Raw genomic sequence first — 144179 nt, forward strand, 5'->3', positions numbered from 1 at the left:
ACTGTTTACATATGATATTTCCAATGCTTTTCCTTCCTCTATCACTCCACGTCACAGAACAATGTTCCGTTTTGTTTGTGCAGGTATGTTTTCTAGACATATTAGCATTTATAGGAAGCTTTATAACCATATCCATATCATCAGCAGAAAGTGTTTTCAAGGTTTGCAAACATGTTGTAATAACCTTACCATTTTCCATTTTGAAATGTCCAGTTTGTCCTTTTGTAGATGGGAGTACGTTTTCTCTAATATGTTTAGAATACATATCCATTTTTATTTTTTTCTGGCACTATTTCAAAGTTATCGTGCTAACTGTAGCTATGCTTGTATGTAAAAATATAAAACCAAGCAACAGTAATATTAGTGTTAATTAGAGTGAACTATAAATCACACATAAGCTGCACATACTGTATAACAAGTTTTCTTAGTAAAATACAATGCACTTTTATTTCTATTTACCTTCAGTATCAGTAAATGCTGTGATCTTTTGCTCATATGGTAACAGTATTAAATAAATAGGTGTTTCTCCAACCTTAGTTGAACTTCAGTTCTAGTACATCAGTTCAGCTAATCTGAATAGTACTTGCATAAGTCTGTAGTATTGGGTTAGGTTTGTAGTCTAGTGCAAAATATTATCCAATAACACTGTTTTACAGCATAATTGTATTTGTTAGATAGCATACTATTAGTTTATTTTATCATGTGATTAACGTTAGTCTCTCTTTCACATCTGCTTTCAACAAATTACCAAATACATAAGATATAAATGGTGGCTTACCGTTCTAACCCTGTACTCTATTGGTTTACTTAGCTATATGAGCTTAAATGTCAGCAGAATAGCTGTGGATATAATATAATATTCAGCAAGTATACAGTCATGTCTATTTGTCATTCAGTGTGCTTCTTTAGTAGTGTTTGGGCTATGGTAGTAGCCCAATCTTACAAATAATCAATCACAGAGTTTCTTTCCTAAGTGTAATTTCTAAAATAGTATCTAATTGAACAGTGTTGTAGCCCAGTACATACATTTAAATAAAATAAACTTTCTTACATTCAGTCCGTGTCTGTTGAAGCTTTTTGCTGTGTTCAAAGAAGATGGTTCATGTGTGGATAATTGGACACATTTATATCTTTTGGGCTACAGAGTATGCCTAAAATCATGGAATTGAGCATAATTTAGGTTTGGCAAATGTTGAACTAACCTGGGTGACTGAAAGGGATTTAAGGTGAAATATCATCGTACTTCTCATTTCATCTCTCACTGCTTGTCAGCGTCACCATTTTATAAATATTTGTTATGGAGGCAATGATATCGATCACCTAACTGATGTTTGAATTAAAATAGAGATGAAAGCTAGTTTTACATCTTTAATGATTCTATTTCCTCACACCCATTTTGTGTTTTGAAATATTTGCCAAAAGATAAAATGGAAGTATTCATTAGTAAGTGCTGAACAGTATGAAAAAACACACTGACATATAAACAAAATGATGCCTGCCTTTCTAGGAGATCACAGCATATGTTCCATATATCACCTAAACATTGTGTTTTCAAAGCCTTACTAATATCATGGAGATGGTGTACATTTGACCTCAGATGGCAATAATCTGTTCATTAATAACATCCGCCAATTGCTGCTAAAGCGTATCTAAAGTACACACTTCTAATCAAAGGCTTTCCAAGAGCCAACCTAATACCAAGATGAGTTAATGTGAAAATAAAGGGTTTTTATTTTAAAAAATACTTTTCCCGTACAGCGGAAGTCTCCAGAAACTTTTGTGATAGCACTGTGGTACTAGGTATTCTGAAAAAAAAACACAATTAGCCATTTCCACATATTATTCCCTACCTATCACCAGTATACTAAACTGTTAAATATAAAAGTAGAAGAAAAGTACTTATTTTTAAAGTTATTCTTAAGGTCTATAACAAAACACTAGCAGACTGCTGTAACACCCAACATGGCTGCCTTCATACTTTAGAAAGAACAAACTAGCCAATCAGATAATTCCTTGGCATCGCTATGTATTGTGGTAGTAACGTGATACTATTGCAGCCACAGATATCACAAACAATCCCTCGTATCATAATATTTACATACTCTACTTATATGTAGGATCCCACAGAATTATCTGCGTCCCCTAATATGTAATTCTGCCAAATTTCATAACAATCAGCCAACAGTTTTCACTCCATGTGAAATACAAAAGTCTTTGGACAATGCATTTGATTTCAAGCCTGTTTTGGTACACCTGTGTGAGAAAGTAGCCTCTTTCTAGCATGGTTACCCCCATTTTGGCCTGTTTGTCAGTGTGTTTGACCGTGCCACTGGGATCCTGCTAACCAGCATCCCTGTGCTTATGCTCTCTCCCCTTTAAATGTGGTTGTTGGATGCTGCTAATACAGTATTCCACTCATAATTGGCATACTGGTCCCCCTTAAAAGTCCCTAGTATATGGTACCTAGGTACCCAGGGCAATGGGGTTCCAGGGGATCCCAATGGGCTGCAGCATTACTTTTGCCACCCATAGGGACCCCATCCAAAGGCTTCTACATGACTGCCATTGCAGCCTGTGTGAAATGGTGCATGTACCATTTCATATCCATTTACACTGTACCATGTCACTTATAAGGCACCCATATACCAGGCCTTCTAACCCTGAAGGCTGGGTGCAGAGTACCTGTGTGTCAGGGCACCCCTGCACTAGCAGAGGTGCCCCCACATCATCCAGGACCATTTTTCTGGACTCAGTGAGTGCGGGGATGCCATTTTATGCCAGCATTGGTCGTAGGTCAATACCTATGTCCAGCTGCACAATGGTAACTCAGAATATGGCCATGTAAGGTGTCTAACATCTTGGAATTATACCCCAATGCTGATTCTAGCATTGGTTGTATGATTCCACACACTCTGCGGGCTCCACAGTGGACCCCCCAGTACTGCCTTACCAGCCTTCTGAGGTTTTCCAGGCAGCCCCAGCTGCTGCCACCTCAGAGACCAGTTTCTACACTCCTGTTGCTCAAGCAGCTCAAGCCCAGGAAAGCAGAACAAATTATTTCCTTTGGGAGAGGGGTGTCACACCCTCTCCCTTTGGAAATAGGTGTTACAGGCATGGGGGGGGGGTAACCTCCCAGAGCCTCTGGAAATGCTTTGAAGGGCACAGATGGTGTCCTCCTTGCATAATCCAGTCTACATCAGTTCAGGGACCCCCAGTCCCTGCTCTGGCGCAAAACTGGACAAAGAAAAGGGGAGTGACCACTCCACTGTCCATCACCACCCCAGGGGTGGTGCCCAGAGTTCCTCCAGATTGTCCCTGGGTTTTGCCATCTTTGATTCCAGGTGGTGGGGCACTCTGAGTGGCCATTGCCAGCAGGTAACATCAGAGCCCTCCCCTGATAGGTGCTTACCTGTGTAGATGACCAATCCCCCTTTCAGTGCTATTTAGGGTCTCTCCTCTGGGTGTTTCCTCAGATTTGGAATGCAAGACTCCATCAGGAATCCTCTGCATCCTTCACTTCACCTTCTACTGACGAAACTGCATCTGGACCCTCCAGGAACTCTACAAACTGCAACAAAAAAAGCCACAACGACTTCTGCAACATTGTATCTTCAGCTCCTGCCAGCAACTGCAACTGTTTCCAGGTCGTGCATCCTCAGAGGTCAGCCACTCTTCAGCCTGCATCAGAAGAATAAAGAAATCTCCCTTGATGTGAAGGAGTCACTTCCCTGCTTCAGCAGGCACACCTCTGCAGCGACGACCAGTGTCGTGGGTCCACTCTCCTGATGAGGTGCGTGGATTTAGCAACATGGGTGATAGACTGAAGTGGTTCCAATGGTCCTAAGGTCCAGCTGGGCAACTTTGGTGGAGGTAAGAGCTTGCCTCCCCACACAAGACATTACCCCCTTGCACCGTGTGTTTTTCAGTTCCACTGGCTGGTGTGAGATTTCTCAAGAAGTTCTTCATGCACAGCACAGCTCTGGCCCTCAGCACTCCTTCCTGCGATGCAGAGCTTCCTGGGTGGTTCTCCGGCGGCGTGGGATCCTTTTGTGTAGTGCTGCGTGGGCCTCCATTTACACCTTCTTTGTCCCTGTGCTGTGGGACTCCTGTGCATGCTGCCTGGTCTTCTGAGGGCTCTCTGAGTTGCTGAGAGCCCCCTCTGCCTCCCCCTCCTGGGTAGGGGCCACCAGGTCCCTCCTGGTCCCAGGCAGTGCCACTTTCCAATAACCGCGTACTTTTCATGTGCCAAGGCTTGTTGGCGGAATCCAGCAACGCAAAATAGACTACAATCATCCATCCGGTGTGGGACATCATCTACACCAACCAGGAACCTGCATCCATCTTCTTGGGTGCATAACTGACTGTTCTTCTTCACCTGTGGTTATTCTTTTGCATCTTCATCCGGGATAGCAGAGGCTCCTGTTCTCCCTGGACTCTTCAGTGCTTCTTGGACTTGGTTCCCTTGTTCCACAGGTCTTCAAGTCCAGGAATCCATCATTAGTGTCTTGCAGTCTCTTCTGGTTATTGCATAATCTTCTATTACGTGTTCTTGTCTGTTCTGGGAAACTTTCTGCAATTTACTCCTGTTTTCCTGGGCTCTGGGTTGGGTTCTATTACTTACCTTTGGTGCTTTCTTACACTCCCAGCACCACTCGACACACTACACTTGCATAGGTGGGAACCCGACGTTCGCATTCCACTATTTTAGTATATGGTTTGTGTTCCCCCAGGCCGATTTTTACTTATTGTGATTTTCAGTGTTTGCACTGTTTTCTAACTGTTTTGACAGCTATTACTGCATTCTAGTGTATATACTGTGTATATTACTTACCTCCTAAGTGAGTATAGTCTCTAAGGTATTTTTGGCATTTGTGTCACCAAAATTAAGACCTTTATTTTTGTAACACTGAGTATTTTCTTTCATGTGTGTAAGTACTGTGTGACTACAGTGGTATCGCATGAGAATTACATGTTCCCTAGATAAGCCTTGGCTGCTCAGCTACAGCTACCCCTAGACAGTCTGGCTTCTAGGCACTGACTACATTTCACTAATAAGGGATAACTGGACCTGGTATAAGGTGTAAGTACCTTTGGTACCCACTACAAACCAGGCCAGCTTCATACATTGGTGGTGCAGCGGTGGGATACGTACTTGCAATTGCCTTATCACTCTGTCACCGGTGCTTTCCACAGGATATTGTACTCTATACTTAGACCTATACATACTTATACCTAGTACAGGATCTAGTCTTTTACTTTCTTTTCTAAGAAACTAGGGGTTAGGTAGAGTAGATCTTTTCTTTCTTCTCACTCTACTCTAACACTCACTACATTATTTCTACTGCTGGGCCTAGCTCTGAGGTCATGGGTACTCCCTATGAGGGCATGACCTTCAAAGAATGGAAGGGGCCTTGCTCAGAAAGGAGCTTAGATGTAGGGAAGAACCCTAAGAGGAATTTCCTTTTGAGTCTCCTTCTCCAGGATGACCAAGAGCAGTCTGGTAACCAGGAGGAGGAGGAGTGAGATTCTAACCCTTTAGAATCAGAGGACCAGCCTAAAGATTCATGGGAGGGCTTCTCTAAAGATCTTCCCCCTAGAAAACTATCCAGTGTAGCTGACAGTGGGAGGGGTAGTCAATCTGGGTGGACTCCCTTCACACCTAGAGGTCAGGTCACTAGGGTTACTACGGTTAGGGAAATATCTAACTCTGCCCATTCTCATGTCACCTCAGTTTCTGAGGGGTCCCACACTTCCACTCAGGTGATGACTCCATAGATAGGGAGCTCAGAAAGCTGAGGATTGAGGAGGCCAGGCTGAGGCAGCAGAAGCAACAGCTAGCCCTAGCTAGGGAGGCCTTAGATGTGGAGAGAGAGAGGCAGGGGTTGGGGTTCGTTCCCCATGGTGGCAGCAGCAGTTTCAGGAATTATGGTGTTAGGGAGAATACTTTTAATTCCAGAAACGTGCACAAAATTGTTCCCCCTTACAAGGAGGGGGGTGACATTTACAAGTGGTTTCTGCACTTGAGAGGGCCTGTAAGGTACAGAGGGTCCCTCAAGGGCAGTGGGCTGCTATTCTCTGGTTGTCCTTTTCTGGCAAGGGGAGAGATAGACTTCTCACTGTCATGGAGAAAGATTCAGATAATTATAATGTTGGAAGACAGCACTCTTGGATGGAGTTGGCTTAACCACTGAACAATACAGGATAAAGTTCAGAGAGAGAAGAAAAGAGTCTTCAGAAGATTGGATAGATTTTGTGGACTGTTCTATGAAGGCTTTAGAAGGTTGGTTCCATGGCAGCAAAATGTCTGACTATGAGGGTCTTTACAATCTGATTCTGAGAGAGCATATTCTAAACAATTGTATGTCTAATCTGTTGCACCAGTAGTTGGCAGACTCAGATCTGACCTCTCCCCAAGAATTGGGAACGAAGGCAGACAAATGGGTCAGAACAAGGGTGAACAGGAAAGCTCATACAGGGGGTGACAAAGAAAAGAAGAAAGATGGTGAAAAATCTCAGGACAAGCATGGGGACAAACATAAACATAAAGATTCCTCTTCAGGACCACAACACTCCTCAGGGGGTGGGGATAAAACATCTTCTTCGTCCTCTTCTACACACAATAAAAAGCCTTGGTGCTATGTGTGTAGAGGTAAAGGCCATAGGCCAGGGGAGAAATCCTGCCCAGGTAAGCCCCTGAGCCTACCCCCACTACTACACCCACTTCAACTTCTAGTGCCCCTAGTAGTAGCAGTAATAGTGGTGGGACTGCTGGCAATAGTCAAAGCAAAGGTGTGGTTCGGTTCACTTTTGGGTCCATCATAGAAACTGGGGTAGGTGTAGAAACCCCCAAGACAGTTTCTGTCTCACCTGGTAGCATTGGCATTGCCACCTTGGCTGCTTTTCCCCTTAATATGGATAAGTACCATCAGTCAATTGAAATAAATGGTGTTGAGGCTGAGTCCTACAGGGACACAGGTGCCAGTATCACTTTGGTGATTGAAGACTTGGTATAACCTGCACAACACCTCCTTGGACAGAAGTACCAGGTTACTGATGTCAATAACTCCACTCAGTCTCTCCCCTGAGCTGTAGTGCAACTTAGTTGGGGTGGAGTTACTGGCACTAATTAGGTGGTGGTGTCACCTACCTTACCTGTAGAATGTCTCCTAGGAAATGACCTAGAGGCCTCAGGTTGGGCTGAAGTAGAGTTTAGGACCCATGCATCCGTGCGGGGTATCCCTAAGGAATTGCTTCCTTTAAACTGAGGTGAGACGAAAAAGCAAAGAAGAGAAGGAGCCGTGAAGCTTCAGGATCCTCCTCACCCCACAGGTGAAAAGGGTATCTAAGTATCACTTACCCACCCTACCACTAAGGATACCATTCCTGTGGTTGGAGACAACTCACCTGGGATGGAACCTACACCAAAGGAGTCAACAGCTACCACAGCTAAGCTCCCAGTGGTAAAAGTCCCTCTCTGTGAAAACACTAAAATATACAAGCATACCTGCACTGTCTTAGTCAATTTGGAGCAACCTTCCAGCCCTTCCAGAGAAACGTTAGTGCAGCACCCCTGCACTACCTCTAAAAACATAGGACAGAAGCCCTATCCTTATATGGAGCCTTTAGGACAGCAACCCTGTCCCACTCCAACCCAAGAGGGAGAGCAACCCTGCCCTCTCTTAGAGCCATGGGGACAAACTTTTTGCCCTGCTCTGGCCTTGCTCAGACAGCATCCCTGTCTAGCATTGCAATCCTTAGGACAGTAATCCTGTCTTGACATAGGATCCCAGGGACAGCCATCCTGTCCCACTTTAAAACGTTTTAATAACCTTACAAATAGGGAATCTCAGAGTTCACACTTGCACTGCTCTCTAGCTAAAGATCTCCAAATAGGGTGGTGCACCTCCCCACAGGGAAGGGACCATACATTAGATGATAAAGGGAGTAACCACTCTATTGCAGATCTACTCTCCACTTATCACCACTTAGACAACAAAGTCTCAACTGGCCAAGGTTAGTCTTATTGTCCTTCATTTGGGGGGGGGGAGTTTGTGAGAAAGTTGCCTCTTTCTAGCATGGTTACCCCTATTTTTGGCCTCTTTGTCAGTGTGTTTGACTGTGTCACTGGGATCCTGCTAACCAGCACCCCAGTGCTAATGCTCTCTCCCCTTTAAATTTGGTTGTTGGATGCTGCTAACACAGCATTCCACTCATAATTGGCATACTGATGCCCCCTTATAAGTCCATAGTATATGGTACCTAGGACCCCGGGGCATTGGGGTTCCAGGGGATCCCTATGGGCTGCAGCATTACTTTTGCCACCCATAGGGAGCCAGTGCAAAGGCTTATACATAACTGCCATTGCAGCCTGTGTGAAATAGTGCACGCACCACTTCACAGCCATTTACACTCCACCATGTCACTTATAAGGCACCCTTATACCAGGCCTTCTAACCCTGAAGGGTGGGTGCAGAGTACCTGTGTGTGAGGGCACCTCTGCACTAGCAGATGTACACCCACGTCGTCCAGGACCATTTCCCTGGACTTCATGAGTGTGGGGATGCCATTTTACGCGTGCACTGGACATAGGTCAATACCTATGTCGAGCTGCACAATGGTAACTCAGAATACGGCCATGGAAGGTGTCTAACATCTTGGAATTATATCCCAATGCTGATTCTAGCATTGGTTGTATGATTCCACACACTCTGCGGGCTCCACAGTGGACCCCCCCAGTACTGCCTTACCAGCCTTCTGAGGTTTTCCAGGCAGCCCCAGCTGCTGCCACTTCACAGACAGGTTTTTGCCCTCCTGTTGCTCAAGCAGCTCGAGCCCAGGAAGGCAGAACAAAGCATTTCTTTTGGGAGATGGGTGTTACACCCTCTCCGTTTGGAAATAGGTGTTACCGGCATGGAAGAGGTAGCCTCCCAGAGCCTCTGGAAATGCTTTGAAGGGCACATATGGTGCCCTCCTTGCATAATGCAGTCTACACTGGTTCAGGGACCCCAAGTCCTTGCTACGGCATGAAACTGGACAAAGGAAAGGAGAGTGACCACTCCCCTGTCCATCACCACCCCAGGGGTGGTGCCCAGAGCTCCTCCAAAATGTCCCTGGGTTTTGCCATCTTGGATTCCAGGTGGTGGGGCACTCTGGGAGCATCTGAGTGGCCAGTGCCAGCAGGTGACATCAGAGCCCTCCTGTGATAGGTGCTTACCTGTGTGGCTGACCAATCCCCCTTTCAGGGCTATTTAGGGTCTCTCCTCTGGGTGTTTTCTCAGATTTGGAATGCAAGACTCCAGCAGGAATCCTCTGCATCCTTTACTTCACCTTCTACCGATGAAACTGCACCTGGACCCTCCTGGCAATCTACAAACCTCAACAAAGAAGCCAAGAAAACTTCTGCAACATTGTATCTTCAACTCCTGCCAGCAACTGCAACTGTTTCCTGGTCGTGCATCCTCAGAAGGCAGCCAGCCTTCAGCCTGCACCAGAAGAATGAAATAATCTTTCTTGAAGTGAAGGAGTCACTTCCCTGCTTCAGCAGGCACCCCTCTGTAGCGACGACCGGTTTCGTGGGTCCCCTCTCCTAAGGTCCAGCTGTCCAACTTTGGTGGAGGTAACAGCTTGCCTGCCCACGCAAAACTGTACCTCTTGCACTGTGTGTTTTGCAGTTCCCAAGGCTTGTGTGTGACCTTGCAAGAAGTTCTTCATGCACAGCACAGCTCCGGCCCCCAACACTCCTTCCTGTGATGCACAGATTCCTGAGTGGTTCTCCGGCGGAGTGGGATCCCTTTGTGTAGTGCTGCCTGGGCCTCCATTTGCACCTTCTTTGTCTCTGTGCTGTGGGACTCCTGTGCATGCTGCCTGGTCTTCTGAGGGCTCTCTGAGTTGCTGAGAGCCCCCTCTGTCTCCCTCTCCTAGGTAGAGGCCACCAAGTCCCTCCTGGTCCCAGGCAACATTTTTTGCCGCTAACCGCGTGCTTTGCGTGTGCCAGGGCTTGTTGACAGGATCCAGTGACGCAAACCAGACAGCAATCATCCATCTGGTGTGGGACATCATCTGCACCAAGCAGGAACCCGCATTCGTCTTCTTGGGTGCAGAACTGACTGTTCTTCACAGTTGGTTCTTCTTTTGCATCTTCATCCAGGTTAGCAGGGGCTCCTGTTCTCCCTGGACTCTTCAGTGCTTCTTGGACTTGGTCCCCTTCTTCCACAGGTCTTCAGGTCCAGGAATCCATTGCTGGTACCTTGCAGTCTCTTCTGGTTTTTGCATAATCATCTATCACATGTTCTTGTGTTTTCTAGGAAACTTACTGTGATTTACTCCTGCTTTCCTGTACTCTGGGGTGAGTTCTATTACTTACCTTTGGTGTTTTCTTACACTCCCAGCGCCCCTCCACACACTACACTTGCCTATGTGGGAAACCGACTTTCACATTCCACTATTTTAGTGTATGGTTTGTGTTCCCCCATGCCCATTTCTAACTATTGTGATTTTCAGTATTTGCACTGTTTTCTAACCGTTTTTACAACTATTACTGCATTCTAGTGTATATACTGTGTATATTACTTACCTCCTAAGTGAGTATAGTCTCTAAGGTATTTTTGGCATTTGTGTCACCAAAATAAAGTACCTTTTTCTTTTGTAACACTGAGTATTTTCTTTCAAGTGTGTAAGTACTTTGTTACTACAGTGGTATTGCATGAGCTTTGCATGTCTCCTAGATAAGCCTTGGCTGTTCAGCTACAGCTACCCCTAGACAGCCTGGTTTCTAGACACTGACTACATTTCACTAATAAGGGATAGCTGGACCTGGTATAAGGTGTAAGTATCTTTGGTACCCACTACAAACCAGGCTAGCCTTCTACACCCTGTTTTTTTCTTTACACCCCCCTGACCAAACGCCTCAAAAATTTCAGTTTACCCAAAGTGAAATAGGGGCAGCATGTATAGTTAGCTTCAGAGTTTACACACACAAAACCATAGAAGCACAGCAGGTAGAGTTATAGTTATCTCAAGTAACTACAACTCATGCCCTAAAGTAACTGTAACTTGTGCCCCCACCATGCACAGGTATCTCATCAATAATTTCATTGCAAATGTTTCAGTGATATTATTAATGATGTCACAGAAGATGACATGAATTATGTAATATGTGCGGTATTTAGCAGTGCATGGGAGGGCTCGTGTTATAGTTATCTTAGGACACGAGTTATATTTTCCTGAGATAACTATAACTACAACTCAAACTGAGGAGTTTCTGTGGTTTCGTGTGTGCAAAATGTGAACCTAACTATAATGTCCCTGTAACCTTTGGGTTTTACAGTGAATTTCCAATTTTTTTTACTTCTATTTCATAACTTTATGTCCTTGTAACCTTTGTTTTTTTTTAGTGAATTTCTACAGATTTTTAATGTGATTTTCTAACTATAGTGTCCTGTAACCACTGTTTTTTTAGTTATTTTCACTTTTTAAAAATATAAATTGTACTATAATTTGACCCATAAGTTCAATTTACTAATGTAAATTTTCACAAGTTTATAAATACACTGTATTAACACATTCATTCTTCTTATATAATTTAAAACTAAAAATTAAAAAATTAAAGTAAGATAACTTATGTAGTTATTCTATAAATGCGATGCATCAATCATTTAAAAAAAAAAAAAAAAACATTTTGGGGATCAGTGGATCCATTCCCAACCAAAAGCACACATTCAATGCTAAAACAACAACACATTTAACACAAACAATGCAATTGCAATTTCTATAAGTGTATTACTACCCGTGTGGGTGTGAGTGGCAGTGTGGATGACTGTGTGGGTGTGTGAGGGGATGAATGGGTGTGTGAGAGGGTGTGACCGTGGCTATGTGGATGTGTAATTGGGTGTGGGAGTCACTGTGTGGGTGTATGAGTAGTTGTTTGAGTGGCTGTGTGGATGTGTGAATGATTTTGTGGGTCTGTGAGTGGGTGTGTGAAGGGTTGTATGGATTTGTGAGTGGTTGTGTGGGAGTGTATGTGGGTGTGTGAGTGGGTCTGTGAATGGCTGTGTGAGTGGTTTTGTTGGTGTGTGAGGGGGTTCGCGAGTGGATGAATGGGTGTGTAAGTGGATGTATGAGTAGTTGTTGGGTGTGTAAGCCGGTATCTGAGTGGATGTATGAGTAGCTGTATGGGTGTGTGAGTTGGTGTGTGAGTGGTTGTGTGGGTGTGTAAGTGTGTGTGTAGGTGTGTGAGTGGTTGTACGACTAGTTGTGTGGGTCCGTGAGTGGGTGTTTGCATGGATTTGTGGCTCAGTGAGTCAGCGTGTGAGTGGCTGTATGGTTGTGTGAGTGGATATGTGAGTGGTTGTATGGTATGTGTAAGTGGATGTGTGAGTGGCTATGTGAGTGGCACTGTGAATCTGTGAGTGAGTATGTGAGGTGTTTTGTGTGTCTGTGAGAGGGAGTTTGAGTGTGTGTGAGTGGCTGTAGGGGTGTGTAATTTGTAGTGTGAGTGATTGTGTGGGTGTGTAAGTAGGTGTGTGAGCATGTATGTGAGTTGGTGTGGGTGGGTGCCTAAGTGGTTTTGTGGGTCAATAAGTGGGTGTGTGAGTGGCTGCATGGGTTTGTAAGTGGTTCTGTTGTCATGAGTTTATTTTAGCATTTACTCAGGCACATTAATTAGCTCTCGGCCTGAGGCCTATGCCCTCTCACCTAGTTACATTTCATTTATAGTCCTTTTGTTATATTAGCAACGCTTTATTTTAGTAGAGATGTTTTTATTATTTAAGCAGTTGTTCTTCCATGCAGAATTTGTTATTCATTTTTTTACACAGCATTGTCATCCTGTGCTCAATCCAAGGGAGTACACAATAGTTTACTGGATATTGCCGGTCCAAAGAGTACATTGTCTACCCTACACAGAAAAATATGTGTGTCATGTCAGGGCAGTTCTTCGAACAACACATGTGTTGTTATAAAACACCACACTGCCCACCCCATATTAGAGGGGACATTCCAGCTAGTCAGCTATCTCATGCTGCACGTTGTTGTCAAAGTTTCTGCTGGACCTATGCTTCTTCTCTTCATCCAAGCATGAGGGTTTACAGCAGACCAACAGACTTCTTTTCTACCTATAGCACAGGTATGGGGATTGGGTTTCCTTCTGGAGATTAGATGGGCAGATTGGGGCTAACCCTGCTATTGCACTCATATAGAATCTTAGTGGTGTAGGTAGGGATTTTAGAATCACTATTGTGACAGTATGGTGGGAAATATTCTATGTTTTACTTTACTAGTGACCGCTTTAATAGTATTATGTTTCATAATCCTGATAATCCCAATTCGTACCTTTTTATATAGAAAGCAGTTGCTTCAATAAAATATATTGAACAAAATACTGCTTCTGTTTGTCTTTGCATGTATGAGACAAATATAACTGAGAGAAAGAAGTAAGATCAGTTCCACCATGATTTCCTTGAGGAGTCTTAGAGTGTCATGCGATAGGCTGCCACAAATCACCTTCACTCTATGTTCTAGTGAGGTGCTGCTGGCTAGCAACACAACAAAATGATGAACGGAGTGCTGAAGCTTTTTGACCACTCACTGCCAGTCACAGATCTGGGGTAAATCCATCATTAGTTTGCTCACCATGCCACCCCAGTTTGGACCCAGCCATATGCAAATCAGTCTTAACCCTGTTCCCCTGGGGAAAGTCCAGCCCATGTCCTCCCTGGACTGAAAACCGGCATCCTGGGACCGGTTTCAGGGTATCACCTCTCATCAGCTAGGCTAGCTTGAATCCAATGGTACAGTGAGCAAGGGACCCACATCTGGGCGTACCCTTGCCATTTAGGGTGAACACAGCAACACAATCAGGTGGTGGACAGTGTTGAAACTTTTCAAACACTCACCCCCAGTCACAGATCTGGGTTAAATCCATTGTTCTTTTGCTCACCATGCCACCCCAGTTTGGACCTAGCCATATGCAAATCATCATCATCATAAAACTTTATTTTGCCATCAGTGACATAAAAGTTGCATAGTGCCACAATAAATAATGGGTTAGAATTCATAAAATGGGTTGGGTTGAAATAAATAAGAAAGGTAATAGTGCACAAAATGCAGTACAATAAAAAGAATATGGCATAACACAGTTCCAGGATACAGTATTGGGAGATAGACATGTATAACTACAAAGACTTGGGGCTAGACTGTCTTAGTTGATTTCCTTCTGGTGCGCCACATTCCCCTGAGAAATTTAGCAACTGCAATGGCAATGGGCGGACTGGAGTCTGATTTTAAGATTCTCATGGCCACAGCATGATCTCGGGTCCCCAGCTGTTTGCAAGTTGGCGTGAGCCATTTTCTTCGTTGATGAGCGTAGGATGGACAAACAAAGAAGACATGGGCAGTTGACTCCTGGTGTAGGGTACAGCAGGGGCATAAGTTGTTGCTTGGGGCCTTGTTTTGCCATCTGCTGGTAAAGGTATTAAGAGGGAGGGAACCAAATCTGAACTTCATATAGAGCTTCCTATCGGTAGGATCTAAAATGCAGTCCAGGTAAGGTTCTAGCGACCAGGTAGATTTGAAGTCCAGAAACTCGCTAGATTGACGCCCCAGTGAGAGCGAGCGAGATATGGACTGGGATACCCACTCCCAATAGCAGGACTTCACTCTTTCTTTGGTCGGTGGTGGCCCTGTGTGTGGAAAATTCCATGAGTTTCCCATCCCAATGGCAATCAATGCTGACTTAACTGAGTGGATCCACCTGATCTTGTTGGAGGTATCCAAAGAGCAAACTTCCCTAAAAGCGGTGGCATAGGGAGATAGTTTGGGAGTTGCCATGATTCTCCTCCAAAACAGCAGTGACCTAAGGCCAGCTATAGCGCTTAGGGGTTTGCGGGCCAGATCCATGTGCAGAGGAAGAAGCGGGGTTCTTGGGGGCAGAGAGGTGAGTTTTCTCATAAACATATTCTCTATACGGGTGAGTTCCCTTACAGCACAAAAGGATGATGGACGGAGTGCTGAACAATGCAAACACTCACCCCAGTCACAGATTTGGGTTTAATCCATCGTTCTTTTGCTCATCATGTCACCCCAGTTTGGACCCAGCCATAGGCAAATCAGTCTTCACCCTGATCCTCATGGGAACAGTCTAGCCCGAACTGCCAAGCCAGGTCCTCACTGGACCGGAAACAAGCATCCTGGGACCGGTTTCAGGGTTTCACCCTTCATCAGCCAGGCTAGCTTGAATCCAGTGGCACAGTGAGCAAGGGACCCACGTCTGGGCATACCCTTCCCACCTAGAGCAACTTTAGCAACACAAAAGGATGATGGACGGACTTCTGAACAATGCAAACACTCACCCCCAGTCACAGATCTGGGTTTAATCCATTGTTCTTTTGCTCACCATGCCACCGCAGTTTGGACCCAGCCATATGCAAATCAGTCTTGACCCTGTTCCTCATGGAAACAGTCTAGCCCGAACTGCCAAGCCAGGTCCTCACTGGACCAGAAACAAGCATCCTGGGACCGGTTTCAGGGTTTCACCCTTCATCAGCCAGGCTAGCTTGAATCCAGTGGCACAGTGAACAAGGGACCCATGTCTGGGCATACCCTTCCCACTTAGGGCAACTTGAGCAACACAAAAGAATGATGGACGGAGTGCTGAACAATGCAAACACTCACCCCCAGTCACAGATCTGGGTTTAATTCATCGATCTTTTGCTCACCATGCCACCCCAGTTTGGACCCAACCATATGCAAATCAGTCTTGACCCTGTTTCTCATGGGAACAGTCCAGCCCGAACTGCCAAGCCAGGTCCTCACTGGACCGGAAACAAGCCTCCTGGGACCAGTTTCAGGGTTTCACCCTTCATTAGCCTGGCTAGCTTGAATCCAGTAGCACAGTGAGCAAGGGACCCACGTCTGGGCATACCCTACCCACTTAGGGCAACTTTAGCAACACAAAAGGATGATGGACAGACTGCTGAACAATGCAAACACTCACCCCCAGTCACAGATCTGGGTTTAATCCATCATTCTTTTACTCACCATGCCACCCCAGTTTGTACCCAGCCGTATGCAAATCAGTCTTAACCCTGTTCCTCATGGGAACAGTCCAGCCCGAACTGCCAAGCCAGGTCCTCACTGGACTGGAAACAAGCATCCTGGGACCAGTTTCAGGGTTTCACCCTTCATCAGCCAGGCTAGCTTGAATCCAGTGGCACAGTGAGCAAGGGACCCACGTCTGGGCATACCCTTCCCACTTAGGGCAACTTTAGCAACACAAAAGGATGATGGACGGAGTGCTGAACAAAGCAATTACAATTATATCCTCGAAGCCCCAGAGTTCAGCAGAGCTGCGCTAACAGACTTCATGTTAGATATGTGGAGAGCAGCAGCTATTGGTTGTGATGATGAGGCATGGTGCTCCCTTTAAAGGACACCCACTAACTGGCCGAATTGTAATGATGTAGAGTTGATATGGGCTTTCCAGGACATTGAGTCTGATAGTTTGATCCCCAGGTAATCAAAGGTGTTAACTAGATCTAGTTTGGACCCATCTAGGAAAAGGTTCCCCCTATGTGACCTGTGGGGGTTCATGACCATAAACTTGGTTTTAGAGGTGTTTATTTCAAGGCCTCTCGTAGAGCAGAAGTCATTAAATCGATTCAACGAGGTTTGGAGGCCCATCAGGGTTTTGGATACTATCAGGGTATCATCTGCGAACAAAAGTGTTGTGATCTTTTTGTTGACTAGGGCTAGAGCATCAGAGGACTACGATGTGAGATGATCAATGACCTGATTTAAATAAAGGGAAAAAAGAGTGGGAGCTAGTATGCAGCCCTGCCGAATGCCCCTGACTACTTGGATCGGATCGGTGAGATCGCCCTGGTTCCCCCAGCGTATTTTTGCATAGTTGGCCTCGTGTATTCGAATCATTGTGGTCAGAAGCCCTGGGTGCATGCCCATCTCCTTGAGGACCTCCCAAAGTTTACCTCTAGGGACCAGATCGAATGCTGATTTAAGGTTTATGAAGGCTACATAGAGACTCCCCTTCCCTATCACCACGACCTTCCAATACAAGAGCAGAAACCTGAACACCTGATCTATGGTGCTTGTTTTGGACCTAAAACCAGGCTGGAGTGGTGATGAAATGCTGTTCTCATTGATCCAATCTTGGATTTTCGATAGTAATGCACGACAGAATACCTTTTGTACTGTATCTATGAGGCTAACGGGCCTATAGTTGGCGGGTAGGAACCTGTCGCCTTTCTTGTAAATGGGTATTACCTCAACACCCTTCCAGGACTCAGGAATGGGAGCTCCCCTGACAATTGCATTGGATAGAAAGAGAATGTACTCAGCCCATTTGTCGATGTTATAAAGGAAGAGGTCTCCAGGGATGCCGTAAGTCCAGCAGCTTTCAATCGAACTATCTTGTTGATTGCTTCTCGGATGTCTCCCAAGTTGAACAGACAATCCCCATAGATGGTATTCAGCTGGGGTTGGGCTGAGATGGTTATGAGTTGGCTTTCGACATTATAGAGAGAGTTGAAATGGTGGAACCAATCGGAGGGCAGGATGTTATTGCCAATTGCAATCCCTTTAGGTTTCTTTTGCTTATTATGGTCCAAAAAAATCTGGAGTCCCTGCATTCACATGCAGCCCTCAGGAGGCTCCATCTTTCCTCCTCCCAGTCCTTCCTGGCATTGTTCTGCGTCTGTCTGTACTGGTTCTGCAGAGACCTAACTCGGGCGACATCCTTATGTTTGATTGCGCTAATTAGCCTTGTTCGTGCCAACCGGCAGTCCCCATTGTAACAATTAATCCCCCCCGCGGGGAGAAGCAGTGCCAGAATTGTGAGCTGCTGGCAGGGATAGTAGCTGTTCCAATCTTCGGAAAAACTCAGTGTGAACATCGATTAGGGAGGAACAGCTTCCCACATCCTCTCCCATTGTAGATATCACTGATACACAAAGTGCCAGGTCCAAATCGATGGAAGAGAGAATGTCGTATCACAGGATCGCCTTGTTCCATCTAAGTCGCCGTCTGTTGTTCTCAGCCTGTACAACTTTGGCTACTTTGGTAGTGGTTATTACTTGGGGCGCCCTGCCCCACGGTGACTCTAAGCTGAGCCAGAGTGGATTGTGGTCACTGTCCGTTCCGGTCCGGACTACCATGTCATCGACCAAGTGCCAATATCTAAGGCCCATCAATGTATAGTCGATGCAGCTCTTTCCCTGTGAACCAGTGAACGTGTGGGTGGCATGCTTATCTGATTTGGTTCTTCCATTTACAGCCCTCAGACCTTGGCAGAGGGTCAGGGCATTAAGTTGAAGGGTGGCCGAGTGCCACTTTTTAATGGGAGGGAGCTCCAACCTAGGTATGTGCCAAATGTTATCTTTTTCCCTGAAATCACCCATATGGTCCAGACCAAGGGGTTCAAAGGTGGTATTAAAGTCCCCCGCTACAATAAGGGCATGTTTGGAGGGTCTTTCGCCCAGTTGGGTCTCTAGGGACTGCAGGGTCACAGAGCGGTTGGTTCCCTTGTCCCCCTGGCATACAAGTTAAAAATGTCAGTGGCAATGTGCCCTGCTCCCTTGAAACTAATACCAAGGATGGCAGGGGTGTCGGCAGATATCAGTTTCACTACACACTGTAGTGCGATTTTCACTCAAATTAGGAGACCCCCCGATGGGCGGCCCGCCTTGCTGGGAGTGGCGGGTATGTGATAGGTTGCATAGCCGGGTTTATGGGCAGGTTCAATTAGCCAGGTCTCCTGGAAGATACATATATCTTATTGGTCGATGAAAAGGTTCCAGTGCGGCAACGGAAGTTTGGATTTTATGCCTGACACATTCCACGAGACAATCTTTACTTTCTGGCCGGTGGTCGGGGAGTAGGATAATGAGAGCGGGTTTACCTGGAGATCTGGGGACTACTGTGGTGACGTTGGGGGAAGCGGTAGAGACCGTCCTGTGTGTCTGGTCAGCGATGACTGCTGCTACTATCAGGTATAACGTGGGGAGCCTGCACCTCAATCTCGGGTGGTCAATCAATCATGGAACAGACAGTGGGGGTCATTACGACCTTGGCGGGCGGCATCAGCCTCCCGCCAAGATCTGACCGCCGTGCGGCCGCCAATGCAGGCGCACCCAAACCACGGCCATTTGGAGATCCCCGCTGGGCCGGCCCAGCGGGGATCATGGGCGCAACATAGGAGCCGGCTCCAAATGGAGCCGGCGGTGTTGCGGCCGTGCGACGGGTGCAGTTGCACCCGTCGCGCTTTTCACTGTCTGCATAGCAGACAGTGAAAAGCTGCATGGGGCCCTGTCAGGGGGCCCCTGCACTGCCCATGCCAGTGCCATGGCAAACCGCCAGAAAAAGGCTGGCGGTCGGGGGCTCGTAATCCCCTGGGCAGCGCTGCAAGCGGCGTTGCCCTGGCGGATTATCACTGCCAGGGCAAAAGTGGCGGAATACCACTTCCGCCACGGTCGTAATCCGCCTGGAAGCACCGCCAGCCTGTTGGCGGTGCTTCCGTCATTTTAGCCCTGGCGGTCTCGGACCGCCAGGGTCAAAATGACCCCCAGTGTCTTGGTCTAGAGCCACTATGGAGGGTGGCACACAAAGTGGAATGGGTGGCTCAAGTTTAAACTGTATGGTGGACCCACCTGGGGGGGTTAGATCTTTGGTCTAAGGCTAATAAGTCGTAGGCTAGCTGCCAGTTTACTAGGAGGAGCTCGATACAATCGATCAGTGAGCTCTGGGACCGATGTCATCTGGCCCTAAGAATATCTTTCCTAATTACTGAAAGACATCCTCTGCTATGACAAATCCAATGGGTGACTTTGTTAATCTGCAAATCCTCCCCTTCCCTCCCCCCCTGAGAGTTAGATCTAGGTATGTTGGTCACAAAGATTTTCCAGGGAGGGAGTGTGGTAGTCTTGGGAGAATAAGTACTACCAGTGCAATGGCCCTCCCCTAAAGTGAGGGGTGTGGAGTTGGAACTTGTGTTCTCGGGGTTGGTGGGAGGATAGTAAGTTTGCACGCCTACTGGTGTGCGGGAACCCAATATGCGGTCTCCGACCAAAGTCCTAGGGACGGGGTCCTCAAGTAGAGAACCTGGGGGGCCTCGAAGGTGTTTGGCGTGATGGAGCATGATGGGAACAGGTAGAGTCAGAGTGGTAGTGTTTGCCTGGGCTGAGGTGGCGGCACTTTCCCTAGATGTTCTCCCTCTCTCTTCCATGAGACACCCCACTGTGACCATGAGGTTGCCTACTATGCACTTAAGGGCTGTTATTTCTTCCATGAGTGTTTGTATGCAACCTGCCAAGTCGTCATTTGGGGGAGGGAGGGATGACTGGATATTTGCGAAGCTTTCTGCCCTGGCATGGGCAGGTGAAACTGAAGGATCCTGAATTGTAGGTGGATCGGAAGGACATGATAACAGATGAAAACGATTGATACAAGGGACAGGTGACAGATGGGGCTTTATAGCTGGATCGTGAAGGGAACGGGGCTGGGGAATGAATCTGCAGGGTTGGGGGGCACTACGCTAGTCTCAGTCCTCACCCGTACCCTGGCTTTGTTAAACATATTGGGTATACTTCCCTGCTTGCTAGTCAATGATTGGGTTGCAGGGCATGGTTTGGGACTCAACGGCTGGTCGGTGCCGGGTGATGGAGTTAATATTTCCCCGCAATCAGCTAGGAGGTTATCAATGCGGTCAAGTACTTCGTTACAGCCCGACTTTTTAAAGTTTTTCTTGTGTTTTTTCCCCCCAGCCCCAACCCCACCCACAATTGTTCTTCTTTTGCCCATACCTGTGAAAGTGTAATGGGATGAGACAGGGGCCTAGGATGATAGTTGAGGGAGGACTGGGGGGGGGACAGAACAATTCGAGGTGGCTAAGGCAAAGAGCCAAACTCAGGGGGGTGGCCCTGCCCGGCCTCGGTCGGATGGTCGCGGACGGGCGCAAACGGGCCCGCCCTAGGCCTGCGCGCGTCCGTTGCTGCGTTATGCCCCCTCGAGCTTTATAGCGCATGTTGGATCTGGCAAGTGGGATCAGGTGATGCACAAGATGGCCGCCTCTTGGGGCCACAAAGCAGTCTGGGATATGTAGTCCCTCTGGTCCTGTTAGCGCGTCCCGCACTGCGGTATGCCCCCTCTCGCTTTATAGCGCTCGTTAGATCTGGCAAGTGGGAGCAGGTGATGCACAAGATGGCCGCCTCCTGGGGCCACAAAGCAGTCTGGAATATGTAGTCCATCTGGTCCTGTTAGCACGTCCCACGCTGCGGTATGACCCCTCGTACTTTATAGCGCTCGTTGGATCTAGCAAGTGGGAGCAGGTGATGCACAAGATAGCTGCCTCCTGGGGTCACCAAGCAGTCTGGGATATGTAGTCCCTCTGGTCCTGTTAGCGCTGTATGCAAATCAGTCTTGACAATGTTCCCCATGGGAACAGTCCAGCCCAAACTGCCAGGCCAGATCCTCCCTGGACCGAAAACAAAGATCCTGGGGCCGGTTTCAGGGTATCACCCCTCCTCAACCAGGCTAGCTTAAATCCAGTGGCACAGTGAACAAGGGACCCACGTCTGGGCATACCCATGCCCCTTAGGGCGAATATAGCAAACATAAAATGAAGGATGGAGTGCTGAAACTTTTTTTAACACTCACCCCCAATCACAGATCTGGGTTAAATCCATTGTTCATTTTCTCACCTGGCCACCTCAGTTCGACCCAGCAAATCAATCTTGACCCTGTTCCCCATGGGAACAGTTTAGCCGAAGTGCCAGGCTACATCCTCCCTGGACCGAAAACAAGCATCCTGGGACTGGTATCAGGTACCACCCCTCACCAGCCAAGCTAGCTTTAGTTCAATGGCACAGTGAGCAAGGGACCCACGTCTGGGCATACCCTTGGCCCTTAGGGTGAACATCGCAACACAACAAGATGATGGACAGAGTGCTGAAACTTTTCAAACACTCCCCCCAGTCACAGATCTGGGTTAAATTCATTGTTTTTTCGCTCACCATGCCACCCCAGTTTGCTAGATAGCTGAAACCATTAGGCCGACAGCTGCCACATGTTGTAGGGGCAGACTCAGTCCCCCACATTAATTGGTGCTTCCGTCCAAAATCCACCAGTCTTGTTTCTTACGACAACAGACCTATGACATGGTGCTACCAATGTTGGTTAGGCACTAACTTTACGGATCCCCCAAGCATCTCTGTCTCATTTCATTCGAAAGGCACACCAATTACCTTATACAGAGACGTCTGTGGTATTAGGGAGTATCCTATTTGATGCTGTAGGTTGTTCAAGCTTGAACTTTCAAAAGGATCTCCCTAAATAGTGTTTCTATCTCTGAACAATGTTCTCCTAAATATAGCGGACCAACAACAGGTTATAATTGCAGCAAGCATGAGGCTCCCCCTAACAATAGATTTAAGAAATGATGGCCTCACAGATGAGGGAGGAGAAGTTACATTTGTTGTGGAGGCACACGCAGCATACAGGTCTTAAATATTCTACTTTTGAGCCACCTTTTCAGCAGCAGATCGAAACACACACACATTTCACCATTACGCTGCAGTAAATAAACTCTGCTACTGTACGTTCAGTTATGGATAAAGTACCCAAAATGTGAGGAGATTCCATTTTGGTTAGCACAAAAAATAAGCGATTTGGAGGCAGTGTGTTTTCATACGTGGCCCCAAGATAAACATAGAATGCTCACAATGTGTTTGCCATTTGGACTGTGTCCCTCAGCGGACAACTGTGCCACTTGGAGTGCAGTGTTTGCTGCACACCACACTACTGCACACGGTACACCAACACTTGAGAATCTTCTGGTAGTGTTAAAGCAGATACAGGATGAATATGGGGCTGCCCTGGTGCTAGACTTGAGGATGCAGTTAATTGGCAATTTTGCAACAGTATCCTCAATAATATTAAGCAATCTTAAAGGGAAGCAGTAGCATTAGCTGTAAGTCAGCAGCTCCGGATGTTCCTGTACAGGATCAACAATGTGAGCTGCCAAAAATTATTGCCAAGACCTATTCTAGTATAGGTCGGATAGTCTTGGAGCCAGACCACAAAAAACACAACTAAAAGGTAAGTCCAATAAGGATTCTACAAGAAAGCCTCAGAGGGTTCTAAAAAACACTGGGATAAATACAAACAAAACAAAGATGATCCAAAACAAAGAGGAGAATCTCTGCGTTCAGAGACCTCTGAGAAACACTAGAATTTGAGAAATAGGGATAGTTTAAAAAGTCACAATAGATACCAATATACTGATACACGCCAATCTCATTCCTTTCTGAACTCACCGATAAACGCAGTGAGGGAGGCTTGTGTTCAGAACACCAAAAGGAGTATGTGAAACCAAGACAAGATTCACAACGCCAATCTGAGGATTCCATAAAAAAAGAAGAGAATCTTCCTCGACAGAAACCACAATTCAAAAGGAAAAAAGTGGCAGCAATTTCAGTGAAAAATACCACACAGAATGAGAACTTTATTGAAGAACAGGACATGGGCGGTGACTCTGCTAGACAGCGCAGCAGAGGTCACAATAGTTCGCCAGAATCTTCAAGAGCTTCTGGATGTGACAACAACCGACGACTATTTAGAAATCGATACTGTGGACAGATGCATCTCCCCCCCAGACAGGGTTTACAAAGTGAAAATACAAATAGAAGGAGACATAGAACACACCATTAAAGTACTATTTTGGAGAAGATTGACACTCAGGTATGACATCCTCTTGGCCGAAAACGATTGGCCACCTGAATTTGTCCGTTAGCTCCCACGAGGAGAAGGTGTTATTATGGCACCCTTCTTGGTTCTTGTTCCTGAAGAATTAAGACTAGCTTATGCCATAGATTGGGCATTGCTGCAAGCTTTGGTGCTGTATCGCAATCATGTAGGATGGGATAACGATTCCCCTGACCATATGATACCCATTAGATTTGCACCACAGCCTCAACCATAATACCCCATAAAATATGAGGCCAAAGCACCAGTGAGAGAAATATTCACACAACTTGAGTACTAGGGTGTAATAGAACCCTGCGTATCACCAATGAACAACCCTTTGCTCCCGATAGCTAAGCCGGACCATTCATACAGAATGGTCTTAGATCATAGACATTTAAACAGTCACATATGCACATTTTCCATACAAAATACACACAGCAAAGCACTCATTAATAATATCGTGCACAAAAAAATACAAACAAACTTGGATATTTCCAATGGGTTTTTCTGCCAAAATCTAGCACCTGAAAGTAGGGATCTTAGCGTCTTCAGCGCAAACGGCTCGCAAAGGAAATTGAAATTTTGCTAACTTCCACAAGGGTATAAGAATAGTCCTGGACTGTTCTCAGCAAGAATAACATCAATATTCCATGCTATTGATCCCGAGGCATTGTCTTATGTAGATGATATCTACCTTACAGATGGCAACCTTGCTAAACACCTAAGATGGGTGGATTCCATTGTTGTGGGATCTGCCGAATTAGGCTACAGTTTAATTTTCCGAAAACATAAATTGCCTTTCTCAGTGTCCTGTTTTGGGAAAACGTGTTATCAGATGAAGGAAACAGCCTAGCACCCCACTTTCTAGAAAAGTGCACACAATTACAATCACCAAAAACTATAAAAAAGCTACAATCATTGTTGGGCTCTTTCAATTTTGACAGAACATACATTCCAGATTATGTACAATGCATAAAACCACTTTGATTTAATACATCCAGACTTTTCAAGTAAATAGTGGACAGTTGAACATACATTCATCCTTAGAGCATTGCAGCAGGACATGCTTGAAGCAAAACACTTACACACATGTTTTAACAAAACAAACTGGGTCATCAGAGTAATTGCTGGTGCCATCGGATTCACCTATTTAACATTCAATGAAGGTGATACCGTCCCAACAGCACACAAATTACATATGTATTCCATCGATGAACAGCGATTAACTCCCACTGAAACTATTCTGACTGCTGTTCAGATGACTGTCATAAAAGAGAGCCCTCTGGCCCAGGGGGAAAGCATCATTGTTGTGACCCCAATACCAGCCCTAGAGGCTGTTACATAGGCCAGCATTCCAATGCAAAAGCATTACATCCACATTGGACTCAGAGGGCAACGTCTATGATGGCCACTAATGTTGATTATGTTTTTGATTCAAAACTTCAAACCCAAGAATTCCTTCAATATGAACTTGAATAGCCAATACCAACAAACATTTTGCCTCTTGCTCAATACCAAATGATTATCTATGCTGATGGTTCAGCACAACAAGCAGTGGGCACTAAACACAATACTCTACCGATTGCTTGAATGTGAGCGGCTTCATAAGGGATGGTAAATTCAACACTTAGAACACATATACGCAGACCCTAGGGGATTGCACTGCACAACTGGCAGATCTTAAGGCTCTAATACTGGCACTCGAACATTCGAATCATGAACTTCTGACACTGATTTGTCCTATTGTGATTCGTACTATTGCGTCCCATCCTTTGATGAATATCTACATTACTGGTGCCAAAATGGGTTCATAGATTCAAAAGGGAACACCATCAAACACAGATTCCTGTGGGGGAAGGTAGGAGAGCTGAAGGAAACACTACCAAATGCCCATGTAGTGCATACACTGATTAGCTTGTAGAAGTACATGTTGTAGGAAACACTTTGGCGGATGAAGCAGCCAAATCAGCAGTAGTGATGGCTTCTGTTGCTGTGATTACTTGTTCTTGTACAAGGATGAATGCTGAAACACTAGCTGCTGTGAAAGCTTCAGCTGATGGCAAGCCCTTGCCACAGGCTTATCCCACCAAATATTCCTACCGTCTAAGTGCCCAAAATGTTGCATTCAGAACCATACCAGGGGTGGGTGTGCTCCCCAACCAAGACCAAAGATTAGATCTTATAAATGCAGTGCATGAGGGGGTGGCATCTGCCCATGCAGGAGTGGTGGTTACTAGTTCCTTACTGCAAAAATGCTACTGGTGACCTGGTCTGTACAAGCAGACCAAACAGTATGTCCTATGTTGTGACATCTGTCAACAAATAAGAGAGTCCACCGTAAAAATGACCACCACAGACACCCCTCTTAATTTCTAACAAACCATTACAATGTGTGTACCTGGACTATTGTGGTACCTTAACACCTGATGGTGCATACAAATACATCCTAGTTGCTGTTGATTCATCCTTCAGATTTCTATGGGTATGGGTATGGCTACAACATTCAGCTGATGCTCAAACTGTTATTAAAGATTTGCATGTCTTTATCGGGACATATGCAGTTGCAGCATTCTATTCAGACCAGGGTCCTGCCTTTGCCTCCAGGGCATTCAGGGACACAATGATGACGAAGGGGTCTAACTCTATTTCTTGCCTCCCTACCATCCCAAGGGAAACACAGTTGTGGAGTGAAAAACCGAGACTTAAAGCAACCCTTAACAGCAAGAGTACTAGGTACGGGTCGTAGTTGGCTTAACCACGTATATGGAGTCCAGAGAGCACTTAACAGTCTTCCCTGAAGGTTTTTGGGAGAGCGTACCCCATATGAAGTACAGTTTGGCATACCTATGTATTCCCTGGATCTTGATGGCTCTGGCGTGGTGGCGGAACACACACACTTTTGATATAAATGAACGAGTCACTGTCTTGCAGGAGTTAAACCAGTTGTGTGATGAAAACTCATCTGCATGTGCTGCTCCCTTGGGAATGAGGGATGCACCAACAACACCAACCGGATGGATTCCGACAGTTGGGGATCTAGTGCGAGAAAAGATTTCTGTAAAAAAGAAATTTGGCCCTTCATATCTAGCACCAGTTCCAGTCTTGATAATACACTATACCAGAACTGTCATTCTACCCTGCTGCTTGGTTCTAAAGAAAACCGCTTTGTTTCAATTGACAATTGACAATGTTAAGTTACACCATGCACCTCCTTTTTGTGTTCCTCTGTGCATCTCCCCTGTGTCCTGATACAGCCCAGTGTTCAAGGATTGCAAAAAGACCTAGGTAAGGAGCCCAAAGATATTTCTGGGTAAATAGTATTATTTCTTCAAAAAGTGTTTGTTTTACTGTGGACTCTCTGTGTTTCAGGCAGCCTGGCCTCTTTTAAAGTGGTGTTTTTTTCAAAATCGTTTTTGCCGTGACTGTGTGAATTCCCTTGCTAGTTTGTGGCACCCCACCCCTTCTCCCCCCCCTATTCTTGGTCAAAAGGCTACCTACATCTCTCAGAGTGTGGTTTTAGGAGACTATTTTAATCTGTTTGTGTGATTTAAAATGTGCTTAAAAACTGTCTGCCCCCCTGTATTTTTGCCTTAAAAAAAGCCCTATTTTACAGTGTGCGCCCAGCACTATTGCAGTGTTTGTCTCTTAAACAATCTCCCCCTTACTTGGAAAGTAGACTCTGCTAGCTTGCGAGTGTGGATTCAGCCTGTCTGTATCCAAGGAGATACTGAATAGAGCAGCAGTTGCCTTTCCCCCTGCCCGCAGGGACTGGACTTAGCTGATTGGCTCCCTGAGTCTCTGCTGCACCTGAGACCCACACCCCCCCACCTGCTCTGGCTCCTTAAGTTTGTGGAGGGAAGGCCAAAGACAGGCACCTCCATTTTGTGTTCCTCTGTGCATCTCTCCTGTGTCCTGATACAGCCCAGTGTTCAAGGATTGCAAAAAGACCTAGGTAAGGAGCCCAAAGATATTTCTGGGTAAATAGTATTATTTGTTCAAAAAGTGTTTGTTTTACTGTGGACTCTCTGTGTTTCAGGCAGCCTGGCCTCTTTTAAAGTGGTGTTTTTTTAAAAATCGTTTTTGCCGTGACTGTGTGAATTCCCTTGCTAGTTTGTGGCACCCCCCCCACCCCCCTCCCCCCCCTATTCTTGGTAAAAAGGCTACCTACATCTCTCAGAGTGTGGTTTTAGGAGACTGTTTTAATCTGTTTGTGTGATTTAAATTGTGCTTAAAAACTGTCTGCCCCCCTGTATTTTTGCCTTAAAAAAGCCAGATTTTAGAGTGTGCGCCCAGCACTATTGCAGTGTTTGTCTCTTAAACAATCTCCCCCTTACCTGGAAAGTAGACTCTGCTAGCTTGGAAGTGTGGATTCAGCCTGTCATATATATATATATATATATTTATATATATATATATATATATATATATATATATATATATATGTGTGTGTGTGTGTGTATGTGTATATGTTGTTTCTGTGCTTGGCATGTGCGTGGATCATTGCATGGCTCCTGGTTTTTTGGGTTGTTATACTAGATATCTATGAATTCCTGCTCTCATCTTATCACAATTATCTACTCATCACTCTTAAATCATGTCTCTATCAAACTATCCTCCATTCTCACTCTGACTCATCCCTTCTACCACTTTCATCTCCTAAATATCTCTGCCTAAGCTCTTCCCTCCACCTCCACATCTAACTCACCAAACCTCACTCTACCTCTGTGACCTGCCACACAACCCTACTAAATTCTCATGCATTCATCACATCAGTCAGAACACAAAACGACATTGGATAGTTAGAATACCCCACACCTGACACAGGTTTGATAGGGGACACAACTGTAGCTGTATTTTGCTTGTAATAGTACTGGTAGTGGGCCATAGAATTGCTGTCATTGCCATGGACTGTAAGACAGTGGTGCATTCAGGAGGGTTTACATTGATTGTTAGTTTCACATGCAGGCCATTTTAAAATGTAGTCGCATGTTCTGGTTTTCTTACAGGTGAAACAGTGACTGCTGAGAGTTGTAGTGCTGTCAGTCCCTGTACTTCACATGCCACACAAAAACACTGTGGCCCCAGGTGAGTTTAGTTGACAAATGGCATGCCAAAGAGGGGTATTTAGGCATTTGAACACAGGGGTGGTGGGGGGTTTGGGCATTGAGGTGGGGAAAGGTGACCAGTGAGCATGCAGGACAAAACCTTTCGGTGACATGAATGGTGTTGTGACTTACCAGAGTCCACTCTGCCAGCTATTCCTGTCAGGCCCTTAGGATGCAGGAGGTCCAAGACCTTCTCCTCCCAAGATATGAAAGTAGGGAGAGAAGTTGGGGATCCACCGCCAGTCATGCAAACCGCCAGCTGGTGTCTGACGGCCATGGAACATACCTTGCCCCTGAGGTCATTCCACCTCTTCCTGAGGTCCTCCATTGTGTGTGGGTACCTGCCTACAGAATTCACTCTGTCGATTATCCTTTGCCACAACTCCATTTTCCTGGCTCTTATGTTTGCTGGACCTCTGCTTCAAAAAGATATGGCTCTACTTTGACAATTTCATCTCGTATGACCCTCAACTCATCATCTGTGAAACGTGGATGTTTTTGTGGGGACATGGTAGTGGTGGAAGAGATGGTGAGGTAGTGAAAAATATGTTGGAAATTTTTTAGTGATGAGGTGTGGGTGCTGTGATGTGAGTGGGTGACGGTTGTTGTGTGTTGTGTGGGATACTAAATTGTGTGTTGTGTATGTTGTGCAAGTGTGGTATGAGTGCTGAATGAAATGTGCAGGAGTGCCTATTGTTTGTTTTGCTACCTCTTTTTATCTTTTTCCAGTGTCTGACTGTGAGTGGCATTCTGGCTGCAAAGGATTGTGGGTTGTTTAGGGGTGTGTTTTATAGTGCAGTGTGTAGGTGTGTCGGGTGTGTGGATGTGGTCCTTATTAAAGCGGTACTACGTGAGCCTAGGGCCAGTAAATTGAATGCTACTAGTGGGCCTGCATCACTGGCTGTGCCACCTACTTAAGAAGCACTTTAAACATGTCTCAGGCCTGCAATTATATCCTGTGCTTGTGCAGCATTAAACTGCCATTCTGACCTGGCAATGTAAACCTCTTGCCAGGACCAAAACCTCCTTTTCAGTACATAAAAGGCACCCCTAGGGTAGGCTCTAGACAACCCAGAGGAAAGTGTGCAATTTATTTAAAAAGTAGGACATGTACTTTTAGGTTCTACATGTCATGGTAGTGAAAAACGCTTACATTTGTTTTTCACTGCTGCAAGGCCTACCTCCTCCATAGAATACCATATGAATTACCTTATTTCTGTAGTGTAGTAGATTTATTAGCATAGTTAATTAAAACCAACGCCAATTCAACTCATCACAATCACAAGCCTACAAATACTCACAACTCGCATACATTAGTATGGTTAAAAATAGTAATTACAGACCGGACCCGTGGGTTGGCCCCACCTGGTTTCCCTAAAACTCAAAACATGACATATTAAAAGAGAATCAGTAGAGATTTAAGGACAAAACCTCACTTCTGACCATAGCTTGCAATGGCAATACGGCATTGACTGTCAATCCCGAAGTCTGGTGGTGCTTAATTACACCTCGTACTGGATGTCAGACAGTGACACCTTTGCACAAACCTTTCAGCTAAAAGTTTGGCTGTGTTTGAAAGAGATTTGCATGCCTGCACCATAAACTTGGTCCCCCGGCAGGCAAAAGGAACTGAAGAGCCGCTTAACCAGCTGATAACAGCTGGTCTGCAAGAGCATGTCCCAAGGGCTGAGAAAGTGTGTTTCGAAAGTTATTTTCCTTTGTTTCACCAGTGCTGGGCATACACAGAAGAGATGCACAAGGGACTCTTGTCTATACCCACAAAGACGTCATGCTTCCGACCTGAATTGCTGCTTCCAAGAGGGGACCATGTCTTTGGTGGCAATTGACCCAAAGCGCAAAAGCATAAATTGTTGTTTCAGGGATTGTGTGAAAAAAGCCGATATATATTCCTGGGGTCTGAGTTCTTTGTATGATGATAGTACCACCCAGGCATGTTGCCTTTTGGCAAGTTTGTTCTTATCTGTAGTGAGCGACAGTGACCAGGTTGCAGGGTTAACCATCCGGAAAAACTTTCCTTTGCTCAAGCTCATGCCCCAGATAGTATCCAAGCCCAGGACCTTTATGGAATTATTTAGATGGTTTGCCCATGAGCCGATGATATTATGGCGCTGTTGTTCCTCAAATTCAAGCCAGCATAAGTTGCATATGGTTCCTGTTTCTGCAGCTCGCAGTCGCCAGCAAAGTTTTACAAACTCATTCTTGCTCTGGAATATGTAGTTTTTGAACCCAAATTCGAGGTGAACCTGAGCTTGTAAAGCTGAGTTAGGGATCTGGAATACGGCTTTATAGGCTTTTGTTTGAATTTGATTGAAAACTGCTGTTTATTTGCCTAGCATTGTCTCAGCCCCATAAGTGACTGTTGGCATTAACCGTGCTGTCATAACGGAGAGCATGTGACTCTACGATGAGCAGTTCAATTTTTGTTTTAGAATCTTGAATCCATATGTCAGGGCTTATGCCTTTGCTTGAGCAGCCACAAGATGGGGTTTGAAGGACATTTTTTATCTACTATGAAGCCTAAGTATTTGTAAGTGGCAACGACCTCCACCTGGGTTCCATTGATGAACTATGAGTCAGATTTACGTTACGTGTCCACCAGTCTGACCACTTTGGTCTTTTTCAGATACAGCTCTAAACCTTGTTTGGTAATGTAATCAGTAAATGGATCAATGCTTCGCTGCAGACCAATTGGAGTTTGACTAAGAAGCACAATGTCATCTGCATACTGTAACCATGACTGGGGGTGAGTGTTTGACAATGTTCAGCATTCCGTCCATCACTTGTTGTTTTTGCTTTGTCGCCCTAAGTGGGAAGGGTATGCCCAGACGTGGGTCCCGTGCTTCCCATGCCACTGGATTCAAGCTAGCCTGGCTGATGAGGGGTGAAACCCCGAAACCGGTCCCAGGATGCTTGTTTCCAGTCCAGTGAGGACCTGGCTTCGCAGTTCGGGCTGGACTGTTCCCATGAGGAACAGGGTCAAGACTAATTTGCATATGGCTGGGTCCAAACTGGGGTGGCATGGTGAGCAAAAGAACGATCGATTAAACCCAGATCTGTGACTGGGAGTGAGTGTTTGACAATGCTCAGCATTCCGTCCATCACTTGTTGTTTTTGCCTTGTCGTCCTAAGTGGGAAGGGTATGCCCAGACGTGGGTCCCGTGCTTCCCATGCCACTGGATTCAAGCTAGCCTGGCTGATGAGGGGTGAAACCCCGAAACCGGTCCCAGGATGCTTGTTTCTGGTCCAGTGAGGACTTGGCTTCGCAGTGCGGGCTGGACTGTTCCCATGAGGAACAGGGTCAAGACTGATTTGCATATGGCTGGGTCCAAACTGGGGTGGCATGGTGAGCAAAAGAACGATGGATTAAACCCAGATCTGTGACTGGGGGGTGAGTGTTTGACAATGTTCAGCATTCCGTCCATCACTTGTTGTTTTTACTGTAACCATGCAACTGTTTCCTGGGCCAGAACTGGCGGATGGTTTGATAATTGGGGAGAGAGCCTTGGCAAGATCTGCTAGATATAAATTGAAGAGTATAGGGGCTAAGACACATCCTTACTTTAGACTGTTTAAAGTTTGAACTCTGTTTGTGACATGGCTGCCTGCTCAGATCTTGGCTTGCGCCCGGGTGCCTGTGTATAATTCCATCATCGCGGTCAACAGGCAGCTAGGTACACCCCAACTTTTCAATTTTTCCCACAGACGGTCTCTTGGGACCCGATCAAGTGCAGACTTGATGTCAATGAAACAGGCAAATATCTGACTTTTCTTGTACCTGGACTTCAAGCCTAACAAAGTCAAGGCAGTTAGGTTGGTTGAGGTGTCCATGCCGACTCTGAAGCCGGTCTGGCTTTGTGGTAAGAGTTGTCTCTCTTGGGTCCAAACCGATAGTTGTGACAACAGACACAATGCATAAAGCTTGGCTTCAGCGTCAATCAAGGCTATTAGCTTATAGTTTGTTGGAGAAGAGGGGTTGCCCGTCTTATAGATAGGGTGGAATATGCTGCCTTTCCTGGCGTCTGGAAGCATCTTAGTGACCTCAAGGTCGTTGAAGAGGAGTGGCAGATACTAGGGCCAGTAAGTTGCGTCGCCTTTAAATAGGGCATCGGGAATTCCATTCTGTCCTGTGGCTCCTGTCGTTTTTAGCTTCTTTATGATGCCAATTAACTGTTCAATATCAATGTCCTTGAAAGTGTTGACTAGGTCAGGGTCTATCTTTTGTCTTGACTCTGAAGCCAAAGTTGGTCGCCCTTAAAGTGCTACAAGTTGAAGGCAGAAGGTCCCCTGCTACCTCCATTTGTACTGGGGTCAAGTATAGTGCTAAGACGTGGGACTAAGAGATGGCGTCTATGCCTGCGTTGGAATACCATTGATTCCCATGTACCAGCACGTTCCCAAATTGCCAAATCTTAATATTGTTCTTTGTTTCGTTAGACAACAAGAGCTTAACCTACAGATCTTCATTGTACAGTCTTTTTTCTTTCCAGCAGGCTTGCTTATATTGTGATCTCAATTTCAGGAGCGTTGAGTTATCGGGGATCTTATTCTTACTTGACTCCTTTACCACTTTTTAAAATTCACGTGAAACTTTATTTTTTAAGTTGCGCAGGGCTCTGTTGTACCATGGCTGCTTGTTGGTGCCAGCTTTTGGCTTTTCCTTTTCAACAACTGCAGAGCTTAATATAGATGCTTTATTGGGAAATTTATGTAGTAATGAATTGCATACGTGCTTCCAATACACAAAGCAGATCCTTCCTGATACTCAAATCTACTTTTAAGCTCTTCAAGTGACCCTGCGCTGCAAAGTACTGCTTCCATCACTTTCTCAATGCCATGCCCTTGCCATTTTAACTTCTTTATGTTGTTGGTCCTCGGAGCGGAAACAATGATGTTTGCAGTTGGTAGTCGCTTACATGCCCATCTTAGCTGTATGGCTTGCAGAAAGTGGTCGCCCTCTGGACGTGCAAGTATATTGTAGGTAGCAACGAGCGGCAAAGCTGCGTCATTATCAGTGTAAAGTCAATTGCTGATTTGGTCGCCCCACTTGAGAAATTTACCGGAGAAAAAAGGTCTCCCTTTAAGTGCACATTGAAGCGACTTAATTCAAGTTTTTCAAGCCAGTTGTTTAGGTGTGAGCTATAATGCTTTTCCCCTGTCTTTGGTGGCTTTTGCTGAGAGCCACATTAAAATCACCGGAATGTGAGTGGCCTTCTTGTAATGCCTCATCAATATTTTGAGGATATTGAACAAAGTTTCCATGTTTTCGCTGTTTAATTCTTTGTTTGGATGAATGTAAATGTTGGTTAACAGTAGTGAGTTCTTAACCCCGGATGGCTCTTGAGGTTCCATCGTAATTGGCAGCAGCCAGTCGATTCCGAGATCGATTTGTTTAATGGTCCAACTGATCTTGGTTGAGCATTATGTAGTGAGACCACCTTTGGGGTGCCCAAAATGTTGGAGCTTAACTGCTGGAACTTGCCAGCCAACGTCGCCAGAGATTTGAATAGGCTCTGTACACCATGTTTCCTGGAGCATGATTATTTTAAATGTCTAGAAGAACTTTAGCGCTGCTTCGTCAGTGACCAATTGTTTCAGACCTTGGCAGTTCCAAGTGCATAGGTTTAAATAATCTTCAGTGGCAGTTTCCCAAACTCTTGTGTCAGGACCAATTGCTGTAGAGGTCCTTAGTTGGCTATCCCTCTACTTTGTTACCAGTTGTAGGCCTGCCGGTGAATACTTGATGGGTGCACCCCTGATCAAGCAAGCTTAAGTTTCTTACTATGGTTACATTTTCACATCTGCTTTGGGACTCCTCCACTCCAACTGCTCTTTCAGCACGGATGCCTACTTCACGGTTCCTGGGAGCAAGAGGCGAGGATATTGGCAAGGTTCTTGTTTTAATAATGTGATGCCCCATGAGCAAAAGGTGTCTCGGTGAGACAGGATTTGAGCTATAGTGTCTGGAGAGACCCATGATGTAAGAGTTGCCTCTTTGTCCCAGTTGTATGGATGCAGGACAAACTCCACTGACTGCAGCTCGGCCGTGGTGATGTGGGCAAGGGGCTAAATTTAATTTAGGAGCTTTAGAATTGATCCTCTGTTTGAGACGTCAAAAGCTCCTATTGAATTGGACCGGGAAATGAAAAGGAGTTTATGACTACTCAGAGCCTCGGAATGTGGAAAAGTGTAACCTCCAGGTGGGCCTTTTGATACTGACAATTTCAGGTTAGTGTCGGCATGGTGTTGACCAGTACAACATGTTGTGGGACTTCACAATCAGGCACCCTAGCCCAATGTTCTGACTAGTATGTGAGTCTACTTCCAAGGGGTTGGGATTGATGGACCCCCCTGAGCTGGAATTCTGTCCCCGCCACAGTGTGGTGACCAGGTGTCCAAGAAGTCTTGGTTGGCAGGTTTCAGTGAGATGACAGGCTACTGCATGCCCTGTCGATTTGTGTAGGGTTTTCCTGATTATCCTTTTGCATAATTGTCTGCAGTGGGGCGAATGTTCTGCAATTATCCCGGACTCCCTCATCTTTCCATACAGGGTCATTGCCCTGCGTACTAGTGGACTTTACAAATCACTTCCAAATGATGTTTTGTTAAGCCGTCTTGACCTTCTTCCTAGCTTTCCTTTGTCGTTTCTTGTCCCTTTTTGTGAGAAAGATCTCAATTACTCCTGTAGATGGTAATGCTTCTCCTATAGTCCCTTCCTCTATGGGACTTGTTAGATGACTTGTTGGCTGAGCATTGGAAGCTTTCTTTCCACAGGTGGGGCTCTGGATTATCTCCTGCTGTGGGGGCCAGTTTCCTGCGGATTACTGGTTGCGAATTTCTGATTTCACTGTCAGCAACGATCTTATCTTGAAAATTCTCGTGCATGGGCCCAGCCATCCTACAGAGCCCATCCTGAGATCTTGGGGCTTGAGCCCTGACTTCCATCAAGATTTCATTTAGAAATTCAATGGTTTTGAGAGAGTTGTGTCCTGAAGGGACACATTGACAACGCACTTTCTGAGTGTAGGAATGGGTCTGGGCCCTTCTTATGAGGTCATTCAACCCTTGAAGCTTCTTGTCGATACTCACAATGTGTACTCCCAAGATGCTGAGTAGGTCCACCTCGGTTTCCTGTTTGCCTGCTTGATAGTAGATTGCCATGGACATGATATCCATGGTTGTGAGGAGTACTTGCCAGGAGGCCCCAGCCTCCCTGAAAACCAGCCGGTCCTTTCTGGGTAGGGAATCCAACGAGGAAGCCAATGGAACATTGGCCTCCACTGGCCGACTCTGCACTGTGCCAGTTGCCTGATCCTGCTACTGCTTGACTGGAACACTGGACCTAGGGTTGGAGGAGGGATTAGCCACTATCTCATCCAGTGAGCCACTACAGCTACTAGTACACTGATTTGAGGTGACAATTGGGCTTGCTGGACGCTCACCCCCACCTTGCGTGGTGTTTGAATTGGACAAAATGTCTACCATCTCAGTTGAAGGTACTGTGACATGGGAGTCAGAGAGATCAATTAGTGGTCGATCGTGCTTCATTGTGCAATATTTAAACCCCCTTGAGGGATTTCTGATAGTTGCGATGGTTGTGACGCTAATGGTACTTGTGGGGCTAGTAATGGGGAGTTCTGGCTCCAATTGTTACAATTGCTGAGATTCAGGGGAGAGAAAGAGCCCAGTGGCTTACCAGTGTGTACTTCCACCCTTACTCTATCGTTGGAGGCGCTTATGTTGCTTGGAGTGCTGCTGAGGAGGCTTACTCTGTCGGGAGGACCTCTCTACTGCTATGACAGCTGCCTCTGTATAGTTCAGGTGCAGTGGGCCTGTCTGAGAGGTGATAAAAGCTGAGCTTTGCTTATCCGCCGGTTTAGATAACAAAAAGTCAATAATTTTGTACCCCTCTTTCTTGTGTTTCCCAGTTGATTTGCTTGAATTGAGTTTGCTCGAGTTGTTAGCAGCTTTCTCAGCCGCCATTCGACTGATGATGGAGTCACTTGGCTGGCCCATTGAGTCTGATGGTCCCACAAGACCCGGGGATCTTTGCCTTGAACTTTTTGCCGCCTTTCCTCTCCCCCAAGTTAATGGCATCCTTACTCCTCCTCAGCTCTTTATCAACTATAGGCAGTTGGTAGTTGGTAGCTGCGGGTTGTTGGGTGACCGAATGGACTAGGCTGGGGTTGATGGCCCTGTGATGGTGCCTATACATTGATGGGATGGAGAAGAGAGGAGAGGTGAGGGGGAGCTTGGCAGACTTCCCTTAAGCACAAACCGCACGGAGCTATCACCGCCCACTTCCGTGCAGAAGGTGGGTGTGGCTTAAAGCCTTTGAATACTCCCTCACTGCACCCTTGTAGCTGGATTAGACTGTGCGGTAAAGTATTCAGATGTTGGTACCTGGATCTGATGTCTTTGATTCGGGCCCTGATGACCCTGACAACACCCGGACTCCCGGAATAAGACAAAGCTGTAGCTACAGTTGTAACTGTAGCGGTGGCTGTGGCAGTGTCTGCAGAGGGTGGAGTGGGGTCGATGGCAGAGGGAGGCATGAACACTGCAGACTAAACCCTGCCCCCCCTTGTCACCTAGCCTCGATCTCGAGGGGGGATTTCCACAGGGGCTGGGGCAGGGCACACAGCAGCACGCTCCGTGCCACCTAACAGGACAAATCGAGTCAAGCGGACCAGGCACCAGGAGCCTGAGAACGGGCCGGGCGCGGCAGGGCCAGAAGACTGGGAGAAGGCTAAAGTACTGGGGAGGGTGTCGGTGCAAGCAAGCAACCCCCACTCCTTACCTTGTCTCTTCTCGTGAACCAGCGACCACTGCCCCTCTTCCGCCCTGCTCCCCCGGCTTCTCTGCTCTGATCCGCTCTGTCCGCTGTCTCACACGTAGCCGTGAGCCAACTGGCACTGACGACACGCTATAATTTACTGAAAAGACTATCTCATTTCATTTTATAAGTGTGAATTTCAAATGGGAACAAGTAACCCCTTCATGTTTGGTCTCGCTGGAATCACAATTCAAAATCCTTACTTATGGTGAAGCCAGATTTTAAACTATTATTCTGAAAATTATGATTTTAGAAATTTGGCATATCCTTGCCTTGGCCATTTGGTGCCTGCAGCCTGTCACTGGGTTATATGACTGGATTTTGATGACAGCTGGGCTTTGTGTATTCCACACAGAAAGTCACACACAGTAGGGAGCTTAGGTGTGATTGGATGGGCAATTACTGGCAGGATGGGAGAGAGGAGCTGGACCCAGCCCCACTTAAACTTAGATAGGCTATGTCCTGTCTACACACAAATGGATACAACCCCCCCTGTAGTTAGTCTGGAGTCAGGCCCAGGAAAGCAGGGTGCCTCTGCACTTCAAAGGCATGCCACTAGAAGCTTCTCCCCACTTCAAAGGCGAAATTGGGTATGAATATTGGACCTCAGACACTATCACTTCAGTACACTTCTAGACCTGTGGATACTCTGCCAGGAAGAAGGACTGCTGTGCTGCTGCAAGGATTTCCATCCTGCTGCTCTGAAGGAACTGCTGGTTTGTTGTGCTGATGTGCTGCCTGCTACCTTCTTGTCTGGGTGAGAAGGACTGGACCTGCATCTATTGAACCCTGAGCCCAGAGTAACTCCAAGGGCTATTTCAGGGACATCTAAAACATTTTGGGGGTCCTGGGCCAACCATATTTTGGGGGGCCATGTGCACAACATTTTTTAATCTATGATTCTATTTCAGCTCTTTTGTGCCCTCTTTGGCTGAGTCAGTGACAGCATACAGGCACACTTTTCCAAATTCTAAATGTGTTTACATCAAATATTCTTGAATAGAGATCTGGGTTGTCAAAATTGTAACACAGCAGCTGCTGACTTATACTATTGCAAATATTCTCTTTGACACCCTACCATTTCTCATTTCTGATGTCCTGTTTTGATCTCAAAGAAACGTTTTTTATGGATGTTGCATTACCAAAACATACCATTTCTCTGGAAAACATCTCTGATAGACCCTCAGCAACACAAAAGGATGATAGACGGAGTGCTGAAACTTTTCAAACACTCACCCCAGACAAAGACCTGGGTTTAATCCATCTTTCTTTTGCTCACCATGCCACATCATTTTGGACCCAGCCATATACAAATCAGGCTTGACCCTGTTCGCCATGGGAGCAGCCCAGCCCAAACTGCCAGACCAGGTCCTCGCTGGACCAGAAACAAGCGTCCTGGGACCGGTTTCAGGGAATCAATCTTCATCAGCCAGGCTAGCTTGAATCCAGTGGCATAGTGAGCACGGAACCCACGTCAGGGCATACCCTTACTGTAGGAAAGTAGCCTCTTTCTATCCTTGTTACCCCCACTTTTGGCCTGTTTGTGAGTATATGTCAGGCTGTTTTCACTGTCTCACTGGGATCCTGCTAGCCAGGGCCCAGTGCTCATAGTGAAAACCCTATGTTGTCAGTGTGTTTGTTATGTGTCACTGGGATCCTGCTAACCAGGACCCCAGTGCTCATAAGTTAGTGACCTATATGTGTTCCCTGTGTGGTGCCTAACTGTCTCACTGAGGCTCTGCTAACCAGAACCTCAGTGGTTATGCTCTCTCTGCTTTCCAAGTTTGTCACTACAGGCTAGTGACTAAATTTACCAATTCACATTGGCATACTGGTACACCCATTTAATTCCCTTGTATATGGTACTGAGGTACCCAGGGTATTGGGGTTCGAGGAGATCCCTATGGGCTGCAGCATTTCTTTTGCCACCCATAGGGAGCTCTCACAATTCTTACACAGGCCTGCCACTGCAGCCTGCGTGAAATAACGTCCACGTTATTTCACAGCCTTTACCACTGCACATAAGTAACTTATAAGTCACCTATATGTCTAACCTTCACCTGGTGAAGGTTGGGTGCAAAGTCACTTAGTGTCTGGGCACCCCGGCACTAGCCAAGGTGCCCCCATATCGTTCAGGGCTAATTCCCCGGACTTTGTGAGTGCGGGGACACCATTACACGCGTGCACTATACATGGGTCACTACCTATATATAGCGTCAAAATGGTAACTCCGAACATGGCCATGTAACATGTCTAAGATCATGGAATTGTCCCCCCAATACCATTCTGGTATTGGGGGGACAATTCCATGATCCCCCGGGTATCTAGCACAAAACTTGGGTACTGCCAAACTGCCTTTCCGGGGTCTCCACTGCAGCTGCTGCCAACCCCTCAGACAGGTTTCTGCCCTCCTGGGGTCCAGGCAGCCCTGGCCCTGGAAGACAGAACAAAGGATTTCCTCTGAGAGAGGGTGTTACACCCTCTCCCATTGGAAATAGGTGAGAAGGGCTGGGGAGGAGTAGCCTCCCCCAGCCTCTGGAAATGCTTTGATGGGCACAGATGGTGCCCATCTCTGCATAAGCCAGTCTACACTGGTTCAGGGATCCCCCAGCCCTGCTCTGGTGTGAAACTGGACAAGGGAAAGGGGAGTGACCACTCCCCTGACCAGTACCTCCCAGGGGAGGTGCCCAGAGCTCCTCCAGTGTGTCCCAGACTTCTGCCATCTTGGAAACAGAGGTGTTGGGGGCACACTGGACTGCTCTGAGTGGCCAGTGCCAGCAGGTGACGTCAGAGGCTCCTTCTGATAGGCTCTTACCTCTCTTGGTAGCCAATCCTCCTTCCTTGGTAGCCAAACCTCCTTTTCTGGCTATTTAGGGTCTCTGCTTTGGGGAATTCTTTAGATAACGAATGCAAGAGCTCACCAGAGTTCCTCTGCATCTCCCTCTTCACCTTCTACCAAAGGATCGACCGCTGACTGCTCCAGGATGCCTGCAAAACTGCAACAAAGTAGCAAGATGACTACCAGCAACATTGTAGCACCTCATCCTGCCGGCTTTCTCAACTGTTTCCAGGTGGTGCATGCTCTGGGGGTAGCCTGCCTTCACCCTGCACCAGAAGCTCCAAAGAAATCTCCTGTGGGTCGACGGAATCTTCCCCCTGCTAACGCAGGCACCAAAAGACTGCATCACTGGTCCTCTGGGTCCCCTCTCATCCTGACAAGCGTGGTCCCTGGAACACAGCAACTCTGTCCAAGTGACTCCCACAGTCCAGTGACTCTTCAGTCCAAGTTTGGTGGAGGTAAGCCCTTGCCTCCCCACGCTAGACTGCAAAGCTGTGTACCGCGTGATTTGCAGCTGCTCGGGCTTCTGTGCACTCTTCCAGGATTTCCTTTGTGCACATCCTAGCCTGGGTCCCCAGCACTCTGTCTTGCAGTGCACAACCTTCTGAGTTGTCCCCCGGTGTCATGGGACTCCCTTTTGTGACATTGCGTGGACTCCGGTTCACTTTACTTCCAAGTGCCTGTTGGGGTACGTCTGCGGGTGCTGCCTGCTTCTGTGAGGGCTCTCTGAGTTGCTGAGCACCCCCTCTGTCTCCTCTTCCAAGTGGGGACATCCTGGGCCCCTGCAGCACCCAAAAACCTCTACCGCAACCCTTGCAGCTAGCAAGGCTTGTTTGCGGTCTTTCTGCGTGGGAACACCTCTGCAAGCTTCATCGCGACGTGGGACATCCATCTTCAAAAGGAGAAGTTCCTAGTCCTCTTCTTTCTTGCTGAACTCCAAGCTTCTTCCAACCAGTGGCAGCTTCCTTGCACCTTCAGCTGGCATTTCCTGGGCTCCGGCCCCCTCTCGACACTGTCGCGACTATTGGACTTGGTCCCCTTGTCTTACAGGTACTCAGGTCCAGAAATCTGTTGTCAGTGCACTGCTGGTGTGTGTTCTTCCTGCAGAATCCCCCTATCATGACTTCTGTGCTCTCTGGGGGTAGTAGGTGCACTTTACTCTTACTTTTCAGGGTCTTGGGGTGGGGTATTTTTCTAACCCTCACTGTTTTCTTACAGTCCCAGCGACCCTCTACAAGCTCACATAGGTCTGGGGTCCATTCGTGGTTCGCATTCCACTTTTGGAGTATATGGTTTGTGTTGCCCCTATACCTATGTGTTCCTATTGCAACCAATTGTGATTCTACACTGATTGCATTACTTTTCTTGCTATTACTTACCTAATTTTGGTTTGTGTACATATAACTTGTGTATATATATTACCTTCTTACTGAGGGTACTCACTGAGATACTTTTGTCATATTGTCATACAAATAAAGTACCTTTATTTTTAGTAACTCTTTGTATTGTGTTTTCTTATGATATTGTGCATATGATATAAGTGATGTAGTAGGAGCTTTACATGTCTCCTAGTTCAGCCTAAGCTGCTTTGCCATGGCTACCTTCTATCAGTCTAAGCTGCTAGAAACACCTCTTCTACACTAATAAGGGATAACTGAACCTGGCACAAGGTGTAAGTACCTTTGGTACCCACTACAAGCCAGGCCAGCCTCCTACATTGGTTGTGCAGCGGTGGGATAAGTACTTCTAACTACTCACCACTTTGACCACTTTGTCATTGTGTACTTTTCATAAGAGAATCATATACCAAACAGTTCAGTGTATGTACACTTAACTAAAAAAGTTTGCTTTTTTTCTCTAAAACTTTTTACAAAGTTCTGAAAAGTTTCTTAAAACTTCTAAAAGTTTTCTAAAAGTTAGAAAAAGTTTTTTTCTCTGTGCTTTAAAAAGTTCTGAAACTTTTTCTTTCTTCTCACTATCTCTAAACCTTTTGCTATCATGTCTGTGGTAGATTCAGCTCTCAAAACTGTCAATGCAACTTATGACAATTTGAATTACAAGAGCTTAAGGAGTCTCTGCTTAGATAGAGGTTTCGTTATAGGAAAGAACCCTACAAAAGAGTTTCTGTTCAACATGCTTATTGTAAATGATGAGCCCCAAGCTGGCCCATCAAATGAGAGGTTAATAGAAGCTTCCCAGTTTGACTCAGAGGAACCCCTTGAGGAAGGTGGGGAGGGTTCTGACAAGGGCCTGCCCCCTAGCAGGACACCTAGTAATGTTGGTAGTAATGGAGGGTCCCATCACAGTAGGGCACCCTTTATTCCTAGAGGCCAAGTTACAGGGTCCAGACAGATAGGGAAAGATCCCCACTGAAGTTTCCAATTTGTCATCTGTGTAAAAGCATTCCCAACCCACCCACCCTGAGGATAACCTGTTAGAAAGGGAACTCAAAACGTTGAGGGTTGAAGAGACTAGACTGAAGCTTAAACAGCAACAGCTGGCCTTAGATAGGGAATCCCTAGACATTGAGAAGGAAAGAAAGAGGTTGGGGTTAGGACCCCATGGTGGCAGCAGCAGTATTCCTGATAGTAATCCTGTTAGAGAGCATGATTCCAGGAATCTGCACAGATAGTCCCCCCTTACAAGGAGCGGGATGACATCAACAAGTGGTTTGCTGCACTTGAGAGGGCCTGTATGGTACAGGGGGTCCCTCAAAGGCAGTGAGCTGCTATTTTGTGGCTATCTTTCACTGGAAAGGATAGGGATGGGCTCCTTACTGTTAGAGAAAGTGAAGCTAACAATTTCAAAGTTTTGAAAGATGCACTCTTGGATGGATTTGGCTTATCCACTGAACAATACAGGATTAAGTTCAGAGACACCAGAAAAGAGTCTTCTCAAGACTGGACAGATTTTGTGGACTGTTCAGTGAAGGCCTTGGAGGGGTGGTTACATGGCAGTAAAGTATCTGACTATGAAAGCCTGTATAATCTTATTATTAGAGAGCATATTCTTAACAATTGTGTGTCTGATTTGTTGCACCAGTACTTGGTAGACTCAGATCTGACCTCTCCCCAAGAATTGGGAAAGAAGGCAGACAAATGGGTCAGAACAAGAGTGAACAAAAAAGTTCATACAGGAGGTGACAAGGATGGCAAGAAGAAAGAGGGTGAGAAATCTCAGGATAAGCATGGGGATAAGGGTAAAACCAAAGATCCTTCTTCAAATCCTAAACACTCTTCAGGGGGTGGGGATAAATCAAATTCTTCCTCTTCTTCACAACATACACATATTAAAAAGCCTTGGAGCTATGTGTGTAAAAATAAAGGCCATTGGCAAGGGGATAGGTCCTGTCCAGGTAAACCCCCTGAGCCAACCACCACTAATACATCAAACTCTAGTGCCCCTAGCAGTAGTGGTAATAGTGGTGGGACTGCTGGCAACAGTCAAAGTAAGGGTGTATTTGGGTTCACTCATGGGTCCATCATAGAAACTGGGGTAGTCAGTCCCAAGACAGTTTCTGTCACACCTAGTGGCATTGGCCTTGCCACACTGGCTGCTTGTCCCCTTACAATAAATAAGTGAAGGCAGACAGTTTCAATAAATGGTGTTGAGGCCCAGGCCTACAGGGACACAGGTGCCAGTATCACTTTGGTGACTGAACACCTAGGGGGTGATTCTGACCCCGGCGGTCAGAGACCGCCGGGGCCAGGGTCGGCGGGAGCACCGCCGACAGGCCGGCGGTGCCCCGCAGGGCATTCTGACCGCGGCGGTTCGGCCGCGGTCAGATGCGGAAGACCGGCGGTCTCCCGCCGGTTTTCCGCTGCCCTTGTGAATCCTCCATGGCGGCGGAGCGCGCTCCGCCGCCATGGGGATTCTGACACCCCCTACCGCCATCCTGTTCCTGGCGGGTCTCCCAATGGCATGGGCACTGCAGGGGCCCCCGTAAGAGGGCCCCACTTTGTATTTCAGTGTCTGCTATGCAGACACTGAAATACGCGATGGGTGCCACTGCACCCGTCGCACCTTCCCACTCCGCCGGCTCAATTCTGAGCCGGCGTCCTCGTGGGAAGGATGATTTGCCCTGGGCTGGCGGGCGGCCTTTTGGCGGTCGCCCGCCAGCCCAGGGCAAATCCCAAAATACCCTCAGCGGTCTTTCGACCGCGGAGCAGTATTTTGGTGGGGGAAGTCTGGCGGGCGGCCTCCGCCGCCCGCCAGACTTAGAATGACCCCCCTAGTGTCTCCTGAACAACACATCATTGGACAACAGTACAAGATTATTGATGTCCATAACTCCACTAAGTTTCTTCCCTTAGCAATAGTTCAGCTTAGTTGGGGTGGAGTTACTGGCCCTAAGCAGGTGGTGGTATCACCTAGCTTACCTGTAGACTGTCTCTTAGGTAATGACCTAGAGACCTCAGGTTGGGCTGAGGTAGAGTTTCATACCCATGCAGCCATGCTGGGTATCCCTGAGGAATTGCTTCCTCCAATTTCTACTGAAATGAAAAAGCAAAGGAGAGGAACAGGCCTGAGAACTAAGGATCCTTCTACAACAACAGGTAAAAAGGGCATCACAGTATCCCCTACCCACCCTGCCATTCAGGAATACCATTCCTGTGGTAGGAGAAACCTATCCTGGGGTGGCACCTGTACCAAGCTGGCACAACTATACTCCCTGAGGTGGAAGTACCTCTCTGTGGGATAACTAATGTTGGTGAGAAAAAGTCCACCATTTTAGTTAACATGGAGCATCCCTCCAACCCTCCCAGAGAAACGTTAGTGCAGCAACCCTGCACTGCCTCAAAACACTTAGGACAGTAGCCCTGCCCTATTGTGGAGCTCATAGGACAGCATCCCTGCCCTGCTACAAAACAAGAGAAACAGCATCTCTGTTCTCTCTTACAGCCATATGGACAAAGTTTTTGCCCAGCTATGGCTTTACTGAGACAGCATCCCTGTCTGGCATTTTCATCACTTGAAATAGGTCCAGTGGACAATTCCCACTGTTCTAAACTAAAACTTACAGATAGGAACTCTGAGAATATATCTTCACATTGTTGGATAGCTAAAAAACTTCAAACAGGGTGGTTTACATCCCCACAGGGAAGTAACTTTATAGTGGATGATAAAGGGAGTAACCAGTCTATTGCAGAGCTACTCTCCACTTATCACCACTTAGACAATAGAGACTCAACTTGCCAAGGTTAGCCTTATTGTCCTTCGTTTTGGGGGGGTGGGGAGGTGTGTAGGAAAGTAGCCTCTTTCTAGCCTTGTTAACCCCACTTTTGGCCTGTTTGTGAGTATGTCAGGCTGTTTTCACTGTCTCACTGGGATCCTGCTAGCCAGGGCCCAGTGCTCAGAGTGAAAACCCTATGTTGTCAGTGTGTTTGTAATGTGTCACTGGGATCCTGCTAGCCAGGACCCCAGTGCTCACAAGTTTGTGACCTATATGTGTTCCCTGTGTGGTGCCTAACTGTCTCACTGAGGCTCTGCTAACCAGAACCTCAGTGGTTATGCTCTCTCTGCTTTCCAAGTTTGTCACTACAGGCTAGTGACTAAATTTACCAATTCACATTGGCATACTGGTACACCCATCTAATTCCCTTGCATATGGTACTGAGGTACCCAGGGTATTGGGGTTCCAGGAGATCCCTATGGGCTGTAGCATTTCTTTTGCCACCCATAGGGAGCTCTGACAATTCTTACACAGGCCTGCCACTGTAGCCTGCGTGAAATAACGTCCACGTTATTTCACAGCCTTTACCACTGCACATAAGTAACTTATAAGTCACCTATATGTCTAACCTTCAACTAGTGAAGGTTGGGTGCAAAGTTACTTAGTGTATGGGCACCCTGGCACTAGCCAAGGTGCCCCCATATCATTCAGGGCAAATTCCCTGGATTTGTGAGTGCGGGGACACCATTACACGTGTGCACTATACATAGGTCACTACCTATGTATAGCTTCACAATGGTAACTCCGAACATGGCCATGTAACATGTCTAAGATCATGGAATTGTCACCCTAATACCATTCTGGTATTGGGGTGACAATTCCATGATCCCCCGGGTCTCTAGCACAGAACTGGGGTACTGACAAACTGCCTTTGCGGGGTCTCCACTGCAGCTGCTGCCAACCCCTCAGACAGGTTTCTGCCCTCCTGGGGTCCAGGCAGCCCTGGCCCAGTAAGGCAGAAATAAGGATTTCCTCTGAGAGAGGGTGTTACACCCTCTCCCTTTGGAAATAGGTGTGAGGGGCTGGGGAGGAGTAGCCTCCCCCAGCCTCTGGAAATGCTTTGATGGGCACAGATGGTGCCCATCTCTGCATAAGCCAGTCTACACTGGTTCAGGGATCCCCAGCCCTGCTCTGGTGTGAAACTGGACAAGGGAAAGGGGAGTGACCACTCCCCTGACCAGTACCTCCCAGGGGAGGTGCCCAGAGCTCCTCCAGTGTGTCCCAGACCTCTGCCATCTTGGAAACAGAGGTGTTGGGGGCACACTGGACTGCTCTGTGTGGCCAGTGCCAGCAGGTGACGTCAGAGGTTCCTTCTGATAGGCTCTTACCTCTCTTGGTAGCCAATCCTCCTTCCTTGGTAGCCAAACCTCCTTTTCTGGCTATTTAGGGTCTCTGCTTTGGGGAATTCTTCAGATAACGAATGCAAGAGCTCACCAGAGTTCCTCTGCATCTCCCTCTTCACCTTCTACCAAAGGATCGACCGCTGACTGCTCCAGGACGCCTGCAAAACTACAACAAAGTAGCAAGATGACTACCAGCAACATTGTAGCGCCTAATCCTGCCGGCTTTCTCAACTGTTTCCAGGTGGTGCATGCTCTGGGGGTAGCCTGCCTTCACCCTGCACCAGAAGCTCCGAAGAAATCTCCTGTGGGTCGACGGAATCTTCCCCTGCTAACGCAGGCACCAAAAGACTGCATCACTGGTCCTCTGGGTCCCCTCTCATCCTGACAAGCGTGGTCCCTGGAACACAGCAGCTCTGTCCAAGTGACTCCCACAGTCCAGTGACTCTTCAGTCCAAGTTTGGTGGAGGTAAGCCCTTGCCTCCCCACGCTAGACTACAAAGCTGTGTACTGCGTGATTTGCAGCTGCTCCGGCTTCTGTGCACTCTTCCAGGATTTCCTTTGTGCACATCCTAGCCTGGGTCCCCAGCACTCTGTCTTGCAGTGCACAACCTTCTGAGTTGTTCTCCGGCGTCATGGGACTCCCTTTTGTGACTTTGCGTGGACTCCAGTTCACTTTACTTCCAAATGCCTGTTGGGGTACTTCTGCGGGTGCAGCCTGCTTCTGTGAGGGCTCTCTGAGTTGCTGAGCACCCCCTCTGTCTCCTCTTCCAAGTGGGGACATCCTGGGCCCCTGCAGCACCCAAAAACCTCTACTGCAACCCTTGCAGCTAGCAAGGCTTGTTTGCGTTCTTTCTGCGTGGGAACACCTCTGCAAGCTTCATCACGACGTGGGACATCCATCTTCAAAAGGAGAAGTTCCTAGTCCTCTTCTTTCTTGTTGAACTCCAAGCTTCTTCCAACCAGTGGCAGCTTCCTTGCACCTTCAGCTGGCATTTCCTGGGCTCCGGCCCCGTCTCGACACTGTCGCGACTATTGGACTTGATCCCCTTGTCTTACAGGTACTCAGGTCCAGAAACCCGTTGTCAGTGCACTGCTGGTGTGTGTTCTTCATGCAGAATCCCCCTATCATGACTTCTGTGCTCTCTGGGGGTAGTAGGTGCACTTTACTCCTACTTTTCAGGGTCTTGGGGTGGGGTATTTTTCCAACCCTCACTGTTTTCTAAGAGTCCCAGCGACCCTCTACAAGCTCACTTAGGTCTGGGGTCCATTCGTGGTTCGCATTCCACTTTTGGAGTATATGGTTTGTGTTGCCCCTATACCTATGTGTTCCTATTGCAACCGATTGTGATTCTACACTGATTGCATTACTTTTCTTGCTATTACTTACCTAATTTTGGTTTGTGTACATATAACTTGTGTATATATATTACCTTCTTACTGAGGGTACTCACTGAGATACTTTTGACATATTGTCATAAAAATAAAGTACCTTTATTTTAAGTGACTCTGTGTATTGTGTTTTCTTATGAAATTGTGCATATGATATAAGTGGTATAGTAGGAGCTTTACATGTCTCCTAGTTCAGCCTAAGCTGCTTTGCCATGGCTACCTTCTATCAGTCTAAGCTGGTAGAAACACCTCTTCTACACTAATAAGGGATAACTGAACCTGGCACAAGGTGTACCTTTGGTACCCACTACAAGCCAGGCCAGACTCCTACACTTACCACTTAGGGCAACTTTAGCAACACTAAAGGTTGATGGACGGAGTGCTGAAACGTTTCAGACACTCACCCCTGTCACAGATCTGGGTTTAATCCATCGTTCTTTTGCTCGCAATGCCACCCCAGTCTGGACCCAGCCATATGCAAATCAGACTTGATCCTATTCCCCATTGGAACAGCCCAGCCTGAACTGCCATGCCAGGTCCTCCCTGGACCAGAAACAAGCATCCTGGGGCCAAGTTCGCACTATTTCCCTTCATCACCCATGCTAGCTTGAAGAGAGTGGCACAGTGAGCACAGGACTTACATCTGGCCATACCCTTCCACTCAGGGCAACTTTAGCAAAACAAAGGGATGATGGATGGAGTGCCTAAACTTTTCAAACACTCAGCCCCAGTCACAGATCGGGGTTTAACCCATCGTTCTTTTGCTCACCATGCCAACCCAGTTTGGATCCAGCCATGTGCAAATCAGTCTTGACCCTTTTTCCCATCAGAAAAGTCCAGCCTGAACTGCCAGGCCAGGTTTTCCCTGGATCAGAAACAAGCATCCTGGGACCGGTTTTAGGGTATCAACCTTCATCAGGCAGCCTAGCTTGAATCCAGTGGCACAGTGAACACGGGACCCACGTCTGGGCATACCCTTCACACATCACCAACATTAAAAATATAACAAAGGAAAACGGTATTAAAAACAATCTGCTTAAGAATTATTCAAGGTCATCAGGGCAAGGCTACCAGATCAGAGATGGGTCTATCAGAGGGCCCCCTAACAGGCTGGGGAACTGGGCCACAGCCCACTTTGTCCATGCCTTAAAACGTTTCTGGGTTAGTTGGATGGCCTGCTGATCTGAAGCCTAGAGGGACCCAAGAGACTTCCAACAACTTTGCACCTGCACCTGGACTCTGCCATCGGTGAGTCTAAACTGCGAAGTAGTGCCAACCCAGTCCTGGACACTTGGAAGTGGGCTTCAGGTGCTCTGCTTGTCCCAGCAGAACCAAGAATCACCTTTACTGCACGGCTCAAACCCCAGCAGAACCAATGCATTTCCGCTGCTGCATGGATTCGTCCTGTTGTAAAGACCCTCTTCTCTGCCACAGTCCATCAGAACCACCGCTGTGTGACGCATCCTCAGTGCAGGCCCTTGCATTCTTTGTCGCTGGCAGCCTTGATGACTACTCTGGACTCCTCATCGCAGCCTTGCAGCTCTTCAGAGCCAATGCATTGCCCTGACTGCGCTCCGCATCCTCAATTCTGGACTTAGCATCATAGGCCCTGTTGACGGGATCCTTGATGACAACGCAGTTATTTCATAACTGATGCATTGTTTCGGCTGTGAGATGCATCTCCAACATGGATCCTTGCAATGCTCTGCAAACCAGGATTTAAGGTACTTCGTTCAGTGGGTCTAACTGGGTCCCTGTAACCGGCCACTGCTCCATTGCGGTTGGCCTTAACTTCTGACTTTGTCCCTGTCCGGTACTAAAATTTTCAAAATTGCATGTCTCTGGTTCTACAAATTGGATTGTTTTTGTTTTGGTCTTGTTTTATTGATTAAAACAAGTGATATCCTTCTGAATTGGTGTTGGATCCTTTTTGCATGGTTCTTTATTACTGTTTGAAGTGTTGCACAAATACTTTACACATTGCCTCTAAAGTTAAGCCTGACTGCTCTGTGCTAAGCTATCTGACAGCTGAGCAAATGTTAATTTAGGGTTGGCTTGTGCATTACCCTGACAGGGATGTGTTTGCTGTTTTACCAGGGTTCACACACCAGTCAACCAACAACCCAATTTCTCACAATATTCGCTTGTGCTTTTAAATCACACATCACAGCCGACTGGCTGTTAGGAGAGTTTGACAAATGCAAAGGATCAACATTAGAAATTTCTGAGCTTGTAACAAAATAGTTCTTTGAACAGCCAGGTACACCTTTTTGGAAGATTTGTGCATGAAATCACAGCTCAGTGCATATACTCCCTAGCTCCACTAACTCACTAAGTGTTTGTTTTGTGGTATTGCATGCACTCTTTAAAACTTCACTAACCTTATGGCCATAGTGCTTGAGGAAACCAGCTGCAAACAGCAGTTTGTTAACGACTGCCTAGCCAGCAGGGCAACAAATGTCAACGTTATACAGAGTACAACAAGAAAAAAAATGGATATGAGAATCTGCCAACAATAAATTTACACCATATTGAGTATAAACCCGAGGGCGAAGGTGAAAGCCTGAAAGCAGGCCACAATCAAGCTAGTTCGTCAAATATGAGTGTTTTCTTAAGCAGATATTGTCAAGTATATCAATCCAACTTAGTCCCGTCGGGAGTGGTCTCTCACCTAAAAAGTGGATTAATAAAGAAGTAAAGCCATTGAGAATGCAGCTATGTAGAAAGCCACGATGTTGCTTAGCCACCCACTTTGCTAATGTCTTGACTGTCTGGGGGACTTCATTTCGGCTGAAGGGGCCGGGACTACAATCACCATCAGCCAGAGTGGCAGAAGGTCCACCAACATCCTGTTTACCTGCATGTAGGTACATTTAAGTGCCATCAGGGTCCCGCTGCACGAGAGACTTCATTTTGGCTGGGGGGCTGGGACTATAATCTCCATCAGTCATAGCGGCAGGAATGCTGAGAACATCCTGTTTTCACACCTGGAGGTGCATTTAAGTACCATCAGGGTCCCTCTGCACAGGGGACTACATTTCAGCCGGAGAGGCCAGGACTACAATCTCCATCAGCCAAAGTGGCATGAGGGCCGCCCACATCCTGTTTTCGCGCCCAAAGGTTCATTTAAGTGCCACCAGAGTCCCTCTGCACAGCAGACTTTATTTTGGCCAGAGGGTCCAGGACTAAAATCTTCATCAGCCAGAGTGGCAGGAGGGTCACTAACATTATCGTTTCCCGCCAGGCGGAGCATTTAAGTGCTGTCAGGCTCTCGCTGCGTGAGGGGCTTCATTTTGGCCAGAAGTACCAGGATTGCAATCTCCATCAGTCATAGCAGCAGAAGGGCCGCCCACATCCTGTTTTCACACCCAGAGGTGCATTTAAGTGCCGTCAGGGTCCCACCGCACTGGGGACCTCAATTCAGCCAGAGGGTCCTGGACTAAAATATCCATCAGCCAGAGTAGCAAGAGGGTCGCCAACATTCTGGATTCACGCCAGGGGGCACATTTAAGTGCCATCGGGGTCCCACTGCATGATGGACTTCATTTTGGCCGGAGGGGCCAGGACTATAATCTCCATCAGTCATAGCAGCGGGAGGGTCGCCAACATCTGTCACGGTTTCGGGCGGGTCTGATCAGGATTATGGTTGGGACACCCCTTGAGGTCACCGAATATACTATAGAGGTAGTGTGCTGGGGCAGAAGAGCAGCTAAAGGCATACACGGAAAGGACAGCTATGGACAGGCACAGGAAACAGGAAAGTAAAAGCAGAGCAACCCTTGTGTGAACAAACAGGAGACGGATTACCAGTGGACAAACACGCTAGGGTTGTACACAGAGTAAGGCGCAGAACCTCCCACAGTGACAGGGAATCTCAATGCCTCTGTGCAGTTTGCTCTTACAGATAGTCACCCTGCCAGCCCCATAGAAAGGAGGCAGCAGAAGTGATTCTGTCTCTGGACCCTAGAGCACAAACAAGGATAGTACTTACATACACAGGACACGCTCTTGTGGGTCCAGCTGGAAACACAGTGGCGATTCCTGAGAAAACAGCAATAGCACACTGTCACTGTTAGGCACGAAATACAACGTATAACACTGGACAAGGATGGGGGCTGGAATTGCCTCCTGGAAACCAGGAGCCAACCCCAGTACACAGGAGGACACGTATACACTGGTGAAGACTGATAGAACACTTACCAGACACAAAGAACCAAGAAGAAACAGAAACAGAAGGGAACAAACAAAGAGGCAGAGGCAAGAACTAGGAACAGGCTCAGGCTGAAGCAAAGGCGGGTCTAGGACTTGAAAACAGGGCGCAAACTTCTGTCTGGGACAGACAGAGACAGGACTGGGGAACTGAGAACAGGCTCTGGCTGGAACAGGCAAGGACAGGACTGGAATACAGGGAGTAGGAAATGAGCAGTAAACAGGACTGGGAAACAGAGAGAAGGTTCAGGCTGAAACAAGGCAGGAGCAGGGCAGAGAAACAGGGAGCAGGCTTTGGAAGAAACAAACAGGTACAAGGCTAAGAAGTAGGGAGCAGACTCTGGCTGGAACAATCAGGAGCAGGGCAGAGAAACAGGAAATAGGATCAGGCTGGAACAGAACAGGAACAAAACTGGAACACCATCTGACAAAGGGTCTGTAACACAAAGGAATTGAAGTCCGATGCACGACGGGGAGCTTGAGGAAATGGCTGCTTATAAGCAGTTCCAAGCTGGGCTGCACAGGAGAGGTTTCAGGTGTGTGTGGTTTCGGACACTTGCAAGTCCTGGAGGAGAGGATCCAGTGAAAAGGAGCAACTGGACTTCTCCCATTGAAAACAATGGGAAACAGAATCCGGGTTTTCCTGACTACCAAGCTGTGCATTATGGGATTTGCAGTCCCAAGAAGCAAATGTAGTCCTACACAAGTGTACCATGGAGAAAAGGGAAACAAACAGGAGTCAGCAAGGGACTCTAGATAGGTGTTCAAGGTGATTCCCAGGCTTCTGACAGTCCCCTTACAGCGCCCCCTGGAAATGGGACGACCGAGTCGTAACAACATCCTGTTTTCATGCCTGGAGGTGCATTTAAGTACCGTCAGGGTCCCTTTGCACGGGTGACTACATTTCAGCCAGAGAGGCCAGGACTACAGACTCCATCAGCCAAAGTGGCAGGACGGCGGCCTACATCGTGTTTTCGGCCCGGAAGCACATTTAGGTGCAGTCAGGGTCCCTCTGCATGGGGGACTTCATTTCAGCAGGAGGGCCTGGGACAACAATCTCCATCAGCAGGAGGGCCACCAACATCCTGTTTTCACACCCAGAGGCGCATTTAAGTGCTGTCAGGGTCCTGCTGCAAGGGGGGCTTCATTTTGGCTGGAGGTGCTGGGACTACAATCTCCATAAGTCATAGGGGCAGGAGGGCTTCCAAAATACTGTATTCATGCCCTGAGGCTCATTTAAGTGCCATCACGGTCCCTCAGCATGGGGGACTTCATTTCAGCCGGATGGGCCGGGACTACAATCTCCATCAGCTGGAGTGGCAGGAGGGCCTCCAACATCCTGTTTTCGCACCCGGAGGTACATTTAAGTGCCATCATGGTCCCGCGGCACTGGGGACTTCGTTTCAGCCAGAGGTTCTGGGACTACAATATCCATCAGCCAGAGCGTCAGAAGGGCTGCCAACATCCATTTTTCATGCGCGGAGGCGCATTTAAGTTCCATCATGGTCCCGCTGCCTGGGGGACTTCATTTTGGCCAGAGGGGCCAGGACTAAAATCTACATCAGCCAGACTCGCAGGAGGGTCTCCAACATTCTGGTTTCGTGCCCGGAGGAGCATGTAAGTGCCATCAGGGTCCTGCTGCACGGGAGACTTCATTTCAGCTGGAGGGGCCGGAAATGCAATCTCCATCAGCCAGAGCAGCCGGAGGGCTGCCAACATCATGTTTTCATATCCGGAGGTGCATTTAAGTGCCGTCAGGGTCCAGCTGTGCAGGTGACTTCATTTCGGGCAAAGTGGCTGGGACTACAATCTTCATCAGCCAGAGCAGCAGGAGGACCACCAACATTCTGTTTTCATGCCCAGAGGTGCATTTAAGTTCCATCAGGGTCCCGCTGCACCGGAGACTTAATTTCAGCTGAAGGGGCCGGAAATACAATCTCCATCACCCAGAGCAGCCGGAGGGCCACCAACATTCTATTTTCATACCAGGAAGCGCATTTAAGTACCATCAGGGTCCCACTGCCTGAGGGACTTCATTTTGGCTGGAGGAGCCGGGACTACCACCTCCATCAGCTAGAGCGGCAAGAGGGCTGCTAACATTCTGGTTTTGCACCTGGGGGAGCATTTAAGTGCCATCAGGGTCCCGCTTCATGGGGGATTTCATTTTGGGCAGAGGGGCCGGGACTATAATCTCCATCAGTCATAGCGGCCAGAGGGCCGTCAACATCCTCCTTTCAGACCGCGAGGTGCATTTAGGTGGCATCAGGAACCCATTGGGTGGGACCTGCCTGGACATGTGCCCAGGCAAAAAATGGGCTAAGAGCAGGCCCGCCTGCACCCATCCGTGCCTGGATGAGGCTGGGCCCACTCTCTTGGCTTTGGGTAAGAACTGACTGTGACTTGACTGAGAACACAAGGAAGAAGGAGTACCAGAAGTTAATTCATATCAAGAAAATAGAGGGACAGGAGCAAGCCTGGTTAGATTTTGGATTTGGTCATTGAAATAAATGATGCTAGAAAATTCTGGAAACTAGTACCCTACCCATCAGACTAACCCACACCATGCTATGACTTAAGGTGCATGGGCCCACTATCTTTTGCAATTAATTAAATCTTCAAAGCATGGATCATGAGATAGATTCATGTTAGTAGGATGAATTATATTGTCAAACCAGTGGTGTAACAAAGGCCCCTGCAGCCCCCGTGGTGTGGGGGCTCCAAGCTTCAGGGGGCCTCTTCAGCACAGAACACTTTGCATGGGCAGCAGGCCTCCACTTACTTTGCAGATGGGTCCCCTCAAGTTTTCCTACACCACTGTGTCAAACATAACTAGAATTAACTCTTCTCAAGAGAACACTTCCGTGGTGGGCAGGATCCTTCTTCATTTAGGCTGATGTCTCTTCTAGATTTCGCCTGAAAAAATATTTGATTGTTTTATAATCCAACATCTTGAAGTATGGGATGCAGAAAGAAAGATTGTCCTGATGAGCGAGAAGATTTCCTCCATAGAACTGGCACAACATTTGATATTTTTGCACTGCTGTACTGAAAATGGACGTTCAGAGCAGGAAGTAATGAAAACTTTTTATATGGTTGTGGAATTACATGCTACTTTAGATACAAATGATCATGTCCTTCTAAGGTGGAATCAGACATTTTTGGATCTTTCCTTAGGCCTATCATTCTTCATACAAAAACTAAACATGCTTGGATCAATATCCAATTAGGCCAGAAATTCCGCCTGGGTACCAAGATGCCAATTTCAAGTGGCTTAAAACATGCATGCTTGTTGACACTCCTGCTTTTCTCATTGATTGTATCCAATCTTCAGTCAGCCCTGTCTATTACAAGAAGCTTTCTCTTTTAGATTCTTACTTATTTCATTAATATAATACCTTACGCAGATGACTTAGTAGTCGTGGGTAGATCTTCAATACCATGCCAACCACACATTTTGGCACATTATTGCAAAGCTAATGCCTGGAAACTAACATAACCAAGACCTAAGTCGTAGTCTTTGGGGAAAAAGAAAATAAGGTCATACTACAAACTTAGGAGTGATGAGGAATGGGAGAACTTTCCAGTACCACTAGTTGTACCTATTGTTCACATGCAACTAGTCGTGGGTATTAATCTAGGAACTGACACAAAGTAAGGGAAGCTCTGTACTGGCAGGAGGAAATCGATTTAATCACCTTCATGGAGGCCTAGGAAGGGTATCAATATAGCCTCCATAGTCTTGTGGGACTACTGCATCATAATGTTCAATACAAATTTTAACTAGTCTCATCTGGAGGGAAAGTGCTGAAATAAAGCTCTTTCCTTTTCAGTGAGCTCCCTAAAGGAATCCTTGTGCCTAGAGCTGTGGCTCATGTCTGTCAAAGACATTGTGGATCTCTTGTACCTAATGCTCTTTTGTAAACTAATCAAAAACCATGATACAACTATTGTGGACATTTGTGTACATGACCTAAGAATGACAAAACTGTTATGTGCACACCTTATTTGTAATGCAAGTAATTGCATTGTTTAGGAATTGGGGGCCTGTTAGAAGCTGAATTAAAATAATTGATGGGACAATGTCTTGCTAGCGGCAAAATGTGTTTAAAGCAGTGCTTAATTTGTAATAGAATCAGTGCCTGTGCCCAAACCTCCACTCAGAAACCCATGGCTGGTACTTTTAAATGTCAGTGCATCAAATACCAAGGTTGTGAAGTCTTGAATCAACTCGTGGCTCTTAAATTCTCTATTAAACAATGTCTGCCCCTCTTATCTCACTCTTTCAGGTTTCTGCTTTCTCCTTTTGTGACAGTTTTTTCAGCTTTCTCTTCCCCTTTCTTTTCCCTTTGTGTGTTTTTCTCTTTCTTGGTTGTGGTAAATATCTGATAAGGAAAAATAAGCGCTGGTTCTCAGAACTGAGTGCCAGTGGACCCCCCCAAGCAACCACCGGCTCAAATCAACCATTGATGTAGAGGGGACGACTTCATGCATGCTAGTTGGTAAAAGTTACCTGCTCTGGGTTTCTGCATGCACCATGTCAGGCATTGAGTTTAGAGGCTGCTGTTAAAAATGTGCCTCAAAATTCCCGTTAGACAAACTCAGAAGCACTGGGGCAATTAGTCTATGAACAGCAACCTTTGCAGCTGCAGGATACTTTCAAAGTACATGCTAAAACACCTGCTATTGATCTGCCCCTTATGTCTGATCCTAGGACACAGTTGTTCTTTTAGTCTTTTTTATCGCACAAAACTGTTTGAATTAATACCAGATATGTGACAAAGTGGATTTTTAGGTGGGGTGGATTGTAGTTCACCTTACATAATGAGACCACTATTCTTGTTAGGTCAAATATAGATTTCTATAATTTAAACCTGAACTCAACCATGGCAGCTACGTTAATCTTTGGCCCACTGGCAATACACTTTCATTGGACGACTGGGCAGGTTTGTCCCGTTCCTCTGGAGGTTTCTCAGGGTGTTAGGGGGAGTACACTTTGGTATACCCATGGGTCCCAGGGCCTCAGGAACATCATTCCAGGAGTCAAGACAAACTCCAACAGAAGCCCCCATCAGGGTCCAGGGTAGGCCCAGTTGGCACAGGCCAAATAGGCTCTTCAGGAAAAAAAGCTTTTTGCACCTTGTTGTGTCCCTGTAGCTTAACAGAGCGGACTCTGAGAAGTCCACTTCCTTTTCCTGGGTACAAGTAGGAGTAGGTCCAGCCGTTCAGGTCTCAACAGTACGTGCAGTCCTTCTGTCTTCCACATATCCAGTAGTGTTCTAAAGAGGGTACCCAAGGGTGCCACATTTATACTTGGCAATAGCCTGTGGGTTACTCCTGCTCCCTCTCTAACCAATATGGAAAACGTTTGCATGGGTAACCCTACCGATGTTTGCAGCAGTTCCTCTGTGCTCTACTGAAAAAAGTACCACAAGGCCCATCTGTACCTAAATCTAAGATGATGAAACAATTTAGTCGCTGCCTGCCTCACTGGGGGGAACAAAGATGTGCCATGTCCAGGTGTCTGCTGACATTTGCCTGTGAAGGGTAGGCCTTTAAAACTTAATCAAGCTCCTAGGCACAGCCCACATGGTCATCCTGCCACATGAACAGAACTCCTTCCTACACCCAAGGCAATTTTCCCAGCTCTGAGAGCAAGTTCATACTTCATCAAGAGGGCTGCTCAGCTCATGGATGACAGACAGAGCTCATGCAAACAGACCTCTAGACTCCGGAGGCTTTAGGCAGGGAAAAGATAAGTTTGAAAAAGTACCTTCTCCAAAATATTTATTACAAATATGACTTTACCACTGAATTGCGCATGTAGTACATATTTAACAGGGTCCAAGAATAGAATTGGCAGTGGCTTCCAAGCTGTAGATAGCATTATAAAATGTAATACTGTATTGCAATGCTTTCCTATAGAGCAGTTAACCCTGCTCTAGAGAAAATAGTTTTTGTGGCCTTTTCACTGTAAGGGCATGTTTAACATTAACATTTTACATGCCCTACTTTTAAATGCCATGCATCCTGCCTTATATATAGTATGGCCTACTTTGAGGCTTACTTATTAATATTTAAAAGGAATATTGTATGCCTGTCAAACGGAGTTATTTTGACAGGTCAAATTCAAAGTTTTAAAAATGCACAGCCAGGCTACAGCGGTATGCCTCTAGTCATTTTTGCACTGTCACTGTAGTGGGTGGCACAATGGGTGCTGTAGTCCACTAGTGGCGTTTAATTTAAAGGCCCTGACACACTTTGTACCATATACTAGAGATTTATAGGTAAGTTAAATATGACAATTAGAAGTATAGACAATCAAAAAAAAAACTGCATCAGTATAAAAAACTGGGTTGATCATTCTGCGATTACTACTGTTACTGGTTTTTAAAGGAAATGGGACTTTCATAAATTACAGTTGGTTTGGTGAAGATGTTTTTTTTTTTTTTATTTGCATGTTTATATGGACAAAATATCACACAGAAGAAAGACTGGCAAGTGCATGGCCCAACTTCCTGACTTTCAACCTCTCCTTTAAACCACTTATGACTGAGGGAATGCCATGAGCCTTTGTGAACTGCATCATTCCCTCAAGTGACTGCCGTCCATGTGTGACTTCTGTGCCCCGTGTGCCTCTTCCTCCATGCACCTCACCATTTCTTCGAGTAGTTGTTGAGTTTGTGAGGCCAATATACCTTACAACCCTCCCCTTAATCTTCACTCTGTACAGCCCTAACCTCGATTCCATCATCTCAAAGAATTACTGTGTGATCACTGCCAGAAAACAGGGTCCTCTGTGTGGCCCCTTTGTAAGGAAGATGGCTCTGTATATACTATACCAAAGTAAGGTATAGTGTGCAGAGAGTCCAGTGGATCACCAGAGGCTTTACAGAGGCTAAGGAAGATAACACTAATGCTTCCTTTTGTGGTAGTGTGGTAAAGCAGTTAGGCTTATCAGAAGGTAGTGCAAAACATTTGTTGTACACACACAGTCAAGAAATGAGGCGCACACTCAATGTATCAATCTTATATAGCAAATGTACTCTAAGTTTTGCAGATAAAACAGTTTACAAGTAACACTTTTCAATTTCAAAAGTAGACACAGTGCAATTTCTCATAGGAAGCAAAGCAGTCCTAGGGGAAGAAAAGTGTTAACACTGTTTACAGGTAAGTACTCGACTTATGATCCTAGCCTTCAGGGATTAGGATGGCCACAGGTCAAGTTTGACCCCATAGGTGCACTACCAGCAACACAGGGCCGGCCAGGCGCAGAAGTCGGTGTCCGGTTTTCAATGCAATCCTATGGAGACTAGGGGCACTTACAAAGAAACAGGTTGCAGGTAATACCCGCGACTTCAGGGCACAGATCTGGGGGGTTTAGATGAGCACCAGTGGGGCCACAGGTCATCACAAAACACACACCCTCAGCGGCACAGGGGTGGCCGGGTGCAAACACAGCGTTTGGCACCCAATGCTCTTCAATGGAGGAACCCCGGGGGTCACAAAGATGATGTAGGCTGGGTCCAGGGAGTCGGTTGCAGAAAACCAAAGGCTGGACATTGCTGGACCATCGATCGAATTCCCCAAGGCCAAGGAGCTGTGGATGCAGGGGTACCTTTGGGCATCGGGAATCTTCATCTGATCTGCTCGAGGTCAGGGGGGTCGTATGGATTTAGGCTGCAGGCCTTGTCGTGTTGGCCAGGAGGTGTCAACCCAGGGTGGACTCGAGATCAGAATCAACTGGGGACCTTTTGTGGGTTGGTGGGCCACCTGGACTCGGGCCGTGGGTTTCGGGTGCAGAGTGGGCAGGACTTGTGGATCTGGGGAGGCTCTGGAGTCCTTTTGGAAGGTTTCTTGTGGACAAGGCCACTGTCCTCAGGAGATCTTTGTCCTTGGATAGGCAGGCAGTCCTCTGGATGTTTGTAGAGGTCGCTGGTCCTGCAGGACAAACTGTCTTCTTTTAGCAGGTGTCTTTGAACCTGCAGACCGGCCCGTATGGCTGGGACCATGTCAGTTGTCGTCTGGAGTCTTCTCTGCTGGTGCGGCTCCCAGTCCATCTTCTTATTGTTAGGTCACCAGGAATCTGAAGAGCAAGGTTCAGGGGTGCCCCTAAATACTAGATTTAGGGTGTTACAGGGTCAGCGGGCAGTAGCCAATGACTACTGTCCATAAGGATGGCTAAACCCTCCTTATGGTCACTCCCTTTGTTGAGGGGGCACATTCCTAACCTTATTAGCTAATATTCTTCAAAGCAAGATTGATGATTCTGCAAGGAGGGCTTCACCTTACCTCTGGGAACCCTAGGGGTGGTCCTAACTGGGGTGGGCAAACCTCCTGGTGTTTACTAATTTTTCCACTGGACCTCCTGTCAAAAGTGGGGCTTGGCCCAGGGGGAAGACATCTTTCACTAGCTGGAATGCCCTGGGGCAGTGTAACACAAGACAGCAGCCTTTGAGGCTCACCATCAAGTATTGGAGTTCCTGCAGGAGGGAGGTTTGAAGCACCTCTGCCCAGAGCAGGCTTTGTTCTGACTCCAGAGAGCGCAAAGGCTAAGTCAATAAAAGTAATGTGCACCACCTCCCTCAAAAACACTTGAAATACCTTAGACATAGTAAAAAGACTATAAAGTCTACCATTCTGAATGCCATCCAGGGTGTTGAGAGGCATTTGCAACAAACAAATGCATACCTAGAGGGCAGTCATTCTGGCCAGGTAGCCCAACAGAGAGCATTTCAGGCTCTGGCCTCAGCACTGATGGCAGCCATTGTCCCTGTGTCCAGCCTCCCCCTCCAACCTCCTCCACCCAGACCCAATCCCCTGTACCTCTGCCTATCACAAGCACACCATTGGACCAGCATGCACACACATCAACACACGAGAGTGGCTCAGGTAAACATAAGCACCACACATCCCACAGGCACTCATACCCATACCCATGCACACATACCAACATCCACTTCCTCCACTGTGTCCCCCTCCTCCACGTCTCCCTCCTCCCTCCCAGTCTCGTCTCCACCCACACCTGCATGCACTACATCCTCAGCCACTACCTCCATCACCAGCACACCCATCACCACACACCGCTCACGTGCAATCACCACCCCCACTACCATTCACACATCCCCAGTGTCCTCTACCAGTGTGTCTGTGAGCCCTCCTCCCAAAGTACACAAACGCAGGCACATACCCACTTAACAGCCATCCACCTCACAACAGCCTCCAGCCCATGCACCTTCACTCAACTTCAGCAGACGTACACCTCCTACAACCACTACCTCTTCCTCCACTCCCAAACCCCCTCCATCTACCCGTCCCAGTGTGTCTAAAAAACTTTTCCTGGCTAACATTGACCTCTTCCCTACACCTCCCCCCGTCCTTCCCCTAGGGCCAGGCTTTCCAGGTCCCAGCCCAGCACCTCAGCCACCACATCCCCAGGCACAGTGGTGCCAGCAACTGCGCGGTCATGGAGTGCGCCAACCATCAGGGCTGCCAGTGTGCCACGTACCGGGGGCAAGGACATTCCGCCACCTGCCAAGGTGAAAAAGGTGCCCACATCCCGGAGAGAGAAGCCGAAACCACCAGCCACCAAGGGGTCAACAAAAACGAAAGGGGATAGTGGCAAGACAACTGCAACACCATCAAAGGTGGGGAAGGGCCAAAAACAGAAGGGCAGGTTGGGAGAGGGCATGGTGGTACAGACTGAGGGACCAGTGTCACACCTTCTGTCCACCTCCACGCCAACCTGTACGGTGGCGAACACCGCCACCTGCACCGCCTCCAGCACGTCTACAGCCGCTGCGACAGTCCCCAGCCTCTTCCCCGGTGGGCAGCCATCCGAGGCTGCAGGAGACATCCTGCTTTCTCCCTCAGCAGGTGCTGACACATGCCCCACCGCCAGCCCCGCCGCCACAGACCCCGACGCCAGCACCGCCACCACAGACACCTCTGCCAGCTCCGCCACCACAGACCCCACCGCTAGCACCGCCACCACAGACCCCGCCGCCAGCACTGCCACCACCGCCACCACAGACCCCGCCGCCAGCACTGCCAGTGGCCCCGCGGCGTCCTCGGACAGTGGCACCACCGCTGACATGCCTACCATCCCCATTAGTCAGTCGTCTGAGGCTGGTGGTGAGTTCCAGGACCCTGGGAAGCTTCCATGAAGCATTACTGTCAACACTGTTGGCACCTGCAGTTGGAATGCGAAGCCGCAGCAGTGTGGGGTATGTCGCTGCCTCCATGGCCTATCATGCTACCTGTACCTCGCCAATGTCGTGCCATGCACACCCAGGTGAGTGAATTGTACCGGCCACACTGCACGTGGAGCACTCTGGGCACCAGGCCGCCTCCAGAACCAGTGGAGAGATACACCCACTACCTCAGTCCTTGGCAGGATGAAGCACTCTGGGCACCAGGCCCCCTCCAGAACCAGTGGAGACTGTTATCCACTTGAGAGACTGTGGCTTTGCACTCCCCAGGATAAAGCAGTGGGCATGGTGCCCCCTCATGCAGCAGTGGTGTTGTGCGTTCATCTGGCTGAGGTGCCCCTCTCCCACTGAGGTGCCTGTTTCATTTCGATCTGATGCCCATACAGTGTTCTCTCCGTTTCCAGTCAGGTATCTAGTGTGGGCTTCGTCCATGCATTTTGGGCCCAGTGGTCCACGGACAATGATTGGCACACTATCCGGACTTGTGTAGTTGGTGTACATAATTGTATTTACTGGATTTTGAACTTTGTTAATGAGATTTCACATGATTAGATTTGTTCAAATCATTTCCTTTTGTCCTTGCGTTCTTCCAGGGCGTGTGGGGGGTGTATGTGTGATGTTGCTGCATGTATTTGTGTGTATGGTGTTGTGGGTGAGGGTGGGGGTGTTGCGTGTTGCGTGTGTGTGTCATTCTCTTTTCCCTCCCCCCTCCCCTGTGTTGTAGGTGCAGTACTCACCGTGGTTGTCGCCGCCGTCTTTGGTGCTCCTGATAGAAGAGAAGGAAGACCAGCATCGGCAGTATCTGCAAATTCGGGCTCCATGGCGTCCTGGTTCCTCGTGGGGTGTGGAGAGGTGAGTGTTTTCCCTTCTGTGTACTGTTTCCGCCGTGTTTTTGTTTGCGTTGGTTCCGCCCCGGAAAAGGTGGCGGATAGGCCTGTTGTGATACGGTGGGCGGTACATTGTCTTCCGGCTGCCTGTTGGTGGTTACCGCTGCGGTGTTTGTTTCTTCCGCCGGTGGCGGTAGGAGTGTTAAAGTGGCTGTCTATGTTGGCGGTTTCCACCATGGTCATGATTCCATTTTTTTTCCGCCGGACTGTTTGCGTTATTACCGCCGCTTTAACACCAACCGCCAGGGTTGTAATGAGGGCCATAGTCTCCCACCAGCGATTAATTTCCTTTTTAAGTAATTTTTCACACAAAAATAGATGCTGTTTTTAAAGTTCTAGAGGGCTCCAGGCTGCTACTCATTATTGCTCCATTGAGAGACTGATCTTGTTCCTCATTAAAAATATTACGTGCTGTTTCCAGCCTTTTTGAGTGCCATTCATCCATGCCAGAAAATCTTTTAATGAACAATGCAGGCAGACAGAGGAAGGGGTAATCCTCTCACAAAAAATACTTTTACTGAATAAATAGAAAACACTCAGCACTCATATCCTACCATATCACAGTCACAAGCCACGGCTGCCCAAATTGTACATAAAACAGAAAGGGCAAAACCCCTGCCAATATATGATGATGTCGTTGTTTTCACAGAGTTCGTCAAAGAACGTTCACTGTAAAGATGTTTATTGTCTTCCCATTGGGAGACTACTGATAATCATGTGTGTTAAAGTCATTAGATTTTTTAAATTTTGCCTTTTGATCACGATAGGCTGACAGACTCACCAACCATAAAGACAGACCTCTGGTGGCTCCACTCGACTGTTCCACTTGATCCTTTTAGTATTGCTACTCATGATCCACACACTAAATCATGGAACGCACAATATATAATATGTATTTAAATTTTCAAAATTCCAACAATATAAACGGTCACTCACATGGTGCGGTGGCAGAGACTTATTGCAAAGATCACATGTTTCGGCTGACTACGTGGCCTTGATCAAACATGTAATCTTTGCAATAAATCTCTGCCACCGCACCACCTGAGTGAGCATTTACATAGTTGAAATTTTGAAAATTGGAACATTACATACCGGCTAGCTCTGCCGGCTAATGCTCCACCCCTCATGGGTATTGGGTCTCATTGCGAGCATATATAATGAAAATTGGTACTTAGCGCTGGGAAGCCTTCGGGTATATATATATATATATATATATATATATACATTCACACACAATGCAAAGCAAATAATTTGTGAAAATGTATCACCATGAGGCACAGTTGCTCCTTCATCTTCCTTCCAGCAGCTTCAAGTCGTAGACCCCAGATCGACAGTAAATAGAGAAACAGAGATCGACCCTCATGGGAAAGATGACGGGCGTCAGCGTCCCGACCCTGTCTGAGGTCTCTGAATCACCTCAAGGGCAATTCTTGGTGTCTTATATACCTTAAATGGGCCAGAAAGGAGATTTCTAGGACCCCCCCTCCCTCTGCAATTTGTTGTTCAATAATGCTGGCTACTTCAGGTCAGTTTTGAAAGGAACACGTTGGAACTGGCCAAAATCCCAAGATGCTCTCCCAAAACAAAACCGTTCCCTAATGTACCATAAACATCATCCTAGCACATTCTTATCAGCCTAACTCCCCCATGTTATGCCTTAGCTCTTGTTGAGAAGGAACATGCAGACATGTAGAATAAAAACATGGGCAAAAAGCACCTTGCATAACATGGGCATGGAAAAATACTTGAAGCTTTTAACATGGTGGTGAAGCTACGGCTAAGCTAAATACAAAATGGAGTCTGTAGCTGGTGACCGCTAATGTGACGGTGGACAAGCTAAGCTAAGTGCAACGTGGTGCAACATGGAGTCAGTAGTCAAAATACAAATATTAGTACAACTTGCTAGCCTTAGACTAAGGGGTTGAGTAAAACACAGGGAGCATCTCTAAGATGCTCACTGTGTGCAGTTTTGCAATAAACCCACCGCTGGCATCAGTGTGGGTTTATTGAGCTGGGAAGTTTGATACCAAACTTCCCAATTTTCAGTGAAGCCATCATGGAGCTGTGGAGTTCGTAATGACAACCCCCAGCCCATGTACTCAGTATGGCCAAACTGCACTTACAGTGTCTAAGAATGGACTTAGACACTGTAGGGGCATATTGCTCATGCACCTATGCCCTCATCTGTGACATAGTGCACCCTGCCTTAGGGGTACAAGGCCTGCTTGGGGCTGACTTACCTATGCCACAGGCATTGGTTTGGGGCATAGCACCCAGAGAAGAATGCCATGTTGAATTTGACCTTTTTCTCCCACCAGCACACACAAGCTGCAATGGCAGTGTGCATGTGTTTGGTGAGGGGTCCCTTAGCGTGCCATAATACATGCTTCAGCCCTTAGGGACCTCCCTGGCCACACAGTCCTTGGTGCCACTGGTACCTTTTATAAGGGACTTATCTGTGTGCCAGGGGTGTGCAATTGTGGAAGCAATGGTACAGGTTAAGGAAAGAACACTGGTGCTGGTGCCTGCGTAGCAGTATCGCAGCATGCACTCAGTCAAGTTAGCATCAGGTATCAGGCAAAAAATGTGTGTGGGGGGGTACTGCAACAAGGGGCCAGTTTTCTACACCCTTGCAGACCCCTGGGACCAATATGTTTATTGCATTTATTGTGATACAAATACAGCCTGAACTAGACCTTCAATTCCCCACACCATCCTCAAAGAAAAAAATACTTTTTATTCAACCCTCAGCTACATAGGCCATGGAGAAAGTGCCTGACAGATGTATTCTGCAAACACAACTGAACATAATACTACAATTGATACTTTACCAGTGACTGGTAAACAGCAGATGGATAACATAACCTCTTTGTTTACTGGTAGTCTCACCCGCTGTACTCCAATATTGCATTTGAGCTCTCTATTACCTTGTCATGCCATTTACCCATGTGAAGTTATGCAACATGGGGACTACCAGATGCTCTATTACAGGAAAAGCACTTTACATCAGTGGGCACTTTCGACTAGCTCGAACAACTGAGTGTTGTATGTGAATTATTTGAAATGAAATAGATTTGCAAGAGTGTACAAATACCCAAAAGCATCAAGGCATTAAAGATGGGGAAAAAGACATAGCAGGATCTCTGTTCTAGGCTTCTGTGCAACATCAGTTTATAACGTAAATAGCCAGGTTTTCTGGGCTTTTCTGAAGGATGTATGATTCTTCAAGCTGGTAACATGATGGGAAGGGGAGTTCCATAGCTGGCCATGGCCACCGAGACAGCACTGTCTCCCGATCTTGCTTTCCAAAATTTGGAAATTTTGATTTGCTGTCTATTCCACAGAAACATAGTTCTAAATGCTTCAGGCCCTGGTCTGTGTAGGGCCTGGTGAGCAATATACAAAGCTTTGAACATGATATGCTTTTCACTGGTAACCAGTGCAGCTTGTTTAGTCCTACTGAGACTGGCTGGTATTTGGGAATGTCTACTATCAGTCTTGCCGCTGCCTTTTGTACTGTTAGCAGCTTGATTAAAGTCAGCTTTTTGATGTCAAGGTAAAGCACATTGCAGTAATCAAGTTGGGAAGATATTAGTGCCAGAACCACTTGTTTGCAGGCTGGTACTGGGATAAATGGGAAAACTTTTCAAAGAGTCCTAATAATGTAAAAGTAGGTAGAAACTGTGCAATTGAACTATAGGGCAAATCCTAGATATTTCTTCCACAATCACTCCCAGATTTTTTGCTGAATCAGTGGGGGTAGGAGTTGATTTCAACATCTCTGGCCACCAGTTGTTGTTCTATATAGATGGTTGATTGCCAAAAGACCTTTCCCACCCAAACCACAAAGAATGACCTAGGCCTTTTTTGTATTTAAAATGCCATCTTGAAGGTTTGACTTTTTTCTTTCAAATCGAACATTGGGTTAATTTAGTGCCCTAAGCAACCACAGTGTTTACTTAAGTTGCTGTAACTATAACTCTTGGTTATAATTATTCTGTGTTTGTGTGGAGGTTGCACTGCTAGAGCCGGTCCTGCACCCGTTTTGTATGACTTAGGGAGTATTACACTGTTGACCCCCCTTGCACGCATACATTTCCCAAGTGACGCTATGTCTAGTGTGACACCTTCAGGCAGTTGTGACTTTGTAGCCAAAAGCACTTTCCTCAATCTGACTTTTTGAGCCCACACTGTTGCTAACGCTGAGTTTTTAATGAAATTATTAATGAATATTCATGTAATTTGAGTGTGGAAATTGTGTAGAAAATGTAATAATATAGAGAAAAATAATGCCTAGCTTTGAAAGGGAGACTACCTGAGTGGCCGCCAATGTTTACGAAGTGTACTTATTAATGGCTTATTAATATGAAATGTTGAGCTTATGTTTGATTAATGTAGTAATATGTCATATAAAGGGTTATGCATTATGTATTATCTTTAATAAACTTAGCAAAGTCTTGGCCCAGTGCACGGCCTCATGGCAAGCTACATTTCTTAGGCATTCAATAAAATGTCTGCTTAGAGAATTAAATTGTGATTTTCCACTGTACTATCCATGTGCTCGTAGCTAATAATCTTTCTCGTGAAAACTACTTGCTAGAAGATGCTGTACTTGCTAATGCAACAATTTATAATCTAATGTGTGTGAGACTAACTTTCCCAGAAGGCAAAGACCATACTGACTGGAGCATAAGTTGCAACAATATGGTTACCTGACGAGCCGAATGATGGGAGTGGGACAAGAGGAGCCATCATCACCATGTGAACCATGTACTAGTAGGAATGTAGATTTGAAGTTTTAGTTTGATTGGACAAAGTGTGGACATGCGATCCCCTATCTAATTAGAATGTGGGAAGCAGTTTTAGGAAATCTATCTTAGCTGGACTGCACCAAGAGAAGATATGCCATTAGCTCTTTTCTTTTGAACTGTCCAGATGCACCATTTCTTCTGAAATGACCAAAGAGCCACACTTTGGCTATTACTTCCTTAAGCCGCGACATGCTGAACTTTATTGCTTAAAAGACTTTGCCTTTTCTGAACTCTGATGCTGAATCCTGTTGCCTTGATGACCAGCCTGATGTCCTGACGACGAAGACTGTTACAGCTTGCTGATCAAAACTGAGGATAGGTATATTGTCTATGACATTGTTTTCTATTGTAGTGGCGTGCCGTGATGCAACAGAGTCACAACCACTACCATGTGGGTTTCGATCGAAGGGGTATCCCGTTATACCACCCCTAGTGACATTTGTTAATGAAGTGACCCATGGGTCACATGAGTACGAGTTAATGAAATGGGCGCAGCCGGCGGGCATGGTTAAGTGTATGCCACCTGTGGAGCCAGGACCCGAAGTTAAAAAATCACACACTTGTGTCTGGCTTTTATTTACAGCACGCTACAACATAATGGAGCCAGCACCCTCCTGACACCCTACAACACAACACTGGCGACAAGGGTGTCCTACCGTATGTTTCCACAACACGGTGACAGCTTGCCTTGTCTCTTAGCTTGCGGTGCTCGTGCCCGTCCGTTGGAGCCGCTGGGCAGTTTGTGCCTTACGATCAGCCTGCTGCCGGCACCGAAGTGATAGAGTGCCTCAGCTGTATGAAATGCGTCCCCTGGCCTCCAGGAAGCAGCACATGTGCAGCGAAGGGTGGGTGAGTCAGATTAGGCCTTGCCCACCCCAGTGAAGAAGCTTCTTAAAAGGGCAGCGTCCCAAAAGACTAATGCTGCCGGTTCTCCATAGTAAAAGCACCCAGTGTTGCACCTTGCTGTCCCTTGACTGGCCAGGATCATGTGCAGAACACAACACAAACTATTTGAACTGTGCAATCAGCTGGTGAAGGGGAGAGAGCAGGTAGACTCTGAGGAAGTAGTGTAGGGGTAGGTCAACAAAAAAAAAGAAAGAAGAAACACAAGATGAATATGATACTCCCATAGAACCATTCATAGTGGAGTGCCTCCATCGGCACAGGCAGCCAGGTGGAAGGACTGGGTTGAGAGAGTGCTGCTATTTTTCGAAGCCATGAAAATCAAAAATGCCCAAAAGAGGGCCATGTTACTGCATCTAGGAGGGAAAGATATATATCAGATATCGAAAACCACTGGTGGAGCAACACCAAAAACACACCTGACCCTCATCGCAGCCTTTAAAGCCCACTTTGAGCCCAAGGTCAATGTTGACTATGAAAGATTCATATTCAGGCAAGCCTGTCAAAGCCCCAAGGAGTCCATTGACACGTTCTATATGAGACTCAAAGAATTGGCCACCACATACAACTTCCAAGATGAAAACGATTAAATCAGAGGGCAAATTTTTCAAGGGTGTGCCTCATCAAAATTACAGGAACAAATCCTGGAAGAGTCAGGACGATCCCTAGCGGACATCTTGACAATGGGAAGAACAAAAGAACTGTTGAAAGCGAGAGCCTCACACATGGAGGCAGTGCTCCAGAGCCCAGTCAAGGTAGAGCAAGTTGCCGCAGTTACGCCCACGCCCTATAGACCCAAACCTAAGAAACAAACACCGTCGCAGAGAACATGCGGTGATGCTGAGGATCGCTACACCCCTTGTCAGGCTGTCCAGGCAAAAGAAAGTCATGCGCAGGATGCGACAAGTTAAACCATTTTATCAAAGTGTGCCCCTGATGAAAAGTACACCAACCCGAACCACTATAAACACAGCCCTCAAAGTTCAAACCCGGGCCAGTGACATGAACGACGATGAAGATGAAACACAAACAGTGCACTCCATCTTCATGGTTAGCACTGCTGCACAGAAAAACAAGAGACTGCGAAGTGCAAAGTATTCATAGCAGGATGTCTGGTAGCGGCTATAGAAGACACTGGGGCATCCATCAATGTTATGGCAGATGCCACGTAACAAATCTTGCAGCCGCGACCACCCCTGACACCAACCGGTATTATAGTGTTTGCCTATGGACAAGCTCAGCCACTCACCATGAAAGGAAGGTTCTGATCTCCCATCTGTCATGGACCACACAAGATAGAGGCATATGTATACGTTGCAGAGGAGGGCCAGTGCACACTCCTGGGAAGTCACACGGCTGAAGCTCTAGGTATTGTGACTTTCACATTTGGTGTCTATGTCGAATCTCTCAGTGAAATTCTCAACTCTTTCCTGTAAGTATTTGAAGGAATAGGGTGCCTCAAAACCAAGGAAATCACCCTACACATAAATCAGTTGGTTCAACCTGTGGCACTTGCCACAGACGGATTGCCCCCCACCTCAGGCCTCTCGTTGAAAGAGAACTGGAGAAACTGTAGGCTGCAGGCATTATCAAAAAGGTAAAGGGCCCAACGCCATGGGTGTCGCCGTTTGTAGTGGCCACGAATCCAAAACAACCAGGAGAAGTCAGAATCTGCATAGACATGAGGTTAACCAATGTCGTGATCAAGAAAGAACGCCATTTGTCTCCTACCATTGATGACTTCATTGAGGAACTGAGCGAAGCCCGCTGGTTCTCAAAATTAGACCTTTGGTTGGGGTAATACCAACTAGTCTTAGCGGAAGAGTTGCAATACATCACAACTTTCTCAACTCATGTGGGACTTCGCCACTACCGATGATTACCTTTTGGAATTTCCAGCGTGGCAGAAGTCTCTCAGAACACCAACCGTGAATCATTAATAGACTTACCTGGAGTCATCACTGTTTGTGATGACATTTTGATTTATGACAAAACCATTCCAGAACACCATGCACAACTAAAGAAGGTCCTTCAGCACATCCACAAATCTGGGCTGTCTCTCCACAGAGAAAAATGTGAATTCCTAAAGAACAAACTGCAGTTTTTTGGCTATGTATTTTCATCTGAGAGAGTTGCTCCTGACCCCGACAAAGTTGCAGACATCAAGAGCGCTCTCCCGTCCACCAGCATAACAGAAGTCCGTAGCTTTCTAGGCATGGTGAACTACTGCGGGAGATTCATTAAGCACCTCATGTCCCTCACACAACCATTGATGGACCTGACTAATGCCACCACAGAGTGCTCATGGGGTCCGGCCCAAGAGAGTGCGTTCCAGGTGACTCAAGATGTCTTGTCTGTGGACACCACACTGCAATATTTTGAGCCCTGGAGAGACACCACTGCATCAGTATATGCCAGCCTGACAGGGCTAGGAGCAGTACCCCTGCAGAAGCTGCGAGAGGACGAGTGGACTCCAGTGGCATATGCTGGCAGGTCACTAACGGACACAGAAAGAAGATAATTGCAGATTGAACGAGAAGCGATTGCTATTCATTGGGGGTGCAAGCATTTTCATCTCTATGTATATGGCCACCTGTTCACTGTCACAACTGACCGCAAGCCACTGATCCTCCTATTCAATGGCACCACTTCCTAGCCACCCCCTCGCATCAAAAAGTGGATGCTACGACTGCAGGAGTAAAACTGTAAGGTGGAATGTCGCCCGGGCACAAGCAACCCAGCGGACTATCTCTCATGGCACCTGAGGCCAGCCACCCTCACCGAAGAAAGTGAGGCTCATGAAGCAGAATATGTGAAATGAGTAGTTGAGAGGTCTAGACCTCTGCCCATCTCCGTTGAGGCCATCCAGCGAGCAACAGCCCAGGATGAAAACCTACAACAAGTCATGCGAGCGATGGAAACCCAGACATGGCACACGATGCAGAAACAATGGAGTATTCTCACCCCAGATGCGCAGGCCACTATGGAAGCACTATACCGTGTCTGTCAAGAGTTGACTGTCAGTGGTGAAGGACGCCTCCTTCGAGGACACCAGCTGGTGATCCCTGCCAGCCTGGCCGACAAAGCAGTTCAACCAGCGCATGCTGGCCATCAAGGTATAGTAAAGACTAAGAGTCAGGTGAGGACCAAAGTCTGGTTCCCAGTGATGGACTTGAAAGTTGAAGAGCTAGTATGCTCCTGCCATTGATGTCAATTGACCGGAGAGAAAAGTACACCAGTCCCCATAGAAACCGAAGAGCGACCAAAGAGACCTTGGGTCTCAGCCAGCCTTGATTTCGGGAGCCTTCCCGATGGCAAACACATGATGGTACTAATTGATGATTTCTCTGGAGGTGGAGATCATCCAGTCTTTGACAGCAAAGAAGGTAATACCGAAACTGGAAAAGATACTTGCCACTCAAGGAGTGCTCCAAGAGATTAGAACTGACAATGGCCCACCTTTTCAAAGAAAGGAGTTTGCAGAATACATCACTTCTTGGCATTAGACACTGGAAAATAACACCACAATAGCCACAAGCCAATGGAGAGGAAGAACGATTCATGCGAACGTTGAACAGGTGGTACGAATTGCTGTTGCAAAGAAAGAAATGTCTGAACTAGCGGTATTTTCATTTCTGAGAGATTACCGTCAGACACCACACTCTACGACGGGGGTTGCCCCCAGTCACCTCTTCATCAGGCAGGTTGTTGCGGATGACATTCCTCATCATGAACCATGGACTCCTGAAATGGTTGATGAAGCTAAAGATTATCTCAAAAGAATGCGACTCAATGACCAAACCAGCGTTTGGCGGCGGTCCCCACTCTCAGACTTGCAGGCCAGAAATTGTGTCCTCCTAAAGGATAGGTTCTCAAGCAGCAAGTTCCGAGCACCGTTCGAGGATCGCCCATGGATCATAGCTCGGCAACAAGGATCCTTGGTAGTTGCACAGAGGTGAACAGAACAGGTTGCCTGAAAAATCTCACATTTCAAAAGATTATGTCCCCCAGTCTATCGCACTGAGGTAGAGACTGCGAATAATCCCATCTCACTGGATGCTGATGACTTTTCAGATGATGACCGACTGGAGGAGCCTGCATCAAGAAATAAACACGTGGGTGGCGTTCCTGAATCCCCTGATCAGGAGAGCAGTCCTGGTGCTAGTCGTGACAATGCCCTGTCGCCCGCCAGGAGAACGGTGAGGTCAAGGTATGAGTTGCATAGCAACCCTGCACCTTTGACTTGATTGCGAGATCACCTTGTATGAATGCCTATTGCCACACATGTGAACAGTTTAAACCCTGTTACTCTGTTTTGTGTTTTGGGAGGGATGTAGTGTTGCGCCCGTGATGCTACAGTTTCGCGACCACTACCATGTGGGGTTCAATCGGAGGGGTATCTCGTGATACAACCCCTAGTGCCGTTTGTTAATGAAGTGACCCATGGGTCACATGAGTACGAGTTAATAAAATGGGTGCGGCCGACGGGCATGGTTAAGTGCATGCCTCTGGCCGGCAACACCAGACCACGCCCTTGGAGCCGGGGCCCTAAGTTAAAAAATCACCCACTTGTGTCTGGCTTTTATTTACAGCGTGCTACAACATAATGGAGCCAGTGTCTATTTGCTTTTGTTTCTAGGTACCAACTGTTATTTTGATAGAACCATAAATAGATGTTTTCCAAATTGGTGTGACTAAATTGTTTTGCATGGAGCCCAACATGCTAATTCTAATCTGATGTTAGGATTCTCACAGATTAAGTTTATTATGTGTAATAACAGCTGACGTCTTTTCTTTGCTGAAACTAAATGTATGCAATATTGTTTGTGCAGTTATTCTTGTTATTATTTGTACTGTAACTTTAGAATGTGTATTAGCTCAAGCTTTCATTAGATTATTTCGCCGCTTTGGACAGCCAGTGTTGTTTCTATATGTTTATTAATTGATTTTGAGATTAACCTATGTGATATTAGCATTGTTAATATAGGGAAATAAATATTTTAACTTTTACATAAAGGTGTGGTTATTCATGACTGCAAGGTCATGGTGTGTAAAAATGACTGACTCTTATTGATTACTAATGTTATTGATTGTTATTGGTTATTGATTTGCATGTACAGGATATATGGCAAGGAAACCTCGAAGCGAGTCAAAAGGTTAATCAACCTATTTGCGTCTCCCTTGTAAGTTTTTCTTATTAAGGTCCGATGAGTTAACACTGTCAACGTTAAAAAAGAAACTACAAGTCACAGAGTGCAACCTGTTTTATGTTTAAAAAGATGGTGCGACAGGATGCATTGATCTACCGGTCAGTAAGGAGTACCTATCGTGTATACGCATTCAAGGAGGAACATACTCAGCACCTGCCCTAATGTACCTGAAAAATGTCTATTAATAAAGGAATGTGAAACTTTTAATTAAAAAAATGACGTGTTTTCTTTCTCAGGTTTCCTGTCCCGTTATTGCTCATTCTTTTTCCTTTCCTTAACTCTCTAGGTTTTCTCTCGTTGTGGTTTTCAACTAGTGGCTTTCTTTTATTCCCCTCCATTGTTCTCTTCCTAGTGTTTATTTCACCACACAACCTTCCAGTCTAATATTCTTTAGACGCTATTCTTCGTATCGAGGTTGATTTTGTCTTTCATTTTACACTTAAGTATCTGTTTATCTCACTCCCCTCTGCTCTTGCTTAGAAGCGTAATGCAGAAGCAAGTCTCGCAGCTGAAAGGCACCAAGGCCACAGGTGAAAGCGTTCAGTAAGAGTTTGGGAGGGCTCGCGCATGACTGGAGCTCACTGAGCCTTCACCGTCCTGTAAAGCTGGACGAGGCGCTTGTGAGGAGGGGGAAAAACACGAAGGGAGGAAAGACAGGGTGAAGAAGAAGCTGCGTTTCGAGTGAGGGGGTAAGGGTATGAATGTGAAAAAGGACTGGTGGAGGAAAGAGTAATGCAGAGAGGAGGATACCAGCCTAACAGGTGAGGCAAGACCGGAAATGAGCGCTTGTGATAAGGAGAGATGAGAGAAACGGGGGAGTATAGGAGGAGAGGCATGAAATCTTTAAAAGGGCCAGCGGTCAGTCCATGGCCAGGGAATAGATATGGGAGACTCCGGGGGTATCCCTCTAGAAATTGTGGGAGGGGGGGACAGTATGTTGTGTTATTCCACTAGAGAAACGCGAGAAGGTTGATTGGGGAGGGAAAGAAAAGAGAAATAAGAATGAGAAAAAGTTTATTAAATTAAAAAGAGAAAAATGGTGAACCGGACATAATGCATTTGGACTCCACCAGAACGTTTCGGGCACTGCGTATTGAAAAAAAAAAATACTCATTCACAAAATATAGCTTGCTATGTATTAAACGCGGGTTAACGTTTAAAGTCACATTTTCACTAAACGTTTTGGTGGTATATTTTCATTATTCTCTGCAGTATCCGCGAGTTTTTCGTGCGTCTGTCGTATAACTGCAGGCATTCCATAAACTCTGTTCATCGAGGCCGTTATCGAAGGAGTGTTAAGAAGCCTACACTTGGGATTTTTAGAGTAAAATATAAGTATATCGTATCCAGTTTCTCCAGCAAGTCAGAAAGGGGCGAGTCACCCCTCAGAGGGAGGGGGGATGGACTTCAAAGGTTCCCTGTCCCACCCAGTTCTGGCTCGTGTTTATTTCGCCTTTCCACTCCCAAGACCCCAAACTCTTGGTTCAGTCAAACATGGAGTGAGTAGAATAGGAATGAAGGAGAACGTTCCCGGAAAAAAAAGGCAAAGCACGAGCAATTTGTGTTATGCCTCCTTTTCACGTCAAACTGTCAATAAGAGGTATTTGCCACACTTGAATTAGCACTCTGGTTAAATTGTATTTTCCAAATTTGGTTTAAAAAAAAAAAAAAAAAAACTCCCCCTTCTAGTCTGTGATGCGCACCTATGTGTTGTAATAACTAAAAAGTATGTTGTGAAAATGCGATCAGTTTAATTCATGTCTTTGTGTTTTTACAGCTGTGTTTAATAAAAGTTCAGTGAGTAAGGTTGCCCTTTGGTAAAAGTCTCCTTTGGTACCAGCACCACATCTGTCTCTGCAGGTCTGTATACTTTGGGACAGATCTTGCCATGAAACACGTATGCGCGAAGAAGGGGCCCCTATACAGTGCATTGTCTGCACGCACCGTTTGCACAGCATCGTGCCTGTTGTCCCCCTCTCTCGCGGTCGGCACACTATATTATTGTGTGGGAGCTCATTGGTTCGTGATGGTACAATGCATCTATATCCTGGGTTTCACTGACTACCCTGCTTGCTTACATTGCTGTTGTTCTCTGCCTCCATTGTGCAGGTCTGAACTCCTGTAATAAGGCTCTGCATGTGCACCGTCGGGCTTAACGCAACAGATGCTAATATCTCATTTACTGTACACTTGTATTTAGAGATTATTTATAAATCAACTGTCATTGAAAATGTACAAGGTATTGTCGAAAAAGGCCCTTTTGTAACAGTGAAACGTTAGTCTTGCCAATCGAATATGGAGAAGTTTCCCAGCAGTTTGAATGATCAGCCCCATTTTCACAATTGTGATCTCCTGATACTATGTTTTGAAAACCCTTTGTACCACACAAATTGTTAAATTATTACAAGGGGTTATCACAATAAACCTAGGTCAATGTATGTTGCAGCATTTTTTTAATACAGCAATCATGCACTACTCAGTTGCCGAATCTCTTGCATGCACACTGATTCTGCATAGATGTAGCAACACTTACAGAAGTATCCTTCAAAGGCTACATTTTAAGGATTTCTTATGGAAATTTCCCTGTGCAATACAGTGGTGCTAGCTTACACTTGAGAAAATAGTTTTTTCATCTATGTATACCACTAAGTGTATGGATCATCTTGGGTATATGCCTGCATTTCAAAGAAAGGTAAATCCTAGATATACTTTACACTGGTGAAAAAAGCCAATGGATGACGTCCCTAGCCAGTTATTTATGTCCCCAGAGTCCTTCAGTGTAGTAGTTCGGGCTGACCTGTTACTATCAGAGGAGGGTCGAGACTGATTTCGATATGGCTGAGTCTAGACACGGATGACATGGAGAGAATAAGAGAGTTAGAATGCTATATAAGTGATTGGCAGTGGTTAAATTAATTGCAAGCATTCCTCCCATCTTGTGTGTTTGATGCCAGGATTCTTTGTCAGGCCGATTAACAAACTGCAGCAGGGCCTTTCATTGGCCAAGAACTTGCTACTTATGTTGACTGGGAAATAAAGAAATACAAGATCTGTTGGCAATACAATATAGGTTTAACCCCTTAGCTGCTGGGCCTCCCCCACCCCCGTGCTGAGACCTGTTTTGGCTATTTGTGGTAGTTTGCGTTTAGGCCTTCATAACTTTTTGTCCACATAAGCTATCCGCGCCAAATTTGCGTCCTTTTTTTCCAACATCCTAGGGATTCTAAAGGTACCCAGAGTTTGTGGGTTCCCCTGTACGAGACCAAGAAATTAGCCAAAATACAGCTAAAACTTCGTTTTTTCAGGGAAAAATGGGGAAAAAAGGGCTGCAGAAGAAACCATGTGTTTTTTAGTTTTGTCCTGAAAATGGCTTCTACAAAGGCTTTGGGGTGCTAAAATCACCAGCATTCAGGAACAGGCAGGCTTGAATCAGACCACCACATTTTTCAACACCGTTTTGACATTTTACTGAGACATATTCCATTTTTACTTTTTTTCATTTTTTTTTTGATGTGTGTGCTTTCAAACTCCTTCCAGTTAGTTACAGAAATGGGTGTGAAACCAATGCTGGATCCCGGACAGCTAAACGTTTCTGAAAAGTAGACAAAAATCTGAATTTAGCAAGGGGTCATTGTGTAGACCCTTTAAGGTTAAACACCTTACAAAACCAGGTTGTTATGTGATAGATAATTTTAATGTCTCCACAATACAATTTGGACAGTGGAATTTGGGGCTGAACTAAATTGGGGAGCTCCGAAGAGAGCACACTCTGTGTGCTTGCTGCCACATGCACCTGTTCTCAGGGTCTTCAAGACTTTGCTAATCATGTTTTCTGGGTGAACTAAACTAGCTGGTTTTGTGTTCTGCTTCCCTGTGAACTCTCACCTACTTTGTGCCCTTGTGAAATTTAGGCTTGTACTGTTCTATGGTTCTACAGCGCTTTCTGCTGGTGTCTGTAGTGGTGAGATTTCCTCACGTTTTATATTTTCCTTAATGTTCCTCCTGTAGATATTTCAACTATTTCCTGTGATCCCGAATCTACGCTCAGTATCAGCTGATAATTTGCCCATGGCATCTGCAACCTATGCTGGTGATTTCACTGTGAACATCCCTCCTACCTTTGGCGTTAACTCTTTTACAGCATGCTATCACTAATTGAAAAACCAAATACATCAAAAGCAATGCCACAGTAATTGGTAACAAGGGCTTAAACTGTCCCAACATCCAAGATGGTAGCCAATCAAACCAACCCTCAAACCATTCATCTGGGGCAACTCCTTCATCCATCATTTTCTTTTACAAGTTGTATGGCCTTCATAAATTTTCTATTATCTGCATCCTATCTTGCCGCATGCACACCCGCCCCCATCATTGCTGTCATCAAGTCCAGCACATACCTGTGCTGCATTAGCATTACCTTTACCCTCCTGGCTCTCCGTTTCTCTTTGATGGCACCAGGGCTTACTGCACCATCTACTCGAGAGAATTGTGCACTGTTGTCCCATGTAAGTGTGCACTTTCTTATTGCATCCTGACTATTATCAATGCCATTCCATAGGGATATGGTCCTACAGGTAAACTCTATATCGGAATGCCACTGATCATGGGCATAGACTGATCCAATTATCTGAGAGATTTAGAGGTTTAATGCTGCACCTGGTGGGCAGGTGCCCCACCCCTAAAAATCCTAAGTCTAGAACTGCTTCTAGCCATTCTTTGGCATTGTAATCTATTTTTTACATTCATCCTATTTTGTCCTCAATGACCTGCTTTCTGTGAGGATATGTTATGTTTCTACTAGTGAGTCCTACTTTGTGGCCTTTACCCTAAAATGTTGTACCTGGATGTGTGCCAGCTGTATTGGGCCTTAATGCTCCATAGGTAGAAGTGTAAGAGGCATAAGACTATTCCCCAGGGTACTTCTCTAGTTGAATGCAATCTATCTGACCCTGTGGCGTGATTTATCACCGAGCATACAAAGCATGACTCATTGGTACTTTCTAGTCCTATTTCTAACTGTTGATGGAACATATTGTCTAATAAGCTAGAATGAAAACTGAGATACATTGCTATGTGTAGCTATTTCTTTCCACAGGTGTATGATATGTTGACAATTTTAGGCAGGAGTCATTGTAAAAGCACAAAGTAAGCAGTAACATAAAAAGAAATAAAAGGAAAAATAAAATAAAAATAAATAACTGTCCGTGTGCAGAGTCAAAAATGTCCCACTTGTGTATTACAGGGGGAGGTTTTTACAGTTGATTTCCCCACCCCCTTCTTTTTCCTTTTTGTCTGTGGAGGTGTCTGATGAAAGGCAGGGTCCAGTTGAAGATCTGATGGATGTATCCATGGCTTTCTGCAGTGTGGACTCATTGATTCAGGAGTACTTATTGTCTGTGAGAAGGGGCAGTCAAACTTGGGATCCTTCCATTTCCATACAAAGTTCTTGATGTACAGCTGGTCTCCTATTTGCACAACTGGGAGGTCGACCTCTGCAGTGGCGTGCTTCTCCTTTTGTTTGGCTGCTTGTTTGGAAAATAACTTTGCAGTCTTTGTTAGTTCAGAAAAATGTGACCCATTGTCTTTCACTTAGCATTTTGCATGTTTGATGTCAATTTTGATGACAAATATGGAAGCCAAATTATATCCAAATGTTTTCTCCTCCCTAGAATTTCTTTTTAACTTCAAAGTCCATTATCTCATCACAAAACCCTGCAGTAAGGCTTCTCTTATGCCATCTGATGTGACAACAGAAATCAGCGCAGAGTTGTGCAAGTGATAAAACCATTTCTAATGCTACATCTTCGGAGTCATTCTAAATATTTGAATGCATTCCATTACCAAAGGAAAATAGTCTGGGTGGACTTATACAGGCCTATTAAGAAGATTAACTATATAGTAGCAGGTGTTGCGCTCAATTATCTGCAGGCCACCTTTGTTATGTAATAGCAAGGTAGACTTACGTTTCAATTTCCCTGAACTATTCAACGTCAAATCTGTATCATTCACAGCAATTATATCACAGCATGCAGCATAATAACCAGTACCTTCGTCATGGTTACTTGCTTATGAGAAAGCCCTATAAAAGGCACATTCTCCTCGTCCAATACAATGTATCTCAATAAGTGTTGTTTCACCCAGGATAATCTTTACCCTGAGGTACCTAATTATACAAATAAGGTCATGGGAAAACAATTCCAAATTGGCCATCTATTTATTTGAAATAGAGGATGCTCTCAAATGTGTAATTAACCATGAAGGTGGGACACACTGTCCGCAAGACAAAAATTGAATGGATGGGATCACATGCCATTCTTTTCCCAAATAATCTTTTATATGGCATAACCGAAACATTCACTTTGAATAGAGGTCACAAAAGTAAAAATTATACAAAGCGTAATAGTCATTTTGCCTGTTGCTGACTCCAGCTAATTGACCCATTGTAATTGTTAGTGCTTCCAGAGTTCTACACACAGGTTAAATTAGGACCTCTTTAGCCAGAAATATTCCCATTATCAAATGTAGTTCACACAAAACAATAACAAACCATGTAGGAGAGCAACTTTATAAACTCCTCTGCAAGTACACCACTTTGCAATGTGGGAAGATATTTCTGACCCTATAATAATGTTATTGCGACTGAGGTATTATGTCTACTTAAATTTCATGCCTTCCTGCTTCTGGAAATGGTAAAATTGCTTACATAGTCATATCTTTCAATCCGTGTAAATGCAACATCCCTATTTGTTTTTGTTGCTTGATAAGCCAGCTAAATCTGTGAAATTGGAATTGTTATACAATATGATACATTGGAAACAAGTCTATCCCTCTAAATGAGTTCACAATATGTTATTTTCACACCCTGGGTCATTTACATTACCAATGATGAAAGCGTTCAATTTCATTTTGAGAGGCTGCAGCAAAAAAATACATTTTACATGTATACACAGTTAACAAGTGGGAAACAGCCATTACAATGCGGTCATTACCACACATGGCCTTTACCACAAACCCATTACCATGAACAGGACTTAACCATGCATGCCTTCATCATGAATATACCTTTACCACACATTCCTTTCCAACAAAGTTCATTGTAAATGCATGGATGGTAAAGGTATATATATGCATGGTAAAGGTTTTACACAAAAGTATTTTGTGTGGGTTTAAAAAAAAAATTATAGAGTGTTTAGGGTGGGTATTAGTTTTTGGGTGTTTATGGGTTGGGTTTTTGGGTGAAAAGTTTTTTTAATTTTTTTTTATTTTTCTATGTAGGGTATGGGATTTCTGGGTGGTAAGGGCATAGCATTTTTAGGTTTTAGGGTGGATATGGGGTTTTGGGTGGTGAGGGCATTTATTTAGGGAGTGTGGGGTTTAGGATTGTAAGGGCTTTTTAGCGTTTAGGGAGGGTATGGTGTTTTGGGTGGTAAGAGCATTTTTTAATTTTAGGGTGGGTATGGGTTTTAGGGGGGTAAGGGTGTTTTTAGGCATGGATGTCATTTAGGGATCCCGAGGGGTTGCAACTGTTAGACCCCCCCGCACCTCCCAGCTTTCCCCTTGCAACCCCTATTACTGCCTTTACAACCCCTGGCGTCAGAGGTGCCAAAAATCAGTGCCAGGCACACACGGGCAGCTCGACTTTCTTTGTTTTTTGTCAGTTCTGTATTACAAAAATACAGAACAAAAATGTTGATGTAATTTGGCTAATTTCTAGGTCTCCTCCAAGGGAACCCACAAACTCTGGGTACCTCTAGAATCCCTAGGATGTTGGGAAGAAAAGGACGCTAAGTTGGCATGGGTAGCTCATGTGAACAAAAAGTTATGAGGGCCTAAACGTGAACGGCCCCAAATAACAAAAAAAAGGCTTGCCGCAGGAGGGGAAAAAGGCCTGGCAGCAAAGGGGTTAAGGTTTATACTGAAAGGTGATCTCACTCTTTTTGACAACTACATTTTTCTTTTCAATTTGTCCAGAAATATCTCATAAGTATATCAATCATCAAAGCCTAAAAAGCGCTCTCTCACTTTCTCTTTCAATCTTTCTCCCACTTATACACCCACTCAGACCCTTAAACGCACCCACTCACCAATCCACTCAGACGCTCCTACACCCACTCACACCATCATGCATCCATTCAGAGACCCATTAAAACCCTCATGCACCCACTCACAGACCCACAAAATGACGCACACATTCACAGTCTCACTAGGACACTGATGCACCCACTCTCACACCCAGACAGATGTTCTCACAGCCACTTTCACACCCAGATACACCCTGTCACACCTATTCTTACACCCAGAGAGACAGGTCATGGCCAAGTACTGCTGCACACAGTCAAAGGCTGTGTGCAGCTTGGGGTTGGGTGGTTAAGGGGGGTTGGCTACAGCGTCTGACTGCAGGACAGGCACTGCGGTCAATCCCCACTGCGCACAGCCGAAGGCTATGCACAGCATGAGTGTTTTTTAAGAGTCAGGCCAGGCCAGGCCCTGTGGCCAACCCCTGCTGCGCACGACCAAAGGCTATGCGCAGCTTGAATTTGGTTGGTATAGGGGTTGGCCGCAGGTAAAAAAAAAAATTACTTTACGTAAAAAAAAAAAATCAAAATCTCCTTTAAAAAAAAAAAAAAGTTACAGGCTTTTATAGTTAGGCTCCCATTTTAAACATACAAAACCATATAAATTCACCTGTTATAGGCTGTCATCTCAAGTAACTATAACTTGCGCCCTCACCATGCACTGCAAATTAATCCACAAATTATGGCACTCATGACATCTTCGATAACATTATTGATAATAGCAATGCTAAATTTATGATGGAAAAAAACTGTGCTCAGTGAGAGCACGAGTATAAGTATAAGGTGAATTTCTATGGTTTTGTTCGTTTTAAATGTGAGACTAACTATAATGTCCCTGTAACCTATTTTTTTTAAGTGAATATATAAATATGTTTATATGTACCACTAAAATATTTACCATGCTTATGACTCTACTAACCATGCCTTGATAACGAAATGTTCATGGCAGACGCATATGTGTTGTAAAGGCATGCGTGATTCCGTTATAGAACCGAAGTGGGTAATGGTCATTACAACGCAGTCATTACCATGCATGACCATTAACACAAAGCTATTACCACATATAGGACTTTCCCACCAATGCATTTACTATGAATATACCTTTATCATGTATACCTTTACAACAAATTTGTTTGTAAAGGCATGAATGGTCGAGGTATATGCATTGTAAAGATTTTACAGATGAGTACAGGTAAAACTTTTCATTGTAAAGGCATGGATGGTAATGACACGTGTTATTTTGACCGCGTTGTAAAGCCATGTGTGGTAATTGTATGCATAGTTCCATATTACAACCTTAAAAAGCATAATTTAGGCATTATCAAGGAATTTTTGACCTGACAAAATAAGCCTACAGAACTGTCTGTTATACATTTCTTCCTCATAAATACCAAATTGTTGAGGAAAATAAATTTGCAAGTCCTACAAATTCATACAAGTAAAGAACTACAAAAGTCATACAATATGTAATTCTTGGGTAGTACAAAATATTTTTCAAACTCAACTCGGTAACATCGATCTTGTAAAACAAATGTCAGTTGTACTTCGTTTTCAAGTTGTAATGTATCCTTATGGGAACAACATTATATGCCAATCACTGAAGGTTACCTTGTTGATGAATTGAGAAACATGGTCTCAGTGAACACTATTTAAACCAATTTAGTGTTTTACATGCACAAGCATGAATATTCATCCATAACATTGCTCCCTTGCGGGCATCATCAAATGGTGTGTCCTGCATATCTATCCTTGTCTGTATCTTCATTTTATGAACACAGTCATGAGTATCAAAGGGCCGGTATGCACTTTCCACATGAGGTAGTAGTGTAACTGCATTAAAAATATTGCGCACCATTAAATGTGACAAAGAAATATATGCATGAAACTTTTTCTTCATTATTTAATTTTTGCAATCATTCTACTGATGGATGAATACCACAAGAGAACACCCTTCGGACTCATGAACAAAAAGATGAAGTCTTTAGAGTAGTCATGCAGAGAAATACAGTTGTTAAACCCCAAAGTAGGAGATTTGCGGTCTGCCATCGGGTGTGTGCTTGTGAGTAAGGGCCAATAATGGCTTTGCCAATAGTGGAAATTTGAAGTCCAATGGCGGCCTTTTTTGTCTGTTTTAGAGGTGACGCAGCTGAAATTTATTTCATGTGCTTTGTGTACAGTTGTTTCTGCCCTTTTGCCAAAAGGTGTCCCACCCAGAAACCACCTTTTTGAACAAACTGTATCTTATCAGGGAGACTCTGTGACAGGACGAACAGTATAAAGGTAACGGAGAGACGTTGGGGTTGCTCAGGTAAGTGGTTTCTTCAAATTAAATGTCTCAATGTTTGTTTTTTAGGGAGTTTTGGTTTTAGACTGAAGGTGTCGTTTTCCTCCTCTGACTGGTGGTTTCCTCTGTTTCTCTTTCTTCTCTTTCAGGTCGCTGCTCTGGTGGTCTCTCGGGTGGTTCCGGTGTTGGGGTACCGAAAACAGAAGAAAATAAACGCTTGTTCAGCCACGACCCTCCAGGGTCATGGCTGGCACTGGGGTGGTCCGTCTGTTGATCCCCTTCGACAGCGTTGACCGGTTCCGGCACCTCGTTGTACGCGTGGTCCCTCCTTTTGGGATTCCCCGTCTGGCCGCCTCCGTAGGTTTCCTCGTCCTTGGGCTTCTTCTCCGTTCGCTCTGCTCCTTTCTCCGCTCTCCTCTCTTCGGGCTCCTCTCTCCCTTCCATCGGCGCACTCGGCCTCTTTAGCCTCCCGGGCCGGAAACCCTCCTGGGTTACCCCAGCAACGCCTGGACGCCAGCCTCTCTCTGGCCACGTTCCCCCGGCAACGCGGGAACGCGGATATGACGTATCGGATGATTCCGATACGTCACCTGCAGCACTTCTCGAAGGATTGATCGGGGATACCCTGTCACATACCCCTTCCCAAGAACGGTCCTGTTCGAGGACCGGGGTAGAGTCAGGGAACCGAGACAAATAATCAGCCGGGGCTTGATGGGACCCCGGTATGTGGCGGACCTGAAAGGAAAATGGCTGTAGTTCAAGGAACCATCTCAGAATCTGGGAATTTGTATCTTTATGCGCGGCCAACCAAGTGAGTGGAGCATGATCCGTAAAAAGAATAAAAGGTCGACCCAACAGGTAATACTGTAAATTGTCCACGGCCCATTTAATAGCCAAACATTCCCTTTCAATGACGGGAAAATGACGTTCCCGAGGAAACAGTTTCCTACTGATATATACTACAGGGTGATCACGACCCTCCCCGTCGGGTTGAGCCAGAACCCCCCCCAGTCCCACGTCGGAGGCATCCGTGTACAGATGGAAGGGTTTGGAGAAGTCTGGACACTGTAATATGGGTTCTTTGGTTAGGTAGGAATTTAGTTGTTCAAAACTAGCCGTCTGGCGATCAGAAAACGGTGCTAACAAGTTAGGGTGTGATTTAGACAGGAGATCTGTGAGGGGAGCTGCAAGGGTGGACTACTCAGGTATGAACCTTCGATAGTAACCTACTAATCCCAGAAACAAGCGTAAATCTTTCTTAGTTTTAGGGGTAGGTGCATTTAGTATGGCGTCTACTTTCTTAGTTTGGGGTTGCAGAGTCCCCTGACTGATTTTGTATCCTAGGTATGAGATGTCTGGTTTTCCTATAACGCACTTCTTGGGGTTGGCAGTTAGACCCGCTCTTGTGAGAGTGTGGAATATCTGTTGTAAATGGTCTAGATGATCTCCCCAGGTCTCACTAAATATTACTACGTCATCTAAGTAGGCTGCTGCAAAAGTATGAAATGGTTTTAATAGCCTATCCATTAACCTTTGGAACGTAGCTGGTGCTCCATGTAGTCCAAACGGTAGCACAGTGAAATGATAAAGCCCGGACTGGGTCGCGAAAGCCGTTTTTTCTTTATCATCAGGGGCTAACGGGATTTGCCAATACCCTTTAGTTAAGTCTATCGTGGACATATGTTTTGCTTTTCCCAGCTTTTCTAGGTCGTCTTCTACTCTAGGGATTGGATACGTGTCAAACATTGAATTTTCGTTAAGCTTTCGGAAGTCGATACAGAATCTGATAGTACCGTCAGGTTTTGGTACCAGGACGACTGGGGAGCACCAGGGACTAGTCGAAGGTTCCACCACCCCTAGAGCTAGCATTTTCTGTATCTCGTCCTCTATGATTTGTTTCCTTGCCTCGGGAATACGATACAGACGTAACCTAACAATTTTACCTGGTGTCGTACGTATTTTATGGTATATCAAGGTGGTTTTACCTGGCGTTTCTGAAAAGAAATGTTGGAAGTGCTTCAGTAAGCTATATACTTGCCCCTTCTCTAGATTCGTCAAGGCTTCATTTACCGAGGGTAACCCTTCCCCACCGTTGTGACCTGTGGGACAGAACTCAATATTTAAACTGTTACTGGGACATAGGAATCGACCCATTCCTATGGAAACGTCAGGGTTGTCGGTTACTTCCCATTTTTTTAAGAGGTTTATATGATCTGTTTTTTTTTTTTAGGATTGGCCGAGATTTCAATAAGATACGTAACAGGAGAAACTGCTCGAATTACCCGATATGGACCCTGCCATCTCGCAAGGAGTTTTTGTTCTGATGTGGGACGCATTATTAGAACCTGGTCTTCTGGTTGTAAAACCTTCAGCTTACTCCCTTTGTCATAATACTGTTTTTGGGTTATTTGGGCCTGTTCCATATTCTCTCTTACCTCTTCCCATAATCCTTGTAGGTGTGACCGTAAGTTGTGGGCATATTCTAATAAGGGCCTTCCTCCTTCCTCCGCTTCTTCCTCCCATGTTTCAATGGCCATGTCTAGAAGGGAAGGGGGTTGCCGACCGAACACTAACTCAAATGAGCTATGACCTGTAGAGGCCTGTTTGTGGGTTCGGATAGCATATAACACTAGTGGTAATTTCTGATCCCAGTCTCTCCCTGAATCCTGCACTATTTTTCTCAGTAGGGTTTTTATTGTCCGGTTGTAACGTTCCACCAATCCATCCGTCTGTGGATGGTAAACCGAAGTTCTGTTTTGGGAAATACCTAATGTCTTACACACCTGTTTCATGAGAGTAGACATAAAGGGGGTCCCCTGGTCGGTGAGTATTTCATGGGAAAACCCAATTCGAGAGAAGACGGTTATCATTGCTTGGGCAACTGTCTTTGTAGTCATGCTTGTCAGAGGAATAGCCTCGGGGTATCGGGTGGCGTAATCAACCATAACTAAGATATACGTGTGACCTTTAGTCGAGGGTACTACGGGCCCAATCAGATCCATCCCTATCCTGCTAAAGGGGATGTCTATGATGGGTAGGGGTATTAGCGGTGCTTTTTTAGGTTTACCCGGTTCAGTAAGCTGGCACCTGGGACACTGTGAACAATATTTTCTTATGTGTGCAAAAACACCTGGCCAATAAAACCGCCTGAGGAGATACTCTTCGGTTTTTTCCCTCCCAAAATGACCCCCTCCTGGTTGATTATGAGCCAGGGTCAGGACGTGATTCCTATAATGTTCTGGTACTAATAGTTGTTGTTTACGTTCCCCCGTACGAGTAGTGGTTATCCTACATAAGAGGTTTCTTTTAATTAGGAAGTAAGGACCCACCTCCACGGTCTCTTCTGATTTTGCGGATCTCCATGCCTGAGCGAGAGAGGGATCTTCTCTCTGTTGTTGATGAAAACTGTCAGGTGCTTCGTGGGTTTCCGCTACAAGTCCTTGGGCTTGTTCTGACCCCTTATGATTCCGGAAATGCCCTTTTTCCTCCCGTTTTTCTCGGCGTGACAGTTTTCTACGGGTTACAGGGCATTCAATAGTACTGTCAGAAAAAGGAGCTTCGCCCCACCAGTCCTGTGTCACCTTGGGCTTTCTAACCTGATCTAGGAGCTCCTGAAAATGTTCGTAATCGGTCCCGACGATACATTCCTCAATCAGTTGAGGCATTATCCCCATAGGCAGGAAATACCTGTAGTCTCCCCACTCTATTTTCAGTATTTGTAATGGGTATTGCTCTTTGTCTCCGTGAATACAGCATATATTCACCCACTGCCCTGTTTCCCTATCTACCGGGTTTATTAGGTCTTCCCTAACCACGGACTGGCTGCAACCCGAATCAACTAGAGCACATACCGACCGTTCATTAATTTTCATTGTCTGTTTGAACTTAATGTTACCTCTTCCGGTACAAAGTACCCGTCGCCGAGTTACTCCTATCTCCATCGGCTCACTACTGTCATGTTTCCTCGGACACATGCGGGCTATGTGTCCCCATTCCCCACAGTTGTAACATTGGGGTCCCTGTACAGGCGGACTTTCTGTTAGTCTACGGGGAACTGCCTCGTCGGGGAGCACTCTCGGAGAGATTTTGGGATTGGGCACACCCGATTTTATGCTGGGTCTGGGTGGTACACCTCTTAAATCTGCAGAGCGATGATATGCACATGCTAAATCGATCGCCATGTCGGTATTCACTATTGGATGTTGGCGGATCCAGTTTTTTGTAGAAGGAGGTAAGGCGTCTAAGTATTGTTCGAGAACAATCGTTTGCATCACCTCCTCGCGACTATTCCCGATAGGACCCAACCATTTCAAGGCCAAATCTTTTACACAAAAATAAAAGGTACGGGGGTTGTCATTTGGTCCCCATTTGATTTTTCGGAATTTGACCCGGTAGTATTCTGTGTCATGTCCAACCCGTTCTAAGATGCTGGTCTTTATCTCTTTGTATGATGTGGTTCCCCCCGGGTTCGCTGCTTGTAATAAACCGGTAAGTAAGGGTGCGACATACTGACCCCATCTTTCTTCAGGCCACTGGGCTGAAGAAGCCACTCTCTCAAAGTTAGTGAAAAAAGACTCTGGGTCTTCCCCTTCTTGATATTTCTGTAACACGGAACATGGGACATTGGGGTGGACCTTACTGACGGCAATGGTCTCGGTTAGTTTCTTCATGGCAGTCTCGTGTACCAATTGGTTGTTTGCAAGGATTGTCGCCTGGCTTTTTAAAACCTACTGTAAGGCTTCCCTGTCCTCTTTTGCTTCTCGTTGGTGTGCCTCCCATACCAACTGCAAATGTCGCTGGCCTTCTGCCAGTTGTTTGATCATATCCTCCAAAGACGGGCTTTCACTCATTCTTTATACTGTTCGGTTGTCTGGATGGGTTCCTAAGATCCCACTTCTGACACCACTGTGACAGGACGAACAGTATAAAGGCAACGGAAAGACGTTCGGGTTGCTCAGGTAAGTGGTTTATTCAAATTAAATGTCTCAATGTTTGTTTTTTAGGGAGTTTTGGTTTTAGACTGAAGGTGTCGTTTTCCTCCTCTGACTGGTGGTTTCCTCTGTTTCTCTTTCTTCTCTTTCAGGTCGCTGCTCTGGTGGTCTCTCGGGTGGTTCCGGTGTTGGGGTACCGAAAACAGAAGAAAATAAACGCTTGTTCAGCCACGACCCTCCAGGGTCGTGGCTGGCGCTGGGGTGGTCCGTCTGTTGATCCCCTTCGACAGCTTTGACCGGTTCCGGCACCTCGTTGTACGCGTGGTCCCTCCTTTTGGGATTCCCCGTCTGGCCGCCTCCGTAGGTTTCCTCGTCCTTGGGCTTCTTCTCCGTTCGCTCTGCTCCTTTCTCCGCTCTCCTCTCTCCGGGCTCCTCTCTCCCTTCCATCGGCGCACTCGGCCTCTTTAGCCTCCCGTGCCGGAAACCCTCCTGGGTTACCCCAGCAACGCCTGGACGCCAGCCTCTCTCTGGCCACGTTTCCCCAGCAACGCGGGAACGCGGATATGACGTATCGGATGATTCCGATACGTCACCTGCAGCACTTCTCGAAGGATTGATCGGGGATACCCGGTCACAGACTCCTTGTGTCCCCCTGGCAGCTTACGAAACTAAGTAAACTTAAAGTCCCTGTTGTGCACTGTTCTTTATCAGTGCTGGCTAATAACAAATCATTTTGTAATGAATCAATGCCATACCATGTTGACATGTAAGAGTGTCCAAACCCTTTCTTCAAATAACAAATTGTTAATCTACCCCTGAGGAGCCTGAGTGAAACAGTAATTGCATAGCTGATCTAAAAAATGTTTTGAATTCAATCCTTTTATCTTTTGCATCGGATGAATACGCCTGTCTGTACCTTCTGCATTCTGATTGGTATTTTGTTCTCCCTGTCCACTGTTAACTTTTTTGTTGTTGCAGAAACTGCACTACTTTAAATCCTGAATGAGATGTTGTAGTTGGACAATGTAAAGATACCTGTGTCTTCTAATGGGGTGCCTTTTGTATCTTGTCCCTTTTGTACAAAATATCTCTCTGTCAAGTCCTGTTCTTGACAGGCTGTCTCGTGTACCTTTCTCGTCCTCCCCTTTCATTTTTCATTAGTTTCCCAAAAGTATCTCTTGACTCTGTCCACCGTCTCTTACCTAATCTTTTCAGACATGAAATGCCTCCCACTGCAATAACTTTCTCCTCTTCCCCTTCTTGTCACATTATCTCAGACAGTCTTCAAAATAGCATACTCTAATTTACTCAAATGAAACTCATTTTGACCGTTGTATGAGTGGGTCTTTGCATGATATATACCCACTTGTCATGTAGTAACCCTTTTTATTTATATTTTATATTACATACTTTGCCGGTGTGTCAGGCTCTGGTGGTAATGGAGTCTCATCAAATTCCTTACTTCTATTACAACACTTAAACATATAACAACACATTTTATTAAAAGAACCCCTTGGAATGTAACAGCAATCATTTTATACTACAGTTTCAAGTTTAATTAAATCTAGTTTGCAGGCTGTACTTGTTTTGGGGTGTTGGAGCTATCTTTACCCTTTTATACCTAGAGACTTTAATATGGAATCTAATTCAAAGTCTTCCAATTTCTCTTCTGGAGAGATGTTGCTGGTAATGAGACAACTATTCAGTGTAGAGAACTCAATAACTCTTTCTCAGTTATGGTTATGATGTACTATACAATTTGTGTATCTTCCTTATTGATGATGGGATATCCATTCCTAAACTATTGCGCTTTTCAAGTTTTGCAGTCTGAAAGTGATCCGGGTAAAGTCAAATGACACCAACCGTCTGGTTCTCCCCTTACCGAAACATCAGACTGGCACTGATGCCTCAGCCTTGGTCAGTCTTCTTTTAAAGATTCCTTTGAGATGTCCTAAATCTAGTAACTTGAAAGTCGGGTGTCTGACCTTGCTCTGACCAAATCCTGCTGGCACCAGTCCTGTGACCGTCTCCTTACAAAAATGTTAAATTTCACACCGGTTACCTGGTCGCAACTCATTACTCCCACTATATACTTCTGGATCTAAATGGGCTCTCACACAATCTGGCCACTCGCTCTAGGTCCGTGACCCGAGTGTCAGACCACCACGTGCTGGTTTCCCACCCTCAGTCATTTTCTGGGGGAAATGTGCCATCCAGGTGAAAACACCTGGGTAATATACTATCTACCTATCATTCAGCTAGAACTGGAATTACCACTATCATCCATCTGGAAGTGGGATTACCATATTTCATTCCCTACATACATTATAGTATTAGGAGGTATCCAAACAACCATGCATGTGTTTCCACATTGTCATTGCCAAAGAATCATGCAACTTCACAATTTTAAGGTACGGAGTCCAAGTTGTCCTCACCTGTATAATGGCAACCTTGGAACCTACCTGCTCGTATTACTAGGCAGATCTTTAGTTAAACAGGGTGTCTCTTTACCTTATTTTCTGCGCAGTAACCTATTCAATCAGGGCGGACAGTTCTCTATTGGTAGCAGCCAGTGAAGATACTCTGGATTCCTGACTGGCTCACAAAATATTGACTGGGAACTAAAGAAAGACCAGATCTAATCACAATTTGATATAGGTTTAATCATCAACGGCTGTGAGGTCAGTCCGCCATGCAGAACTAAAGCTGATCTCAAAATACCGCTGACAGGCAGTTTATTGTATACTCAAGAGCTATGATAACTTCGTGCACTTTATCTTAAAAAGAAATTAAAAAGTCATAGAATAAAACACGTTAATGATTTCCACCTAGATACCACTCCACATACATCCTTGAACTCATGTCTAATCCTCTCTGTTCCCATTATCTTGATCCTAACAGAAACATTAACCTTCTTTCCCCGGGTGAATACGTGTTTGCTCTGTTCCCAGAATTTAGGATTTCTTATCAGACTTTCTATACTGCTGAGTAAAACTACCTTTGTCCACATTTTCTGAACAGTGTCTATGCTAACAACGGGAATAGTGTACATGCTTGTACGCTGTTGATAGTAAATTCTTTGAGGCTTTGTTGCTCGTGTTTTCCTGTTTAACTAAACCTGCTGATCTTGTATTCTGCTTCCATGCGGGCTCTCAACTACTTTTTGTCCTTGTGAAATTTAGGCTTGTACTACTATTTAATTACATATAGTTATACAATGCTTTCTGCTTCCACTGTGTGCTGAAAACAATCCTGTTGAGACGTGTCCGAATGTGCAAACTAGACTCTTCAAGTAAAAAGTTTCGCTCTGGGTATTAGACGTAGGACTACAACATGGTATTTGTTTGCTCCTCGTTGCACTGTAGTGGGATGGTAAAATTATGATGCCAAAGGAGCCAGTGAATTATCTGAGGAGGCTAAGAGCCTCTCTTCCTAAATTTTGACTGCAAACAAATGAGATCAGTATCCCCTATGGATTTTGTATTATACGTTGTGTGACCTGAAGGTGCGTGGCCTGGTCCTTTTGACACTGAAACGTGTCAGCATTCTGAAAGCACTAGTACATCAACTTGAAAATACGCCAGATAGATAGCAAGAATATGGTTATAGGACTTGTGAAATGTGTATATGCTATAAAATAATTTAAAGAACAAATGAGAATAAACTGTTACTTAATGTATATGGGAGAATAACTACAATTGTGTAATATTTGATAAAAATGATGACTGATAATGTAGATAACCATTATTTTTACTTGCTAAATGTTGATGTACAGTGGATTTGAAGAATGATTTTAGATGTGTACGTGAGTGGTGCAGATGTATGACTATATAGTTTTTCAGGGGAAATGTCAGCACAGTAAAAGTGGTTGATTAGAGCTGAATATTAAAATTGCAACATTTACTGAATTAATATATTTTGTTGACAAAACATGATGTACTTTTAATAAAGGACGTGTTTATAAACAAAAATTATTGTTGTAGTCCTACATTTAGTGACTTGTATGAGCAATAGAAAAGGTGGGTTGCTCGTTTGTTTGATTATTTCCCCTGTCCCACTCTTTAGGTAACTTATCAGATCAGGGGACCCATTTTCTTTAATTCAATCATAGACCAAGTCAATAAAGTTGGAAGCAGAAGTCCTATTTCTGTTGTGCTTGCTTATCTTGGCTCTTAGCCCAGCATAAATCATAACGTCCGATGATGGTATATAGCTGTCCCTTGTTAATATAACATATCAGACACAAAACAAGCACTCTACATCTGATGAGGCAGATTCCCTTTGACAAAACTGCTATTGCTAGTCATTCAGTATGTTCTGCAGGATGAAATATCAACGGTTAGTTATTTTATTTCCCATTATCGGGAATACAGCTGATTAAAAATGTAATTTTTGCAACCCCATAATAAATGATTATTCTGCAGATTCACAGCTTATTATACATTTGTTTATGCTTTCATTCTATCACACATATCTCAATACCTTTACTTACTTTCACTTTCTACACATCTCTAGCAGCTGTTTGAATAAAACAAAGTCCTGGATGGATCAAAAGATCTTCACACCTTCCAGGTGAAAAAGTGTTCTTCCTCATACAATTCTATTATCGTAGGGTTCACCAACAGCAATTAAATCAACTGACAAGTAAGCAGAGTTTCAGCTAACATTTGCAGGAATAAAATAATTTGTAAATAAAATGGCTAACATGTTCATTTTCATAAAATTCTAGAAGGAAAGCAAAAATGAAGTCTCAATTATTCATGCGAAACAGTAACACAATAGGAATAAAAAAAAATTCCTTTTTATTTCCTACATTTCTCGATCTGAGCATTCTTTCGCAGTGCTGCACTAACCTGTCTGACATCCTTCTCAGTAATAAAATAGAAGTATGAGTTCAGGACAACACTACAGCAAGTGCCTAGGGTGAAAAGGGCACATTGGAAGAGATGATGTCCGGGTTCCCACAGGAGAAGACAGTACAAAATGAGATTTGAATCTGTAATAAACTGTACAGTTTAACAACAATACAGACAGGTTTGTGGTTATCTATAAATACTTTACAAGAGGGAGATTTTTGACATTGATTTACCTTGAAAATATTTGAATCATGATTATAATTAAAGTTTTGAATTTTCAGAAAACACTAAATGAACAGGAGTGACGGTGATGCAGACATTAAAAGTAATTGGTCTGTATTTTTTTTATTTGTCAAGTTGGAGCGATTGAGTTAATTTCTCAAGCCAGAAAGCTCATTTAACCTGTTCACCTACACTCTGTATGTGTGACTGTGATACCAAAGATAGAAAATTGTCCATGCACTGGGTTTTTGAAACAAGATCCCACTTTAAAAAGGTTACCACCATTTGAAAGGTTCAGAGGACTTTCCCTTTATACCCCTACTTGCTTTTCCTTGGAACGTTCCATCTGCAGAGCATACTCAGTGACCGGCAAGGGCAGTGTGGCACTGGAGAATTTCTCTGCATTGCAGAGAAGAAAACAAATGAAGATCAACAAGCATTCTAGATTCCTTACATCATTTTATATGGTAGCTCAAGCTCACATTCAGTCATCTTATTTCCCATTTTAAGGAGTTGACCGCATCTGAAGGTCCTGACAATTTTTATAATAGAATGCTCCCCATGAATATAATTTCTTTCAAAATGGCAGGGATATGTATTACATTCCAGTGCTCTTGTTAGTTAATCATATACTTTGACTGCCTCTAAGGCTGTCAAAGGCTATTTTAAATGTTTATGCTAGCAGTAGATCATCAGAGGAAATTAGTGCCTTTGAGTCTGGAATGGGTTGTCTTAAATTAGAGTAATTGACTTAATTCTTGTGGAGGGGAGCTGATTTATCCTGTTCCCCTGTGCTTTGTGATACTCCAGATGGGTTGTTGAGGATGTGCTGGGTTTTTGTAACTGCATCCAACTTTCAGAAAGGCTCAGGTGGCATGAAAGGTTCTGAGTATTTTCCCATTATACCTCCTACTTGCCTAGCAGCCATAATTAAAGATAGTAAGCTATTGCATTATTGCTGATCTCATCGTCCTGTCTGTCCTCTTTACCCAGGACAATTGCTCAAGTGGTGCCCTGACATGAAAGCTTACAGCAAGATGTCAGTTGACATGGGGGATAGCCCATTGCCTTGCATGCAATAGGATACACCGATAGTGGCATTGAAATGGGTAGCAGATATGTTATTTAGGATGCTTAACTGAAAACCAGAGTGAAGGGATAAAAGAAAGTAGAGCTCAAATTGAGACCTTGGACATTGTTGAAGGTGTGGGTGATCATAATAATCTCATCTTCACTTTTGCTTAACTGCTAGGACTTTGTGAAAATGAAGATGTTAGTATGTGTTATTGGTACTTTCTATAATTCCCAATAATGGTAGCAAAGCCTTCCCTCTATCAAAGAATCACCTGGCCTATTTGCTACCTGTGTACCATAATCTAAAAGAATTGCTGTGATAAGGGTATGATGTCACTTGGCTGGCAAGAAGATCATTACATATATGTCATCAGATAGGTGCTATAGTCCTATTGCTAGTGGTGGCAAATGAGGCATGGTATTGAAAGCCAAAGTTGAGACTTGAATTTCTAGTGAGCTGTGGATTATCACAATATTTCTGAAGTCAGTACTTATTTGTTTATGCTTAATACAAATTTGGGTTTTGGTTAGATTGCATTTGTTTTAAAATACTCAAGTTCTAATATAGGTAAATGTACTAACGATGGACTTTTCCATCTGCAGAATATACTCAATGGCCAGCAGGACCAGTGTGGTACCGGAACATTTCTCTGCATTGCTGAGACTTAAAAAAATAAATAAATAATAATTGATGATCCACGAGCATTCTTGATTCTTTACATCATTTTATATGGTAGGTCAAACTTGTGTTCAGTCATCTTATTTCTCATTTTAAGGAGTTGACAGCATCTGAAGGTCCTGACTATCTTTATAATAGAATGCTCCCCATGAATATAATTTCTTTCAAAATGGTAGGGATATGTATTACATTCCAGTGCTCTTGTTAGTTAATCATATACTTTGACTGCCTCTAAGGCTGACAAAGGCGATTTTAAATGTTTATGCTAGCAGTAGGTCATCAGAGGAAATGAGTGCCTTTGAGTCTGGAATGGGTTGTCTTAAATTAGAGTAATTGACTTAATTCTTGTGGAGGGGAGCTCATTTAACCTGTTCCCCTGTGATTTGTGAGACTGTGATACTCCAGATGGGTTGTTGAGGATGTGCTGGGTTTTTGTAACTGCATCCAACTTTCAGAAAGGCTCAGGTGGCATGAAAGGTTCAGAGTATTTTCCCATTATACCTCCTACTTGCCTAGCAGCCATAATTAAAGATAGTAAGCTATTGCATTATTGCTGATCTCATCGTCCTGTCTGTCCTCTTTACCCAGGACAATTGCTCAAGTGGTGCCCTGACATGAAAGCTTACAGCAAGATGTCAGTTGACATGGGGGATAGCCCATTGCCTTGCATGCAATAGGATACACCTATAGTGGCATTGAAATGAGTAGCAGATACATTATTTAGGATGCTTAACTGAAAACCAGAGTGAAGGGATAAAAGAAAGTAGAGCTCAAATTGAGACCTTGGAATTTGTTGAAGGTGTGGGTGATCATAATCTCATCTTCACTTTTGCTTAACTGCTAGGACTTTGTGAAAATGAAGATGTTAGTATGTGTTATTGGTACTTTCTATAATTCCCAATAATGGTAGCAAAGCCTTCCCTCTATCAAAGAATCACCTGGCCTATTTGCTACCTGTGTACCATAATCTAAAAGAATTGCTGTGATAAGGGTATGATGTCACTTGGCTGGCAAGAAGATCATTACATATAGGTCATCAGATAGGTGCTATAGTCCTATTGCTAGTGGTGGCAAATGAGGCATGGTATTGAAAGCCAAAGTTGAGACTTGAATTTCTAGTGAGCTGTGGATTATCACAATATTTCTGAAGTCAGTACTTATTTGTTTATGCTTAATACAAATTTGGGTTTTGGTTAGATTGCATTTGTTTTAAAATACTCAAGTTCTAATATAGGTAAATGTACTAACGATGGACTTTTCCATCTGCAGAATATACTCAATGGCCAGCAGGACCAGTGTGGTACCGGAACATTTCTCTGCATTGCTGAGACTTAAAAAAAAAAAAAATAATAATAATAATTGATGATCCACGAGCATTCTTGATTCTTTACATCATTTTATATGGTAGGTCAAACTTGTGTTCAGTCATCTTATTTCTCATTTTAAGGAGTTGACAGCATCTGAAGGTCCTGACTATCTTTATAATAGAATGCTCCCCATGAATATAATTTCTTTCAAAATGGTAGGGATATGTATTACATTCCAGTGCTCTTGTTAGTTAATCATATACTTTGACTGCCTCTAAGGCTGACAAAGGCTATTTTAAATGTTTATGCTAGCAGTAGGTCATCAGAGGAAATGAGTGCCTTTGAGTCTGGAATGGGTTGTCTTAAATTAGAGTAATTGACTTAATTCTTGTGGAGGGGAGCTCATTTAACCTGTTCCCCTGTGCTTTGTGAGACTGTGATACTCCAGATGGGTTGTTGAGGATGTGCTGGGTTTTTGTAACTGCATCCAACTTTCAGAAAGGTTCAGGTGGCATGAAAGGTTCAGAGTATTTTCCCATTATACCTCCTACTTGCCTAGCAGCCATAATTAAAGATAGTAAGCTATTGCATTATTGCTGATCTCATCGTCCTGTCTGTCCTCTTTACCCAGGACAATTGCTCAAGTGGTGCCCTGACATGAAAGCTTACAGCAAGATGTCAGTTGACATGGGGGATAGCCCATTGCCTTGCATGCAATAGGATACACCTATAGTGGCATTGAAATGAGTAGCAGATACATTATTTAGGATGCTTAACTGAAAACCAGAGTGAAGGGATAAAAGAAAGTAGAGCTCAAATTGAGACCTTGGAATTTGTTGAAGGTGTGGGTGATCATAATCTCATCTTCACTTTTGCTTAACTGCTAGGACTTTGTGAAAATGAAGATGTTAGTATGTGTTATTGGTACTTTCTATAATTCCCAATAATGGTAGCAAAGCCTTCCCTCTATCAAAGAATCACCTGGCCTATTTGCTACCTGTGTACCATAATCTAAAAGAATTGCTGTGATAAGGGTATGATGTCACTTGGCTGGCAAGAAGATCATTACATATAGGTCATCAGATAGGTGCTATAGTCCTATTGCTAGTGGTGGCAAATGAGGCATGGTATTGAAAGCCAAAGTTGAGACTTGAATTTCTAGTGAGCTGTGGATTATCACAATATTTCTGAAGTCAGTACTTATTTGTTTATGCTTAATACAAATTTGGGTTTTGGTTAGATTGCATTTGTTTTAAAATACTCAAGTTCTAATATAGGTAAATGTACTAACAATGGACTTTTCCATCTGCAGAATATACTCAATGGCCAGCAGGGGCAGTGTGGTACCGGAACATTTCTCTGCGTTGCTGAGACTTAAAAAAAAATAATAATAATAATTGATGATCCACGAGCATTCTCGATTCTTTACATCATTTTATATGGTAGGTCAAACTTGTGTTCAGTCATCTTATTTCTCATTTTAAGGAGTTGACAGCATCTGAAGGTCCTGACTATCTTTATAATAGAATGCTCCCCATGAATATAATTTATTTCAAAATGGTAGGGATATGTATTACATTCCAGTGCTCTTGTTAGTTAATCATATACTTTGACTGCCTCTAAGGCTGACAAAGGCTATTTTAAATGTTTATGCTAGCAGTAGGTCATCAGAGGAAATGAGTGCCTTTGAGTCTGGAATGGGTTGTCTTAAATTAGAGTAATTGACTTAATTCTTGTGGAGGGGAGCTCATTTAACCTGTTCCCCTGTGCTTTGTGAGACTGTGATACTCCAGATGGGTTGTTGAGGATGTGCTGGGTTTTTGTAACTGCATCCAACTTTCAGAAAGGCTCAGGTGGCATGAAAGGTTCGGAGTATTTTCCCATTATACCTCCTACTTGCCTAGCAGCCATAATTAAAGATAGTAAGCTATTGCATTATTGCTGATCTCATCGTCCTGTCTGTCCTCTTTACCCAGGACAATTGCTCAAGTGGTGCCCTGACATGAAAGCTTACAGCAAGATGTCAGTTGACATGGGGGATAGCCCATTGCCTTGCATGCAATAGGATACACCTATAGTGGCATTGAAATGGGTAGCAGATATGTTATTTAGGATGCTTAACTGAAAACCAGAGTGAAGGGATAAAAGAAAGTAGAGCTCAAATTGAGACCTTGGACATTGTTGAAGGTGTGGGTGATCATAATAATCTCATCTTCACTTTTGCTTAACTGCTAGGACTTTGTGAAAATGAAGATGTTAGTATGTGTTATTGGTACTTTCTATAATTCCCAATAATGGTAGCAAAGCCTTCCCTCTATCAAAGAATCACCTGGCCTATTTGCTACCTGTGTACCATAATCTAAAAGAATTGCTGTGATAAGGGTATGATGTCACTTGGCTGGCAAGAAGATCATTACATATATGTCATCAGATAGGTGCTATAGTCCTATTGCTAGTGGTGGCAAATGAGGCATGGGATTGAAAGCCAAAGTTGAGATTTGAATTTCTAGTGAGCTGTGGATTATCACAATATTTCTGAAGTCGGTACTTATTTGTTTATGCTTAATACAAATTTGGGTTTTGGTTAGATTGCATTTGTTTTAAAATACTCAAGTTCTAATATAGGTAAATGTACTAACGATGGACTTTTCCATCTGCAGAATATACTCAATGGCCAGCAGGACCAGTGTGGTACCGGAACATTTCTCTGCATTGCTGAGACTTAAAAAAAAAAAAATAATAATAATAATTGATGATCCACGAGCATTCTTGATTCTTTACATCATTTTATATGGTAGGTCAAACTTGTGTTCAGTCATCTTATTTCTCATTTTAAGGAGTTGACAGCATCTGAAGGTCCTGACTATCTTTATAATAGAATGCTCCCCATGAATATAATTTCTTTCAAAATGGTAGGGATATGTATTACATTCCAGTGCTCTTGTTAGTTAATCATATACTTTGACTGCCTCTAAGGCTGACAAAGGCTATTTTAAATGTTTATGCTAGCAGTAGGTCATCAGAGGAAATGAGTGCCTTTGAGTCTGGAATGGGTTGTCTTAAATTAGAGTAATTGACTTAATTCTTGTGGAGGGGAGCTCATTTAACCTGTTCCCCTATGCTTTGTGAGACTGTGATACTCCAGATGGGTTGTTGAGGATGTGCTGGTTTTTTTTAACTGCATCCAACTTTCAGAAAGGCTCAGGTGGCATGAAAGGTTCTGAGTATTTTCCCATTATACCTCCTACTTGCCTAGCAGCCATAATTAAAGATAGTAAGCTATTGCATTATTGCTGATCTCATCGTCCTGTCTGTCCTCTTTACCCAGGACAATTGCTCAAGTGGTGCCCTGACATGAAAGCTTACAGCAAGATGTCAGTTGACATGGGGGATAGCCCATTGCCTTGCATGCAATAGGATACACCTATAGTGGCATTGAAATGGGTAGCAGATATGTTATTTAGGATGCTTAACTGAAAACCAGAGTGAAGGGATAAAAGAAAGTAGAGCTCAAATTGAGACCTTGGACATTGTTGAAGGTGTGGGTGATCATAATAATCTCATCTTCACTTTTGCTTAACTGCTAGGACTTTGTGAAAATGAAGATGTTAGTATGTGTTATTGGTACTTTCTATAATTCCCAATAATGGTAGCAAAGCCTTCCCTCTATCATAGAATCACCTGGCCTATTTGCTACCTGTGTACCATAATCTAAAAGAATTGCTGTGATAAGGGTATGATGTCACTTGGCTGGCAAGAAGATCATTACATATATGTCATCAGATAGGTGCTATAGTCCTATTGCTAGTGGTGGCAAATGAGGCATGGTATTGAAAGCCAAAGTTGAGACTTGAATTTCTAGTGAGCTGTGGATTATCACAATATTTCTGAAGTCAGTACTTATTTGTTTATGCTTAATACAAATTTGGGTTTTGGTTAGATTGCATTTGTTTTAAAATACTCAAGTTCTAATATAGGTAAATGTACTAACGATGGACTTTTCCATCTGCAGAATATACTCAATGGCCAGCAGGACCAGTGTGGTACCGGAACATTTCTCTGCGTTGCTGAGACTTAAAAAAAAATAATAATAATAATTGATGATCCACGAGAATTCTCGATTCTTCACATCATTTTATATGGTAGGTCAAACTTGTGTTCAGTCATCTTATTTCTCATTTTAAGGAGTTGACAGCATCTGAAGGTCCTGACTATCTTTATAATAGAATGCTCCCCATGAATATAATTTCTTTCAAAATGGTAGGGATATGTATTACATTCCAGTGCTCTTGTTAGTTAATCATATACTTTGACTGCCTCTAAGGCTGACAAAGGCGATTTTAAATGTTTATGCTAGCAGTAGGTCATCAGAGGAAATGAGTGCCTTTGAGTCTGGAATGGGTTGTCTTAAATTAGAGTAATTGACTTAATTCTTGTGGAGGGGAGCTCATTTAACCTGTTCCCCTGTGATTTGTGAGACTGTGATACTCCAGATGGGTTGTTGAGGATGTGCTGGGTTTTTGTAACTGCATCCAACTTTCAGAAAGGTTCAGGTGGCATGAAAGGTTCAGAGTATTTTCCCATTATACCTCCTACTTGCCTAGCAGCCATAATTAAAGATAGTAAGCTATTGCATTATTGCTGATCTCATCGTCCTGTCTGTCCTCTTTACCCAGGACAATTGCTCAAGTGGTGCCCTGACATGAAAGCTTACAGCAAGATGTCAGTTGACATGGGGGATAGCCCATTGCCTTGCATGCAATAGGATACACCTATAGTGGCATTGAAATGAGTAGCAGATACATTATTTAGGATGCTTAACTGAAAACCAGAGTGAAGGGATAAAAGAAAGTAGAGCTCAAATTGAGACCTTGGAATTTGTTGAAGGTGTGGGTGATCATAATCTTATCTTCACTTTTGCTTAACTGCTAGGACTTTGTGAAAATGAAGATGTTAGTATGTGTTATTGGTACTTTCTATAATTCCCAATAATGGTAGCAAAGCCTTCCCTCTATCAAAGAATCACCTGGCCTATTTGCTACCTGTGTACCATAATCTAAAAGAATTGCTGTGATAAGGGTATGATGTCACTTGGCTGGCAAGAAGATCATTACATATAGGTCATCAGATAGGTGCTATAGTCCTATTGCTAGTGGTGGCAAATGAGGCATGGTATTGAAAGCCAAAGTTGAGACTTGAATTTCTAGTGAGCTGTGGATTATCACAATATTTCTGAAGTCAGTACTTATTTGTTTATGCTTAATACAAATTTGGGTTTTGGTTAGATTGCATTTGTTTTAAAATACTCAAGTTCTAATATAGGTAAATGTACTAACGATGGACTTTTCCATCTGCAGAATATACTCAATGGCCAGCAGGGGCAGTGTGGTACCGGAACATTTCTCTGCGTTGCTGAGACTTAAAAAAAAATAATAATAATAATTGATGATCCACGAGCATTCTCGATTCTTTACATCATTTTATATGGTAGGTCAAACTTGTGTTCAGTCATCTTATTTCTCATTTTAAGGAGTTGACAGCATCTGAAGGTCCTGACTATCTTTATAATAGAATGCTCCCCATGAATATAATTTATTTCAAAATGGTAGGGATATGTATTACATTCCAGTGCTCTTGTTAGTTAATCATATACTTTGACTGCCTCTAAGGCTGACAAAGGCTATTTTAAATGTTTATGCTAGCAGTAGGTCATCAGAGGAAATGAGTGCCTTTGAGTCTGGAATGGGTTGTCTTAAATTAGAGTAATTGACTTAATTCTTGTGGAGGGGAGCTCATTTAACCTGTTCCCCTGTGCTTTGTGAGACTGTGATACTCCAGATGGGTTGTTGAGGATGTGCTGGGTTTTTGTAACTGCATCCAACTTTCAGAAAGGCTCAGGTGGCATGAAAGGTTCGGAGTATTTTCCCATTATACCTCCTACTTGCCTAGCAGCCATAATTAAAGATAGTAAGCTATTGCATTATTGCTGATCTCATCGTCCTGTCTGTCCTCTTTACCCAGGACAATTGCTCAAGTGGTGCCCTGACATGAAAGCTTACAGCAAGATGTCAGTTGACATGGGGGATAGCCCATTGCCTTGCATGCAATAGGATACACCTATAGTGGCATTGAAATGGGTAGCAGATATGTTATTTAGGATGCTTAACTGAAAACCAGAGTGAAGGGATAAAAGAAAGTAGAGCTCAAATTGAGACCTTGGACATTGTTGAAGGTGTGGGTGATCATAATAATCTCATCTTCACTTTTGCTTAACTGCTAGGACTTTGTGAAAATGAAGATGTTAGTATGTGTTATTGGTACTTTCTATAATTCCCAATAATGGTAGCAAAGCCTTCCCTCTATCAAAGAATCACCTGGCCTATTTGCTACCTGTGTACCATAATCTAAAAGAATTGCTGTGATAAGGGTATGATGTCACTTGGCTGGCAAGAAGATCATTACATATATGTCATCAGATAGGTGCTATAGTCCTATTGCTAGTGGTGGCAAATGAGGCATGGGATTGAAAGCCAAAGTTGAGATTTGAATTTCTAGTGAGCTGTGGATTATCACAATATTTCTGAAGTCGGTACTTATTTGTTTATGCTTAATACAAATTTGGGTTTTGGTTAGATTGCATTTGTTTTAAAATACTCAAGTTCTAATATAGGTAAATGTACTAACGATGGACTTTTCCATCTGCAGAATATACTCAATGGCCAGCAGGACCAGTGTGGTACCGGAACATTTCTCTGCATTGCTGAGACTTAAAAAAAAAATAATAATAATAATAATTGATGATCCACGAGCATTCTTGATTCTTTACATCATTTTATATGGTAGGTCAAACTTGTGTTCAGTCATCTTATTTCTCATTTTAAGGAGTTGACAGCATCTGAAGGTCCTGACTATCTTTATAATAGAATGCTCCCCATGAATATAATTTCTTTCAAAATGGTAGGGATATGTATTACATTCCAGTGCTCTTGTTAGTTAATCATATACTTTGACTGCCTCTAAGGCTGACAAAGGCTATTTTAAATGTTTATGCTAGCAGTAGGTCATCAGAGGAAATGAGTGCCTTTGAGTCTGGAATGGGTTGTCTTAAATTAGAGTAATTGACTTAATTCTTGTGGAGGGGAGCTCATTTAACCTGTTCCCCTGTGCTTTGTGAGACTGTGATACTCCAGATGGGTTGTTGAGGATGTGCTGGGTTTTTGTAACTGCATCCAACTTTCAGAAAGGCTCAGGTGGCATGAAAGGTTCGGAGTATTTTCCCATTATACCTCCTACTTGCCTAGCAGCCATAATTAAAGATAGTAAGCTATTGCATTATTGCCGATCTCATCGTCCTGTCTGTCCTCTTTACCCAGGACAATTGCTCAAGTGGTGCCCTGACATGAAAGCTTACAGCAAGATGTCAGTTGACATGGGGGATAGCCCATTGCCTTGCATGCAATAGGATACACCTATAGTGGCATTGAAATGAGTAGCAGATACATTATTTAGGATGCTTAACTGAAAACCAGAGTGAAGGGATAAAAGAAAGTAGAGCTCAAATTGAGACCTTGGAATTTGTTGAAGGTGTGGGTGATCATAATCTCATCTTCACTTTTGCTTAACTGCTAGGACTTTGTGAAAATGAAGATGTTAGTATGTGTTATTGGTACTTTCTATAATTCCCAATAATGGTAGCAAAGCCTTCCCTCTATCAAAGAATCACCTGGCCTATTTGCTACCTGTGTACCATAATCTAAAAGAATTGCTGTGATAAGGGTATGATGTCACTTGGCTGGCAAGAAGATCATTACATATAGGTCATCAGATAGGTGCTATAGTCCTATTGCTAGTGGTGGCAAATGAGGCATGGTATTGAAAGCCAAAGTTGAGACTTGAATTTCTAGTGAGCTGTGGATTATCACAATATTTCTGAAGTCAGTACTTATTTGTTTATGCTTAATACAAATTTGGGTTTTGGTTAGATTGCATTTGTTTTAAAATACTCAAGTTCTAATATAGGTAAATGTACTAACGATGGACTTTTCCATCTGCAGAATATACTCAATGGCCAGCAGGACCAGTGTGGTACCGGAACATTTCTCTGCGTTGCTGAGACTTAAAAAAAAATAATAATAATAATTGATGATCCACGAGAATTCTCGATTCTTCACATCATTTTATATGGTAGGTCAAACTTGTGTTCAGTCATCTTATTTCTCATTTTAAGGAGTTGACAGCATCTGAAGGTCCTGACTATCTTTATAATAGAATGCTCCCCATGAATATAATTTCTTTCAAAATGGTAGGGATATGTATTACATTCCAGTGCTCTTGTTAGTTAATCATATACTTTGACTGCCTCTAAGGCTGACAAAGGCGATTTTAAATGTTTATGCTAGCAGTAGGTCATCAGAGGAAATGAGTGCCTTTGAGTCTGGAATGGGTTGTCTTAAATTAGAGTAATTGACTTAATTCTTGTGGAGGGGAGCTCATTTAACCTGTTCCCCTGTGATTTGTGAGACTGTGATACTCCAGATGGGTTGTTGAGGATGTGCTGGGTTTTTGTAACTGCATCCAACTTTCAGAAAGGTTCAGGTGGCATGAAAGGTTCAGAGTATTTTCCCATTATACCTCCTACTTGCCTAGCAGCCATAATTAAAGATAGTAAGCTATTGCATTATTGCTGATCTCATCGTCCTGTCTGTCCTCTTTACCCAGGACAATTGCTCAAGTGGTGCCCTGACATGAAAGCTTACAGCAAGATGTCAGTTGACATGGGGGATAGCCCATTGCCTTGCATGCAATAGGATACACCTATAGTGGCATTGAAATGAGTAGCAGATACATTATTTAGGATGCTTAACTGAAAACCAGAGTGAAGGGATAAAAGAAAGTAGAGCTCAAATTGAGACCTTGGAATTTGTTGAAGGTGTGGGTGATCATAATCTTATCTTCACTTTTGCTTAACTGCTAGGACTTTGTGAAAATGAAGATGTTAGTATGTGTTATTGGTACTTTCTATAATTCCCAATAATGGTAGCAAAGCCTTCCCTCTATCAAAGAATCACCTGGCCTATTTGCTACCTGTGTACCATAATCTAAAAGAATTGCTGTGATAAGGGTATGATGTCACTTGGCTGGCAAGAAGATCATTACATATAGGTCATCAGATAGGTGCTATAGTCCTATTGCTAGTGGTGGCAAATGAGGCATGGTATTGAAAGCCAAAGTTGAGACTTGAATTTCTAGTGAGCTGTGGATTATCACAATATTTCTGAAGTCAGTACTTATTTGTTTATGCTTAATACAAATTTGGGTTTTGGTTAGATTGCATTTGTTTTAAAATACTCAAGTTCTAATATAGGTAAATGTACTAACGATGGACTTTTCCATCTGCAGAATATACTCAATGGCCAGCAGGGGCAGTGTGGTACCGGAACATTTCTCTGCGTTGCTGAGACTTAAAAAAAAATAATAATAATAATTGATGATCCACGAGCATTCTCGATTCTTTACATCATTTTATATGGTAGGTCAAACTTGTGTTCAGTCATCTTATTTCTCATTTTAAGGAGTTGACAGCATCTGAAGGTCCTGACTATCTTTATAATAGAATGCTCCCCATGAATATAATTTATTTCAAAATGGTAGGGATATGTATTACATTCCAGTGCTCTTGTTAGTTAATCATATACTTTGACTGCCTCTAAGGCTGACAAAGGCTATTTTAAATGTTTATGCTAGCAGTAGGTCATCAGAGGAAATGAGTGCCTTTGAGTCTGGAATGGGTTGTCTTAAATTAGAGTAATTGACTTAATTCTTGTGGAGGGGAGCTCATTTAACCTGTTCCCCTGTGCTTTGTGAGACTGTGATACTCCAGATGGGTTGTTGAGGATGTGCTGGGTTTTTGTAACTGCATCCAACTTTCAGAAAGGCTCAGGTGGCATGAAAGGTTCGGAGTATTTTCCCATTATACCTCCTACTTGCCTAGCAGCCATAATTAAAGATAGTAAGCTATTGCATTATTGCTGATCTCATCGTCCTGTCTGTCCTCTTTACCCAGGACAATTGCTCAAGTGGTGCCCTGACATGAAAGCTTACAGCAAGATGTCAGTTGACATGGGGGATAGCCCATTGCCTTGCATGCAATAGGATACACCTATAGTGGCATTGAAATGGGTAGCAGATATGTTATTTAGGATGCTTAACTGAAAACCAGAGTGAAGGGATAAAAGAAAGTAGAGCTCAAATTGAGACCTTGGACATTGTTGAAGGTGTGGGTGATCATAATAATCTCATCTTCACTTTTGCTTAACTGCTAGGACTTTGTGAAAATGAAGATGTTAGTATGTGTTATTGGTACTTTCTATAATTCCCAATAATGGTAGCAAAGCCTTCCCTCTATCAAAGAATCACCTGGCCTATTTGCTACCTGTGTACCATAATCTAAAAGAATTGCTGTGATAAGGGTATGATGTCACTTGGCTGGCAAGAAGATCATTACATATATGTCATCAGATAGGTGCTATAGTCCTATTGCTAGTGGTGGCAAATGAGGCATGGGATTGAAAGCCAAAGTTGAGATTTGAATTTCTAGTGAGCTGTGGATTATCACAATATTTCTGAAGTCGGTACTTATTTGTTTATGCTTAATACAAATTTGGGTTTTGGTTAGATTGCATTTGTTTTAAAATACTCAAGTTCTAATATAGGTAAATGTACTAACGATGGACTTTTCCATCTGCAGAATATACTCAATGGCCAGCAGGACCAGTGTGGTACCGGAACATTTCTCTGCATTGCTGAGACTTAAAAAAAAAATAATAATAATAATAATTGATGATCCACGAGCATTCTTGATTCTTTACATCATTTTATATGGTAGGTCAAACTTGTGTTCAGTCATCTTATTTCTCATTTTAAGGAGTTGACAGCATCTGAAGGTCCTGACTATCTTTATAATAGAATGCTCCCCATGAATATAATTTCTTTCAAAATGGTAGGGATATGTATTACATTCCAGTGCTCTTGTTAGTTAATCATATACTTTGACTGCCTCTAAGGCTGACAAAGGCTATTTTAAATGTTTATGCTAGCAGTAGGTCATCAGAGGAAATGAGTGCCTTTGAGTCTGGAATGGGTTGTCTTAAATTAGAGTAATTGACTTAATTCTTGTGGAGGGGAGCTCATTTAACCTGTTCCCCTGTGCTTTGTGAGACTGTGATACTCCAGATGGGTTGTTGAGGATGTGCTGGGTTTTTGTAACTGCATCCAACTTTCAGAAAGGCTCAGGTGGCATGAAAGGTTCGGAGTATTTTCCCATTATACCTCCTACTTGCCTAGCAGCCATAATTAAAGATAGTAAGCTATTGCATTATTGCCGATCTCATCGTCCTGTCTGTCCTCTTTACCCAGGACAATTGCTCAAGTGGTGCCCTGACATGAAAGCTTACAGCAAGATGTCAGTTGACATGGGGGATAGCCCATTGCCTTGCATGCAATAGGATACACCTATAGTGGCATTGAAATGAGTAGCAGATACATTATTTAGGATGCTTAACTGAAAACCAGAGTGAAGGGATAAAAGAAAGTAGAGCTCAAATTGAGACCTTGGAATTTGTTGAAGGTGTGGGTGATCATAATCTCATCTTCACTTTTGCTTAACTGCTAGGACTTTGTGAAAATGAAGATGTTAGTATGTGTTATTGGTACTTTCTATAATTCCCAATAATGGTAGCAAAGCCTTCCCTCTATCAAAGAATCACCTGGCCTATTTGCTACCTGTGTACCATAATCTAAAAGAATTGCTGTGATAAGGGTATGATGTCACTTGGCTGGCAAGAAGATCATTACATATAGGTCATCAGATAGGTGCTATAGTCCTATTGCTAGTGGTGGCAAATGAGGCATGGTATTGAAAGCCAAAGTTGAGACTTGAATTTCTAGTGAGCTGTGGATTATCACAATATTTCTGAAGTCAGTACTTATTTGTTTATGCTTAATACAAATTTGGGTTTTGGTTAGATTGCATTTGTTTTAAAATACTCAAGTTCTAATATAGGTAAATGTACTAACGATGGACTTTTCCATCTGCAGAATATACTCAATGGCCAGCAGGACCAGTGTGGTACCGGAACATTTCTCTGCATTGCTGAGACTTAAAAAAAAAAAAAAAAAATAATAATAATTGATGATCCACGAGCATTCTTGATTCTTTACATCATTTTATATGGTAGGTCAAACTTGTGTTCAGTCATCTTATTTCTCATTTTAAGGAGTTGACAGCATCTGAAGGTCCTGACTATCTTTATAATAGAATGCTCCCCATGAATATAATTTCTTTCAAAATGGTAGGGATATGTATTACATTCCAGTGCTCTTGTTAGTTAATCATATACTTTGACTGCCTCTAAGGCTGACAAAGGCTATTTTAAATGTTTATGCTAGCAGTAGGTCATCAGAGGAAATGAGTGCCTTTGAGTCTGGAATGGGTTGTCTTAAATTAGAGTAATTGACTTAATTCTTGTGGAGGGGAGCTCATTTAACCTGTTCCCCTATGCTTTGTGAGACTGTGATACTCCAGATGGGTTGTTGAGGATGTGCTGGGTTTTTTTAACTGCATCCAACTTTCAGAAAGGCTCAGGTGGCATGAAAGGTTCTGAGTATTTTCCCATTATACCTCCTACTTGCCTAGCAGCCATAATTAAAGATAGTAAGCTATTGCATTATTGCTGATCTCATCGTCCTGTCTGTCCTCTTTACCCAGGACAATTGCTCAAGTGGTGCCCTGACATGAAAGCTTACAGCAAGATGTCAGTTGACATGGGGGATAGCCCATTGCCTTGCATGCAATAGGATACACCTATAGTGGCATTGAAATGGGTAGCAGATATGTTATTTAGGATGCTTAACTGAAAACCAGAGTGAAGGGATAAAAGAAAGTAGTGCTCAAATTGAGACCTTGGACATTGTTGAAGGTGTGGGTGATCATAATAATCTCATCTTCACTTTTGCTTAACTGCTAGGACTTTGTGAAAATGAAGATGTTAGTATGTGTTATTGGTACTTTCTATAATTCCCAATAATGGTAGCAAAGCCTTCCCTCTATCAAAGAATCACCTGGCCTATTTGCTACCTGTGTACCATAATCTAAAAGAATTGCTGTGATAAGGGTATGATGTCACTTGGCTGGCAAGAAGATCATTACATATAGGTCATCAGATAGGTGCTATAGTCCTATTGCTAGTGGTGGCAAATGAGGCATGGTATTGAAAGCCAAAGTTGAGACTTGAATTTCTAGTGAGCTGTGGATTATCACAATATTTCTGAAGTCAGTACTTATTTGTTTATGCTTAATACAAATTTGGGTTTTGGTTAGATTGCATTTGTTTTAAAATACTCAAGTTCTAATATGGGTAAATGTACTAACCATGGACTTTTCCATCTGCAGAATATACTCAATGGCCAGCAGGGGCAGTGTGGTACCGGAACATTTCTCTGCGTTGCTGAGACTTAAAAAAAAAAAATAATAATAATTGATGATCCACGAGAATTCTCGATTCTTCACATCATTTTATATGGTAGGTCAAACTTGTGTTCAGTCATCTTATTTCTCATTTTAAGGAGTTGACAGCATCTGAAGGTCCTGACTATCTTTATAATAGAATGTTCCCCATGAATATAATTTCTTTCAAAATGGTAGGGATATGTATTACATTCCAGTGCTCTTGTTAGTTAATCATATACTTTGACTGCCTCTAAGGCTGACAAAGGCGATTTTAAATGTTTATGCTAGCAGTAGGTCATCAGAGGAAATGAGTGCCTTTGAGTCTGGAATGGGTTGTCTTAAATTAGAGTAATTGACTTAATTCTTGTGGAGGGGAGCTCATTTAACCTGTTCCCCTGTGATTTGTGAGACTGTGATACTCCAGATGGGTTGTTGAGGATGTGCTGGGTTTTTGTAACTGCATCCAACTTTCAGAAAGGCTCAGGTGGCATGAAAGGTTCAGAGTATTTTCCCATTATACCTCCTACTTGCCTAGCAGCCATAATTAAAGATAGTAAGCTATTGCATTATTGCTGATCTCATCGTCCTGTCTGTCCTCTTTACCCAGGACAATTGCTCAAGTGGTGCCCTGACATGAAAGCTTACAGCAAGATGTCAGTTGACATGGGGGATAGCCCATTGCCTTGCATGCAATAGGATACACCTATAGTGGCATTGAAATGAGTAGCAGATACATTATTTAGGATGCTTAACTGAAAACCAGAGTGAAGGGATAAAAGAAAGTAGAGCTCAAATTGAGACCTTGGAATTTGTTGAAGGTGTGGGTGATCATAATCTCATCTTCACTTTTGCTTAACTGCTAGGACTTTGTGAAAATGAAGATGTTAGTATGTGTTATTGGTACTTTCTATAATTCCCAATAATGGTAGCAAAGCCTTCCCTCTATCAAAGAATCACCTGGCCTATTTGCTACCTGTGTACCATAATCTAAAAGAATTGCTGTGATAAGGGTATGTCGTCACTTGGCTGGCAAGAAGATCATTACATATATGTCATCAGATAGGTGCTGTAGTCCTATTGCTAGTGGTGGCAAATGAGGCATGGTATTGAAAGCCAAAGTTGAGACTTGAATTTCTAGTGAGCTGTGGATTATCACAATATTTCTGAAGTCAGTACTTATTTGTTTATGCTTAATACAAATTTGGGTTTTGGTTAGATTGCATTTGTTTTAAAATACTCAAGTTCTAATATAGGTAAATGTACTAACGATGGACTTTTCCATCTGCAGAATATACTCAATGGCCAGCAGGACCAGTGTGGTACCGGAACATTTCTCTGCATTGCTGAGACTTAAAAAAAAAAAAATAATAATAATAATTGATGATCCACGAGCATTCTTGATTCTTTACATCATTTTATATGGTAGGTCAAACTTGTGTTCAGTCATCTTATTTCTCATTTTAAGGAGTTGACAGCATCTGAAGGTCCTGACTATCTTTATAATAGAATGCTCCCCATGAATATAATTTCTTTCAAAATGGTAGGGATATGTATTACATTCCAGTGCTCTTGTTAGTTAATCATATACTTTGACTGCCTCTAAGGCTGACAAAGGCTATTTTAAATGTTTATGCTAGCAGTAGGTCATCAGAGGAAATGAGTGCCTTTGAGTCTGGAATGGGTTGTCTTAAATTAGAGTAATTGACTTAATTCTTGTGGAGGGGAGCTCATTTAACCTGTTCCCCTGTGCTTTGTGAGACTGTGATACTCCAGATGGGTTGTTGAGGATGTGCTGGGTTTTTGTAACTGCATCCAACTTTCAGAAAGGCTCAGGTGGCATGAAAGGTTCGGAGTATTTTCCCATTATACCTCCTACTTGCCTAGCAGCCATAATTAAAGATAGTAAGCTATTGCATTATTGCCGATCTCATCGTCCTGTCTGTCCTCTTTACCCAGGACAATTGCTCAAGTGGTGCCCTGACATGAAAGCTTACAGCAAGATGTCAGTTGACATGGGGGATAGCCCATTGCCTTGCATGCAATAGGATACACCTATAGTGGCATTGAAATGAGTAGCAGATACATTATTTAGGATGCTTAACTGAAAACCAGAGTGAAGGGATAAAAGAAAGTAGAGCTCAAATTGAGACCTTGTAATTTGTTGAAGGTGTGGGTGATCATAATCTCATCTTCACTTTTGCTTAACTGCTAGGACTTTGTGAAAATGAAGATGTTAGTATGTGTTATTGGTACTTTCTATAATTCCCAATAATGGTAGCAAAGCCTTCCCTCTATCAAAGAATCACCTGGCCTATTTGCTACCTGTGTACCATAATCTAAAAGAATTGCTGTGATAAGGGTATGATGTCACTTGGCTGGCAAGAAGATCATTACATATAGGTCATCAGATAGGTGCTATAGTCCTATTGCTAGTGGTGGCAAATGAGGCATGGTATTGAAAGCCAAAGTTGAGACTTGAATTTCTAGTGAGCTGTGGATTATCACAATATTTCTGAAGTCAGTACTTATTTGTTTATGCTTAATACAAATTTGGGTTTTGGTTAGATTGCATTTGTTTTAAAATACTCAAGTTCTAATATAGGTAAATGTACTAACAATGGACTTTTCCATCTGCAGAATATACTCAATGGCCAGCAGGGGCAGTGTGGTACCGGAACATTTCTCTGCGTTGCTGAGACTTAAAAAAAAAAAAAAATAATAATTGATGATCCACGAGCATTCTCGATTCTTCACATCATTTTATATGGTAGGTCAAACTTGTGTTCAGTCATCTTATTTCTCATTTTAAGGAGTTGACAGCATCTGAAGGTCCTGACTATCTTTATAATAGAATGCTCCCCATGAATATAATTTATTTCAAAATGGTAGGGATATGTATTACATTCCAGTGCTCTTGTTAGTTAATCATATACTTTGACTGCCTCTAAGGCTGACAAAGGCTATTTTAAATGTTTATGCTAGCAGTAGGTCATCAGAGGAAATGAGTGCCTTTGAGTCTGGAATGGGTTGTCTTAAATTAGAGTAATTGACTTAATTCTTGTGGAGGGGAGCTCATTTAACCTGTTCCCCTGTGCTTTGTGAGACTGTGATACTCCAGATGGGTTGTTTAGGATGTGCTGGGTTTTTGTAACTGCATCCAACTTTCAGAAAGGCTCAGGTGGCATGAAAGGTTCTGAGTATTTTCCCATTATACCTCCTACTTGCCTAGCAGCCATAATTAAAGATAGTAAGCTATTGCATTATTGCCGATCTCATCGTCCTGTCTGTCCTCTTTACCCAGGACAATTGCTCAAGTGGTGCCCTGACATGAAAGCTTACAGCAAGATGTCAGTTGACATGGGGGATAGCCCATTGCCTTGCATGCAATAGGATACACCTATAGTGGCATTGAAATGGGTAGCAGATATGTTATTTAGGATGCTTAACTGAAAACCAGAGTGAAGGGATAAAAGAAAGTAGAGCTCAAATTGAGACCTTGGACATTGTTGAAGGTGTGGGTGATCATAATAATCTCATCTTCACTTTTGCTTAACTGCTAGGACTTTGTGAAAATGAAGATGTTAGTATGTGTTATTGGTACTTTCTATAATTCCCAATAATGGTAGCAAAGCCTTCCCTCTATCAAAGAATCACCTGGCCTATTTGCTACCTGTGTACCATAATCTAAAAGAATTGCTGTGATAAGGGTATGATGTCACTTGGCTGGCAAGAAGATCATTACATATATGTCATCAGATAGGTGCTATAGTCCTATTGCTAGTGGTGGCAAATGAGGCATGGGATTGAAAGCCAAAGTTGAGATTTGAATTTCTAGTGAGCTGTGGATTATCACAATATTTCTGAAGTCGGTACTTATTTGTTTATGCTTAATACAAATTTGGGTTTTGGTTAGATTGCATTTGTTTTAAAATACTCAAGTTCTAATATAGGTAAATGTACTAACGATGGACTTTTCCATCTGCAGAATATACTCAATGGCCAGCAGGACCAGTGTGGTACCGGAACATTTCTCTGCATTGCTGAGACTTAAAAAAAAAAGAATAATAATAATAATTGATGATCCACGAGCATTCTTGATTCTTTACATCATTTTATATGGTAGGTCAAACTTGTGTTCAGTCATCTTATTTCTCATTTTAAGGAGTTGACAGCATCTGAAGGTCCTGACTATCTTTATAATAGAATGCTCCCCATGAATATAATTTCTTTCAAAATGGTAGGGATATGTATTACATTCCAGTGCTCTTGTTAGTTAATCATATACTTTGACTGCCTCTAAGGCTGACAAAGGCTATTTTAAATGTTTATGCTAGCAGTAGGTCATCAGAGGAAATGAGTGCCTTTGAGTCTGGAATGGGTTGTCTTAAATTAGAGTAATTGACTTAATTCTTGTGGAGGGGAGCTCATTTAACCTGTTCCCCTGTGCTTTGTGAGACTGTGATACTCCAGATGGGTTGTTGAGGATGTGCTGGGTTTTTGTAACTGCATCCAACTTTCAGAAAGGCTCAGGTGGCATGAAAGGTTCGGAGTATTTTCCCATTATACCTCCTACTTGCCTAGCAGCCATAATTAAAGATAGTAAGCTATTGCATTATTGCCGATCTCATCGTCCTGTCTGTCCTCTTTACCCAGGACAATTGCTCAAGTGGTGCCCTGACATGAAAGCTTACAGCAAGATGTCAGTTGACATGGGGGATAGCCCATTGCCTTGCATGCAATAGGATACACCTATAGTGGCATTGAAATGAGTAGCAGATACATTATTTAGGATGCTTAACTGAAAACCAGAGTGAAGGGATAAAAGAAAGTAGAGCTCAAATTGAGACCTTGGAATTTGTTGAAGGTGTGGGTGATCATAATCTCATCTTCACTTTTGCTTAACTGCTAGGACTTTGTGAAAATGAAGATGTTAGTATGTGTTATTGGTACTTTCTATAATTCCCAATAATGGTAGCAAAGCCTTCCCTCTATCAAAGAATCACCTGGCCTATTTGCTACCTGTGTACCATAATCTAAAAGAATTGCTGTGATAAGGGTATGATGTCACTTGGCTGGCAAGAAGATCATTACATATAGGTCATCAGATAGGTGCTATAGTCCTATTGCTAGTGGTGGCAAATGAGGCATGGTATTGAAAGCCAAAGTTGAGACTTGAATTTCTAGTGAGCTGTGGATTATCACAATATTTCTGAAGTCAGTACTTATTTGTTTATGCTTAATACAAATTTGGGTTTTGGTTAGATTGCATTTGTTTTAAAATACTCAAGTTCTAATATAGGTAAATGTACTAACGATGGACTTTTCCATCTGCAGAATATACTCAATGGCCAGCAGGACCAGTGTGGTACCGGAACATTTCTCTGCATTGCTGAGACTTAAAAAAAAAAAAAAAAATAATAATAATTGATGATCCACGAGCATTCTTGATTCTTTACATCATTTTATATGGTAGGTCAAACTTGTGTTCAGTCATCTTATTTCTCATTTTAAGGAGTTGACAGCATCTGAAGGTCCTGACTATCTTTATAATAGAATGCTCCCCATGAATATAATTTCTTTCAAAATGGTAGGGATATGTATTACATTCCAGTGCTCTTGTTAGTTAATCATATACTTTGACTGCCTCTAAGGCTGACAAAGGCTATTTTAAATGTTTATGCTAGCAGTAGGTCATCAGAGGAAATGAGTGCCTTTGAGTCTGGAATGGGTTGTCTTAAATTAGAGTAATTGACTTAATTCTTGTGGAGGGGAGCTCATTTAACCTGTTCCCCTATGCTTTGTGAGACTGTGATACTCCAGATGGGTTGTTGAGGATGTGCTGGGTTTTTTTAACTGCATCCAACTTTCAGAAAGGCTCAGGTGGCATGAAAGGTTCTGAGTATTTTCCCATTATACCTCCTACTTGCCTAGCAGCCATAATTAAAGATAGTAAGCTATTGCATTATTGCTGATCTCATCGTCCTGTCTGTCCTCTTTACCCAGGACAATTGCTCAAGTGGTGCCCTGACATGAAAGCTTACAGCAAGATGTCAGTTGACATGGGGGATAGCCCATTGCCTTGCATGCAATAGGATACACCTATAGTGGCATTGAAATGGGTAGCAGATATGTTATTTAGGATGCTTAACTGAAAACCAGAGTGAAGGGATAAAAGAAAGTAGAGCTCAAATTGAGACCTTGGACATTGTTGAAGGTGTGGGTGATCATAATAATCTCATCTTCACTTTTGCTTAACTGCTAGGACTTTGTGAAAATGAAGATGTTAGTATGTGTTATTGGTACTTTCTATAATTCCCAATAATGGTAGCAAAGCCTTCCCTCTATCAAAGAATCACCTGGCCTATTTGCTACCTGTGTACCATAATCTAAAAGAATTGCTGTGATAAGGGTATGATGTCACTTGGCTGGCAAGAAGATCATTACATATATGTCATCAGATAGGTGCTGTAGTCCTATTGCTAGTGGTGGCAAATGAGGCATGGTATTGAAAGCCAAAGTTGAGACTTGAATTTCTAGTGAGCTGTGGATTATCACAATATTTCTGAAGTCAGTACTTATTTGTTTATGCTTAATACAAATTTGGGTTTTGGTTAGATTGCATTTGTTTTAAAATACTCAAGTTCTAATATGGGTAAATGTACTAACCATGGACTTTTCCATCTGCAGAATATACTCAATGGCCAGCAGGACCAGTGTGGTACCGGAACATTTCTCTGCGTTGCTGAGACTTAAAAAAAAATAATAATAATAATTGATGATCCACGAGAATTCTCGATTCTTCACATCATTTTATATGGTAGGTCAAACTTGTGTTCAGTCATCTTATTTCTCATTTTAAGGAGTTGACAGCATCTGAAGGTCCTGACTATCTTTATAATAGAATGTTCCCCATGAATATAATTTCTTTCAAAATGGTAGGGATATGTATTACATTCCAGTGCTCTTGTTAGTTAATCATATACTTTGACTGCCTCTAAGGCTGACAAAGGCGATTTTAAATGTTTATGCTAGCAGTAGGTCATCAGAGGAAATGAGTGCCTTTGAGTCTGGAATGGGTTGTCTTAAATTAGAGTAATTGACTTAATTCTTGTGGAGGGGAGCTCATTTAACCTGTTCCCCTGTGATTTGTGAGACTGTGATACTCCAGATGGGTTGTTGAGGATGTGCTGGGTTTTTGTAACTGCATCCAACTTTCAGAAAGGCTCAGGTGGCATGAAAGGTTCAGAGTATTTTCCCATTATACCTCCTACTTGCCTAGCAGCCATAATTAAAGATAGTAAGCTATTGCATTATTGCTGATCTCATCGTCCTGTCTGTCCTCTTTACCCAGGACAATTGCTCAAGTGGTGCCCTGACATGAAAGCTTACAGCAAGATGTCAGTTGACATGGGGGATAGCCCATTGCCTTGCATGCAATAGGATACACCTATAGTGGCATTGAAATGAGTAGCAGATACATTATTTAGGATGCTTAACTGAAAACCAGAGTGAAGGGATAAAAGAAAGTAGAGCTCAAATTGAGACCTTGGAATTTGTTGAAGGTGTGGGTGATCATAATCTCATCTTCACTTTTGCTTAACTGCTAGGACTTTGTGAAAATGAAGATGTTAGTATGTGTTATTCGTACTTTCTATAATTCCCAATAATGGTAGCAAAGCCTTCCCTCTATCAAAGAATCACCTGGCCTATTTGCTACCTGTGTACCATAATCTAAAAGAATTGCTGTGATAAGGGTATGATGTCACTTGGCTGGCAAGAAGATCATTACATATAGGTCATCAGATAGGTGCTATAGTCCTATTGCTAGTGGTGGCAAATGAGGCATGGTATTGAAAGCCAAAGTTGAGACTTGAATTTCTAGTGAGCTGTGGATTATCACAATATTTCTGAAGTCAGTACTTATTTGTTTATGCTTAATACAAATTTGGGTTTTGGTTAGATTGCATTTGTTTTAAAATACTCAAGTTCTAATATAGGTAAATGTACTAACAATGGACTTTTCCATCTGCAGAATATACTCAATGGCCAGCAGGGGCAGTGTGGTACCGGAACATTTCTCTGCGTTGCTGAGACTTAAAAAAAAATAATAATAATAATTGATGATCCACGAGCATTCTCGATTCTTTACATCATTTTATATGGTAGGTCAAACTTGTGTTCAGTCATCTTATTTCTCATTTTAAGGAGTTGACAGCATCTGAAGGTCCTGACTATCTTTATAATAGAATGCTCCCCATGAATATAATTTATTTCAAAATGGTAGGGATATGTATTACATTCCAGTGCTCTTGTTAGTTAATCATATACTTTGACTGCCTCTAAGGCTGACAAAGGCTATTTTAAATGTTTATGCTAGCAGTAGGTCATCAGAGGAAATGAGTGCCTTTGAGTCTGGAATGGGTTGTCTTAAATTAGAGTAATTGACTTAATTCTTGTGGAGGGGAGCTCATTTAACCTGTTCCCCTGTGCTTTGTGAGACTGTGATACTCCAGATGGGTTGTTGAGGATGTGCTGGGTTTTTGTAACTGCATCCAACTTTCAGAAAGGCTCAGGTGGCATGAAAGGTTCGGAGTATTTTCCCATTATACCTCCTACTTGCCTAGCAGCCATAATTAAAGATAGTAAGCTATTGCATTATTGCTGATCTCATCGTCCTGTCTGTCCTCTTTACCCAGGACAATTGCTCAAGTGGTGCCCTGACATGAAAGCTTACAGCAAGATGTCAGTTGACATGGGGGATAGCCCATTGCCTTGCATGCAATAGGATACACCTATAGTGGCATTGAAATGGGTAGCAGATATGTTATTTAGGATGCTTAACTGAAAACCAGAGTGAAGGGATAAAAGAAAGTAGAGCTCAAATTGAGACCTTGGACATTGTTGAAGGTGTGGGTGATCATAATAATCTCATCTTCACTTTTGCTTAACTGCTAGGACTTTGTGAAAATGAAGATGTTAGTATGTGTTATTGGTACTTTCTATAATTCCCAATAATGGTAGCAAAGCCTTCCCTCTATCAAAGAATCACCTGGCCTATTTGCTACCTGTGTACCATAATCTAAAAGAATTGCTGTGATAAGGGTATGATGTCACTTGGCTGGCAAGAAGATCATTACATATATGTCATCAGATAGGTGCTGTAGTCCTATTGCTAGTGGTGGCAAATGAGGCATGGTATTGAAAGCCAAAGTTGAGACTTGAATTTCTAGTGAGCTGTGGATTATCACAATATTTCTGAAGTCAGTACTTATTTGTTTATGCTTAATACAAATTTGGGTTTTGGTTAGATTGCATTTGTTTTAAAATACTCAAGTTCTAATATAGGTAAATGTACTAACGATGGACTTTTCCATCTGCAGAATATACTCAATGGCCAGCAGGACCAGTGTGGTACCGGAACATTTCTCTGCATTGCTGAGACTTAAAAAAATAATAATAATAATAATAATTGATGATCCACGAGCATTCTTGATTCTTTACATCATTTTATATGGTAGGTCAAACTTGTGTTCAGTCATCTTATTTCTCATTTTAAGGAGTTGACAGCATCTGAAGGTCCTGACTATCTTTATAATAGAATGCTCCCCATGAATATAATTTCTTTCAAAATGGTAGGGATATGTATTACATTCCAGTGCTCTTGTTAGTTAATCATATACTTTGACTGCCTCTAAGGCTGACAAAGGCTATTTTAAATGTTTATGCTAGCAGTAGGTCATCAGAGGAAATGAGTGCCTTTGAGTCTGGAATGGGTTGTCTTAAATTAGAGTAATTGACTTAATTCTTGTGGAGGGGAGCTCATTTAACCTGTTCCCCTGTGCTTTGTGAGACTGTGATACTCCAGATGGGTTGTTGAGGATGTGCTGGGTTTTTGTAACTGCATCCAACTTTCAGAAAGGCTCAGGTGGCATGAAAGGTTCGGAGTATTTTCCCATTATACCTCCTACTTGCCTAGCAGCCATAATTAAAGATAGTAAGCTATTGCATTATTGCCGATCTCATCGTCCTGTCTGTCCTCTTTACCCAGGACAATTGCTCAAGTGGTGCCCTGACATGAAAGCTTACAGCAAGATGTCAGTTGACATGGGGGATAGCCCATTGCCTTGCATGCAATAGGATACACCTATAGTGGCATTGAAATGAGTAGCAGATACATTATTTAGGATGCTTAACTGAAAACCAGAGTGAAGGGATAAAAGAAAGTAGAGCTCAAATTGAGACCTTGGAATTTGTTGAAGGTGTGGGTGATCATAATCTCATCTTCACTTTTGCTTAACTGCTAGGACTTTGTGAAAATGAAGATGTTAGTATGTGTTATTGGTACTTTCTATAATTCCCAATAATGGTAGCAAAGCCTTCCCTCTATCAAAGAATCACCTGGCCTATTTGCTACCTGTGTACCATAATCTAAAAGAATTGCTGTGATAAGGGTATGATGTCACTTGGCTGGCAAGAAGATCATTACATATAGGTCATCAGATAGGTGCTATAGTCCTATTGCTAGTGGTGGCAAATGAGGCATGGTATTGAAAGCCAAAGTTGAGACTTGAATTTCTAGTGAGCTGTGGATTATCACAATATTTCTGAAGTCAGTACTTATTTGTTTATGCTTAATACAAATTTGGGTTTTGGTTAGATTGCATTTGTTTTAAAATACTCAAGTTCTAATATAGGTAAATGTACTAACGATGGACTTTTCCATCTGCAGAATATACTCAATGGCCAGCAGGACCAGTGTGGTACCGGAACATTTCTCTGCATTGCTGAGACTTAAAAAAAAAAAAAAATAATAATAATAATTGATGATCCACGAGCATTCTTGATTCTTTACATCATTTTATATGGTAGGTCAAACTTGTGTTCAGTCATCTTATTTCTCATTTTAAGGAGTTGACAGCATCTGAAGGTCCTGACTATCTTTATAATAGAATGCTCCCCATGAATATAATTTCTTTCAAAATGGTAGGGATATGTATTACATTCCAGTGCTCTTGTTAGTTAATCATATACTTTGACTGCCTCTAAGGCTGACAAAGGCTATTTTAAATGTTTATGCTAGCAGTAGGTCATCAGAGGAAATGAGTGCCTTTGAGTCTGGAATGGGTTGTCTTAAATTAGAGTAATTGACTTAATTCTTGTGGAGGGGAGCTCATTTAACCTGTTCCCCTATGCTTTGTGAGACTGTGATACTCCAGATGGGTTGTTGAGGATGTGCTGGGTTTTTTTAACTGCATCCAACTTTCAGAAAGGCTCAGGTGGCATGAAAGGTTCTGAGTATTTTCCCATTATACCTCCTACTTGCCTAGCAGCCATAATTAAAGATAGTAAGCTATTGCATTATTGCTGATCTCATCGTCCTGTCTGTCCTCTTTACCCAGGACAATTGCTCAAGTGGTGCCCTGACATGAAAGCTTACAGCAAGATGTCAGTTGACATGGGGGATAGCCCATTGCCTTGCATGCAATAGGATACACCTATAGTGGCATTGAAATGGGTAGCAGATATGTTATTTAGGATGCTTAACTGAAAACCAGAGTGAAGGGATAAAAGAAAGTAGAGCTCAAATTGAGACCTTGGACATTGTTGAAGGTGTGGGTGATCATAATAATCTCATCTTCACTTTTGCTTAACTGCTAGGACTTTGTGAAAATGAAGATGTTAGTATGTGTTATTGGTACTTTCTATAATTCCCAATAATGGTAGCAAAGCCTTCCCTCTATCAAAGAATCACCTGGCCTATTTGCTACCTGTGTACCATAATCTAAAAGAATTGCTGTGATAAGGGTATGATGTCACTTGGCTGGCAAGAAGATCATTACATATATGTCATCAGATAGGTGCTGTAGTCCTATTGCTAGTGGTGGCAAATGAGGCATGGTATTGAAAGCCAAAGTTGAGACTTGAATTTCTAGTGAGCTGTGGATTATCACAATATTTCTGAAGTCAGTACTTATTTGTTTATGCTTAATACAAATGTGGGTTTTGGTTAGATTGCATTTGTTTTAAAATACTCAAGTTCTAATATGGGTAAATGTACTAACCATGGACTTTTCCATCTGCAGAATATACTCAATGGCCAGCAGGACCAGTGTGGTACCGGAACATTTCTCTGCGTTGCTGAGACTTAAAAAATAATAATAATAATAATTGATGATCCACGAGAATTCTCGATTCTTCACATCATTTTATATGGTAGGTCAAACTTGTGTTCAGTCATCTTATTTCTCATTTTAAGGAGTTGACAGCATCTGAAGGTCCTGACTATCTTTATAATAGAATGCTCCCCATGAATATAATTTCTTTCAAAATGGTAGGGATATGTATTACATTCCAGTGCTCTTGTTAGTTAATCATATACTTTGACTGCCTCTAAGGCTGACAAAGGCGATTTTAAATGTTTATGGTAGCAGTAGGTCATCAGAGGAAATGTGTGCCTTTGAGTATGGAATGGGTTGTCTTAAATTAGAGTAATTGACTTAATTCTTGTGGAGGGGAGCTCATTTAACCTGTTCCCCTGTGATTTGTGAGACTGTGATACTCCAGATGGGTTGTTGAGGATGTGCTGGGTTTTTGTAACTGCATCCAACTTTCAGAAAGGCTCAGGTGGCATGAAAGGTTCAGAGTATTTTCCCATTATACCTCCTACTTGCCTAGCAGCCATAATTAAAGATAGTAAGCTATTGCATTATTGCTGATCTCATCGTCCTGTCTGTCCTCTTTACCCAGGACAATTGCTCAAGTGGTGCCCTGACATGAAAGCTTACAGCAAGATGTCAGTTGACATGGGGGATAGCCCATTGCCTTGCATGCAATAGGATACACCTATAGTGGCATTGAAATGAGTAGCAGATACATTATTTAGGATGCTTAACTGAAAACCAGAGTGAAGGGATAAAAGAAAGTAGAGCTCAAATTGAGACCTTGGAATTTGTTGAAGGTGTGGGTGATCATAATCTCATCTTCACTTTTGCTTAACTGCTAGGACTTTGTGAAAATGAAGATGTTAGTATGTGTTATTGGTACTTTCTATAATTCCCAATAATGGTAGCAAAGCCTTCCCTCTATCAAAGAATCACCTTGCCTATTTGCTACCTGTGTACCATAATCTAAAAGAATTGCTGTGATAAGGGTATGATGTCACTTGGCTGGCAAGAAGATCATTACATATAGGTCATCAGATAGGTGCTATAGTCCTATTGCTAGTGGTGGCAAATGAGGCATGGTATTGAAAGCCAAAGTTGAGACTTGAATTTCTAGTGAGCTGTGGATTATCACAATATTTCTGAAGTCAGTACTTATTTGTTTATGCTTAATACAAATTTGGGTTTTGGTTAGATTGCATTTGTTTTAAAATACTCAAGTTCTAATATAGGTAAATGTACTAACGATGGACTTTTCCATCTGCAGAATATACTCAATGGCCAGCAGGACCAGTGTGGTACCGGAACATTTCTCTGCGTTGCTGAGACTTAAAAAATAATAATAATAATAATTGATGATCCACGAGAATTCTCGATTCTTCACATCATTTTATATGGTAGGTCAAACTTGTGTTCAGTCATCTTATTTCTCATTTTAAGGAGTTGACAGCATCTGAAGGTCCTGACTATCTTTATAATAGAATGCTCCCCATGAATATAATTTCTTTCAAAATGGTAGGGATATGTATTACATTCCAGTGCTCTTGTTAGTTAATCATATACTTTGACTGCCTCTAAGGCTGACAAAGGCGATTTTAAATGTTTATGCTAGCAGTAGGTCATCAGAGGAAATGAGTGCCTTTGAGTCTGGAATGGGTTGTCTTAAATTAGAGTAATTGACTTAATTCTTGTGGAGGGGAGCTCATTTAACCTGTTCCCCTATGCTTTGTGAGACTGTGATACTCCAGATGGGTTGTTGAGGATGTGCTGGGTTTTTTTAACTGCATCCAACTTTCAGAAAGGCTCAGGTGGCATGAAAGGTTCTGAGTATTTTCCCATTATACCTCCTACTTGCCTAGCAGCCATAATTAAAGATAGTAAGCTATTGCATTATTGCTGATCTCATCGTCCTGTCTGTCCTCTTTACCCAGGACAATTGCTCAAGTGGTGCCCTGACATGAAAGCTTACAGCAAGATGTCAGTTGACATGGGGGATAGCCCATTGCCTTGCATGCAATAGGATACACCTATAGTGGCATTGAAATGGGTAGCAGATATGTTATTTAGGATGCTTAACTGAAAACCAGAGTGAAGGGATAAAAGAAAGTAGAGCTCAAATTGAGACCTTGGACATTGTTGAAGGTGTGGGTGATCATAATAATCTCATCTTCACTTTTGCTTAACTGCTAGGACTTTGTGAAAATGAAGATGTTAGTATGTGTTATTGGTACTTTCTATAATTCCCAATAATGGTAGCAAAGCCTTCCCTCTATCAAAGAATCACCTGGCCTATTTGCTACCTGTGTACCATAATCTAAAAGAATTGCTGTGATAAGGGTATGATGTCACTTGGCTGGCAAGAAGATCATTACATATATGTCATCAGATAGGTGCTGTAGTCCTATTGCTAGTGGTGGCAAATGAGGCATGGTATTGAAAGCCAAAGTTGAGACTTGAATTTCTAGTGAGCTGTGGATTATCACAATATTTCTGAAGTCAGTACTTATTTGTTTATGCTTAATACAAATTTGGGTTTTGGTTAGATTGCATTTGTTTTAAAATACTCAAGTTCTAATATGGGTAAATGTACTAACCATGGACTTTTCCATCTGCAGAATATACTCAATGGCCAGCAGGACCAGTGTGGTACCGGAACATTTCTCTGCGTTGCTGAGACTTAAAAAATAATAATAATAATAATTGATGATCCACGAGAATTCTCGATTCTTCACATCATTTTATATGGTAGGTCAAACTTGTGTTCAGTCATCTTATTTCTCATTTTAAGGAGTTGACAGCATCTGAAGGTCCTGACTATCTTTATAATAGAATGCTCCCCATGAATATAATTTCTTTCAAAATGGTAGGGATATGTATTACATTCCAGTGCTCTTGTTAGTTAATCATATACTTTGACTGCCTCTAAGGCTGACAAAGGCGATTTTAAATGTTTATGCTAGCAGTAGGTCATCAGAGGAAATGAGTGCCTTTGAGTATGGAATGGGTTGTCTTAAATTAGAGTAATTGACTTAATTCTTGTGGAGGGGAGCTCATTTAACCTGTTCCCCTGTGATTTGTGAGACTGTGATACTCCAGATGGGTTGTTGAGGATGTGCTGGGTTTTTGTAACTGCATCCAACTTTCAGAAAGGCTCAGGTGGCATGAAAGGTTCAGAGTATTTTCCCATTATACCTCCTACTTGCCTAGCAGCCATAATTAAAGATAGTAAGCTATTGCATTATTGCTGATCTCATCGTCCTGTCTGTCCTCTTTACCCAGGACAATTGCTCAAGTGGTGCCCTGACATGAAAGCTTACAGCAAGATGTCAGTTGACATGGGGGATAGCCCATTGCCTTGCATGCAATAGGATACACCTATAGTGGCATTGAAATGAGTAGCAGATACATTATTTAGGATGCTTAACTGAAAACCAGAGTGAAGGGATAAAAGAAAGTAGAGCTCAAATTGAGACCTTGGAATTTGTTGAAGGTGTGGGTGATCATAATCTCATCTTCACTTTTGCTTAACTGCTAGGACTTTGTGAAAATGAAGATGTTAGTATGTGTTATTGGTACTTTCTATAATTCCCAATAATGGTAGCAAAGCCTTCCCTCTATCAAAGAATCACCTGGCCTATTTGCTACCTGTGTACCATAATCTAAAAGAATTGCTGTGATAAGGGTATGATGTCACTTGGCTGGCAAGAAGATCATTACATATAGGTCATCAGATAGGTGCTATAGTCCTATTGCTAGTGGTGGCAAATGAGGCATGGTATTGAAAGCCAAAGTTGAGACTTGAATTTCTAGTGAGCTGTGGATTATCACAATATTTCTGAAGTCAGTACTTATTTGTTTATGCTTAATACAAATTTGGGTTTTGGTTAGATTGCATTTGTTTTAAAATACTCAAGTTCTAATATAGGTAAATGTACTAACAATGGACTTTTCCATCTGCAGAATATACTCAATGGCCAGCAGGGGCAGTGTGGTACCGGAACATTTCTCTGCGTTGCTGAGACTTAAAAAAAAATAATAATAATAATTGATGATCCACGAGCATTCTCGATTCTTTACATCATTTTATATGGTAGGTCAAACTTGTGTTCAGTCATCTTATTTCTCATTTTAAGGAGTTGACAGCATCTGAAGGTCCTGACTATCTTTATAATAGAATGCTCCCCATGAATATAATTTCTTTCAAAATGGTAGGGATATGTATTACATTCCAGTGCTCTTGTTAGTTAATCATATACTTTGACTGCCTCTAAGGCTGACAAAGGCTATTTTAAATGTTTATGCTAGCAGTAGGTCATCAGAGGAAATGAGTGCCTTTGAGTCTGGAATGGGTTGTCTTAAATTAGAGTAATTGACTTAATTCTTGTGGAGGGGAGCTCATTTAACCTGTTCCCCTGTGCTTTGTGAGACTGTGATACTCCAGATGGGTTGTTGAGGATGTGCTGGGTTTTTGTAACTGCATCCAACTTTCAGAAAGGCTCAGGTGGCATGAAAGGTTCGGAGTATTTTCCCATTATACCTCCTACTTGCCTAGCAGCCATAATTAAAGATAGTAAGCTATTGCATTATTGCTGATCTCATCGTCCTGTCTGTCCTCTTTACCCAGGACAATTGCTCAAGTGGTGCCCTGACATGAAAGCTTACAGCAAGATGTCAGTTGACATGGGGGATAGCCCATTGCCTTGCATGCAATAGGATACACCTATAGTGGCATTGAAATGGGTAGCAGATATGTTATTTAGGATGCTTAACTGAAAACCAGAGTGAAGGGATAAAAGAAAGTAGAGCTCAAATTGAGACCTTGGACATTGTTGAAGGTGTGGGTGATCATAATAATCTCATCTTCACTTTTGCTTAACTGCTAGGACTTTGTGAAAATGAAGATGTTAGTATGTGTTATTGGTACTTTCTATAATTCCCAATAATGGTAGCAAAGCCTTCCCTCTATCAAAGAATCACCTGGCCTATTTGCTACCTGTGTATCATAATCTAAAAGAATTGCTGTGATAAGGGTATGATGTCACTTGGCTGGCAAGAAGATCATTACATATATGTCATCAGATAGGTGCTGTAGTCCTATTGCTAGTGGTGGCAAATGAGGCATGGTATTGAAAGCCAAAGTTGAGACTTGAATTTCTAGTGAGCTGTGGATTATCACAATATTTCTGAAGTCAGTACTTATTTGTTTATGCTTAATACAAATTTGGGTTTTGGTTAGATTGCATTTGTTTTAAAATACTCAAGTTCTAATATAGGTAAATGTACTAACGATGGACTTTTCCATCTGCAGAATATACTCAATGGCCAGCAGGACCAGTGTGGTACCGGAACATTTCTCTGCATTGCTGAGACTTAAAAAAAAAAAAATAATAATAATAATTGATGATCCACGAGCATTCTTGATTCTTTACATCATTTTATATGGTAGGTCAAACTTGTGTTCAGTCATCTTATTTCTCATTTTAAGGAGTTGACAGCATCTGAAGGTCCTGACTATCTTTATAATAGAATGCTCCCCATGAATATAATTTATTTCAAAATGGTAGGGATATGTATTACATTCCAGTGCTCTTGTTAGTTAATCATATACTTTGACTGCCTCTAAGGCTGACAAAGGCTATTTTAAATGTTTATGCTAGCAGTAGGTCATCAGTGGAAATTAGTGCCTTTGAGTCTGGATTGGGTTGTCTTAAATTAGAGTAATTGACTTAATTCTTGTGGAGGGGAGCTCATTTAACCTGTTCCCCTGTGCTTTGTGAGACTGTGATACTCCAGATGGGTTGTTTAGGATGTGCTGGGTTTTTGTAACTGCATCCAACTTTCAGAAAGGCTCAGGTGGCATGAAAGGTTCTGAGTATTTTCCCATTATACCTCCTACTTGCCTAGCAGCCATAATTAAAGATAGTAAGCTATTGCATTATTGCCGATCTCATCGTCCTGTCTGTCCTCTTTACCCAGGACAATTGCTCAAGTGGTGCCCTGACATGAAAGCTTACAGCAAGATGTCAGTTGACATGGGGGATAGCCCATTGCCTTGCATGCAATAGGATACACCTATAGTGGCATTGAAATGGGTAGCAGATATGTTATTTAGGATGCTTAACTGAAAACCAGAGTGAAGGGATAAAAGAAAGTAGAGCTCAAATTGAGACCTTGGACATTGTTGAAGGTGTGGGTGATCATAATAATCTCATCTTCACTTTTGCTTAACTGCTAGGACTTTGTGAAAATGAAGATGTTAGTATGTGTTATTGGTACTTTCTATAATTCCCAATAATGGTAGCAAAGCCTTCCCTCTATCAAAGAATCACCTGGCCTATTTGCTACCTGTGTACCATAATCTAAAAGAATTGCTGTGATAAGGGTATGATGTCACTTGGCTGGCAAGAAGATCATTACATATATGTCATCAGATAGGTGCTATAGTCCTATTGCTAGTGGTGGCAAATGAGGCATGGGATTGAAAGCCAAAGTTGAGATTTGAATTTCTAGTGAGCTGTGGATTATCACAATATTTCTGAAGTCGGTACTTATTTGTTTATGCTTAATACAAATTTGGGTTTTGGTTAGATTGCATTTGTTTTAAAATACTCAAGTTCTAATATAGGTAAATGTACTAACGATGGACTTTTCCATCTGCAGAATATACTCAATGGCCAGCAGGACCAGTGTGGTACCGGAACATTTCTCTGCATTGCTGAGACTTAAAAAAAAAATAATAATAATAATAATTGATGATCCACGAGCATTCTTGATTCTTTACATCATTTTATATGGTAGGTCAAACTTGTGTTCAGTCATCTTATTTCTCATTTTAAGGAGTTGACAGCATCTGAAGGTCCTGACTATCTTTATAATAGAATGCTCCCCATGAATATAATTTCTTTCAAAATGGTAGGGATATGTATTACATTCCAGTGCTCTTGTTAGTTAATCATATACTTTGACTGCCTCTAAGGCTGACAAAGGCTATTTTAAATGTTTATGCTAGCAGTAGGTCATCAGAGGAAATGAGTGCCTTTGAGTCTGGAATGGGTTGTCTTAAATTAGAGTAATTGACTTAATTCTTGTGGAGGGGAGCTCATTTAACCTGTTCCCCTGTGCTTTGTGAGACTGTGATACTCCAGATGGGTTGTTGAGGATGTGCTGGGTTTTTGTAACTGCATCCAACTTTCAGAAAGGCTCAGGTGGCATGAAAGGTTCTGAGTATTTTCCCATTATACCTCCTACTTGCCTAGCAGCCATAATTAAAGATAGTAAGCTATTGCATTATTGCCGATCTCATCGTCCTGTCTGTCCTCTTTACCCAGGACAATTGCTCAAGTGGTGCCCTGACATGAAAGCTTACAGCAAGATGTCAGTTGACATGGGGGATAGCCCATTGCCTTGCATGCAATAGGATACACCTATAGTGGCATTGAAATGAGTAGCAGATACATTATTTAGGATGCTTAACTGAAAACCAGAGTGAAGGGATAAAAGAAAGTAGAGCTCAAATTGAGACCTTGGAATTTGTTGAAGGTGTGGGTGATCATAATCTCATCTTCACTTTTGCTTAACTGCTAGGACTTTGTGAAAATGAAGATGTTAGTATGTGTTATTGGTACTTTCTATAATTCCCAATAATGGTAGCAAAGCCTTCCCTCTATCAAAGAATCACCTGGCCTATTTGCTACCTGTGTACCATAATCTAAAAGAATTGCTGTGATAAGGGTATGATGTCACTTGGCTGGCAAGAAGATCATTACATATAGGTCATCAGATAGGTGCTATAGTCCTATTGCTAGTGGTGGCAAATGAGGCATGGGATTGAAAGCCAAAGTTGAGATTTGAATTTCTAGTGAGCTGTGGATTATCACAATATTTCTGAAGTCAGTACTTATTTGTTTATGCTTAATACAAATTTGGGTTTTGGTTAGATTGCATTTGTTTTAAAATACTCAAGTTCTAATATAGGTAAATGTACTAACGATGGACTTTTCCATCTGCAGAATATACTCAATGGCCAGCAGGGGCAGTGTGGTACCTGAACATTTCTCTGCATTGCTGAGACTTAAAAAAATAAATAAATAAATAATAATTGATGATCCACGAGCATTCTTGATTCTTTACATCATTTTATATGGTAGGTCAAACTTGTGTTCAGTCATCTTATTTCTCATTTTAAGGAGTTGACAGCATCTGAAGGTCCTGACTATCTTTATAATAGAATGCTCCCCATGAATATAATTTCTTTCAAAATGGTAGGGATATGTATTACATTCCAGTGCTCTTGTTAGTTAATCATATACTTTGACTGCCTCTAAGGCTGACAAAGGCTATTTTAAATGTTTATGCTAGCAGTAGGTCATCAGAGGAAATGAGTGCCTTTGAGTCTGGAATGGGTTGTCTTAAATTAGAGTAATTGACTTAATTCTTGTGGAGGGGAGCTCATTTAACCTGTTCCCCTGTGCTTTGTGAGACTGTGATACTCCAGATGGGTTGTTGAGGATGTGCTGGGTTTTTGTAACTGCATCCAACTTTCAGAAAGGCTCAGGTGGCATGAAAGGTTCGGAGTATTTTCCCATTATACCTCCTACTTGCCTAGCAGCCATAATTAAAGATAGTAAGCTATTGCATTATTGCCGATCTCATCGTCCTGTCTGTCCTCTTTACCCAGGACAATTGCTCAAGTGGTGCCCTGACATGAAAGCTTACAGCAAGATGTCAGTTGACATGGGGGATAGCCCATTGCCTTGCATGCAATAGGATACACCTATAGTGGCATTGAAATGAGTAGCAGATACATTATTTAGGATGCTTAACTGAAAACCAGAGTGAAGGGATAAAAGAAAGTAGAGCTCAAATTGAGACCTTGGAATTTGTTGAAGGTGTGGGTGATCATAATCTCATCTTCACTTTTGCTTAACTGCTAGGACTTTGTGAAAATGAAGATGTTAGTATGTGTTATTGGTACTTTCTATAATTCCCAATAATGGTAGCAAAGCCTTCCCTCTATCAAAGAATCACCTGGCCTATTTGCTACCTGTGTACCATAATCTAAAAGAATTGCTGTGATAAGGGTATGATGTCACTTGGCTGGCAAGAAGATCATTACATATATGTCATCAGATAGGTGCTGTAGTCCTATTGCTAGTGGTGGCAAATGAGGCATGGGATTGAAAGCCAAAGTTGAGATTTGAATTTCTAGTGAGCTGTGGATTATCACAATATTTCTGAAGTCGGTACTTATTTGTTTATGCTTAATACAAATTTGGGTTTTGGTTAGATTGCATTTGTTTTAAAATACTCAAGTTCTAATATAGGTAAATGTACTAACGATGGACTTTTCCATCTGCAGAATATACTCAATGGCCAGCAGGGGCAGTGTGGTACCGGAACATTTCTCTGCGTTGCTGAGACTTAAAAAAAAATAATAATAATAATTGATGATCCACGAGCATTCTCGATTCTTCACATCATTTTATATGGTAGGTCAAACTTGTGTTCAGTCATCTTATTTCTCATTTTAAGGAGTTGACAGCATCTGAAGGCCCTGACTATCTTTATAATAGAATGCTCCCCATGAATATAATTTATTTCAAAATGGTAGGGATATGTATTACATTCCAGTGCTCTTGTTAGTTAATCATATACTTTGACTGCCTCTAAGGCTGACAAAGGCTATTTTAAATGTTTATGCTAGCAGTAGGTCATCAGAGGAAATGAGTGCCTTTGAGTCTGGAATGGGTTGTCTTAAATTAGAGTAATTGACTTAATTCTTGTGGAGGGGAGCTCATTTAACCTGTTCCCCTGTGCTTTGTGAGACTGTGATACTCCAGATGGGTTGTTGAGGATGTGCTGGGTTTTTGAAACTGCATCCAACTTTCAGAAACGCTCAGGTGGCATGAAAGGTTCGGAGTATTTTCCCATTATACCTCCTACTTGCCTAGCAGCCATAATTAAAGATAGTAAGCTATTGCATTATTGCCGATCTCATCGTCCTGTCTGTCCTCTTTACCCAGGACAATTGCTCAAGTGGTGCCCTGACATGAAAGCTTACAGCAAGATGTCAGTTGACATGGGGGATAGCCCATTGCCTTGCATGCAATAGGATACACCTATAGTGGCATTGAAATGAGTAGCAGATACATTATTTAGGATGCTTAACTGAAAACCAGAGTGAAGGGATAAAAGAAAGTAGAGCTCAAATTGAGACCTTGGAATTTGTTGAAGGTGTGGGTGATCATAATCTCATCTTCACTTTTGCTTAACTGCTAGGACTTTGTGAAAATGAAGATGTTAGTATGTGTTATTGGTACTTTCTATAATTCCCAATAATGGTAGCAAAGCCTTCCCTCTATCAAAGAATCACCTGGCCTATTTGCTACCTGTGTACCATAATCTAAAAGAATTGCTGTGATAAGGGTATGATGTCACTTGGCTGGCAAGAAGATCATTACATATAGGTCATCAGATAGGTGCTATAGTCCTATTGCTAGTGGTGGCAAATGAGGCATGGTATTGAAAGCCAAAGTTGAGACTTGAATTTCTAGTGAGCTGTGGATTATCACAATATTTCTGAAGTCAGTACTTATTTGTTTATGCTTAATACAAATTTGGGTTTTGGTTAGATTGCATTTGTTTTAAAATACTCAAGTTCTAATATAGGTAAATGTACTAACAATGGACTTTTCCATCTGCAGAATATACTCAATGGCCAGCAGGGGCAGTGTGGTACCGGAACATTTCTCTGCGTTGCTGAGACTTAAAAAAAAATAATAATAATAATTGATGATCCACGAGCATTCTCGATTCTTCACATCATTTTATATGGTAGGTCAAACTTGTGTTCAGTCATCTTATTTCTCATTTTAAGGAGTTGACAGCATCTGAAGGTCCTGACTATCTTTATAATAGAATGCTCCCCATGAATATAATTTATTTCAAAATGGTAGGGATATGTATTACGTTCCAGTGCTCTTGTTAGTTAATCATATACTTTGACTGCCTCTAAGGCTGACAAAGGCTATTTTAAATGTTTATGCTAGCAGTAGGTCATCAGAGGAAATGAGTGCCTTTGAGTCTGGAATGGGTTGTCTTAAATTAGAGTAATTGACTTAATTCTTGTGGAGGGGAGCTCATTTAACCTGTTCCCCTGTGCTTTGTGAGACTGTGATACTCCAGATGGGTTGTTGAGGATGTGCTGGGTTTTTGTAACTGCATCCAACTTTCAGAAAGGCTCAGGTGGCATGAAAGGTTCGGAGTATTTTCCCATTATACCTCCTACTTGCCTAGCAGCCATAATTAAAGATAGTAAGCTATTGCATTATTGCCGATCTCATCGTCCTGTCTGTCCTCTTTACCCAGGACAATTGCTCAAGTGGTGCCCTGACATGAAAGCTTACAGCAAGATGTCAGTTGACATGGGGGATAGCCCATTGCCTTGCATGCAATAGGATACACCTATAGTGGCATTGAAATGAGTAGCAGATACATTATTTAGGATGCTTAACTGAAAACCAGAGTGAAGGGATAAAAGAAAGTAGAGCTCAAATTGAGACCTTGGAATTTGTTGAAGGTGTGGGTGATCATAATCTCATCTTCACTTTTGCTTAACTGCTAGGACTTTGTGAAAATGAAGATGTTAGTATGTGTTATTGGTACTTTCTATAATTCCCAATAATGGTAGCAAAGCCTTCCCTCTATCAAAGAATCACCTGGCCTATTTGCTACCTGTGTACCATAATCTAAAAGAATTGCTGTGATAAGGGTATGATGTCACTTGGCTGGCAAGAAGATCATTACATATAGGTCATCAGATAGGTGCTATAGTCCTATTGCTAGTGGTGGCAAATGAGGCATGGTATTGAAAGCCAAAGTTGAGACTTGAATTTCTAGTGAGCTGTGGATTATCACAATATTTCTGAAGTCAGTACTTATTTGTTTATGCTTAATACAAATTTGGGTTTTGGTTAGATTGCATTTGTTTTAAAATACTCAAGTTCTAATATAGGTAAATGTACTAACAATGGACTTTTCCATCTGCAGAATATACTCAATGGCCAGCAGGGGCAGTGTGGTACCGGAACATTTCTCTGCGTTGCTGAGACTTAAAAAAAAATAATAATAATAATTGATGATCCACGAGCATTCTCGATTCTTCACATCATTTTATATGGTAGGTCAAACTTGTGTTCAGTCATCTTATTTCTCATTTTAAGGAGTTGACAGCATCTGAAGGTCCTGACTATCTTTATAATAGAATGCTCCCCATGAATATAATTTATTTCAAAATGGTAGGGATATGTATTACATTCCAGTGCTCTTGTTAGTTAATCATATACTTTGACTGCCTCTAAGGCTGACAAAGGCTATTTTAAATGTTTATGCTAGCAGTAGGTCATCAGAGGAAATGAGTGCCTTTGAGTCTGGAATGGGTTGTCTTAAATTAGAGTAATTGACTTAATTCTTGTGGAGGGGAGCTCATTTAACCTGTTCCCCTGTGCTTTGTGAGACTGTGATACTCCAGATGGGTTGTTGAGGATGTGCTGGGTTTTTGTAACTGCATCCAACTTTCAGAAAGGCTCAGGTGGCATGAAAGGTTCGGAGTATTTTCCCATTATACCTCCTACTTGCCTAGCAGCCATAATTAAAGATAGTAAGCTATTGCATTATTGCCGATCTCATCGTCCTGTCTGTCCTCTTTACCCAGGACAATTGCTCAAGTGGTGCCCTGACATGAAAGCTTACAGCAAGATGTCAGTTGACATGGGGGATAGCCCATTGCCTTGCATGCAATAGGATACACCTATAGTGGCATTGAAATGGGTAGCAGATATGTTATTTAGGATGCTTAACTGAAAACCAGAGTGAAGGGATAAAAGAAAGTAGAGCTCAAATTGAGACCTTGGACATTGTTGAAGGTGTGGGTGATCATAATAATCTCATCTTCACTTTTGCTTAACTGCTAGGACTTTGTGAAAATGAAGATGTTAGTATGTGTTATTGGTACTTTCTATAATTCCCAATAATGGTAGCAAAGCCTTCCCTCTATCAAAGAATCACCTGGCCTATTTGCTACCTGTGTACCATAATCTAAAAGAATTGCTGTGATAAGGGTATGATGTCACTTGGCTGGCAAGAAGATCATTACATATATGTCATCAGATAGGTGCTATAGTCCTATTGCTAGTGGTGGCAAATGAGGCATGGGATTGAAAGCCAAAGTTGAGATTTGAATTTCTAGTGAGCTGTGGATTATCACAATATTTCTGAAGTCGGTACTTATTTGTTTATGCTTAATACAAATTTGGGTTTTGGTTAGATTGCATTTGTTTTAAAATACTCAAGTTCTAATATAGGTAAATGTACTAACGATGGACTTTTCCATCTGCAGAATATACTCAATGGCCAGCAGGGGCAGTGTGGTACCGGAACATTTCTCTGCATTGCTGAGACTTAAAAAAAAAATAATAATAATAATAATTGATGATCCACGAGCATTCTTGATTCTTTACATCATTTTATATGGTAGGTCAAACTTGTGTTCAGTCATCTTATTTCTCATTTTAAGGAGTTGACAGCATCTGAAGGTCCTGACTATCTTTATAATAGAATGCTCCCCATGAATATAATTTCTTTCAAAATGGTAGGGATATGTATTACATTCCAGTGCTCTTGTTAGTTAATCATATACTTTGACTGCCTCTAAGGCTGACAAAGGCTATTTTAAATGTTTATGCTAGCAGTAGGTCATTAGAGGAAATGAGTGCCTTTGAGTCTGGAATGGGATGTCTTAAATTAGAGTAATTGACTTAATTCTTGTGGAGGGGAGCTCATTTAACCTGTTCCCCTGTGCTTTGTGAGACTGTGATACTCCAGATGGGTTGTTGAGGATGTGCTGGGTTTTTGTAACTGCATCCAACTTTCAGAAAGGCTCAGGTGGCATGAAAGGTTCTGAGTATTTTCCCATTATACCTCCTACTTGCCTAGCAGCCATAATTAAAGATAGTAAGCTATTGCATTATTGCCGATCTCATCGTCCTGTCTGTCCTCTTTACCCAGGACAATTGCTCAAGTGGTGCCCTGACATGAAAGCTTACAGCAAGATGTCAGTTGACATGGGGGATAGCCCATTGCCTTGCATGCAATAGGATACACCTATAGTGGCATTGAAATGAGTAGCAGATACATTATTTAGGATGCTTAACTGAAAACCAGAGTGAAGGGATAAAAGAAAGTAGAGCTCAAATTGAGACCTTGGAATTTGTTGAAGGTGTGGGTGATCATAATCTCATCTTCACTTTTGCTTAACTGCTAGGACTTTGTGAAAATGAAGATGTTAGTATGTGTTATTGGTACTTTCTATAATTCCCAATAATGGTAGCAAAGCCTTCCCTCTATCAAAGAATCACCTGGCCTATTTGCTACCTGTGTACCATAATCTAAAAGAATTGCTGTGATAAGGGTATGATGTTACTTGGCTGGCAAGAAGATCATTACATATAGGTCATCAGATAGGTGCTATAGTCCTATTGCTAGTGGTGGCAAATGAGGCATGGTATTGAAAGCCAAAGTTGAGACTTGAATTTCTAGTGAGCTGTGGATTATCACAATATTTCTGAAGTCAGTACTTATTTGTTTATGCTTAATACAAATTTGGGTTTTGGTTAGATTGCATTTGTTTTAAAATACTCAAGTTCTAATATAGGTAAATGTACTAACAATGGACTTTTCCATCTGCAGAATATACTCAATGGCCAGCAGGGGCAGTGTGGTACCGGAACATTTCTCTGCGTTGCTGAGACTTAAAAAAAAATAATAATAATTGATGATCCACGAGCATTCTCGATTCTTCACATCATTTTATATGGTAGGTCAAACTTGTGTTCAGTCATCTTATTTCTCATTTTAAGGAGTTGACAGCATCTGAAGGTCCTGACTATCTTTATAATAGAATGCTCCCCATGAATATAATTTATTTCAAAATGGTAGGGATATGTATTACATTCCAGTGCTCTTGTTAGTTAATCATATACTTTGACTGCCTCTAAGGCTGACAAAGGCTATTTTAAATGTTTATGCTAGCAGTAGGTCATCAGAGGAAATGAGTGCCTTTGAGTCTGGAATGGGTTGTCTTAAATTAGAGTAATTGACTTAATTCTTGTGGAGGGGAGCTCATTTAACCTGTTCCCCTGTGCTTTGTGAGACTGTGATACTCCAGATGGGTTGTTGAGGATGTGCTGGGTTTTTGTAACTGCATCCAACTTTCAGAAAGGCTCAGGTGGCATGAAAGGTTCTGAGTATTTTCCCATTATACCTCCTAGTTGCCTAGCAGCCATAATTAAAGATAGTAAGCTATTGCATTATTGCCGATCTCATCGTCCTGTCTGTCCTCTTTACCCAGGACAATTGCTCAAGTGGTGCCCTGACATGAAAGCTTACAGCAAGATGTCAGTTGACATGGGGGATAGCCCATTGCCTTGCATGCAATAGGATACACCTATAGTGGCATTGAAATGGGTAGCAGATATGTTATTTAGGATGCTTAACTGAAAACCAGAGTGAAGGGATAAAAGAAAGTAGAGCTCAAATTGAGACCTTGGACATTGTTGAAGGTGTGGGTGATCATAATAATCTCATCTTCACTTTTGCTTAACTGCTAGGACTTTGTGAAAATGAAGATGTTAGTATGTGTTATTGGTACTTTCTATAATTCCCAATAATGGTAGCAAAGCCTTCCCTCTATCAAAGAATCACCTGGCCTATTTGCTACCTGTGTACCATAATCTAAAAGAATTGCTGTGATAAGGGTATGATGTCACTTGGCTGGCAAGAAGATCATTACATATATGTCATCAGATAGGTGCTATAGTCCTATTGCTAGTGGTGGCAAATGAGGCATGGGATTGAAAGCCAAAGTTGAGATTTGAATTTCTAGTGAGCTGTGGATTATCACAATATTTCTGAAGTCGGTACTTATTTGTTTATGCTTAATACAAATTTGGGTTTTGGTTAGATTGCATTTGTTTTAAAATACTCAAGTTCTAATATAGGTAAATGTACTAACGATGGACTTTTCCATCTGCAGAATATACTCAATGGCCAGCAGGACCAGTGTGGTACCGGAACATTTCTCTGCATTGCTGAGACTTAAAAAAAAAAAAAAATAATAATAATAATTGATGATCCACGAGCATTCTTGATTCTTTACATCATTTTATATGGTAGGTCAAACTTGTGTTCAGTCATCTTATTTCTCATTTTAAGGAGTTGACAGCATCTGAAGGTCCTGACTATCTTTATAATAGAATGCTCCCCATGAATATAATTTCTTTCAAAATGGTAGGGATATGTATTACATTCCAGTGCTCTTGTTAGTTAATCATATACTTTGACTGCCTCTAAGGCTGACAAAGGCTATTTTAAATGTTTATGCTAGCAGTAGGTCATCAGAGGAAATGAGTGCCTTTGAGTCTGGAATGGGTTGTCTTAAATTAGAGTAATTGACTTAATTCTTGTGGAGGGGAGCTCATTTAACCTGTTCCCCTGTGCTTTGTGAGACTGATACTCCAGATGGGTTGTTGAGGATGTGCTGGGTTTTTGTAACTGCATCCAACTTTCAGAAAGGCTCAGGTGGCATGAAAGGTTCTGAGTATTTTCCCATTATACCTCCTACTTGCCTAGCAGCCATAATTAAAGATAGTAAGCTATTGCATTATTGCCGATCTCATCGTCCTGTCTGTCCTCTTTACCCAGGACAATTGCTCAAGTGGTGCCCTGACATGAAAGCTTACAGCAAGATGTCAGTTGACATGGGGGATAGCCCATTGCCTTGCATGCAATAGGATACACCTATAGTGGCATTGAAATGGGTAGCAGATATGTTATTTAGGATGCTTAACTGAAAACCAGAGTGAAGGGATAAAAGAAAGTAGAGCTCAAATTGAGACCTTGGACATTGTTGAAGGTGTGGGTGATCATAATAATCTCATCTTCACTTTTGCTTAACTGCTAGGACTTTGTGAAAATGAAGATGTTAGTATGTGTTATTGGTACTTTCTATAATTCCCAATAATGGTAGCAAAGCCTTCCCTCTATCAAAGAATCACCTGGCCTATTTGCTACCTGTGTACCATAATCTAAAAGAATTGCTGTGATAAGGGTATGATGTCACTTGGCTGGCAAGAAGATCATTACATATATGTCATCAGATAGGTGCTATAGTCCTATTGCTAGTGGTGGCAAATGAGGCATGGGATTGAAAGCCAAAGTTGAGATTTGAATTTCTAGTGAGCTGTGGATTATCACAATATTTCTGAAGTCGGTACTTATTTGTTTATGCTTAATACAAATTTGGGTTTTGGTTAGATTGCATTTGTTTTAAAATACTCAAGTTCTAATATAGGTAAATGTACTAACGATGGACTTTTCCATCTGCAGAATATACTCAATGGCCAGCAGGGGCAGTGTGGTACCGGAACATTTCTCTGCATTGCTGAGACTTAAAAAAAAAAAAAAAAAAAAAATAATAATTGATGATCCACGAGCATTCTTGATTCTTTACATCATTTTATATGGTAGGTCAAACTTGTGTTCAGTCATCTTATTTCTCATTTTAAGGAGTTGACAGCATCTGAAGGTCCTGACTATCTTTATAATAGAATGCTCCCCATGAATATAATTTCTTTCAAAATGGTAGGGATATGTATTACATTCCAGTGCTCTTGTTAGTTAATCATATACTTTGACTGCCTCTAAGGCTGACAAAGGCTATTTTAAATGTTTATGCTAGCAGTAGGTCATCAGAGGAAATGAGTGCCTTTGAGTCTGGAATGGGTTGTCTTAAATTAGAGTAATTGACTTAATTCTTGTGGAGGGGAGCTCATTTAACCTGTTCCCCTGTGCTTTGTGAGACTGTGATACTCCAGATGGGTTGTTGAGGATGTGCTGGGTTTTTGTAACTGCATCCAACTTTCAGAAAGGCTCAGGTGGCATGAAAGGTTCGGAGTATTTTCCCATTATACCTCCTACTTGCCTAGCAGCCATAATTAAAGATAGTAAGCTATTGCATTATTGCCGATCTCATCGTCCTGTCTGTCCTCTTTACCCAGGACAATTGCTCAAGTGGTGCCCTGACATGAAAGCTTACAGCAAGATGTCAGTTGACATGGGGGATAGCCCATTGCCTTGCATGCAATAGGATACACCTATAGTGGCATTGAAATGAGTAGCAGATACATTATTTAGGATGCTTAACTGAAAACCAGAGTGAAGGGATAAAAGAAAGTAGAGCTCAAATTGAGACCTTGGAATTTGTTGAAGGTGTGGGTGATCATAATCTCATCTTCACTTTTGCTTAACTGCTAGGACTTTGTGAAAATGAAGATGTTAGTATGTGTTATTGGTACTTTCTATAATTCCCAATAATGGTAGCAAAGCCTTCCCTCTATCAAAGAATCACCTGGCCTATTTGCTACCTGTGTACCATAATCTAAAAGAATTGCTGTGATAAGGGTATGATGTCACTTGGCTGGCAAGAAGATCATTACATATAGGTCATCAGATAGGTGCTATAGTCCTATTGCTAGTGGTGGCAAATGAGGCATGGTATTGAAAGCCAAAGTTGAGACTTGAATTTCTAGTGAGCTGTGGATTATCACAATATTTCTGAAGTCAGTACTTATTTGTTTATGCTTAATACAAATTTGGGTTTTGGTTAGATTGCATTTGTTTTAAAATACTCAAGTTCTAATATAGGTAAATGTACTAACAATGGACTTTTCCATCTGCAGAATATACTCAATGGCCAGCAGGGGCAGTGTGGTACCGGAACATTTCTCTGCGTTTCTGAGACTTAAAAAAAAATAATAATAATAATTGATGATCCACGAGCATTCTCGATTCTTCACATCATTTTATATGGTAGGTCAAACTTGTGTTCAGTCATCTTATTTCTCATTTTAAGGAGTTGACAGCATCTGAAGGTCCTGACTATCTTTATAATAGAATGCTCCCCATGAATATAATTTATTTCAAAATGGTAGGGATATGTATTACATTCCAGTGCTCTTGTTAGTTAATCATATACTTTGACTGCCTCTAAGGCTGACAAAGGCTATTTTAAATGTTTATGCTAGCAGTAGGTCATCAGAGGAAATGAGTGCCTTTGAGTCTGGAATGGGTTGTCTTAAATTAGAGTAATTGACTTAATTCTTGTGGAGGGGAGCTCATTTAACCTGTTCCCCTGTGCTTTGTGAGACTGTGATACTCCAGATGGGTTGTTGAGGATGTGCTGGGTTTTTGTAACTGCATCCAACTTTCAGAAAGGCTCAGGTGGCATGAAAGGTTCTGAGTATTTTCCCATTATACCTCCTACTTGCCTAGCAGCCATAATTAAAGATAGTAAGCTATTGCATTATTGCCGATCTCATCGTCCTGTCTGTCCTCTTTACCCAGGACAATTGCTCAAGTGGTGCCCTGACATGAAAGCTTACAGCAAGATGTCAGTTGACATGGGGGATAGCCCATTGCCTTGCATGCAATAGGATACACCTATAGTGGCATTGAAATGAGTAGCAGATACATTATTTAGGATGCTTAACTGAAAACCAGAGTGAAGGGATAAAAGAAAGTAGAGCTCAAATTGAGACCTTGGAATTTGTTGAAGGTGTGGGTGATCATAATCTCATCTTCACTTTTGCTTAACTGCTAGGACTTTGTGAAAATGAAGATGTTAGTATGTGTTATTGGTACTTTCTATAATTCCCAATAATGGTAGCAAAGCCTTCCCTCTATCAAAGAATCACCTGGCCTATTTGCTACCTGTGTACCATAATCTAAAAGAATTGCTGTGATAAGGGTATGATGTCACTTGGCTGGCAAGAAGATCATTACATATATGTCATCAGATAGGTGCTATAGTCCTATTGCTAGTGGTGGCAAATGAGGCATGGGATTGAAAGCCAAAGTTGAGATTTGAATTTCTAGTGAGCTGTGGATTATCACAATATTTCTGAAGTCGGTACTTATTTGTTTATGCTTAATACAAATTTGGGTTTTGGTTAGATTGCATTTGTTTTAAAATACTCAAGTTCTAATATAGGTAAATGTACTAACGATGGACTTTTCCATCTGCAGAATATACTCAATGGCCAGCAGGACCAGTGTGGTACCGGAACATTTCTCTGCATTGCTGAGACTTAAAAAAAAAAAAAATAATAATAATAATTGATGATCCACGAGCATTCTTGATTCTTTACATCATTTTATATGGTAGGTCAAACTTGTGTTCAGTCATCTTATTTCTCATTTTAAGGAGTTGACAGCATCTGAAGGTCCT

Source organism: Pleurodeles waltl, chromosome 1_2, assembly GCF_031143425.1.
Source record: "Pleurodeles waltl isolate 20211129_DDA chromosome 1_2, aPleWal1.hap1.20221129, whole genome shotgun sequence".
Taxonomy (NCBI): Eukaryota; Metazoa; Chordata; class Amphibia; order Caudata; family Salamandridae; genus Pleurodeles; species Pleurodeles waltl.